The sequence below is a fragment of the Acipenser ruthenus genome, chromosome 2 (genome assembly GCF_902713425.1).
Source record: "Acipenser ruthenus chromosome 2, fAciRut3.2 maternal haplotype, whole genome shotgun sequence".
Taxonomy (NCBI): Eukaryota; Metazoa; Chordata; class Actinopteri; order Acipenseriformes; family Acipenseridae; genus Acipenser; species Acipenser ruthenus.
In genome coordinates this window covers 14347201-14491379 of record NC_081190.1, presented here as the reverse complement: position 1 = coordinate 14491379, position 144179 = coordinate 14347201, and the positions used below count along the sequence as shown (strand labels likewise).

General features: G+C 37.1%; 5 protein-coding genes across 7 annotated transcripts in view; 2 read left to right on the top strand and 3 right to left on the bottom strand.

Annotated features, from left to right (window-relative positions):
- The first annotated feature begins 51037 nt into the window (after positions 1-51037).
- Positions 51038-111590, top strand: LOC117969169 (death-associated protein kinase 1-like). Its single transcript, XM_058989989.1, has 26 exons — positions 51038-51323; positions 51989-52163; positions 80745-80966; positions 84859-84997; positions 86300-86429; positions 87534-87582; positions 87670-87696; positions 88826-88978; positions 90230-90275; positions 91205-91294; positions 92298-92390; positions 94725-94844; positions 95658-95756; positions 95996-96094; positions 96765-96863; positions 98258-98455; positions 99243-99440; positions 99903-100001; positions 100951-101028; positions 102198-102417; positions 102821-103006; positions 103573-103770; positions 105074-105212; positions 105896-106016; positions 106914-107102; positions 109194-111590. The coding sequence occupies exons 2-26, from the start codon at positions 52102-52104 to the stop codon at positions 110430-110432; spliced, it is 4293 nt and encodes a 1430-aa protein (XP_058845972.1). The 5' UTR covers positions 51038-51323; positions 51989-52101; the 3' UTR covers positions 110433-111590.
- Positions 111591-117528: 5938 nt separating this feature from the next.
- Positions 117529-121787, top strand: LOC117404126 (procathepsin L-like). The gene is made up of 8 exons (XM_034006875.3): positions 117529-117661; positions 118917-119053; positions 119143-119265; positions 119726-119884; positions 120150-120374; positions 120666-120834; positions 121124-121241; positions 121349-121787. Exons 2-8 carry the CDS (start codon positions 118928-118930, stop codon positions 121446-121448), a joined length of 1020 nt encoding a protein of 339 aa, XP_033862766.1. The 5' UTR covers positions 117529-117661; positions 118917-118927; the 3' UTR covers positions 121449-121787.
- A 3958-nt stretch (positions 121788-125745) lies between these two features.
- LOC117403563 (late histone H2A.2.2-like) lies at positions 125746-127310 on the bottom strand. 2 transcript variants are annotated; one of them, XM_059007193.1, is made up of 2 exons: positions 127192-127310; positions 125746-126396 (listed from the first exon to the last, which is right to left on the bottom strand). In XM_059007193.1, the coding sequence occupies exon 2, from the start codon at positions 126376-126378 to the stop codon at positions 125965-125967; it is 414 nt and encodes a 137-aa protein (XP_058863176.1). In that variant the 5' UTR covers positions 126379-126396; positions 127192-127310; the 3' UTR covers positions 125746-125964. The 2 variants fall into 2 exon arrangements, with proteins under 2 accessions (XP_058863176.1, XP_058863166.1); XM_059007183.1 differs by having other exon boundaries at positions 125747-126396; positions 127196-127308.
- A 2325-nt stretch (positions 127311-129635) lies between these two features.
- On the bottom strand, positions 129636-139724 carry LOC117403835 (fructose-1,6-bisphosphatase isozyme 2). The gene is made up of 7 exons (XM_034902448.2): positions 139300-139724; positions 137463-137625; positions 135908-136000; positions 134813-134953; positions 134123-134260; positions 130754-130873; positions 129636-129905 (listed from the first exon to the last, which is right to left on the bottom strand). The coding sequence occupies exons 1-7, from the start codon at positions 139467-139469 to the stop codon at positions 129711-129713; spliced, it is 1020 nt and encodes a 339-aa protein (XP_034758339.2). The 5' UTR covers positions 139470-139724; the 3' UTR covers positions 129636-129710.
- A 1798-nt stretch (positions 139725-141522) lies between these two features.
- LOC117404137 (fructose-1,6-bisphosphatase 1-like) overlaps positions 141523-144179 on the bottom strand; it is an 8514-nt gene continuing 5857 nt past the window's right edge. Inside the window, exons 4-7 of one of the 2 annotated variants that reach the window (XM_058989968.1) lie at positions 144093-144179; positions 143670-143807; positions 143203-143322; positions 141523-141857 (exon numbers count right to left, since the gene is read on the bottom strand). The exon at positions 144093-144179 is cut by the window's right edge and continues 54 nt beyond it. In XM_058989968.1, the coding sequence (XP_058845951.1) occupies positions 141666-141857; positions 143203-143322; positions 143670-143807; positions 144093-144179 (537 nt within the window). In that variant the 3' untranslated portion in view covers positions 141523-141665. Of the gene's footprint in view, positions 141858-143188; positions 143323-143669; positions 143808-144092 lie in introns of both variants that reach the window. The other variant, XM_058989976.1, reaches the window with a different exon arrangement.

Genomic DNA, 144179 nt, shown 5'->3' with positions numbered 1-144179 from the left:
TTAAATAAACTGTTATTGATTTGTGAACTTTAATTATAACCTTACAGGGTGGTTGGAATTTTTTTTATGCCTTACAGCTGTCTTATTTCACTGTTAAAAAATGCTAACGTCGACTCTTACCAAGTGACATTAATTTTGATTTATGGATTACGTTTTTTCCTCTGAACAATTTAGTAAATTAGCATTTTCCTGCTTGAGGTAATCGTAACAGTCAGGACGCTTTTAAACCAAAGCCATGTTGCAGCTCTTTTAAAGGGCCTATTCAGTTGTCAGAGTGCATTCAGTCACAGAATTGTTTAAATAAAGAACATTCTAGCTACAAGGCCCAACACATGAGTTTGGGATCCTAAGACTAAGGCTAGGAAATAGGCATGTTAAGGCTAGATGCCTGAATCTTTGCTGCAGGGATATATATGTTTGAAACATATACATATGGAATTAGAATTATTTTGCGGTTAACAGGTTTAAACAGAGAATTTAATTAACTGGATGCACTACATTGCATGTTTGGCCCAGGCAATTTGCATATTAACTTTGTTTTTGTAAACGCACTGGGATGTCTCAGTTTTTCTTTCTGTTTTTAGCTGCCTTTTGCTGCCAGGGCCTCTCTGGAAATTATAAATACATTATCATTTTAATTCCTGTGACAGTAGTACCAGCTTACATCCTGTGAGTGTGTATCTGCGTAAGTGGAATTTCTTTAACATTTAATAATTCTTCTTCTTCTTCTTCTTCTTCTTCTTCTTCTTCTTCTTCTTCTTCTTCTTAATGTTGTTGTTGTTGTTTTTCTACAATAGCCATGTTAAGTCCTTAATAAATAACATGTTAACCCTAAGCCTAACCCTAAATCTAACCCTTAACTTGCCAAATTATGAAAAATACAGCACAAGATAGATAGATAAAGAAAATAAGCTAGTGGTTTGTAAGTGTTTTTGCAATGAGTACAGAAATGCATACAGTATGTTTACCCTATTTTATTTGTTCACATTAGAATCCCAGACCCGACATTAGACGTGATATAAAACAATGATCTGAGGTTGTGTTTTAAGTAGTTTTGCTACCAAACCAGGCTTCATAACGTACTAGCTCAGCATAGCTGTCAGTATATTCTTGTTTTGTAATGCCGTTTGTATGAGCTGGGGCATTAAAAAAATAATAATTAACAGTATTACATTTGTATGGAGTTATTGTGAATACAGATGCTGCAGTAGTTTAAATGTAACATTTTACTGGGTAGTGATAAAAGTAGCATTGTGACAGAAATACAATGATTCCTGGTTGTAAATCTCCCTCCCGACCTGTAAGTAGCGAGAACAGAGTTCCCTGGATGGGCTGGCCTGACAGTTCTTTCCCAGGGTTCAAGGGAAGTCGGCCAGCTCGAAAGGGGGCGGAACAACGTTTCATTAACACATTGACTTTGCTTGGTTTATGCACATTGGTGTGTATTGTTGGGGGATTATTGTTTGATCGCCAGACCTGGAATATACAATAAAGCCCTTCTCCAAACGGATTACAAATCTCTCTGTCTGTTTCATTCACGCTCTGCATCACTTCTGCCCCTGTATCCACTCAGCCACAAGGCTCGGGCGATGAAGATGTTGGCGGACCTGGTCGCGTTTTAGCGGCAGGCCACCACCGTGTCATGGCTGAGGGAGTTTTGGGCGAACCAGTGGGGACCCTGCCTGATTGGGGAGGCTCAGGCAGCCTACCAGGCTATGAGCAACGTCAACGCTGCCAGTTACGACCTGGTCAAGATGACCATCCTCCGTCGCCTCAACATTGCAGCAGAGACTCACCAGGTGCGGTTCAGGGAGTACCGAAGATCCCTGGAGACACGCCCCAGGGTGGTTGTGGAATGGTTGTGTGACCACATGGTACACTGGCTGACCCACGAGAAGAAAACCAACCTGCAAATGGGGGAGGTGGTGGTTGTGGAGTAATTCTGCCATGTGGTCGGCGCCGATACCCAAACTTGGATACGGCGCCACAACCCCGACACCCTGGAGGACACCGTGAAACTGGCTGAGGATTTTGAGGACTCCCTAGTCTCCGCCCGGACAGGGATACTGTCAGTTCCCGCCCTTCGGAGCAGCCGAGCCCCTCCGCTCTCTCTTCCACCACCACCACCATCAGCCCCGGGACCCAGACCTCCGAGACCGCCAACCCCAATGGGCCCCCTTGTCTCCCCTTCATTGAGACCAAGGTTGGCCCCCAGCTGGGGTAGAGGTGCTGCCCCTGCCCCGTTGCCATACCAGCAACGGGACAGATATGTAACCAATGCCCCCTCTGTCCCCCCAACTTGTTTTAGGTGTAACCAACCGAGACATCGGGCCAAGTCATGCCCCACTGCAATGGAGTGTGTCATGGCCGCGTGTAATTGGGCACCTGAGCTAGGTAAGCGTGGGGAAAATGGTCGAGAGGGGCCTTGTATGATTGATGTGGTTTTAGGGAATGTGTAAACCCACACATTAGTGGAAACAGGATGTGAGCAGACCTTGATTAGAACAGCTCTCATGGGCGGTGTGTCGTGGCGGCCACAAGGTCAAGTGGCCATCTCCTGTATCCATGGAGACACGGCGGCATACCCCACACTAAAAGTGTACTTATCGGTAGGACCGATAAAACGTCACCTGGTAATAGGGATGGCGAAAAGGTTGCCAAACCCAGTTATTCTGGGCCGAGACTGGCCAAAATTTAAAGAATTAATGCAAATAATGGCAGCCTCAGCCGCACACATAAACGTGGAAGAAAAAAAGAAAAGGGAACAAATTGGTGATGCGTTTCCTTTTCAAGCTGAAATGTTTTCTCGTATTTTCCATCCTAGAAAAAACGAATAAAGAGAGAAGGACAGCAGAATGGGAGGGAGCATCACTGAGACAAGGCTGGGGTCTGGTGGGGGAGCGCTCGGATGGTAACAAACGCCAGTCAAAGGGAGTTGGAATGCAGACTGACAGAGAGGGCAAGGTTACTGTGCCATCCAGGGCAGATGCTACTCCCGCCACTCTCAATATACCTGACATGTGGTACTCAAGCGCGGACATAGTGTGGGGCCAACATAATGACCCGTCACTAGTGCACGCTTGGGGGAAGGTCCAGGCTATTGAAGGTAAGGATGTTCATGGCACTGGGGTGCTAGTATTTCCACACTTCAGTATCAAGGGGCAATTACTCTATAGGTTAAACCTAGCCGCAGGCACAGGACAGCCTGTAACACAATTATTGGTTCCCCCATCTTGTCGGACCGAGGTTATGAGGCTGGTGCATGATATCCCTTTTGCGGGGCACCACGGAGCTGACAAGACAAGAGAACAGATATTGGCTCAATTCTATTGGGTAGGACTTCATACTGCTGTGTTGAAATATGTTGCCACATGCCTAGACTGCCAGCGAGTAGCGTCGGGTCGAGTGCGCCCTGTCTTTTTGGTTTCACTGCCGATTATTTCCACCCCGTTGAACGCATTGCAATGGACATAGTGGGCCCTTTGCTACCTTCTGACTCCGGGTATATGCATATATTAGTAGTGGTAGATTATGCAACGCGATACCCAGAGGCAGTTCCATTGAGGTCCACTAGTGCCGCTGCAATAGCCACAGAGTTAGTGCAGATTATGGCAAGAGTAGGGATCCCCAAGGAGATTTTGACTGATCATGGAACCAACTTTTTGTCTAAAACGTTACAGCAGGTATATAAAATATTAAAAATACGTCCCATCAGGACATTTGTTTATCATCCACAGACGGACGGTTTGGTGGAACAATTTAATCAGACCTTGAAGCTGATGCTGAGACATTTTTTAACACAAGAGCAAAAACATTGGGCATCGCTTCTTCCCTACCTCCTTTTTGCAGTGAGAGAGGTGCCGCAGAGTTCGACAAGGTTTTCCCTCATCATAATTGCAGATCATTATTTGGGTGTGTTGAGTAATTTACATTGCTCTTAAACTTACCTAGGGCACAGTGCAAAATAATTGCCTGGCCGCAATGCAATTTGAATTTTGCATCCGCAATTATCTGCACTGCGCCTATACTTACATCACCTCCTTAATAGGGTAAAAAGCTGCTTTTCATTCAGTGCTGATAATGACATTCAGGACCCAAAGATTTCTGAAGGAAAGGGATGCAAGGAAAAGTTGTTATTTATACATTTTATCATTGACTAATATTAAACACCAATGTTTATATGTTGACTTAGAAGCTAATATGACAATACTCACTTACAGTACCGTATCTTGTGAATACTGTATAATCAGTTTCACTGGTTTTGCAAGTCTGGTTTTGTAAGTCTGAATGAACTACACATGCTACCATCTCTTTGAGCCTACCTTTTACATGTCTCCCACTGTGCAGAGGAATAAAGACAGGACCCCCTTTTATAGGAGCCTGGATTTGCTATTGTCCAAAGTATATTAAAAATAAACAACACAATATTATTAGATATAAACAGATATTAAAAAGGTACATTCATAATGTAAACAAATGATGATATATTTTATACTAACCAAGATTTTAAAAGTGCTAACCAGCTGGTTTAAAAGCTTTGCTTGGTAAGTACTCCTTTAAGCCCTGATACTGTATTCCAGCACGCCTGCTAAATAAATGCTAATACTGTATCATATATGTATGTGGAGAAAATAACAGTCTAAGAACATTATCTAAAGATGACATTTACCGAAAAAAAAAGTTTAATGCGTTTGTTTATTCTTTTTCCCAAACTCAAGTGGGCTGTACGTGTTTAAATCCTGACTAAGCGAGCTTGTGTTACTGGGTGTTACACTTTGTCTTACAGTACTGCACATAAATAATGCTTGAGATAAAGATACATTACTCTATTGGCAATCATACTATTTTTGTACAATTTAATGCTGATGCAAGATAATATGTTTATTATACAGCATTAACTGCCAAGGAATTCTTGCAGGCACAGTCTTATTTGGATCCCAAATATAGGTATAGTTTAGAGAAGGAAAAAAATGAGTGTCTGCTCTGGATTGTGTTATGGGCTGAACCAGCACGGTGGTCTAAGCTTCTTGCTTAACAGCAGTAAATAAATGTAATAAAATATTCCTCTGAGCAAATGACACGCACTGTTTTAATGTTCCCTTATGAAGGTGTCTAGCAATGCACAAACCACAGGATACTGTTCAGTTTAGTTGCTGCTGTAACGAGAATAAGATTAAATATAAAATGTATGATACATGGAAAACTAAAGAGAAAAAAAATAAGGGATTTTGTTGTATGTCTCAGTGCTGCATAACTTCAGCCCCACTCTGTGTGAAATAATACAAAATCTTGTCAACAACTGGAAATTATTTAGCATAATGGCAATTTACCCTTGGGTCTGGAAATCAAAACTCAGCTTAGACGACACTCCACGGAAATCATATGCAAGATGGTAGCAATTATTCCTATGAATAATATGAAGCATGGAAAACATTGTATACTCCTTTTTCTAAACAATAAACCCCAGATATTGTTGACTAAAAAGTAAACAATTACCTATCTATCTATCTATCTATATTATATTTCCATAAATTGTATCCAAAAGCTCCTACTGCCCTGACACACAATATTGAATTGTAGGTATTTTATAACCAAACAGGATGGAGTTATTATTATTATTTGTTTATTTAGCAGACGCCTTTATCCAAGGCAACTTACAGAGACTAGGGTGTGTGAATTATGCATCAGCTGCAGAGTCACTTACAACTACGTCTCACCCAAAAGACGGAGCACAAGGAGGTTAAGTGACTTGCTCAGGGTCACACAATGAGTCAGTGGCTGAGGAGGGATTTGAACCGGGGACCGCCTGGTTACAAGCCCTTTTCTTTAACCACTGGACCACACAGCCTCACATAGTAATAAAAAGGGGTGTACACCAGTCAAGCATAGAACCATGAGACTTTCCTCTGTGAAACCTTTGCATTCTGGTCAAAGCCACTGTAACTGTCCCACTTATTGGGTAGATGTAAATAAGAGACTTCTTGTCTTTGTTTCTGGTAATCGGTTGGGTTGGGAAGTTCCCACGATGACACTGCACCTTCCTGCCAATCATGAGTGATGAAGTGATATGAATGACCTATTGTCCTTGTGAAATGCTACTGGAGTTGTTTGTCCCATGATAGCAAGGCTGAGACCAGGAGGGGTCTAGCAGGAAATGCTGTGGCATGGGACACCATTGTCAAGTTTACCAGTCTAAAAACAGATTTTCAGCATGTGGAAAAACAGAAGCAGAGAGGTACCTGAAAAGATGGCTTGATTTGATTACACAGGCTATGCTGTGTATTACGGAATGCTAAATACTACCATATTCTGATATTTATCCAGGATAAAAAAAAAAAAAAAACACCAAGCCGTATGTCTGTCTAGCAACTTAAAATGTTCTTCAATATTAAATGAAATAATAACTGTTAAAATATGCACAAATTTGCATTGCTTTCTAACAGTTTGGTAACATTATTTGACCTTTTAGAAAAAAAGTGGTCAGTTTTCACAAGAAAAAAGCCTTGGGATCTTATAGGGATTTATTTGTTTTTTTTTTAAAGGAAAAGGTGTTTTATACTTTGTATATTTTATGTTTTATATTTTATGTTTTTTGCTCTTAATTGTATTAATACTTGTACTTGTACTTGATTCTTGAAATGTATTTTTTGTTTACGACTGTAAGTCGCCCTGGATAAGGGCGTCTGCTAAGAAATAAATATTAATAATAATAATATTGCTATAAATAATATAATATATTCAATGAAGCTTGGTGCTATAAGAATATATACATATATATATATATATATATATATATATATATATATATATATATAGATAGATAGATAGATAGATAGATAGATAGATAGATAGATAGATAGATAGATAGATAGATTGATTAAATACAAAGCTATTCCACATAATTAAAAAAAACAGCACTAATAGTAGAATAATTTGGCCCTTTCTTGTAAAATAATGCCCTTTTCTCTCACCATGGTTGCTACTCGAATTCTGTGGATTCTGAACCAATACCAACAGTATTACAGTGATATTTTTATCTGTTATCAATTATTATAGACTGGGATCCATTGGAGTTTCTGCTTTTATTAGTTTATTATCCTAAATGTAGATAAATATAGATGTGCAGCATGTGAATAAGTACCTCCAGTGTTTGTTCTCAAACATACTTTCCCTTATATATAATATTATTGTACAGTGCTGTAAAATATATTCTTAAACACCTTCACTACAGCATTAGTGCAGTGGTTAGGGAGGCAGCTGGAACTGATCCTGGAGCTCTTGCCAAAATAAACAAGTCTGCCCAAAAGTATTTAGATTGAATATGATCTGCCCAGTGCTGGATTGCCCAGTGCAGTGTCAGTGTTAATCCTGGTCTTAAATATACTGCCTTGGTCCTTTATGGGGTCAACACATCGCTGCAAAACAGCTGGTAGGAAATTAACTATTCAAGTGTAAGAATGCATGTCATGCATTCGAGATAATGAACCCTCCAACTGGACTACACACAATAGGGTTACTTATACTTTTATTTAAAACATAACTTGTCAAATGACATGTCAAATGATTCTCTTGCCTTTCCTAATTCAAATACATTATTGGCCGGTTGTGTTACTATCTCCAGCTGATTGGATGCCGAGCTGCTAAAGCTCTACTAAGGTGTATTATCTAAGCTCTGGTTTGTTGTTTTTAGAAGCCATTATGGTTAATCAATTGAGAGGTTTTGTTTTAAACATTACCATAAAACTGCATCAGATTACCTTAATAATTTCTTACATTGTGCTGCTGTACGCTTTGAGAAGTGTTACACAGAAAACTTTTCTCTGCCAAACAAAAGCAGGTTTGTTTTTTTTCATATGAAATGAGCTGCTGAATGATTTACACTTGGTCTCTCACAATACAATTGAGGGAATATTTTCTCAAACTCTCCACACTTACTAATTGTAAACTAATATTACCCAGGCTATTGTTTCTTATTTTTTGTATGTATGATGTATTGTGTATTGTATTTGTCTGAAACATGCTGCCTCTTTCCCTGGGATCTGACTATAAATGAGACCTCAGTGAGCAATTTCCCAAGTTCACTTTGAGAATAAAAAAATAAAGATAAAATTAATTTGTTACCTGGTGATGTTAATTCCAAGAACAACAGAAACAAAATTTTGGAACATCTCATTTTAAGTCCTGATTTGATAAGACCAGATTTGGCAGCCGAATTCTGTTGTTTCCAGTCTATGAAGAACAACATGTGGGTCCAGCATATGGTTTTCTGTTCTTTTCTTTTATTTCTTATAAGTTTAAAACCAATGACAATTCGAGGTAAGACTGAAATCATGACAGAAAACAGCCTGAAAAAATGAATACAGTAGATGGATTCTAGCAAGCCTGGTTTGATGGATAATATCATGCCTCAAGCCCTTATAATGCAACAAGAATTACACATGTGCCTTCATTTTAAGTGGATGTGGAAGCATTGACCTGTCAATCTGGTACCAGAAGAGGTCAGTATAAAAGAGAACAGCTTGTCTCATTTTAAGCATGACTGAATGACCCAGTTTTATTTCTTTCTTTTCTTTTCAAGCCTTTATTTAGATCAGGGAGTAGAATGCACACTTGTCAAAACTGAGCTGATCAATATTTATCAACATTCTGGTTTAATTCAAGAACAGAGTTATAATGTGAAATTACTTAAATATAAACAAAGCTCAACTCAGCAGCTTAAACTTATTCAAAAAAATAATTGTGTATGTTCTCTTACCCATAACTTGACCTTTTTGGTATGGCCCTGTAATCTGTAACTAATTTATATTCGGTACTTAATTGCTCTGAACTAAAGTGGTGTATGCAATCTTTCCACATTAAACTAAACGCTAAGTCTTTGTAGGCAGATAGATTATGTTTGCCAAACTTTATCTCTAAAAAAATGTGTTTGTTATATACTGTATATCTCGCTGGCTGAGAGCACTGTGGCAACAGATATTTTGAGATACAAGCATTTAAAGTTTGAATACCAAAATATAAACCATCCATCACAAGTTCCTAATTTTTATTTTATTTTGTAGTTTACCAAGTTCTCAAACATATGTTCCCACAGCCAGTGATATGTATACAGATAACAAAGTCTTGGGTATTATAGTTGAAAAAATTCTAATCAAGCTAGTGAGAGATAAACAAATAGTACATTGAGGCTAGATTGTTAGACGATAGTCATAGTAACGGAATCTTTGACACATCAAGTTTGTATCTTACAGTATTTATAGACTGCTCAGGATCTTTTACAGTGGCCCTGAAGTGCAAAACACAAATACAAATCGGAAAACACAAATACAAATCAAAAAGCACAAATACAAAATAAAAAAATCACAAATACAAAACAGAAATCACAAATACAAAAAGCCCACAACACAACGGAAGCAACGGAAATACATCACGATGGAGGCCACTCCCCCAGATATACCCCAGCGCAGTCTCCACCTGTTTCTGGACAAATTGGAGGTGTTTAAAAAGCACATGTTGAGTCTTTTGTAACTTAGTTGGCCATCGTAATTTCTGTCAGTGTTATAATTGGTATCGCAACAGTAAATATCATGTTTACCGTAACTGAGTTTGTGTACAGTAATAGCGGTCAATAACTACTATTTTAGACAACATATTTAACCAGTTAGATGACATAAAAACAACAACTGAGAAGTGCACTTATATTTAAATCATCAATAAGCTGTGACCCAGAAGTAAACTTTGATCTTCGCGTGTTGAAATTGTACTAACCTCAGGGTCATCGTGTAAAACACTTTTTATGATGCTTTTTGAAAACTACAAATTCACAGGCATCGAAGCCAAACTTGAGCTACAAAAAAACAAGTCAAACTTAAAAAAAAAATAAACAACTAAAATAGTAGTTATTAACAGCTATTACTGTACACCAACTCATTTATGGTAAACATGATATTTACCGTTGCGAAACCAGACAGAAACGCGACGGTCAACTGAGTTACAAAAAACTCAACGTGCGCTTTCTAAACATCTCCAACTTCTCCAGAAACAGGTGGAGACTGCGCTGGGGTATCTGGGGGAGTGGCCTCTCCCTTCAACACGTTTCGTCTTCTATACCAAGACACATCACGGAGAAACCCTATTCATGACAACACCGTGCCACTTTCAGTTTTTATTGTGATGCATTCTCCATATCAGCACAGTTGACGTCACCTTCTTTAAAAAAGAACATTCCTGAGGCACCTCTCGGAATTCCATTCAACTGCAAAGTGCATTCAAAACAATTGGCCACATACCTCAGCCACTTCACCGCATTCTCTTTATCAACCATTTCCAATTAAATTGAAAGTGGACTAAATAAAGGCTGGTGATGATTAGAAAACAAATCTAGATGGATTTTTAACTTGAGTATTTCTACAGTAGTATATAATAGGGTTATTGGACATGAACGTCTGTGTATGGTGGAACATCGGCACATGTAGAAGTGAACAGACTGAATCAACATCATCATCATCAGTCGTGTATGTATTGTCCATATTTTGCCTATATTTTCTACTGTCTAACTCAAGCATATGTTCATATGAAAGTCATTTTTAATAGTCTGCTTGCTTTTCAAATTGAAGTCTTTGACCACAGCCTTCTAATTACACACAACTTGAAGAGAAAACATACATATACTTTGTGTGTGTGTGTATATATATATATATATATATATATATATATATATATATATATATATATATATATATATCCAAAGTTGTTTTATTATCCCTTATTTGTTTAAAGTGGTGACCCATTCTTTCATAATATATAAATTGGAATTATAAAAATCAGATGTAAAATAGTAGAGAAATGGCATCTGGCCTCCAACATTTTAAACTGCATAAATAAGAAACCCATTATAGAAAGCTGGCTCACAGATGCACATATCCTTTTTCATATCTACAATTGCCTCCAAAATTTCAAAGGCTCGGCTGAAGTAATATTTATGTATACATAAGTGTTTTTCTAAGTCTAACCTCTGTAAGACTGGATCATGGGTTTTGCATGGGTGTCTCCCAGCAGTAGAGTACACATGTTTTACACAGTACAGTAATAATTGGGCTGTATTCTGAAATAGTCATTTGGAATGTACAGTATGCCGACAGTAAAAGTACTTTATCGGTAACTTCAGAAAACACTCAATCACACTGTAAATTCTGAGTTGAAAATCCCTCAGAAACTTTAGGGGTAGGTTTGATCACTCTATATCCTGCCGTGATAAACCATAACTGGATTTATTCTTTGCATTTGACAGCACAGGAGATTCACCCTGGATTGCATCAACCACCTATCCATGGTTTCCAGGACTACTCCCAAAAATAATTGGTTGATGCAATCCAGGTTGGTACTGTAAAATGCTCTAATCCCTGGTGGTGTGTCGATTGATCAAACATTTCCACCAATCACTGATAAAGGTCATTTTTCACAAGTTTTACAACTGTGTGAAATTAATGAAAAGAATGATCCTAACCAACACGGTTCTTTTTTTACCCTTTACTTCTGTTAGGTTTCAGAATTGAATTGTCAGTGTCCATATAGGATTTATACATTTCTACAGCAAGCAAATTGCTGACAGATTTCTAAAAAGTCTTAAATAGATCTGAAGCTCCCTAGGAAAAAGCAAAGGGCATACATTGGTTGATTAGGGGCATCAGAATGGACAGTGAATCCCTCTAAGTGAAACTCCTCTCTGTCTCCCATTTATTCATGTTTTTCAATAACTGAGCAATATAGTACAGTATGAGAAACGTATCACTCTTCAGAGAAGTGTGAGGCATTCCAGCATCAGTATTGTCATGACATGGAGCACTCCTTTTATTATACACGAATGATTAGGCTGTCCCCTAAAACACATCACTGTTAGTTATCAGTGGCTTCAGATCTGCACTACACCTGGATAAGCAGTTACGCAGGTGCAGAGTAGTGATACAGAACCACACATTAATAGAACTCCTTCTGTAATGGTAGTTTGCTATAAAATGGGTATCACGTGCAGTACTACTTTTCACAATTGCAACTTTATCTTTAACCATAACATTTACAAACATGTACCTGTTGGTAAGGTAATGGACTGCTAATACAGATCTAATCAGAACTGTACGGGAGTAATCAAAGCTGCTTCCCAGCTGAATCATTTCTGCCATTTGAATTAAAATGTAGGATTAAAGTAACGAAAGAGCAGAACAAGAAAAAGCTGAAGGAGATAGGAATGGAGAATGAAACCCCTAGTATTAATTCAATAAATAAATAAATACACAAATACACTTGTCTTTATTCTTATTTTGTAGTATTGTTTCATTCCTTCTCAGGTACAGTGTGTTATAATGTGCTGCATCTATTTAAACATTTAGCTCTTGATGTACATAAAGTATTAAATGGGATACAATCCTAGCGATTACTGCCAGTACTGTACACTATGGGAGCTGGAATTCACACAAAGCCATTTACTCCAAAGTGCTATTACCATAATCTAATTCCTCAAAACTGAGAAATTCATTTCAAGGGCTCGGATTTGAGGTATTTTTCAGTTTTTTATTTCTAATTTTGAAATATTAAAAGAGTGTTTTTGACTTATCAGAAAACTATGATACACATAACAACATCACCATGTTTAAATCATTTAAAGAGTTTAATAATTACTTACTAACATTCAAACATCAATGCTAGCAAACATATTTCATGTGTCATGTGTTTTTTCCATTAACACATTCATGCACTAAGCCACAAAAGTTATATGGCTTTATATACCACTGAATTAACCCTTTCAGCATGATTCAAACTATTTTGTAATAATCCATAATACCTTTGCAATTTCATTTTTGTATGACATATAATAATAATAATAATAATAATAATAATAATAATAATAATAATAATAATAATAATATCTTTATTTTATATAGCACCAACATGCAAGCATAGAGCGCTGTAATTGTTATTATTAATCATGCCAAATACCTGACTTCAGACATATTAAACATGTTTATTAAGTATTAAAATAGTTCTCTGTTACTATTCTTCAATTCAGTGTAAGAATGAAAAGGTATTTTCCCATGAGAGGTAAAACATACATCAAAACAGACCTCGAATTGAATTTCTTAGAACGTCACATTCCTAATTCAAACAGATAATTTAGACAGTTTGCTATGTTAGGTGAAACATGATGCTGATACTGTGGAGTTAAAAAAATATATACAAAAACAAGAAACACTTAGCTGCAAAAACTGTGTAGGACAGATAATGATTTGCTAAAGCAACCCACATCTGGTTTGCTGGCTACAAACCCGAGCTAATAGTCTGTCAGATGCAGGCCACTGCTCTTTGCCAGTCAGGGGCTGTGAGTTGACTCAATGTTAAACAAAAATCTTAACTACAGGAAATGAGCCTGTTATCATAATATAACCATTTACATTGGCTACCAACCAGCGCCACACATAAAAGGAGCTGTTTACTATTTTTAATAAAGCCAGAAGTTTACATATAAATAAATATCAAACTCTTGCAAGTTGCCTGGAGTTGTGAGTTTGTTTTCAGTATCCTTTAGCCAAAACTGTGTCAAATTCACAGTGGAAGTGTAATATGATAAGTTTGTTTTACATGTTATCAGTTGGGTTTTTTTCTGAACAAGGTTCATAATCGCTTGTATTTGCAGAGCTTGTTCACAAGACAATACACTTTCACTCGGTTGTTTGAGTCATCTCCAGCTCATGATTGAGTGATATGAGTATAGCATATACAGAATAAACCTTCCTTGTTTTGGGTCATGACTTAACTTCAATGATTTTAAAACAGCCAGGGTATTCATTCATATCTGCCAAGGTTTGGATCAATTGACTACACCCAATATATCTTTTCCATAACTGGTATACAGTATGTATGTCTAGACGCTCCCCAGGTTAATATCCCTTCTGGTCTGAATATTACAATGAACAGATACTGTGATAAATTTGCTTGATAATCTGTCAGTTTCCCATTCTTATGCTTTGTATTTACTATGCTTTACAATCGCTTTTACATGCTTTATCATATTTATGATTCACCTTGCTTTACATTGAGTTTTCACTGTTTCCTTTCTCTTGGTATACTCTTGGTATACTGTAGTAAAAAAATTATAGGGTAGCCAAGTAGACTCGAAAAAAATACCATTCTTGTTATATACTATTTAGTAAATTGTTGCTGAAAGCATTTCTCCTTTTAAGGTTGGTTATGCTAATCAGATTTTTACAGTTGCAGTGCACTGTGCCCCTGGTGGCAGAATGTTAAAATTGCACTACTGTTTTAAAAATATATATTTAATTGCATTTAAGTATACACTACTTAACCAGGGGTACATTTAAACTAAGATGGATATATGGCATGCTTGTATAGATTATACAGGTTTTCAGTGCAAGAGTTTTTCAAAAGCATCAAATTGTTGTAACTTGAAGCAATTGGTCATTATTTTAATGAATGCATGATATTTGAACCTCATTAACATTCCCATGCATTTTTTAAATGTGTTTACTCATCAATTGTAAGTCAGATCTTAAAACATTCAGACAGTTGCTTCTCTTAGGATACATTTGAGCTTTTTACATGAGTTGTCAGAACCTGGAGTCGTGTTCTGTTGCCAGCATCAAATTGCCCATCTAAGTCATAAAACATCTACACCAACTGGTCACTTTTAAAAATCTTCTCTGCCCCAATTTAGCCCATATAAAAAAAGTGTAAGTTTAGATTTCTAAACAAAAATGCAGTCCCCTGTACCCCCCAGTATGTAAGAGCCTATGTGTCCGTGAACAAAAATAACAACATAAGACATTAACCTCAGGAATGCGGTCATAACAGAGCCTGTAGATTGTTACATTTTTCTCCAGAAAGGTAATCCCTGGTGCCTTTAGGAGTTTAAAGAAAATACCTGGCCTGACACTCAAGCCTTATTCCATAATAAGCCCCTGTTGTAGCTGTCAGACCTCAAGGAGTTGATTAAATAAGTCTCTGTAAGCAAACATCTCAGTCAAGGTATATTGTGGTGAGGGGCTTATGTGTGCCAAGATATTCTGAGGTAACCTTTGCATTAGATCCTCATGTAGGTGTTGGTTTCAACAAAGCTAAATGTATAAAACTTATTGAAATATGTGTGAGCTAAAGTGATGTTATTGAAGTTTAGTTTAATATACTACAACATCGGTCTCTAATGTCTCAAGCCATCCATTCTAGAACCATATTACTGTGTGTCACCCTTGTTAAGAAAGAACCCCACAGAGTTTAAAGGTTAGAAAACTACAAACCAGCTGGTAACACTTACATGCGAGAAAGGAAATTAAAACAAAAAAAAGAAGTAGTTTCTACTTATATTTCCAGTTTGGATTTTAAAAGATTGAGAACATTTTAATACAGCTGTACAGTGGCTACTTTCTTTGCACAATTTTTGTATCACGTATCTAATCGAAAACAAAACTGCTAATCAGAAGATGATTCAAGTGAAAGGTTTTTGCAGGGTCATGTGTGAAATCAGTTAAAGTTCTCCTAATCGTGTTTGCGTGGGTATCAGTCTCAAAACCCAAGCCAGAATTACCATTAATTGGATGACTTTATCTCCTAATGACCTTGCACAGAGCTTTGATCCAAATCGTTGTTAATGGCAGAACCATTTGGAAACATTTTTAAAGCATGATGACATGTAGATAATGGATGGACGTTTAACATTCTGGTGCATAATGTCTCAGCTATAGAAATAGCAGTATCAACTGTTTCTGCACTCATTGAAATTTGGCATGTTTTAAAGAGTCACCAGCATATTTTACTGTCTCTGAGAAAGCCTGAGCAAGGTAGTTTCTTCCCACCTGTAGCAGTGAGATTGTTAAAGATTTGCCATGGAAAATCTCTGACAAACTTATTAATAAAATGTCACGGGATAAAAACAGAAACAAATAATGAACTGATATGCAAATTCAGTGGGAGTCAGCATCTCTTTTAATCGATCTCGTGCAAACTGGAGATCACTGAAATCAAAGCTTTGACAATATTATCGCTCTTACCTCACTATATTTGCATATATTGTAGACGTGAACCATTCATATTTTACTTAACCATATCCCTTTCTTTTGAATTAGACTTGGAGAAAAACACAATAACATTGGATCATATTTACTAAAATTTGCTCAACTGCAAAGTTTGCACAACTTATTTTTCTTACAATAAACAATAACCACTTTTACAGGGAATGAATTCCAGATGTAATTTGTCATAAATTACTGAAATTGAGCTGGAGTGCAGTAAATGTACTTCCTGCATCCTGATCCTTTATTGATCACCCAGGACACAATGCTGGCACAGGACAAAATGGACTATTACGACCTTGTGATTTCAGAGACTTAAGGGCAATGTGAATGCAGTTCTCTGGGGATGGCTGTTCTTTGTGGTATCCTGTTTCTTTCATAGAGAAGGCTTTCTCATTATTCAGCACTGTCTGCTGGGATAGGAAGAACTATGGGAACTGTTTTGTTTTTTAATACACTTGAGACCCAAGTGGCCAAAACTGTTGTGTCTGCATGTGATATATGCGTTATCAGAATAGATTATTCATGCATGTGCTGTTGTTTAATATTGCTAACAGCACTAAAAAATGGTTTCAATTAATCATGGGGTGACAAACACACCCACAGAGTAATTTATGTGTGCACTTTGTGGCACCCACTGTCTGTATTTCTTAATATTTCAATGGAGAAATGTCATACATGATCCTCTTAAATGAGAGTATGGAATTTCTATTAGAAATCGGTAGTTCCAAAAATCTGTAGTAGTATATATTTTTTAAATAGTATTTTATTTTCATTTTTTGAAGTGCGACACGACGCTATTGTATTTAATATATTTATGGCATAAAATTTTTTTATGTTGTCAAATTATTAAAAAAAGCATTAGTTATCTATTAAATTACCAAGCTATACATGTTATACATTCAACTGCAAGGCTATGGCTATGGCAAGGTTATGGCTATGGTTATGGCTAGGTACTGTATCTGTGTACCAGAGTGTGCCCTTGCAGAAAGCACAGGCAGCTAGGTGACAGTCTCACACCTTGGTTAATGATGACCTTGAAACTTATGAGGCTACAGAAATAAACCACATTCAGAAAAAATCCAAAACTTCAAGGCCACATTCAAGAAAAAAAGGAAAATTGATAATAGCTAAGATAATAAGACACAGTTGTCAGTGTAACTCTGGAAAGCCCTCTTAAGAAGGTACGTCTTGGACCAAGAACAATATCCTCGGGCAAAAATAATATTGAAAAATGCCAGTTATTACATGTCCTCTAAATTATGAATTAAAAATAAATAAATAAATAAATAAATAAATAAATAAATAAATAAATACTATACAAGTGACTGCATTGTGGGTTTATAATATCACCAGAAACCCTTGATAAAATTACAGTTTTATTATGTACAGTTGGGGGTACTTTATTACTTATACAACACCAGTGAATTGTCCTAAAAAATAAAAAACAACAAAAAAAAAACTTAGTAGAACCATTTCTGGACTACATAGTCATCATCAATAGAATTTGAATGAACAATTAAAAAATATAAAGTATAATATCTGATTGGGGTATTGGAATAGAGTTTGTTAGATTAACTTGAAAAATGATAAAACAGACATTTAAGGAGAATAAATAAAATGTTGGGTTTTTTTGTGATTTTTTTATATTACATAATGGTAGACAAAGTTATGAGGTTTAAGGTAAAGTTTAATATAGCATCAAAAGAAAACAGTAAATTAAGTATTTGTTATATAATCTGAAGAACCATGTCATTACCACGACATTGCCATTGAAAATCAAGGTTAAATGGTTAGTCCTCCAGTCATCCACAAAGGTGTTTGTGAATTCACACAGACAATGGCAGAGGTCACCATTCATGTTTTCCATCAAGAACTTTGACTGGAAATTGTGATATACAGGCTTTCCTTAATATCTGTAGATTATAATATTTCAATGTGCAATCTGCGGTGGCTTTCGGGTTAGTGTTCATTTGGGTTAGAGTGAAATTGTGAATTATAGTTAGGATTCATTTTTTTGTCCATTTGCTCTTAGAAATGTTCGTGTTTCTGGTGCATTTGGCTTCAGATGAATCGAGAATGTGCCCCAAACTCACAACAGACTACAAAGTGGTGCCAGGTAAAGTTTGCTAACTGTGTCCTGTCTGGAAAACAGTAAATACTAACTCAGAGACCTGTAATCAGTTCCACACACATGGGCATAAACACCAACATCTGTGAGTAAAGTGTGTCAGTTTGGATCACTCAAAAGTAAACCAAGGATACGCCAAACATATCAAATAAAAATAAGCCAAAGAGAAATGTGCCTGGGGCCGTCTGTAATGTTAATCTCATAATGGATCCTGTTTTTGAACAGGTGTTGCTAATCCATGTTAAGATCTTAGCATGAGAAGGGTATTTTTGGTTACAATTTATATATATATATATATATAACAAACATGTACCTGAAAGACAGTGTGCCTTGTTATTATGAAAGCTTAGTTTAAAATGATATCGTATGGAACATGGCACACGCGCACAGTCATTTTGTAGTACACCACGCTTTTTCCCATGATTATACTATGTTTTTATTGCAATGATTTATACACTACACTTATATATGCACTACTTGTCTGCGCTTTACCTTTCTTTTACTAAGTATTACTCTTTGTCATTATTTTACAATGGTAGAATTGTTTTTAAATATAAAGACAGGGGAACGTGCAATACTGCACAGTTGTATGACCTTAAGGGGCAGTGTATGAAGATACATACAATACACACACACATTCACCACCAACTTCTCCAGGGCATCATAGACACTCTGAAAATACAAATGAAAAAAAAGTTGCTAGATCCTAAAGGTAGATCTTTCATTCCTAAAGGCACATAAACACTACAAATACATATGGTCTGGAAATCAGATTGTAGATTTAGGTTTGTTAAAACAGTAAAACATGTAACTGAAAGAGTTATGGCACTTCGATATCTGGGGACCAATTCCCATTGTTCTCCAAGTGCTTGGGTGTGTGAGTTTTGTCCATGACAATAAATACAAAAAAAGATATATATTATACACGTTCTGCTCCCTATTCATTTTTGCTTTGTCTCTACAGCTATGGCCAAATGTTTTGCATCACTTAGAATTTTATGACTGAGACATAATTTAAAAATGTATATCTATCTATCTATATATATATATATATATATATATATATATATATATATATATATATATATATATATATATATATATAGATTTATATGAACATCATGTAATCAAAGAAACTACAAAATGATATTGCTAAATTCTACCAGAAGCCATAATAGTAGTACTGTATTTCATGTTAGATTTTGAAATGTCGCATTTTTCAATTTTTGTCAGTTTTTCGTTAAGTATATGGAAAACTACAAAGCCGTATGTAATTCAATATGTTAACGTTTCAGCAGGTTTCATGAAGCAACATGTGTTAATTCTATAGTGTGATGCTAAACTTTTGGCCATAGCTGTGTGCACATTGCAATCATCCTAACTGTCTTTTAAGTGACTTTAAACCAAGGGGGAGGGGTGATACTCATTTGGACATGAAGTTCATGGCTTTTAAAAAGAGGCCTTGTCTGTATCGTTTGCTTACTTCATTATTTGTAAACCAATATTCAGTGTCCCCTATGCAGAATTCTACCAGATTAAGGATGTGGGTGCGGTGGGAGTGTTGACAGAAGAGACATAACACATGGGCATGGAATGATATTTCATAACATATGCTTAAAACTTCAACTGGAAGACTTTGAGTTGTAATTGGCACTCCTTGTCTCATCCCTTAAATCCATTACCCCTATCAAGTTATCCCTAAAACTGGAATAGCAAAGAGTGAAATGTGGAGATGTTGGTGCCTTTGACAAAAGGTTGAGAGACAAACCAGTATCATACTTGAATCAAACCCATAAAGGATTTCACTTTTTAAACTGTTTTTATTTATTTATTTCAGATCTTTAAATAGTTTATGTATTGTGTAGAAGACCATTGCTTTTTACTGTACAGCTATCCAGACTCACTGGTCTGAATTAGGTTGTGTTTACTAGTTATGAATCATGAACAGACTTCTTTTTTTGTTAGCTTGCAGTTTATGGACTGTAGCATTTGCAATTAAGTGTCTTCACCCACTTAATTAGGATAGCATTTGTTCAACCTTGGGACACTATTTTATAAATTGACAGAGAAAAAAATACATGTATTGCTGTTTTTGGATCAATGGCTGAATCCTTTTAGAAGAGATTTATGATTCTCCTTTAAAAAAAGGATTTTGCTTACTGAATGGACATGTACCATACTGTAGGTGTTGAATGGTTCATATCCAACAAGGAAAACCCTCTACAGGAATTAGCCACAGTATGAATGACACATAATCCCTACACCATTACCACTTGCATGTCACTGCTGTAATAATCGGAAACAGTAACCACTACAAATATAGCTTCAGACAAAATGTTCAGCCCACCACTGTCCAGCATGGCTGATTAATTAGGTTACCTCTGCTGAAATCAGGTGATTTAAATAGAATATTAATATACTTTAAATGCAAAAAATATATGGTATAATGCACAATCTTAAAAATGGCAAATAGCACATAACAGTGCTTTGTTTAAACTGTTGACTTGTTGTTTCTCATGTCTGTTTGTTTCCCTGAAATATATAAACTGTTTCAGAGTACTGTTGTATTCTATAGGCTGCCTTTGTTCGGCTGAATATAATTGCTGGGTGCCTGAATAAACTCTTAGCTGAATTTGTTTTTTGTGTGTGTTATTTTTACACAGCCATCTAGGCCATGCATTTATAGCCTCCCATTAGTCTTCCATCTATGCCAGCACATTTTTGGCCACTCTACACAGAATCTGAGACAGTGTGCTGCTGCGCCAAGTGCAATCACAAGTAATGTACATGCCCCACTTCTGCAAGGGGCTAAACTGACTGAAGAAAATGGCTGCTTGTAAAAGCACTTATAGTTGGAAAAGAGCTAAACAGACTTCCTTTTGAGCTGATTCAAACTAGGTTTCAAGGATACAGGCTAATAAGCCAGTCCTGAATTTCCACAGCTAATATAAGCTTGGCCATTGTGAAATTCATCTTTGCTCACTTAAATCTAGGTACCATAGAGCACATTGTTATTTACTTATTTATTTATTTATTTATTTATTTATTATTTTGCAAGTGTAGATCTTTTATTTAACCAGGAACGTCCCATTGAAATAAAAAAATTAAATAAAATTCAAGGGAGACCTTGTCAAGAAGGCATATAATACAAAAGAAAAAAAAACCACACAAATTCAAATGAGCACAATCAATACAAACAAGTTAATCAGATCACCAGAAACAATTTAGGAGCACCGGCCAAAACAAAAACATGTCTCGACTACAAAGATACACATTTTTGGTTTGAACTGCTTAAAAAAGTACTGAGACAGTAAGCTTCCTGAAGTTTATTCCAAGAGCATGGAGCTAGAACACTGAATGGCTTTATTCCAAGTTCCATTTGAAACTTTAGGAACTGAAAAACTTAGAACTGTCTAAGATCTAGGATTGTAAGTACTGCTAGAGGTAATTAACAATTTATTAAGGTAAATACAAGACAATACATAGCTTATATTTAATGTTGTGTGTGTGTGTGTGTGTGTGTGTGTGTGTGTGTATGTGTGTGTGTGTGTGTGTGTGTGTGTGTGTGTGTGTGTGTGTGTGTGTGTGTGTGTGTGTGTGTGTGTGGAATAATCAAGAAGCAGAGTCTTGTTACATATTTACATGCAACCAGTATTAATAAACACAAGAAAGTGAGCGTTTGCGCTAGCCAAATGTAATCATTCATCGCTTTGGATATTAAAGTTTACGGTTCCTTCTATCTGTGCAGTTTTAGGAAGAACAGATGTTGTGAGCTCAGTGGTGGTTGGAGCAACACAGATACAATTCCCTGCTCAGATTGAAAGAGCCGGCCTTACAGCGGGTATAGAACATTCAGCTTGGGAACAATCTGCCAAGTGGAGATTTATAGTCAAGTATACCATGACATCATGTATTTGTCATGTTGTTATTAAAGGCTATTTATTACAATGATGATGATGATTATTATTATTATTATTATTATTATTATTATTATTATTATTATTATTATTATTATTATTAATATTAATAATAATAATAATAATAATAATAATAATAATAATAATAATAATAATAATAATAATTGCAGTAAACATGCTTTACTTACTTGTTTTGGTTATTTGCAATTGAACTCCCCCAGGCTTTTTAGTCACCTTTGATTCAATCTACTGCTGGAATTATGCTGAAAGAATAGCAATTAAAGAACACAAACTGAAATGGGTAATAATACTTCAGTTTCCTTTTAAATCTAGCATTTCTGTTGCATTTGAATTCAAAGGCCTATCAGTAATTACATTTTATTAAAGTTCTCAAGAGTGGATCTGAGTTTTTGCAGACTGTGGACAGCACTGTTCACCACCCGTGCTACCAGACAGGTATTCTTGATCTCTCTACTCTACCTTACTCAGCTGCAGTCTCTCGTGCTGTAAATTAGATTAGAATCAAGTGTTTCTGCATGCTTTCTACAGCAGAATCAAAGAAACTGCCTGTTTGTTGAAACTGTACTAAATTACACGTCAATGCCAATCACCACACAGCCAGAGCAGTAAAAAAAGGAGATTTTAAATTGATAAAGCTGTGAACAGCACAAACCTCTATGTCAAGATCACAAGATAAATGATCTCAGGATCTCAACATTTCAGACTATTATATTGTGATCACAAGATCATTTGTCTTGTGATCTCGACATAATATTCATTTAAATGTTTTTCCATGTCCTCAGTGAGCCACTGTAATACTTTATACTGCAGGGGTTTGTAGGTGTCTTTACATCATCAATGGCTAAAGATGTGGAACACATGGTAATCTTGACTAATTAAGCCAATAATTGGTTCCATTAAGTAACTGAGAGCTTGGCTGAAACAAAAAACAGAAGACCTGGATTCTGGATTCTGGAGAGGATAATACAAGAAATCATTCTAATTAGTTTTGTTTGTATTAATGCATATTTGCCCAATGAACGTGTAGAAAAAGTCCAGCATCCTGTAGGTTGATTCCTAGTTGTTGAAACATCCCCCAAACCAAAATTATAGCATGTGGAGAAATCCCAAGTGTTTTCAGTAAGAAATCAACAGAAAATGTTATAACAGGATGTGACAGAAATAGAATGATTCTTTGTGGTAAATCTCCCTCCCGACCTGTGAGGGTGCTAAGTAACAGGAGCAGAGTACCTTGGACTGGTTGGCCTGACAATTTATTCCCAGGGTTAAAAGGAAGTCGGTCACCTAGAAAGGGGATGGAGCTTCGGTGCACTAACTCATCGACCCGGAAGGGAAATGATGTGGCAGCCGCGGATTGGAGGAGCAACTGCAATCGTTTACCAAGGGGTCATGTGTGACGGTACAAATAGGGGTCGAAGTGACGCAATCTGTTCCTTTAGTTCTGGTTACTGAACCACCCGGAAGGACCAGTGTTATGAAATATTGTGAGTGTTTTGTTTGTTTTGTCTTGTCTGAAAATACTGTTTGTTATTGTTTAGACGGCTAACACAATCCGGAGCTGTCGCCAAAGGCAGCACTAACCCAGACAACATCACTGCACTTTGTTTCATTCAGGACTGTATATTCACTACGAGCACTCGAGCACTCACTGTGGGCTTGTGTTTGTGTTTGTGTTACATGTGGGTGAATAAGAACGGGACTGTTTATTATTTGGGAACCAACCGTAGATTTAAACAGAGCCATACACGCCGCTGTATTGCCTGTTAACATTGTTTATTATTTACTGCTTTTATGCCATCAGGCAATTGGATTACAAATCATTAAACAACATTGCACCTGGATTATAATCGTCTGTCTGTTTATTGGTCACCTGCACACTGTTAACCACTCTGCCACACAGGATCAACTGTGTTAGCCAGAATTTAAACATCATTGACAAATCTAAAAAGCATTTCCTGGCTTCTTTTAATAATTTTATTAGCAATTTGATTAAGCATGAAACTATGCAGCCCCACTGCCTTTCAAGTCTCTACTTTAAAGTTGAAAACAGCTTCTGCTCCTTAATGTGAACCAATGCTTTTAACCCATGTTCTGGATGCAGATTTAGAACAGCTTTTAGACATGCATTTCACGTAAGTCCAAGTCTGCCACATTAACTCAAATTTATGTTGGGGGGTGTGAGGCAACCTCAGATAAGCACCATCTCATATCCCAAACCCCTGGGCATTCTAAGAAAAAAAGAAGAAAAAAACAGACAACACAAACTGAAACTTTTTCTATCGCTGAAAATATAGCCACAAATGCAGTAACTTTGGTGACTTGTTGGTCAGTTTTGTCTTTATTTTGCCTATATAGTTCATACCACCAGCTTGGTAACAATTCAGCACATTTTTCACTCTCGGATGGTCATCATCCCTCATTAGTAAACTGTTACCTCCCCACCATATATACATGCCAGAGCATGTATAAACCTCTCAGAATCACGCACAGTGCAGAGCCGTACCTCGGTGACTATTTCAGCTGGGTCTGAATCCCTAACATGTTTCACATCCACAAAACAAAACACCATGTAGCTGATGGTCATCTTTTTGTGGCAGAAATGGAAAGGGACAACAAAGAAGGACCCAGAATAAACCTGAAAAGAATGTGTGGTACTTCATGATGAGAATAGCCCTTCCTAGCTCAAAGCAGCAAATGCATTTAAAGTGATGCACTTACCATAAGCTGACCCCTATATCGAGCATGAGAGTGGAAGTAGGCCTTGTGGGGACACACTTGTAAAATGTTACCGGATGCCTGCACCCAGGAGTGCTGAGCAATGCCTGGAATGTAGTACATTTCCTCAAAGCTGCCTTACATCAGATTGCAAATGTTCCAAAACTAAAATGAAGTAAGCACAAAGCAGGACTGTGAATAGTTCCCACCCACTGTCAAAACCCACCATGCTTGGATTCATAGAAAATAACACTAAAGTTTAAATTAGAACTTTTTTTTTGTAAAAATATAATGCAAAGAAACTGGATTTTAGTTTAAATCTTTGTAAAGTAACTGTGATCCATTATTACTGTTAGAACCACACTAGCTGCGTTTTGTGTTGTATTTGAACTACTTGAGCAATTTGAGTGATAACACTAGCTTTGCTTCCCACGTATTTAAGAGTTATTGTATGCATTGGAGGCCATTTGCATAGCCAAAGAAGCATACAGAGCTACTTGTGATATCATATCCTCTTTACGTTATAAACAAACAGCAAGTCAGACATCTTGTAAATTGAACAGTGAGTTGTATATTCCTCATGACAGCAAGCAGAACACTGATCTCACTGATTTGGCCTATACAAGCTGTCCCAATGCTTTCAGTGCACCAGTTCTCTGTACACTACGCTAATATATATGTATATATGTTTTGTGAACTGCAGTCACTCCATGTTCTACACTGAATTAGATACTTCTTGCGTAAACCTCCCGTAATAGTTATTCAAGAGTAACACTGGTTAGAAGAGTGTGGAGTTACATTTCAGTTTCCACAACCACAGTGAAATATAAAGTCCATTAAATTAGCAAAATGAGCAATGAAGTAAAATTTGCAAACAAGAGCCGGCTGTTCATCTCAAGACTGTGCGTCACAGCAGAATGATCCCAGAACTTCTTCTAGTTGATTCTTAAATTATTTCAGTCAGTTTGTAAAGGATTGGATGACTTTGGGGGTTCCTTATTAGTAGACAAAAACTCCAGTGTAAAAATACAGGAACAATGCAAATGCGTTTTTTAAAGTTGCATTTGTAACATGGTTTTTAAAGTTGCATTTGTTTGAATTACCAATGATTTTGAAAACTGGAGGATCACAATGTGTAAAGTGATTAGATAAAGAAAAATATATATATTTTTTAAAAGCCTAGGTTGTTACACCTTTATGGTGATATGCTGCTATAAAAATGTTATTATTATTATTATTATTATTATTATTATTATTATTATTATTATTATTATTATGAACACAGCTTTTTTCTCTCCTTCTTGTTTAAATCATGCTCTATTTTTTTTCAGCTCTACAGTATGTGTTTTGCTTTGCCTTAGTGTTATTACCCTACTTCTACCCTTTCTGACACCAGCTGCTCAAAGCCTATTTAATTCTTATTATGTGTCATCCTTTTACATTCTGATCCTGGCCTCTGGGTTTAGACTGTGTTACCAAAACAGCTGCCAGCTCCTCAACTGTGTCCATCAGCACAGCTCAATTATTTGAAGACAGGGTCTTTGAAGTTGTGTCACTCAGCCAGGAACAGAATACGATCACGGGCCTCAAAAGATTTATTACTTCAGCCACTTTGCTGACTTTACAGCTGCGTTCATAAAGATATACAAGACTGAATCCTGATATGTAGATGGCTGCTCACATAAATCAGTGCGACACCTTTTATTTCTTTGGTTTAATCGCTGATTCCCTGAAGAACAGGGTTTTTCAAAACTGAGGGCATGATTAGAACAGAAAGGAGTAAATAAAATAGCTAAGTGGTTTTCCATCTCTTTCCATCATGTTTTTTGCATCCTCTTTGATATAGAAATATAACTTCATAAAATTCCATAATTACTTCTAATAATAATTTACCTTTTGTGAGCTAAATAGGAAAACTTTATATGCAAAGACAGGGCATGATAGTCACATTTTATTTGTGATACACTAATGCTTTATGAGTAAAGATAGGTCTACTAGTCTACTAACAGAAATAATGCTTTGAGGGCAAATATATAAATCTTACGCAGTATGTAGGGCTTATATGCTTCTAGTATTTTATGTATTTTTATATTAACTTTACTGTATAGAGATATGTAATAATTGATTAGGTTACAAAACTGCAATTCCATACCTATTGTAGAACTGTGACACTACCTGATCCAGTTCTTTAAATACAAATCTTTTCTTTTTTTGTTCTAAGTATTGACAGTGCAAAATAAGGACGTGGGCCCTCTAGTGGCTGGCTCTGTCCTTTCTTACAGTGCTCTAACACGTCACTACATAGGCATAGAGATCAGATAGCAATTTCAGTCACAAAAGGTCTTTCAGCCTGACAACGTGATGTTTTTCTTTCTCATCGCTGTTTTTATGAGGTGTGAACAGAACACCTCTTCCAGTTGTTTTGGTTTGGAAGGAATATAATTAATACACATAGAACAGTAAAGAGTGACCAGGCCAGGAACAAGACAATACTTGTCTCAAGACTGAAAGAAGATGGAAGATATTATCCTGGAAAAAAAAACTGTTAAAGGAGGCTGCAAATCTGCAACACAATGGGTTTCAACCACTTGTATTGGGTTACAACCAGAGGACAAGCAACTACATCTGAACTCTTTCCTCTTTTGAACATCTTCTACAGTAGCACCCACATGGAACAGCAGTACATCATACAAGATATATTGGTGCAGTATTTTGTCATATTACTCCTAGTGCAGGACAGTGGTATTGCACATATACATTAATTGTAAGATATTAATATAAAACTACAATCGAATGAAATTGACTACTTTTCATTTTAAAGTTTAAATAAGGCAAAGCATATTACATTATTATTTTGTTTATTTAGCAGACACCTTTATTCAAGGCGACTTACAGAGACTCGGGTGTGTGAACTATGCATCAGCTGCAGAGTCACTTACAACTACGTCTCACCCGAAAGACGGAGCACAAGGAGGTTAAGTGACTTGCTCAGGGTCACACAATGAGTCAGTGGCTGAGGTGGGATTTGAACCGGGGACCTCCTGGTTACAAGCCCTTTTCTTTAACCACTGGACCACACAGCATCCCTACTACATACTACATACAGTACAGTAAGTGTTTTACGTATCCACAACATGCAGTGTAATGGTATTCCACATGGGCAGAATCCCACTATGGACCATGATACTCCAGAATTTTACAACAGATTGTTGAAGCGGGATTATTCTGCCCATACCTTCCCACCACTATTAACTACACACCCATGCACAAGGGCACTCTCCAAACTCTTGAAGAACGGTGCAAGGGGACTGCAGTTAACTGGAATCACTGGCTTAGGGCTCAAGGATACAGCCTTCATAGGAGTTCCACACCTCGTCATCACTGGATCAGGTGGATCAGATGGAACAGGATTGCTCTGAGACCTTACAGCGGTATCGGGTCTAACTCTTCGGCCACACTGTTGGAATCTGGATCAAACTCGGACACCACGCTGGCCTCCTGCATGGACAGCAGATGGTCTGCATGACGCCTTATCATGTTACCAGCTACATCCACTTTGTATGAAAGGGTTCCATGGGAGCCTAACACTCGTGCCGGCCGATGGACTTTCTGACTGTGCTTCATCCTCTCCTGACCACGGAAGACTCTGCCATGGATATACGGCCTGAGTAGATCACACTTGGTTCTTAGAGATCTACCAAACATCATTTCAGCCGAAGACAGGCCAGTTGTTGTATGAGGCGTAGAACGATAAGAAGCCAAGAATCTGGACAAGCGCATCTTCATAGTGCCTTAGGTTATTTTTTTAAGAGGAGACTTCACGGTCTGCACTGCCCTTTCCACTAACCCATTTGTGGCAGGATGGTAAGGTGCAGAGGTGATGTGGTGAACACCATCAGCTGACAGAAAGCCTTCGAACTCAGTACTTGTGAAAACGGTAGCATTGTCCGAAACGACTGCATGTGGCAAGCCGTGAACGCTAAACAGTTGCCATAAATGCTCTATGGTAGTGGCTGAAGTTGCTAACTATACTGGGAACACATCCAGCCAATTGGAATCTGCGTCTACTATGACAAGGAACATGTCTCCCCTAAAACGGACCTGCATAGTCAATATGAATTCGTGTCCACAGCCGGCTGGGCCATTCCCATGGGCATATGGGAGTCTCTGCCGGAGCCTTCCTTAACTGCTGACACAATTCACATGACTGCACTAGTTTTTCCACAGCAGCGTCCAATCCAGGACACCACATGTAGGCTCGAGCTGTGACTTTCATCCTTGAGATAACATCTCGTGGAGCTCTTCCAAAAGTGCTTGATGGCCCTGTGCATGCACACAATAAGGCCATGAATAAACTCTGTTCAAATCAATAGGATTGTGCAGTTTAAAACTGCGACATGGTTTGCGAGAAACATGAACTTACATTTAGATTTAATTTTTAAAGGAAAATTTCAATGTAAAATGAATGCAAAACTAATGAGAAATATGTGTTATTTTAATACTGTTAATCATACATGAATCCAGATACTGTGTTTCGTGATTCTAAAGACTGCTTCTTGAATCACACACCCACTACAAATTATATACTTTCAGAAAAGCATAACTTGTTACACAAATAAGCAAACAAACAACACAAAATGTCCTAAAATTGCTATGTGTGTGACCATAAAATTATAAGGTAACACAGTGATTTTATACAGTAATAAAAGCTAAATTATATGTTGTGGGCTTATACTTCAGCAGCACACACATTTAGCTCTTCCTAAAGTGCTGAATACCTTTTTGTTAATGCATTTAATTTCCCATCCCTTTTGAACAGCCGTTGTGGGAAGAAAACATTTTTTAAAAATAATATGTTGCTGGTTCTATACAAGGTCCAATGGAACATAAAATATGATATTCAGTGTATTTAATTGGAATTTGGGAAGACATGTGTTTAATCCTTAAGTGTAAGTTTAGCTCAGTGCAAAAATATCTAGAAACCATAATGGATTATACACAAGTATATTTTGACCGTGACTTAAATCAGTAATTATTCTGCATATTCTATTCTAGTATGTCAGCAATTTTTTAACACCATCATTAGTTCCTGTTTGGAAAACTGTATATAAAAAGCATCTAAAAAAGTTTTTTCACAGTTTGTTTTTGATTAAAGCACATTGTTATTGCCTGGACAGAAGCTAGTTACAATTTATAAAGTACATTTTAAAAATAGTTATTTATGTCAATACTCTCTTAAAACCAGGCCTGCTGCAAATACTATTGAATTTAATATCTACCCTGAAGAAGCCATAACTGTGCCATTAGTAGACCCCAGCATTAACAGAAATGGCAGCCAAATTGATTTGGAGCAAATACTGCATAGTGGTCTCGATACAGTATGACATTGGTAGTGCTATAGGACCAGGTACTTCAAAACTAATACCAATGTGTATTTTTTAATAATATTTTTATATCACTATGCAATTCGCTCATCCTTTTTAATTCTGTTATCATGTATTACAACAAATAAAATGCAGTTTATACACAGAAGGCTGTAATTCATCTCAGGGTTCTGTTTTCTAAGTCACCAGAGACCCTCGGTGAAATTAAAAGCTTTTTGCAGTCAAAGTTCAAAGGTACAAACACCACACTTAACAGTATGAACTGACCATTCAAGCAAGCACACCACTTGAACACGTTTCAGAGTTACAGACATTTCATTTGCTGAACACCTGCATTTCTGATGTGTTCATAACATTGGGCAGAGTTCTACTGTATGTGCAGTTGAGTGTGCGTTTGTATTTATTTATGTCTACCCCATCTACAGTCCACCCAGCAGCACATTCAATAAGTACACAGCTCTTTACCAAATGCATTGACCACCGGGATTTCAGCAGTTTAGAGAAAACTTTTTTTCATTCACAAAAACATACTAGTTTATTAACCAGTACCAGTTACCAGTTGGTACCAGTATTTGGGTATCAGGCTACCTGAGACTAGAAAGTCTCATACTGAATGAGGTCCTGTTTTTTGGAGTTAATAAAGCATGCTGTCGGATTGCATTGCCAACACAAGTATTCCTGCAACCTGGACTCGTTGTCATTGATGGCATGGAGTTAATTAGACAGTGGAGTTTTCCTGCAGAGCCTTCAGTGAACTCTAGCTTATTGGTCAAGTCCTTGTATGAAACTATCTCTTTGATCTCAGGTTTGGTCAATACTCATGAGCCACATGACTTTCAAGCTCAAAAAGTAATTGAACTGCATTTATTTAATAACTGGATGAGCTATTCCCATTTCAAACTTGCTTGTGTTGGGGAAGAAGACCCCTACAGAGATACATGCCCTGCTGTTAGGGGAGTTAAAGGGATGTGGATTTTACAAAGGTTTTGAAACAAGATGGTAAATACTACTGTCTGTGATTAAGCATTTCCACTGTGGTATGTTCTTCTGTCCACACATTGAATTAAATATCTTCCCTTTACAGAAAACATAAAAATGCTAATTTCTACATAAGCGATTTCCAAATTGAAAGGATGTATTTTATTAGTTTTCTTGAGCAATAGCTTTAAATATATACCTTCAAATGAAAACATTGTATGATATATGTTATACTGTATTCACAAACCCAAAGAGAATATTTTTAATTATCTTCATTTAATTACTTACAAGCAAAAAACATTTTTATTTTTTTTATAATTGCTTCCGTACAGTGGTGTACATTCCCAGTGTTGATAATTGCTTTCCTACAGTAGTCTACATTCCCAATGTGTCTCCTGTGTTATAATTTAAATTCTGGAGCCCTAAAGGCACATATTGTGAACACATTCATAATAGTTTTATCTCTTGCCATCTTTTTAACAAGAAAATATAAGAAGGACAAATTAATGTGTAAACTAAATATATGAATGAAAAAAAACAAAACAGTTTCACTTCTCCACAAGAACCGGCTTCCCAATTATTTTAATAGGGGCTGACAAGGAGTGAAACGAACAACCAAAGGGCAACATCCCATGATAGGAAACCGCTGGGGCTGGAGAATGAGGATCACTCAGATCACTAATCCCGACACAGCTTAGGCCCCCTGCTGGACCGGTTCCATTATAGCCTTTAGGCTTCATCTTATCCAGTCTGGTGGAAAACAACCCCTGAAACAAACAGGTTTGCCTTGTCTGAGATGCCATTTTGTCTCATTTTATCTCTAGGTTACTGGAATGTGAACACAACAAAATGACAACCTATTAAACATTTCTTGGTTCACTACCAGTCCATTAATTTAAGAGGCAGTTGGAAAATCGCTTGGAGATCAAATGACCTGAAGAAAAAAAAAACGCACAGAAAGGTTATATAAACTAAACCTTTCCAGATTTTCCAGTTGTTTTTAGTGTTAACTCTAAATTGGACACTGTGACATGCTGCTGTTCCACACAGACACGGGGCGTCATGCATTGAAGCCATACATTTCATCTCCTCTAGAGTCGGTGGTGGAAATGCCTTAGAAAGAAGTTGATAGCCTTCTTTAATACAGAAATACTCACTGTAAAATCCATTATCAGTATCAAACGTTCGGGTCTAAGGCTTTTCTCAAAAAAGCAGACGGGGTATTTAAAACGTTTGTCAGACTACTAATATCTTTTCCATTGGTAACTTTTCTGAGAAAGTTACTGTAAAAGAAATTGACAAAGCTACTTCGCAGTCTTTTTCATACAAGTTCAGCTCAATGTCTAGTTGTCAAATGCACTTAGGGATTAAAGGGATGGAAAAGGTTTTAGAAACAGATTATTATCTTACCCACTTGTCATTCTTGTTATTTGATTAGCAGTTCTTGCCTTGTTTTTTATTTTTCATCATGTTATTGAAATTTAAGCTCCCCAAGGTTCATCATCACAAGCCCAGCTGCTGAAGATAATTTCAACTAGCCTTGGTTCACTGTCGCACAAAGGCATCATTAATGTGAGACTAAAGGCGAGAGAGTGGACGGATTCAACACCTGCGCAGGCTTCCCTGCTGACAATTGCATTGCTAGCAAAATGCAGTGAGTTTGGTGGGTTTTTTTTAAACTTATTTAAAATGTATGACCACAAAGGGCACATTAATACGAACCAACCTGTTTTCACAAGCATACTCTGACATCTTGTTAAAAAGGTCTTAAAGGTGTAACTAATAATCAAATTATTAAATAATCCTGTATGTTAGTAAATAAAGCCACAGTTTACCAGTTTCCAATCGCAATAAATCCAGGGCATTAACATAGTAGCTGACCTTGTCTTTCTGGTAGCACACACCTGCATCCCAACACGGTCAACTGCAGTGGTAATGCCCTCTAATCAGGGTTCAGTTGCTTAATCGTTGCATTCTTTTTCATGCTATGTTTTTTGTGATCATTTTGAATATTGAGCTGTTAGAATTTCTCTCTAAACCCTTTAGCTGGCTTTGAGCTTGTCTGGAGAATCCTAAGTGCCAACCTTCCTCATTCCATTCTAATCATTCCATTCCCCTTCTCACAATGATCAGATTCATTTATTGAAAAGCAATCATGAATGTAGGCTGCTTTTCAGGTAGTTGGGGTTTCTGTATGAATCTATAGAATTTCTATAAATATGTGTGCAGAAAAACAACCTCATTGGCTGGCAAAAAGTTAGGTTGGTAAATAGACCTGTGACAAAGTGGTTTGCAGTGCGCAGGTGTAGTGGTAGAAGACAGAAGACAGACAACAAAGTTCACAGTCCAAACAATGCGTTTATTTGTAATCCCGGTCTGCTGACCACAAAGAATAATCCCAGGCACTGTTGCAAACGAAGGGTTTACAGTCCCAAAGAATAAATACATTTTGAAAGAATAAACACAGTCGAACACACACAAAGACACACACACGATCACAAGTCCAGAGTACTGAACACACACAAAGACACACACACGATCACAAGTCCAGAGTAAGTGCTAAAGTGCTTGTGGTGAAATACAATTTATTTGTGTACAGTTGTGAAGTGTTGTCCAGGTTTAGTGCTGGCCTGTAGTGACAGCTCCGGATCGTGTTAGCCGTCTAATAATAACAAACAGTACAATTAAACCTGACAAAACAAACAAGCACTAAACACTCACGGTTATTTTATATTTGGTCCCTCAGCGTTTCTCTTAACCATAACAAAAAGGAACAGATCACCTAGCCACGTCCCCTTTTGTACCGTCAGTCATGCCCCCTTGGTTAGCGAGTGCAACCATTTCTCCTCCAGTCCACGATTGCCACATTGCTTTCCCTCTGGAGTGTTGACTTCCACCTAACCCTTGGAATGAATTGATTGACCATCAGTCCGGGGACACTCTGTTCCCTTTATGCAGCAACCTCACAGGTCAGGAGGGAGATTTATAACCAAGATTCATTCAAGCGTTGAATTGACAACAGAACTGGCAGAAGGCACCGGTGTTGTTGTCCATCAAATCAACAGTACGAAGGTCACTCTTGAAATTAGGACTTAAAGGATGTTTTGCAGTAAGAATATCTCTGTTAAGAAAGGGGAACAAGACTAAAAGGCTAAAATATGTACAAGAACACAAAAATTGGACTATGGAACAATGGTCAAAGGTGCTTTGGACTGTTGATGGATGGACAACGACACCTGTGCCTTCTGCCAATTCTGTTGTCAATTCAACGCTTTTCTTCTTTCTATTCCTTAAGGATATTATCTTCAAGTATTGCTCATCCTTGTTAAACAGATTTTTGGATCTTCCAGTCCTGGGTTTGTCAATTACAGATGATGTTTCTCTATACTTGTTGATTATGCTTCAGATACCACACCTTGAAAATCAAGTGATGTGAGCTATTTCACTCTATGTTTTTCCTTCTTTATGCAAGTCAAGGTTGTTATAATAGTAGAAAACACTAGTGGAGGCTTTGAGTAAATTTTTGATGCTCATAGTGCATCAGAAAACATGTCTAAGACTTTTGCACAGCAGTGTATATGTATGTTTTTGCCTTGTACTAGAGCAGGAGTGCTCCCCTTGAAGGAAAGCAATAGACTCAGTATGTTATCAAGTCCAGCAGGGGTGGGAGTCTGCAACAGAAGCCTCACAGTACAGCTCGATCATCAGGAGTCAGCACTCTCTCCTACCTTGAGTTGCAAAGCATCAACCAAACAAGAGAAAATCTCTTAAACTACGCTCTTCCTGCAGGCTGTTGGCAGCAATGCCATAACGTCAAAAGTACAAGGACGGTAGTGGACGTCTAGGGAAATCCCACAGCAAAGTTTAGAAGAGGAAGCATTCAAACTTTGCAGCAGTATTTCCATGGCTCTCCACAGGCATCTTTGTATGGGTCTGCTTGTGTTATTTACATTGACGTAAGCAGAGATACCCAAGTCACAGATGTTGTCTGTTAAATATGTGACTTGTATTGTGATTGGATGCACTATGCAATTTGGAATTAGAAGGCGGATGAGAACTTTAAAAATCCAAGGCATACTGAATCTTGGATCCATAGAGTGGGAGGGAAGTGAAATGGGAACTATCACATCCGTTCTATGTGGTGTTCTTACTGATGGATTTCTTACATCCTGTGGCGGAGTGTCCCGCCCCTTTGTTTATTATTTATTTATATTATGATTTATATGTTTATATGATGGCGAAAGCCAATATTATTTGTTATTTTGTGTATATATTTTAAAAACCTCGTGAGGATGCGTGACTGATCAGTTACTGAATATTTAACTAGCTGACAGTGACGCATCCTTATTAAACTCGTGCAGACTATGGCTGAGGGGTAATAAGATAATTAATTAACAGCTAGTTAACCCCTCGGCCAGAATATAAAAGCCTGCAGTTGTCTGCGCTCAAAGGAGGGTGTTCGAGAGTGGAGAACGAGTGAGGAGTTAGGAGGTAGAATTTTTAAAATAGAGATAACAATTGCTAGACGTGCTGGCTAAAAACCAGCACGATACTTGTTTGCTTCTGTTTGTTTGGCCAACGTGCCTTTTTGTTTTGCATACATCTTTTGTTTGTTTTGTTATTTAATAAACAGGCTGAGTGCCGTTGTGCTTCAGTTTCACCCGCCATTCATTGTTTTGAGTCTGTGTTTCTGGTCTGACGTCACCACTGGAAGTGGGATACAGCGCCTCCAAGCGTCAGACCAGGGATGCTGCAGGTTTTGTTTTTGCAACAGAAGTGTTTTTCTTTTGGGAAAAAATAAATAAATACATAAAATAAATAATAAACAAAGGGGCGGGACACTCCGCCACACATCCACTAGGGGCAGAGCTATACTGAAGTTTTAAAAAGTCAATAGGGTGTGATTTCTGACACAGAAAATGATGCAAGGTGGATTTAAACAATAGGAAGAACACACTAGTTTCCCTGGTATGTCATACCCATGATACTGTAAGTAGATAATTGATAAGAAGCCACATAAAACATAGTGGCCTATGATGCTCGCTGCAGGGAAACAGGATTTAAGAGGAAGAACGTATGAACAGGTGTTAATGTTAGACCCGAAGGGGCAATTATAGAAACATAGCAACTGACAACTTCAGGGAGACCACACACGGAAAATCTGGCAACACAGAATACCAAGGAATGGTATGTGCAAAGGGAGTCATTGTTATTCAATGTAAAGAGGATACCCAAAGGGCAAGTCCTTAATGAAAAATGAAAGAGGACTGAAACATCATGCAATGCCTTGCCAACTAAAGGGCCAGTCACATTAGGGGAACTTTGGGGGTAAAATGTTTCTATACTAGAACCTGGTAGAAAACTCATCCTTTTGTTTACTTAAAATGTTTCTGTGTGATATTAGCTAATGCACAGTTTTGTATTTAGCATCATACTAATTTAAAAATAAAAAAGTAAATCTAGGGACAAAATAGATTTGGACCTATGTGTATGTGTACTTTAATAAATAGATAACTAAAAACAAATAAAGCCAGCATGTGATGCATTATCAGGGATGAACACACAATGTCGCTATTGCTTCATTATAAAGCTGTGTGTTAGTTATGGGTATGGATTCAATTAGTAGCCCCTCTGCCCCCTTCTTAGGCTCAGCACATGATTGTTTAGTTCAATGTTTTACATTAAAAATAAAAGTAATAAACGAGAGGAGGCCATTTGGCCCATTAATGCTTGTCTGGATCCAAGTAGCTGATTGATCCCAGAACTTGGTCTATTGGCTCATCCCAGTGACTCAGCAGCAACAACGTGGCTTGGTAACCCCTTCCAAACACTCCACACTCTGTGTAGAAAAGCGTCTCCTACACTATGTCCTAAGTCTGCGTCTTCTCATTGCTTATTCATGAAAATTAAGGGTATGAAATTAGATATTTAAAATGAAAGGGTATGAAATTAGATGTTTAAACATTAGATATTACATCTTTAAATGTCTTATTTAAATATATATATCTTATAAAACACAAAACTTATTCTAGATCTATTCCTAAACCGCGTAGGTGGTTGCTTGGCAAGCACGTAACAGGTTTGAACTGACCGGATTTCTTTGAATTTCGGGTGTTTGCATCGAGAGCCGTTGCCTGGATAAATATTGTGTGGTACATGGCCCTTGACTAATTGAGTCATACAGCAGCCTTATAATAGAGATAATGCAGCATTAGTGGGAAGATTTCTATGCAACATGATAATCTTGTGCTGTACTATGGTTTTTAAACAGCGACAAACTGAACTTCGTTTTTTTTTTTTTTTTTTTTTTTTTTTATGTGGCGTGTGAAAGATTTTTTAAAAAAACATGTCTTACTTTCAGGTGGTATGTTACAGTGTCACTTCCAAGGTTATTTCAAATGTCCCTCTCCAACCTAGAGCAGGTGCATCTAAACAAACAGCTACATGCCCCAATGCATTGAAACTGTGGATCCTCAGGTGCAATTGTATTCATTTTACATGGGGGAGGATCACCATTCACTGAAAATCACACCAAATTCCTGCCATCGCAACTAGACTTGGACAATGAATAACACTGACCTGTGAACTGTACAAGGCATATGTAAACATCTGCAACTTGTCTTGCACCCACATGAAGAAAGACATCAAGTGCAATTTACATTACCTGAAAACTGAAAGAAGAATTATGTGAGTTGGTTGATATTGTTCTATAGTAAGAGAACACAACAATACAAAGCAGACATGCATTGTTTTCAGTTTCCTCTGTCCTCACCAAGAAGGTAAAGAAGGTAAAGGTGATGAAGTGATGACTTCCTGTATATTAACTGAGTTATCATCTGTCTCTATTTTAAAATTGTATTTGTTTGGTTGAAATTGTTTGTAGATAAGAAAGGTCTGATTGCTGATGTTACTTAATTCAATTCTATTGGTTGTAAAAACATTTTTGACATAATAGTTTGATATATAAGACAATATACCTTCTATACATGTATTACCATATTCAACTGTATCAGTCCGGGCTTTTAATTAATTAAAGCAGAGCAGTGGGCATGAATGCTTTGTGAATTTTTCAACACATAAAAAAAAACCTTTTTTGATTACAACTCATTGGGAAAACAGAATTTCCATCGTCAATCAGCAATTTGTTGCCCAGCAGTGTACAATTGTTACACACTACCGCCACCATGTGGTTTTGAAAGGATTTGCAATTATTTTGTTTATTGATGTGTTTATTGGTATTGAAGATAATCCAGTATTTTAGCTCATCACAGTTTTACTGCATCAAAGAACATTAAAAAATAAAAATACAAAAGTTAAGTATTTGTCAAACTCTAAATGTAACATTATAAGGTTTTGAGATTTCACTTCTGACCTAAACCAGATTGGAAGGCTGCGTGCACTTGTTGTAGTCAGGTATTATAATATAGTAATGGTATTATAATATGTAATACCTGAGTACACACTATTACCCAAAGGAAGCTGGAATTACACAATCCTTGCTCGTTGAAAACTAGAAGCCAAACAGTTTAACTCCTGCCTCTACCACAGTTTACATATCACAGTTCAGCGATAGTTCAGGAAGCCAAACAAACATTACAAAATCATAACTATGTTGGGTTTTCCTTTTTTTCAAATGGCTATGCATTTGATATGATAATAACATGTTATTTTACATTTAAACGTCATATTTTTTAAAACCATATGGGGCACAACACAAGATTATTTTTAAGATTATAGTTACTATGGGACCTATAGGGTTTAGCTGGGGATACTCGTGGAACAGTGCCTATAAACTTCAATTTCTGTGAAACGATTAGATCAATTTTACTACTTGATCTAATGAAATCCAATAGTGTCAGTATACCACTGTAAGCACCACTGACATTCACAATTTGAAAAGTGCCATTGGAATGAAAATATATCCCTCTTGCATAGCACGACCCCAGACTAACACCACCTATTATCTTCACTCCCATTGGATTTCTAGTAAATTATTATTTTTAGATCATAACTTGGACTTCTGTATAACACTTCTGTAAGCTCAGCGCTTTTTACAAATTCCTCCTAACCTCCCATGGTTGGTGTTCTACACCTCTGATTATACAGCCAATGATTCTGCTGACTTTTCTAGTGTCCTCATGTGCCTGCTGGGTGTCAACGATGATTCTCCTACAACGGCAAGATGTTTCTCATAGAAGGCTTGTTCAAGTTTGGTACCCATTTGGTATTTGAACTGTATAATTTTGTGAGCGGCGTTCTACACTTTACATGAAATTAAAATTAAATTGAATTTGCCTTGTTTCTTCCCCGTTCTAGATTCCCTGGGCCACATCACATGTGCCAGACACTCACCAAGCTTTGTGTTGTCTGCATATTTTACAAGCTTGCTTATTATCCCTGTGTAGGTCACTTATATAGATAAGAAAGAGTGGAGGTACCAGTACCAACCTCTGTGACACCCCACTCATTACATGGCCTCATTGTTTCTTGTGTTTTAACCAGTTATGAATCCATTATTATGACCAGTAACCTGCTGCATGAGTTCATTTTGGTTTAAGGCTGATATTATTGATCATAGCAGTCACCAGCTGTTGACTTCTAAGATGTTTGCCATTTCACAATGGTCCTTGATTTCCCACTGATGATCCGACTCATCAGACACTGGCTATCATGGTTTTCAAGGTGTAATAAAGTTTTCTTTCACAGTTTTCAGTACTGGCTGTTTCTGTTTTTTTAAGCATAGTGAATGAGATTTTTAAAAAATTAATAAATCATGGCATGGGACCTCAGATCAACTAAGGGACTGGAAAACATCCATGCACAATTTGACATGTAATAGAATGACATGCTGCTTTGTCACACTTCCATAATGCCAACCCCAGCACTCAGTCGAATCAGTGCCAGACTGGACAGTGAATGAGCACCCTTCGTTTCTCATGGGCCTGCATTCCCTGGACTTGGATCACATCAGGGCACTTTGGAATTCCTTAGAGACACATTTGAAATCTTTCTGGGTTTGCTGTGTTAGAAAAACAATTTATGGTGAAACATACTGTAAGCCTGTTCAGGGTATTGGTATTTCAATCATCAATATTCAAGATCTGTTAAAAAGCAGGACTTTTTTTTTACCGGTGTGCAGTTTATATGTTACACTGTCCTGAGTAAGAAAGAAATGTAACTTGCTCTGAGATACAAGAAACATCCTGTAGAGGTCACCATCAGTACAGTAGGAGTTTGTGAATTTTGTCCATACTAACAGCCCTTATTAAAGTTTACTGTAGTTAAGACTAAACTGTGATTATGTTTTTTCATGCTGTACTAATTGTAAAAGTAACTAACCTATAATCTACTTTTACTGCTTCTTTTTTTCAAAATGAGGCCGTTCACACTGGAGCAAAAGTCTACTGCATCTGCAAATGATACACTTTATCCACATTTTATTAGTTAAATGAATAACATGAGCGTCTTCATAGGTTCTATTACAAAGCAAAGCACACCGATACAAATGAACAACTTTAGGTAGAAGTTCAACAGTAACATTTAACCCTTCAAGTTGATGAACAGCAGATTTATCAAGATAGAGGGTCCCTCAATGTGACAAACTTGTAACAAATAACTAAAGACACATATGATTAATAGAAAAACAGACAGATTTGATTTATTTAATTAACAATTTGAATGGTATGTTTATAGTTGTATAACATTTACCAGTATTTTCCTTTCTTTAAAAAAAATACGCAAAAATGCTCTTTGGAAAAACAATCTTGACAAATGTGGCCTTCGCTACTAGATAATGCATATAATGCATAACCATGAAAATATGAACTGTAGAGAATTCAGCCAAGACTGGGAAAGTTGCAGGCCAGACCGTCATAATCCTGATTAGCCCTAATAAGCAGTGCACAGCACAGCGGCAGTTTTGAACCATGTGTTTATAAAATATAAAATATACACTGACGTAAGTTTGGTCATTGGCCATTTCAAATTGTTGTATTCAGGAATGCATCAATTATTATTATTTATTTATTTTATTAATACCCTATTCCCCACACAGGCATATCCTTGATTGTTACAAATGAATAGAAGCTGATCTAAATACTATCCTTAACATTGTAAACCAGCTCCAGATGTGCACTGTATTTCTTATTGCATTTAGAGATGTTAGTCTAGTACAAGGCAAATAGATGTGTTAATAGCGGGGGACAGTTTGGGGTGTTTTGGGGGGGGAGCTCATTTATAACCCAATATGCAATTGCTCTTGTTTCATTCCACCAATCAACCCAATGACATTCATAAGTTACATGACACAAGCGTCTATAGAGACAAACAGCCAAACCAGCATGCATCCATGTAGGATATCGATTCATCTGGTGTCAAGTGCTCTGAGATCACCCACACTTTGAAGAGTATTTATTATACAGAGTAATACTATGGCAATTGTTCCTCTGGGGGTGGACTGAATGTCTAGTTAGAGTAAGTAATTCCAAAAGTAATTTCCTTTTTCTTGTTTACGTTCCAATTACAGTAAATCATTGTGAGTTTCTATTGTGTTTAGCTGTACTCAAATACAGGTTTTTTGTGTGTAAATATGGCTGTGTTAGAAGTACTTTTACCTGAGTTTAGGAGCTGCTCTTCAGTTCTAGTTGCTGCCATGAATACAAGGAGCATAATGTCTTTAGAGAAGTAAAACCCAACGCCATCTAATCAAATCAAACAGTATTTGAGTAATTGCAATAAGAAATACTCAAAGGCATTGCAAACATCAAGGTGATAGGACAAACATGTAAGCTATGTATTATTTAATACAGAGTAAAGGGTTACAGTATTTAAATATGCTGCTATTTATGTTAAAAAGACACAGAGGTATTGATTGTGAATAAGAACATTTAGATTGAATGGCTGTACCTTTACATTCTCTAAGTATTTTCTAAAGTGGGTATCCATATGAAACCAAACACATACCAAGAAATGAGTGCCTTCGTGTTTAAATCAACCAACTAAAGACTTGAAATACTCACATTCAAAAAGGCAGTGTAACCCAGTGCTGAGATGTTCACTTATACAGACGTGCTCAAATTTGTTGGTACCCTTACAGCTCATTGAAATAATGCTTCATTCCTCCGGAAAAGTGATGAAATTAAAAGCTATTTTATCATGTATACTTGCATGCCTTTGGTATGTCATAGAATAAAGCAAAGAAGCTGTGAAAAGAGATGAATTATTGCTTATTCTACAAAGATATTCTAAAATGGCCTGGACACATTTGTTGGTACCCCTTAGAAAAGAGAATAAATAATTGGATTATAGTGATATTTCAAACTAATTAGTTTCTTTAATTAGTATCACACATGTCTCCAATCTTGTAATCAGTCATTCAGCCTATTTAAATGGAGAAAAGTAGTCACTGTGCTGTTTGGTATCATTGTGTGCACCACACTGAACATGGACCAGAGAAAGCAAAGGAGAGAGTTGTCTGAGGAGATCAGAAAGAAAATAATAGACAAGCATGGTAAAGGTAAAGGCTACAAGACCATCTCCAAGCAGCTTGATGTTCCTGTGACAACAGTTGCAAATATTATTAAGAAGTTTAAGGTCCATGGAACTGTAGCCAACCTCCCTGGGCGCGGCCGCAAGAGGAAAATCGACCCCAGAGTGAACAGAAGGATAGTGCGAATGCAGAACATAATAATAATAATAATAATAATAATAATAATAATAATAATAATAATAATAATAATCATACTTTAGATATTGTATTTCAGTAATAATCCGGTGGAAATGTTGTGTTTCAGTTATCTACTAGCTATTTGCATCTACAACTTGAAACAGCTTCTTTATGAGGTGATGTAAAAATGTCAGTCGCTTCTTATTGGTTGTTTGTGTTGCGTATAAATGAAGTATACTGTTACCGTACCCCACGATCAGCAGCACCCCAAAGTGTAGCCCATTATAACCAATACAGAACGCATGCGGGCTCGTCATTTGATGCCCCATCTGCCCCCCTTAGACGCCTTGCTCACTAAAATATTTAGTGTTTTACTAAGAGGGGGTTATACCCTATCTAGGGCTACCTCGATATTTAGTGAGCAAGGCGTCTAAGGGGCTACACGGGGCATCCAAAGACGTGCACCCATGCGTTCTCTGTTGGTTATAATGGGCTACATTTTGGGGTGCTGCTGTTCGTGGGGTACGGCTTGCTCACTAAAATCTTTAGTGTTTTTGCAAAGAGTGGATGATAACCTATCTAGGGATACTTCGATATTTAGTGAGCACGGCGTCTAAGGTGTTAAATTGGGCGAAACAAGCGGGTAATATAGGGTACCGCTATGCTGCTGATACAGATTTGTTATTAATATTTTCGTTTTTGTTTTTCTTTTGCAAGTAAGAAATGTATCAGTTTCAAAGACCGAAGATTCAACCAGCCGCTCGCTATTGCGGTTACTAAAATGTAGCCGCAGTAATAAATAAAAACCGGTCAACGTATGAGTGTGTGATTACTATTTATGTTTACCTGAGCATTTTTACTTCTAGAAAATGCAGAAACGTTGTGCTTCACTGATTCAACACGTTGAAAACAGCAAAGACCATGACCAGCACAGAGCGCTCTCTATGGGCAAACTCACTAGACGTCTGCTCACCATATCAGAGTGGAAATCCGCTCATTCAAAATCACGCGTGCGTTGGTGGAAAATGTGGTGGTGGAAAATGTGGGCGTGATAGATTCAGAGTTTGTTTTTTCTCTGCGGTTCACTTTGAGCTGCTAAACAAAGATTAAATAATCGACCTGAAAAAAGAAACAAGGACCAGGGGTCACAAATTGAGATTAGATAAAGGGGCATTCAAAACGGAAAATAGGAGGCACTTTTTTACACAGAGAATTGTGAGGGTCTGGAACCAACTCCCCAGTAATGTTGTTGAAGCTGACACCCTGGGATCCTTGAAGCTGCTTGATCAGATTCTGGGATCAATAAGCTACTAACAACCAAACGAGCAAGATGGGCCGAATGACCCCCTCTCGTTTGTAAATGTTCTTATGTTCTTATATATCGTTAAAAATCAATCCAAGATCATTATTTTCTTTTACTTTCATTTTATTTGTGCATTTCATTTTATTTGTGTGAGTCGTCCTACATACCCTCTGTGACCCTTAGAAGTACCCACAGAGGTACACGTACCCCCGGTTTAATGTATTATTATTATTATTATTATTATTATTATTATTATTATTAATGTCTTTAGGAGGCGCTTAATTGTTCTCAATAATTTGTGTCTGAAAAACATCTAAATAGTGAAACAATTGTAATTGAACATCAAGCAGTATCAAGTAAACATGACGGTCCATGGTCGTGCAAATTATAATTAAGCGATGCAAAAGTTTAGAAATTGATGGTGTAAACAGAGAATATGAAGATAATAGGAAGGGAATACATGTCAAACACGTTCTATACCTTTTAGTAAGCATGCTCAGTTTCTTTGATTTTGATCCAAGCATGAAGCATCTGGTGAACACTCACTGCTAAAAATCTGTTTCATTGCCTTCCACAGCAAAGTCCAAATCATCTCCAGTCATTTAACTGAAGCTGAGCTAGGGACATTGCTTTGACTCTTTTTTTAGTATTCGTAATCGTACACAGATATAGATCTAATAGACAGTCACAGACACCCGCTACTCTTTTCATTTTAGAACAGTCAAAACATCTGGAAACTGTTGAATCTTTTCCAAAATTATACAGAGGATGTTTTGAAGGCAGTTCCACGCCATTTCAAACAGCTTGACAGCAGGAAGAAAGAACATTAGAAATGCATGTGCACAGTACATGTGAATCAATTTCAGTTTTATTAATACTAACCAAGTATGTTTCAACCGGGAAACCAAAACTACTCATGCAAGATGCTATGCATGTATTAGATTATGCAGACCATATGGTGTGAACAACACCTACACTGCTTGCTAAATAAGATGTTGTCTCTAGTAGTCTTGCCAGATAGTTTCACACCACATTGTTGTTCCAGCAGATATGAAGAGGTTAACCCTGGGCAGCAAATATTGCATGATATGGTGTTTGCAGTACTGTATATAGCACTGTTCTAAAGAAATTGATTGCTGTCGTTTTTTAAGCAGGTTTCAATCAAACCTGGTTCTCTATTTGTATATATAAACATAAAAAAAAAAACCCAGCTGCTAGTAGCTTACAATGTAATCAGACACCAGGGTCTGCAATGGCAATCCCATTATCAAAAAGTTGCAGAATGAAAATATAATATCAAATATTATTTTTGTTTGCATGTAAGGTTTAGTATAATGGGCCAGATTTATCAGGGTCTTTATGCCAAAATGCGATTTGCATCAGTTTCAGTGAAAGTAATCATTTATTTTCTTACAATAAGACAAACAAAATATCTTTAAATGTCAGCTGATCAAATATGTTGTAATGCTTACTGTTATACTAAAGATGGCACTGTTGCGTCTATTGCATTTTACCATAATAGTGATCATTAATTAAGTGCATTGAATAGCTCACAAAAACACATTGCCATGTAACACATTTTGATTTACTAAACTTTTTTTTTTTGCATATTGATTCAATGCAATTCAATTACGAATAAGCATATATTTTAAATACATTTTAACTGATTGAATTATGAGTGTGATAGCTGTTTGTCATTGAAATTTGGTTCATCTTTTCAATCGTGTTAATGTTGAAAAGCGAATAAAGCTGTGATATCTATGGGATCCAGTGTGTAGTAGTAATATGTGTTTTTTAGCAGTTGATCCGACTTGATTCACCCACAAAAAGTGTGATTTTGAAGAAATGAACAACCTGCGCTTCCTTGCATTACCTACTTGAGCATCCCTGCAGGACGGGCTCATACGGTATTTAGGGTCCATAGGTTGACCATTGGTTGCACACCCCTGATGTGGAATAATGTATAAGGTCAGGCAAGAAGCACAATATCACAAACACAGAATGCAGGTAGTAAGCGAGCTGTAGATTAAAACACAGTGTGCAGGGAGTGTCACTGAATCCTATGGGTTTGCTATACAAGATTCACTGACCCAGGGAAAACCATATTTGACCAAAAAAAAAAAAATGTTATCCTTTTGCTTTATGAACAGATATATAAAGCACACAAGCTGAGGGTCCCACAGGTCTAACAGACTCATCATTCATTCATGAAAGAAAATAAAGTGTTTGAGATGGTGGGCTCTCAGCCAAGTACAGGCAGTTACACAGCTGTGTGTATCCCACTTTATGATTTGTCATTATTTTTATTGTTTGGTGAGCTGTACAGAAGGAATGAGGAATATAATGACGTGTCCCGTCATATAAATCAGCATACAGTATTGTGAACAGGACGTGAAGTGGTGTAGCGATTCCAATGTCCAAACAATGTTACAGTCTGGGCCAGCCTTAGTGCATGGCGAGCAAGGCGGCTGCCTAGGGCCCCACACCTGAGGGGCCCCGCGCGCGTCACAAATTGGCTATGACGTCTTCAGAGTCGAAACAGTCTCGCGATTATAATGTCGGCTCCTCGCAAGTAAGAGTCGGTCCATTGTAAAAGGAAAATACAAAATATAAAGAAATTCACTTAAAGCGTCAACAAGGAGCGCTGCTGTCGTATCTAGACAAACCACCAAATAAAAATCTGCTGGAAGTACATTAATCTGATTCAGACTATTCAACAATCATCTCCAAAATATTGATTTCTGCTTACCAATGTAACGTTACCACATCTGCACTTTCTGACTGACAAAGTGGACGCGATCATAAGTAATTTAATTTTAAAAATGCAACATCTAAGGGTTAGTGTCTGATAGGCTAATTAATAGCCTGCCCCTCTTTACATTCCACCGAAGAAAACTAAGACACGGCGCAGGACAGTGCAGCATCGTCTTTTAAAATTTTACTGGAGTCTTTTCTTAGGTGAGTAGGCTACTATTAATCGATAATGAAATCGAGATTGTGTTTTAAAGTAAGACGGACCACCACACCAACGGTCTAAATAGGTATCTGCGATAAATTCAATGTTTGGTAGTACACTCGTTAATGCAGTGTGGTATTAAAATAAAGCTGCTTCTTGACCAGAATATTCAGATAAAAACGTCATGATGTTTTGTTGGGCATGTTGCTTCAGTGTAATTTGAACGGTAAAAATTAAAGAGCACTCAAAACTGCAGCTGAATGTGCAGACAGTATCCAAATGTGAAATGTTACACATGGATTTGATAAATAGATCGGTCAAAGATAATTTTAGATTTACATAAAAGAACGTTTGCAAACAGTTTTTAAATGACAGCACACATGCAGTATGGCTTGCCTACTTGATTACTGAAGGTGAGCACTAGCCTGCCGTTTTATTGATATAATGTGGGTTTTTTTTTGGTTTTTTTTAATTGGGATTTTTTTTGGAGGGTGGGGGGGCACCGCCTAGGGCCCCAGTCTAGGGCCACCGCCTTGGGCCCCACACAGACTAAGGCCGGCCCTCTTTGTACTACCCAACTCCTCCCTGCAATCAACTCGGCGCCATGATTTCTCCAATCGCTGCCTGCCCCATATTTGATCGCAAGGGATTCGTTTCGCGGACGTGTAGCTACGTGCTTTCTTCAAGATGGCCGACTTCCGGTTTCTGCCTACCATCGAGTCATCTCATCTATGGGAAAGCATATCGCCAACCTTACACAGCGCCTTTTCTGGTTGGGAGAGAGATTTGCAGCTTGGATTCTTTCTCTCTCTGTCACAAGTATACACATGATGAGAACATGATTAACGACAAAATCATTTAGCACTAAATGAACATTTCCTGGTGCCGTTGTCCTCCCCTATCAGTCACCAGATGAGATTGATCTGTATTTATCTTTTAGGCTGTTTGCCATTTTCCTTAAAGATGTGTGACACAGCAGTTGTTGGTTTTCTGGTTGCAGTTGCAGTCTAGGATACAGATGGTCCAGTTGGTCAGGGGTCCACTATCATGCCCATTTTAATCTCTTATAAATCTCTGATTCTATTCAATTCTCCACCAATCGTCTACTATATTGTTCTAGGCATACACTACACAGTCAATAACATGACACCTATAAAATTGCCTATATGCCTACTTTATTTTCTAACGGTCAATTCCCTGTCAATTGTAACACCGAAGAGATATCTGCGTCCGGATTGGGTGATAGGCACCTATTTTTCCTAGCATAGTAATATATTTAGGAAAAAAAATAAACCTATATTCATTTTTAAATATAAATGTGTCTATATTTTTATTTCTAAAAACTAGTAACCCATTTTATAAGCGGAATAAGACACTCCAGGGTGTTGGTTGTGCTGGAATAACCGCACGCCAAGGGGTGTAGTAAGGCACGAGATTGTAGGAAGTGCAACCAAACACCCTGGAGTGTCTTATTGCTTACATATATAAAAAATAAACCCTTTATAAGCAGACTGAAGTTGGTAAATCATGTGCTGCTGGAGGAAGAGGTTACATATAACAGTCAGTTAGACCAATGAGTATTTGGATCTTTTAGGTTTAACCTGTTGCCTGTAGGTGTGAAATGCAGTTCAAAGTCATGTACAATAGTTAGTTTAGGAACAAGAAAACAAAACAGGGAGTATACGTGTCAGTTCATCCTACTGATCTGCAAAGGATTAGAGGGTTATTGTGAAAAAAATGTTGAAAACATCTGTCTAGTGCATGGCTGAAATGAAAAGGGCAAAACAAAGTTCTGTGGTAGCAGAAGGACAGAAAACAAATCAAGAGATGGTTTTATAAGGCAATGGACTAGACTTTACCCAGAATACTGTGTGAAGCACATATAGTACAAGCGTCACCATATACTGCAGACATTAAAATATATTAATTCCACTAATAGAATGTTGCGTAAGGAAAGCAAGATGTTACAGGGGATTACGTAACATGGTTATGAGGAAATGTTAAGGGAGTGTGGTTTACTCTTGCTTAAAAAAAACAACACGGGAGGTAACCTATTTGGTGTTTTCATTATTATTATTATTATTATTATTATTATTATTATTATTATGGAGCAAAACTCTGATGTAACCCAGACATTATTCTAAAAATAATTTAAATTAGGAACAGGTATTTCAGGCAGAACTATTTGACAAAAATAGTGAACGCTGTATACAAACAGAATAAGCCACTGAAGCAACAGTCAAGTATACATGGTGTGAAAGGATATGAAGACAAAGCAAAAATGTGCTGGCTTGTTGGGCTGATAGCAATGGCCTGCTTCTGTTTCTAAAATGAATTACTATACCGGCATAAACAATGCCTGTCAATGAGACTTCTTTCAAGCTACTTTTTCAGAAGATTTCAGTAATTTTAAACACAGTGTCAGCAAGTTAGATCACTGTCAGGTAAATTGTGCAGCAGAACTGTAGTCTCCCTGAATTGTGCTTCATTAGAATGGTGTGTTACGGCTGTAACCACTCTGCTCTCCACTAGTCACAGAGCTGTTGTTCTGAAAAGACAGACATCCTTTACAAAAGGACCCTTGTGTTCCAGCCTCCGTTTCCCGATTGCCAGGGGGTTGCAGTGGTGAACTGGGAGACAAATATTAATTGGGCATTCTAAACTGGGGAGGAAACCGGGGCAAAAAAGTGTTAAATAAAGGTTAAAGGAGGGACGTAGACAGATTTGTATGATTGCTACGTACAACAAGGACATAAACAAGTCTCACAAGACCATATATAGCTCACAAGGCCATGTAAAGGCGAAGCCCACCTGTTCAGATGGCCAAACTTATTTTTTTAACTGTGATTAAAAACGTTTAAATAGGTTATAATAATATAACACAGCTTGAAAATGTAATGGTATAGCATGTTTCAAGGGAGAGGGAACGTCTGTCCCTATGGCAATTAGATTTCTAATCAAGCAGAGTTCACATTAGGTTAAACTATAAGATTTTTTTTTTGTTAAAACAAATTAACATTGTTTTGGGACACTCTAACTTTAGAGGGGGGGGGGGGGGGGATGCATTAAATCATGTATGCATAACATCATTATTATTGGCAGAAACTATTTCTTGTAATCCAAACAACTTTGTCTCTAAGGCAGATACTTGCAGGTTTGTAATATTTTCCACTCTGTGTTAAAGTAGAAGGGACTGACATAAACAGTCTAACCTAAAGCCACCAACACATGGCAACAATTGTGAGTTCAGACATTCAGACACGAAATACTGTGCTTGTGTGGCTTTTACACCAGTCTAGCAACATCTCCCCTCTTTGGATTTGCATCACAATTTAAAAACAAGTGCTAACTACCTCAATATGCGTCCAAGTTTGTCCTTCTTCAGGGATGGCAAACAGGATTTGTGTGGATGGAATTTTTCATGCTGGAGGAAAGGGTAAACAGACCCCTGTGCAGGGATGGAAATGAGGCTCACATTGCTGCATATAGGAAATCTTATACTTGTCAGGTTTTATTATGAATTTAATTAGACACCCTTGAGATGTTCATCTATTTTTGTATTTAAACCCAGAATAATTTACTTTTTCTGTTTGGTAGTTGGGATGGACCAAAATATTATTGGCAAGGGAGTCTGGTTTCCTGTGAATGTGAAAATGCATTTAGAGTTTTGTGCAAATATACATGTTTATGTAAAAACAAGTAGCAAAGGGAAATACGGAAACAATTCTCCATTATTAAAACCGCTGCCAACCTAACTTCCCATTTCCTCAGTGAACCCCCGTGCCACACTGGACATTGTATCGCTAACTCACCTGAAATCCCAGAGTGGGAGGTTTCCAGAGAACTCGCTCTGGCTTGCCTCTCCTGACGTTTAAGCGAGAGCTCTCTTATTGGCTGGCTGACTGTGCATTTCTCCTGGGTAACCGCACTGTGCTGCCGCCTTGTGCCCAAAACACACTATCCAGCAGGACTGTGTGTAAGATTACATTGAACACAAGCAGTTAGAACGCCACAACACTTACACAGACATTGTTACAACCCTCCCATTTCCTGCAATATTGGGTTTTTTTTTTTTTTAATTTTTTTTAAAATGTCTTCTTAAAATAATACACATTGAAACCCTGGCTTCTAGGCAACTCCGCCTTACCTGGAAAATCACCGCGTTTGGGAACAAACAAAGGTACTCTTTTTTTGGTCTGATCTACCGATGTTCGGTTGTTCTGAACATAAAATAAAAGGTAGTGATAATGCCGGCGCAGAGTTATTGTAATATCTGTATGCTGTTTATTTGTCATGTTGCTTTTGCAAATATTAATTTTGCTGGTATCAGTCTGCCGACTCGGAGGAATTTCAGTTGATGCTTTTTGAATTTATTTCGAAAGGGGTGAATATTCAGCTCAGTCTTTTTTTTTTATTAGAGCTATAGAGAATACTCTTTCTCTCACGTCTTTGCTCTCCAGGCAACTGCAAGCTTTATTGTGGAATGCTTGCTTCCTGGTCTGGGTTAATGATGTTTACAAATAGATGGCAAACAGACATTCTGTACCGGATAGCGAGCGACATGATTGAAAATATTACAAGAAGTGAGCTTTGTTATAGACCGAACCGCCTAGTATTGGTTTACACTGGAGGAGAGATAGATGGGGGCTGGGTGCTGCCCAGTTGTGTTAGAGACTGAGAAAGCACGATTATCTTATTTTTAGGCGTAGCGGTGTGTCTTCTGACAAATCCATAGTAAATCGTTTCAAATGACCTTCATTAAATGTTTTTTTTTTATTTATTCTGTAAAGCACCTGCATAATGTGTTTGTATTAAACACACTGTGCACACCTCTTCCCTTCACAGATTAAATATGCGTGGGATTCAGTTAAAACACATCGAGAGGGAGGTAGAGGTGGGCTGTTGAAACTGGGAGCTGTTGATCTGGGAAACCAAGAACTGGCAAAGCGGCTCCCAACATGACTGTATTTAATCAAGAGAATGTTGAAGACTATTATGAAATTGGCGAGGAGCTCGGCAGGTACGTGGTTTGGGGAGTTTATTAATTTGTATGCAGGGTTTATGTTAATAACAAGTTGTCAGGACGTGTGTGCTTTGAATACGATTATAAGAAGAATGAATACTGTGGTATATTCACTGTGAAGGTACAGAGTAAAGTGGATTTTCTTCAGGCTTAATAGAAAGCTGGTCCCTCAAACTGAAAGTGACTGATAGAGCGAGCTGAACATAAGAAGGGACATTATACTGATGACAAACTTAGATTGCCACAATTTCATGAAATGCACTGCCTTTGGATAACTTACCTCATGTGTCACATATAGTTGACAACAGTGAAAATAGAAATGATGTCCCATTAAGGTAATTGGTGTGACAAGAAAATAAAAGTATTTGTCAATAGTTAAAAAAAGTGCAGTGTATTCATAGGTGAAAAAGGGAACAAGGTAGTGCATTACATTATAATCTAGGTGTGTGACCCGTTCAGTTAGATAAAAAAAAGAAACTTTGAAATAGTCACTGTTTCTCTGAAATCACAGTACCCAAGCATTATACAGTACATGAATACAGTGAATGTATGAATGTACAGCAGTGTAACCTGTTCTAAAGCAGCACCGCTAGAGTGGGTCCTGCATGTCCGATGTCTCAATGGGAGGTACTGTAACAATGTGTTATAAACATCTTGATGCTGTTTGCATGCCTTTTTTATGATATCCTGGGTGATTGCTCTTAATAACGAACAAGGTATTCTGCTTTCGTGTTTCACTGATAGCTGTGGAGTTCTTGTTATCTAGCGATGTAGGTGGTGTCTCTCCCTGCAGTTCCACAGTCAGAGTTCTGAGGACACCCACCAGTCTGGGTGATCGCTCTTAAGTATTCTGTCTTCACTGATAGCCGTGGAGTTCTCATTATCATCTAGCGATGTAGGTGGTGTCTCTCCCTGCATTTCCACAGTCAGAGGACAGACGATTTGTGGGCCAGTCACATATTCGAAGCATGGGAGCAAGACAAGTGCCAAAATGTCAAATGGGGGATGGTTTCTTATTGAGTGACAATGATGGCGTAAGCTCTGTATGAGTAAGTTGTTGTGTGCACAGACTTGCCCATCATTTCAAATGACTATCAGTATATTGGAGCTTTTCTCCTTAACTCATATAGTTTATTGTTGGACTGCACTTTTCTCTCCAAGTTACTTAACATAAAAACAGATTATTCAGTGTGGCCACTTTTAACAGGTGTTTTAGGCACCCAGCCACAGTGCTGGTGCTAGAGTTTACTGGGTCCTGATGCAAGACTGTGAAGTAGAGCCCCCCCCCCATTATTATTATTATTATTTTTGCCAAATCAGATTGTCCAGTTCTGTTTGGGTTCTCGAAATTACGCCTTTAGTATCGCATCTCCCAATGGAGCAATCACATTAGCACTGCCCGCTCTGCGTCCCACCTCAAGGTAGACAATCTGTCAGCTGTGATTTGTCAGCTGTGATTTCCACCAATACTACATTGATACATTTTTATGTGTAATGTATTTTTAAACTACATGTGAATGTTTTATTCCATGTATGTGGATTACCTGTGAAATAGGATTTTTAATCAAATATAAACAAGTAGCTAAGGTGACGTCGCCAGGAAATTATGCAAATTAGTACCATTGAAGGTTCGAACCTTTCGTCGGTAATGAAGGTCAAAATGAACCCTTCGTTGCAGCCCTACTGTAAAGTCTAGAATCAGACAATTACAGTTGTTACCTAAATGCCTGTAAACAGATTCTGGTCTAGTTTCTCCTAATACTTTCAGAGGTATATTTACCATGACAAATGAAATGAAGTTATTTTAATGTGACTTTGGCTTTTTTCTTTTTTTACTCTTTTTTTACTTATCTATGCAGAATGATTTTTATGACTTGTTTGAGTAATGGTATCACACTACAATAGGTCTTTCACAATTTTGTTCTCATGATTTAATAATGAACAAGGTATGACCTTTTAAAAGATAGTTTGTTTACATGACTTCAGTAGGTGCTTTGAAGCAAAATTTCCCATTATTGATACTGATAGTTCCTCATGAATCAAGCTTTCTGATGTAGTAAATGGTAACAATCCCCTTATACGTTTACCTTTTACACAGCCTTCCTTATTATTTTTCCATTACTGTTAACTTTGGAACATCTGTGAACCAACACTTCCATGTTGGCCTGCATATATTTTGGTTGCCCATCTGAATGCCTTATTTGTAGGACATAGTGTCGACAGTCCAATGGTATAAGGGTTGAGACAGCAATGAGAATGGTACTGATTTTACTATACTCAATAATCATTCTTAGCACACCACATGCACTTATTCAGAGACATTAGGCCCTGTCAAAACAGTTCTGACCAATAAGGACATGGCATTCTGGAAGGACCAGGTTGGGAAAGTATGAGCTGGTATTAATCTTTCAGATGTGTAGATTTAATATGATGGTATATAGACAGATGTTATAAATAGCGGTGATTTATATATTTACAGTAAAGTTTTGTGCTTTTATAACCTGAAGGCACTGTGCTTCCGCTTTACCAGAACATTTAGGCCTGCTGCTGCCGATTTCACAGAGATATTGGTCAGTTTTATATATAGTCGCTTTTAACTAACAATGATTGCTTTTTTTTGGTTTTGGTTTACATACTCTCAAATAACCATATTTAGAAGGCATGCCTTTTTTTTTTTTTTTTTTTTGTTTTATGACATTATTACAATTAGTGATTTGACACTGAAAGAATCTCTAAATCTCCCAGGCCTCCATCTGAAATCTGTGTGTAGGTTGCTTTCAGATTCACAAACAGCTATATTGTAGTGCTTGTTGAAGTACTTTTTATACATCACGTAGGATGAAAGCTGTAATTTGTACCAAGTTCATATTATCCCTCTCTTTACACTGTCAATCATTAAGCAATCTTTTTAGTACAATTAATTATACTTACCCAAGTCTAATGGGAATGTAGGCATGCAAGACAAATCCCATCTTCCATTCTCTACAGAAGATTGTTCATTTGTTTTATATTAATCACAGATCTAGTGAAGCAGATCTAGTGAAGTTTCTTATTGCACATCCAGTTTTAATTAATATTGCCTGGTTACAGTTGGCTACAATAGTTTAATCACTAATCCTGTTATTTTGTTTCTTGTTGGATTTACACTGTACCGTTACTATTGTATAATTCCTCTCAGATAATTGGCTTTCAAAATGTGGCTCAAAATCATAAAATCTTGGTTTAAGATAACCAAGATAAACCAGTGTATTTTTTAGCGTGAACCTTGGTACCCTGGCTCTTGTGCTTTAAATAGGAGGTTTAATCCACATCCCTTGGAATTCCATTGCTTATGTACGCAAAGCATGCTTTTTTACATTCATTTTGAATCAATTCTGTAAAAATCTCAGCCACTGTCTATCGCACTGCAGCCCAGCGTTAAACTCCTAGACCTTTTCAATCACACTGCTATGCTCACAGCCTCTGGAAAAAGCATACTTGATAACTGTTATTCATTACTGGAAAAGCCTCTTGCCAAGGCTGTCTATAGTCTAAATGAAGTAGGTCTCTTGAATACGTCTCTCAGTGTTTGCTTTCACAGAATTGTGTAAAGTTCTGTTTTCAGTTAAAAGTATCTCAAATGCCTGAATAGCAGTGTAAATATGCATTTATTAAAGTCATTGTTTTAAGTTTTGTATTTGTTGGATACAAATATAACAAGGTGGTAGTAGAACTATACCTTTCACATCTTGTGATGAGCAAAAGTAATTTGTCTAATAAATACAGTATAACGTGATAACTCTAAACATATAACTTAAACATGACCGGGGAGCATTATTATTCAAATTCATAACAACACAATCATACATCATAAATGTTGATCTAAAAACATAAGAAAAAATAATAATAATAATGTTTTGTCTTATGCTTCCATCAGTGTTATGGCAACATTATTTGTTGCCAGAAGTAGTTAAGGCTCTCCATTGGCTGTCTGAATAGATCATACTTTTTATAGAAATATACGTGGAGAGGGGTTGTTCTTTTTAGGGTCATAATTTGTTCTTTTGAAATTATATACGTAATTTATTTTATACCGTTAGGCAGATCATTTGCCCGTCTCTGCTGCATCTGTTGATAGTTGCATAAGCAAAAGGTGACAAAAAGCCAACCGTAGGCGGTTCTTTAAAAATAAATGAATAAATTTTAAAAAATGTAAATACGCAATTAAAGCAATTATACAAAATATCTCTGGGAGAAGTGGGACTATTTATTTATAATATGAAATGGCAGATTCACATTGGATTAGGGTTTTGTAGGCTCAGCAATTCAAGTTTAAAGTTGCAGAACGTACCAGTACGCTCGTACTCCCTGGGACACAGAGAGCAGTTTGTACTACTCAAAGGGTTAAGGCTCTTCCAAATTGATACAAAGCATTGTATACATTGAGGGTTGGATTGTCAGGGTAATGTATGAGAATTCATTATCATTTTCTGGGTGGCACAATAAATCAGGTGCACTTATTCACATCAGTTGTGTTTCCAAAAACATGGTGGAGTGTGAGGGAAACTGACTTTATGAATATGGAAACAGGATACATCTTGACCATTTTTTAAGCAGAATTGCTGTATGAAGCATTCTTTTCTTTTTTACTATGCAAAATAAAAGCACTTTTACTAGGTTGTTAAGAAAAAAACTCAAACTCATTCACTACACTGCAAAGAATGAGGAAACACTAGTCGTATTGTCCCTCAATGCTGGTTTTAAGTTCAGCTAAGGATACATATTTGTTCTGTAGTATGTATCTGTATGCTAGGCTGCAAAAAAGGTTTTCTAAGGCAACCAGGATTTGACTAGAATGCATTATTACATCTCTGCTTGCATGTTAAAGAGCTTGGACAAGCATATATAAAAATGTAGTTTTTTTTACAGCAATGAAATAGTGCAAACAGTAAGTACTGTGGTTTTTTTTTTTTCTCTCCCATTGCCCTGACCAAGAACATGGCAAATAAAATTTAATTGATAAGTAGATTATGAAAATATTTGATTGAAAATATATAGTACATATATATGTATATTTCAGGGTTAGATCCCAAGTATGACAACTTTTATTTGACCGTCATTAGTTTTAAAATCTTTGTGTTGATCATTTAGAATTATACAACACCACAAAGGTCAGTGTCATTTAGGCGTTTGAAGGTCAGTTATTGAATAATGTTGGTTTGGTACCACAAGTTTCCAGATTTAATTTTCCACAAAGTAACTTTGTTTTAAATGAATTGTAACCTACATTTTAATAAACAAACCTGCATTTTAGAAGTAAAATAGAGCAGTTGAAATCTTGGTAACAAATGCTAACAGTGTTGCTTGGTGACAGTACCATCAAATGCATGCAATGCAATGAATGTCATTCTTGAATTCAGCTATTTGCTGTGTGTGATTCTTACAGCAGATCAACTCATTCGGCAGAACAATTATTAAAATACTTTCCATTCCTTTTGGTAATGACCACTTAACCCTTCTGACTATTTTATCTAGAATGATTTTAAAATGTTTTTGTTTTATTATTATTTCTTCAGGTTTCTAAAGTGTTTAGTCATTTAGCTGTTTATATATTTTGGCTAGTGCCTTCATCATTGTTTGCATAGCTGCTGAAATTTACATTGCAGTTTTTCCATTTCCTGACATTTCCAGGGTCATGTTTCTGGAAGCATAGATAAACAGTATCTCTGCTCACACTGTCTCTCTGCACTTCCAGAGGTCTTAAAACACAATACTGTATTAATCATAAGTAACATTGGTAATTAATATGTTATAAATGATTGATCAAGGATGTCATGGAAGAAGTTGATTACCAATTTAGAATTGCCCTAACCAAGGTTTTAAAATCCATTTTATTAAGCATGCTATTTTAGCTTCATGGCCCCGACTCTAGAACTCTCTCCCAGCTTTAGTGCATGTAGCTCCCACAGTCGCTCGCTTCAAATCAATTCTCAAGACCCACTTGTACTCTTTTGCTTTCAATGCTCTTCAAGCCTGATATCTGTTTTTAGCTGTTGTCTAAATTGCTATTTCAGGTCTTTCACTCCATCTTATTCATATGATTCTGCACAGCGTCATAACCAGAGCTGACATTCTACCGAGGTCAAACTTAGGTTTCAAGCTATAGCTGGCAGAATTTATATCACTGCTTGGTATTTACTATTCAACCTCCAAATCTGTGTTACACGGCAAACCAGCAGAGAAAATTAAGGAGTCTTTTGTACTTTACCAGAATTTTTACATGAGCATCAGCATTGATGATGCAAAAAAGCAACAGAGGTCACAACCTCGGTGTCCTCATAGCTAGTTACAGCCATGATTCTACATGACTTACACATCCACAATGCTTAGAATTCACATCCTAGCCTTGTATTTAATGCATTTAAAAAAAAAAAAAAAAAATGTGACTGCTTGTATTTAATGTATTATGCATTGTTCCTCATTATCTTGTAAAGCACTTTGTGATAGTGGCCCACCATGAAAGGCGCTATATAAAATAAATATTGATTGATTGATTGATTATCACTGGTTCACCTTTTGTTCTTCAAGCTCAGAACACCTAACTGTCACCACGGTCAATTATCTAGCAGGTAATGACCACTGTGAAGGACAATAATGCTTAAGTGTTTAACAGCCGAGTCATAAAATTTTGTACTAAATACATGTAGAAATGGTGTAGCAAATGTGGAACTACAAGTGTAAAGGGATGGATATATACATATATATATAAAACAATAAAAAAGGGTTTACCATTATGCCAAACCTCAGATATACAACAATGGAAACTTCAAAACCACCAACTACTACCAATGCAGAATGACATTTTCTCTTCATTATACCCTCAAAAATAGGTTTCTGGCTAACGACTGCCAGGGACAACACTACATTTATTATTGTATTACTCTTGGCAGTCACCACCAATGGTTTTTTTGGGTAAAATAGAGAACAAATGCTCCACCAGTCATTCAGCATTGGTAGTAAATGTATCTGTGACAGGACAGTCCGAATGGTGATGTCTCTAGACCAGGAAGTTGACACGGACACACCGTTGAAGCAGGGGTTGTAGCGCTGGTGCTCGTAGTTATTTTTTAGTAATTAAAAAAATAAACAAAAGGGATATACAGAAACCACTGCTCACAGAGCAAGAATAAAAAGGGTTCACAAAACAAAGCAAGCAATTGTATTCTTTTTACTTTCTGTTTCGTTCTCCCGGCGTTCTCCACACTGAACACCCAACACGACCAGCAAAACCTGCCGGATTTTAATACACGTGGCCATCTCCAGATTAGCAATAAATTAATCAGTCTGGAGATGGTCACATTCTGCATGAGTCTTTTAATCTGCGTGGGTGACAGCCAATTTGTCCATAACATTAGCTGTCGACCACGCATTCTCACGATAAGGTCTGGCAGAGACGAGCGCCAAACATTGCCACTGCTAAACCATAATTAAACTATACAATACATTAATAACATAATCCAATACAACAAATCATTTTAAACACACCCCAAAATAATACATTTCTATCAGGGCTTTGCCTTGCCCCCTGTGTACCCGCAGGGCTCTTCTGCCCTGCTACAGTGTCATATTTAGGGTACCACTGACCTTGTGAGATGACTTGATCATTAAAATCCTTATCACATTTTTAAAGAGGAGACCGTTATCTATTCATTGATACCAAGATATTTAGTTAGCAAATAGTCTCATTGAAGTTATCCGGCAACAAACTCCCCATCCCCTTTTCTAGATGAAGGAGAACATTTCTGGGTACCATTCTACTTGTGAGATGTGTTGCTCATTAAATGATTTGCATTTGGAAAGGATTATCTATTCAAGGATACCAATATATAAGTAAGGAGTCAAAGTGAAGAAAAATGGGACATAAAATCACCACCTTTAGCTGCAAATCATTTGTGTCGATACTGTCTCAGCTGTAGATTTCATAGTCATTTCCTAAAATTTATGTGTGAGGTGTGTATTTTTCTGTAAATGGGTTTTAAATGTAAGCTTTGTGATTGATTTATGATTCAAACATTACAGTTAAGTAATTAAGCTTGTGCTAAAATGTTTGCATCTGCTATACAAACACAAAGTGAGACCGATGGAGCACTATGAATGTGTCGCAGTACAATAGTAAGGCTTTTAATCGTCCTGGAAGTTTAAAGACCTTTAAAGGGCAGCACAAACTTCATTTTACTTGTTGGTTTAAGAATTGTGGGGTTTGGTGGACCTGGAACCTTTATCTCAGTTTTATGTTACCAGAACAACAACAAAAAATGAATTATTGGGCAAAAATGAAAATAATGAAACTGAATATCTTGTGGTTGAATGCCAAGGGGCCCAAGCATGTAATATCAGGTCATGTGACAAGTCTGTAAATCCCATGGAAATGTTAATATGAACTTGACAGTATACTACATGTAGTGTATATGTTAACATTTGCGCTCCCTTCATATTATATGAATAAGACCTCTTTCAGACTACTAGTTAGCCAGAACTGGTCTGTTCACAGAAACATCACAATATCAGTGTTACAAACATAGCATTTTCATGGCTTGGCCCGAGAGCTTTTTAGGTGAGCCTACCGGTACTTGTTTAATGTTTGTTTCTGTATGGATGGGTGAACAGCAAAGCTGTTCTTGTGACTGGCTGGCACCTGCTCTTGTTGTTTTGTTTCTATGTAAAATGTGTCATGTAAATATACTGTATACTTATCTATGATCTCCCTTCATGCATTTGTTCCATCTCAAAAGTCATAAATATAAATATGGAAAAAGACTCGGTTGAGTCATCTATAATCCTCTCCTAGATTATTGTTTTGAAACTAGTTTATGATCCCAGTTTAAATGTTAAAGAGCAGCTTCATTATTGATTGCTTTGGGATTATTAGCTGTGGCGAGCAGAAGCATTAATTATCTTTGCAGTGTGGTATGACTGTTATGCAGGAAACAATTGTTCACCCTGTGTATCTGTGCTTTATAGCACTGCTGTCTATGCACATTCAGTACAGTCATGCAAAGTGCATTTTATGGCTCGACCATCATAGATCATTTAGCTGGTGTCCATATATAAAAAAGAGAAATCCCATATTTCATCTGCTACCAATTGTTCTTAACATACAGCCCCTTGCAGATAGGGGGTAAGGGGCCTTGTGGTGCAAGGCTGTATGACAAGAACCAGTAGAACTATTATTACAGAAAAAAATACTCAACCTTCAAATATGTACTTTCTTACCTGTTTAATGTCCCATGTGTGCTCTAGTTTATTTCTGTATTATTGTTTCTGCTTAAGATCATTATTTGCAGTACTTTCTAAGGCTCCCAGCTTCAACCACTGGGCCTGCTTCTGAAAAGACTCCTTGGTCTTGGCGATCTACTGTTAAATGATATTATCCTACTTTGGTATACAGTCATGGTTAAGGATGTACTTACATACTTGCAGAATTTATAAGTATCCCTGTAAGGAAATGTTAATAAAGAGGCAAAACAATATGAAAGCAAAACCTTTCTGAAACGCAACCCCCCACCATTGCATTGATTTAAATGGCCAGGTTGTTGCCTTTACTGTAGGAGCAAAGAGGAGGTGATCCCACCTTCAAACAGAAGCAGCAGCTCCACACCCATGCGCTTGGTAGGAAGTACAGCACAGTCCATTTAAATACTGTTGTGCTTTTGACAGACATTTTTATTGTTATTGTAAACTTGTATTAATGTTACTAAATTATGAATATATTTACAATATTTATGCAACCAGACAGCATTGGTTTATTATTACTGAAGAGCACAATATATCATTAGTAGTAGGCAGCAATAAACTGGAATTGGCAATTTGGGGGACTTTGCAATTCATTTCATACAGTTTGATGTCTGTATTTCTCTGACTTTTTTCTATGTTCAATGGGTAGTCTACATACATACAGATAGTATATCCTACGAGGTAGCTTTTACATTTTAAGTGCAGTTCACACGTTTGTATCCCCATGCATGTATGTCACTGTACATAATGACTTCATGAAGAAATGAGCTGGTCAATTTGAAGTATTTTCTGTTAAGCTTGTGAAATTTGTATGTTTGCAGCACATCATTATTTACCCAAATGTGTTGTTTGGAAGATGTTTGTGTTTGCAGATGATACCGTTACCTTGGTTACACTGATTGTGAAATGAGGGAGATATATTTTTTTTTTCTGTTTGGGTGGCACATACCACTGGGTTTGGATTGCCCTGGAGCGAGCATTCTGTGGGAGAAAGTTGCACTGAATCACAGTAAAGAAACAATGACTCGCATAGAATAATTGATCTGGTTTATTCAAACAAAGGAGGTTTCACACAGAGGAGTTATGACGCTTCAGAACCGCCACTGAAGCGGCTTGCAGGTCTGTGTGAATTGCTTATACCGCCACAGAACCGTCATATTTTATGACGTCTCAACCACCTCGCGAGGTGGTTCAGAGACGACACTGAACCGTCATAACTGCCTGTGTGAAAGGCTATACTGCCACTGAAGCGCTATAGTGGGCGTGGTTTCAAAGTCAACATGCTAACATCACTATAGCGTAGGTAGGTAAGGGGCGTGCATGCAGTGCTTAATTTGTGCCGGGGCACAGCTCCTGAACCTCTGGGCTAAAGAGATAGTCCGCTGCCACGTTTAGCCTACTTTAATGACACTGGCTGCAACTCTGTTGTTTTTTTTATACACGAATAAGCTTACTTGATTTGAAAAACGTCATGAACGATACAAGCAACTTCTTACATTACTTGGTTTGATTAAATGAGTAGTACACAACAAAATATGAAAGCTGAACATTAATTTCAACAAAGAACGACAACAACTTTTTAATGAAAAAAAAATATTGTAGCCTATTTCAATAGGAACATTAGCCTGCTATATTATATTAAACCAAAACAATAAAAAATAACGATATGGTTCTCTTGCCTTTTTCAATAAATATAATTTAATTAATAGATATTAAGAGAATAAAAAACATACTAAGTTAACAACTACCTAGCCTAAATTTAATTAATCGTTTTTGTAATCTGCCAGCGGCTTCTGTTGCATACACATCGCTGATAATAGTGCAGACCGGGGGTCAAACCAATGTTCGTATTGGGGTGCATTTTTTCATCAATGTCCTCCTTCAAGAGTCCTCTGAATGTCTTTTAATTTGTTTGTTTTTTAAACCACTTAAATGCAAAACCATAACAAAACATGTATACAGCCTTTTTTATTTAATTATTTGTCCTGGTTGCCTTGAATTAATTTCTCTGCACGCACTACTACTTTGTATATGATGTAGAATACATGATTGTAAACATCTAACACAAGTACGTACAATACTCCTTCAAATAAACATGTTATGATTTTGAATATGTGCTTCTTAGGGTCGGTATTATTGTCATTACTTGTGCCCCGGCACCTCTTTCTTTACAAATTAAGCGCTACGTGCATGTGTTAGGTCTTGTCAGTGTTTCAGATTGCACGAGAACAGTCTGTTGATTGACAGGTCTGAAAGTTGTACTCGCGCGATCTCTTTGGCTGTGTGAAAGGGTTATGACGGTATTACACCGGCATAGATTGTGCAATTTCATGCTGTGCAAAAGGGTATTTTACACACTCGTTACAGACAGTAGCTGCATTTCTGTGTGAAAATGGTATAAGTCATGGGGTGTGTGTGTGTGTGTGTGTGTATATGTAGATAGATATATAGATTTAGCTCTTGTAGTTTTTTTTTTCTTTTTTTTTTTTTTTTTAAATTTAGTCATTGCCAATTAGTTTTTTTTTTATTATTTTCTCCCCAATTTGAAATGCCCAATTATTTTTTAGGCTCAGCTCACCGCTACCACCCCTTCGCTGACTCGGGAGGGGCGAAGATGAACACACGCTGTCCTCCGAAGCGTGTGCCCTCAGCCGCCCGCTTCTTTACACACTGCGAACTCACCATGCAGCCGCCTCAGAGCTACAGAGTCTGAGGGCAACGCAGCTCTGGGCAGCTTACAGGCAAGCCCGCAGGCGCCCGGCCAGACTACAGGGGTCGCTGCTGCGCAGTGAGCCCAGGACACCCTGGCCAACCTAACCCTCCCTCCTCCCGGGTGACGCTCGGCCAATTGAGCGCCGCCCCCTGGGAGCTCCCGTCCACGGTCGGCTGTGGAATAGCCTGGACTCGAACCGGCGACGTCCAGGCTATAGAGCGCATCCTGCACTCTAGCGAGTGCTTTTACTGGATGCGCCACTCGGGAGCCCCACTCTTGTAGTTTTAAGGGTAGAATGGGCTGCTCATATAAATAATACAGGTGTCAAATGTATCGATGTATGAAATGAGCTTCATTTACAGGAATGAGGATTTCTGTACATTCTGAAATCTGTGTCCATACGAAGTTTAACCACATTTGGCCAAGTGGTTCTGCAGATAGTCTTCATAAACTAATCAGGGGCCTGAAATCCAGAAAAGGTCCCGTGAACTGGATTTGGATATTAAGGAAGGCCCAACACCTCAAGATATAAATAAAATGTACAGTAAGTGTGACGTAAGCAAGGATGCCTACAACAAAACAAGTGCACACTCTACCAAGGCTATCAGAGCACCACATTCAAATATTTATTACTTATTTATACTTCCTAGATCCTTGGCCAGTCTTTCATCTCTTTTTGCAGCAACACCAGTTTGATGCTGCAGTGAGCTAAAAAGCCATATATAAATGTATTGAATAACATGAATAAATAATAAGAGCCTGCTGTGGCTGCATTGCCAGGCTATCATAAAAGACAAACAACCTGAAGCTAGTTTTTAACCTTTTAAAAAAACAGATTCTATATTATTGCATTCCTTATATTGATAGTAAAGGTACAGTAGTGTTGATTTGAGGTATTCTTGATTTGTAGGTCTACTGTGTTTCCGATCTCCACAGCAGCCATCAGTCACATCAGATTAAATGATATACCGTATAGGGATGTGCTTTTGGTACATTTTTTTTTATGAACGTTTAACCCTTTCGCTGCTAGGGCTTTTGGAACGCTCCGTGCTAGAGGTTTTTCTAAATGAGTCATTTCAAAGTCAAATTTCTCACAAGTCTTTAAAGGAAACACAGGAAAACTATATATTCATATAATATATATATTTTTAATTAATTTATTTTTTTGCCTTTTCTGTTTTTTTCTGACTCTGCACATAATGTATCAAAGGAAGCTGGAAAATTATATATTCTGAAACTCTAGGTTGTGAGGATTACAGTGGTACTAGACTCATAAACATGACATGAACTTTAACCCCTCTTGCAATGCATAGAATATAACATGCCCAATTATCATTTTCAAAATTAAGGATTACCACCTCACGTATTCTAAATTGAAAACTTCAGATTGGCAAGATAACTGTCAAATTTTGTGCTTGTTTCAAAAAGTGCTTTACAAAAACTAGAACATTTTATACTTGCTCAAAGCTTTTCTTGCTCTAAAGGGCCAAATACTTATGGTAACCATACAAACATAAATAGGCAAAAATCACAAAACTTCATATTTACTACCAGTGTTGTGCAGTTTAAAAAAAAAAAAAAAAGTCTTATCTGTGTAATTTGTCAACAGAAGGGGATATATTGCATTTAACATCACTAATCGTTTTGTTTTTTTAATTTTTTAACGTTATTGAATATTGTTAAATAATCATTTATATAACAGTTCATTTTGAAACTCCAAAGAGCAAGCTATATACAGTCAGTTTTCTTCATTGGGCACAATGTGTTTACAGGCTGTTTGCCAGGAATACAAGCCTTACTACAAATTAATACATTGAAATTCGTCACGTGAATGATTTATACCTCTAGCATATTCTTCGTTTAACCATTTCTTTGGCGTTTTAGAAGTTTAAAATTCCCATCCCTAATACCGTAGTGATCTATTGTGTACATTTATTACATTTGTCCCAATTGGTGGTATAAATTTGTGGTGAGGTGTGGTTAAGGCTGTTTAGGTAGTTCATGAGTCGTCACCACAGTAATAGCTCCCGCCCCCCTACCCCCCCCCCCCCCCCCAACCCCCTACCCAAAGATCAGCAAAGCACTATTTAGTGTGTCTGTACAGAACATATGCTGATTTATTCCTGCTGTCTAGCTCAGCACAGCACAAGCAAGAGCATTAATATTTCACTGCATGGATGAGCACTGAAAACTTGAATTTGTAATTGAGACTTGACTGCATCAAGGTTAGCCTGTTTACGATAGCTGATGATTGTAAAACTTCTGTCGCCACAGCATCCTGCCAGAAAGAAGTTGTACACAAGGGATGTGTACTGCAGCTTACAAAAAGAGTAGTTTTTAATTTTTAATGAATGTTTCCAGAATTACATCTTTTGAAGGGAGGGTATATTTGTTCACTTTACTGCAGACAACACATATCCCATTTGGATTACCCTGGATTCACCACATGTTTCAAACCGAGTGTAATGCATTCAGTGCAGGTGCACAGCATTGCAAAGGAAATTCATTTTCTATTCAGGCAGTCACGGTAGTGGCAGATGTTTTCATGGTTTAGTTACGCTAATGTAAAATCAAATACAGTTAGGTGATGATTTCTCAGAATAGAATTTATATGGCCTGGTAATACAGGATACAGCTCTGAGTATTTTGATTGTTTAAGTCAATAACGATTTTGTTGTTGACACTTGTTAAGGATTCACCTAAACCATGTAGTCCTCAATACAGTACTGGCAGGGTCTAGGGGGATTGCAACACCTGCCATCCTGCCCAGCTCTCTGCATCTTGTCTCTCTATCTTTACACTGAGCAGACAGACACTCAGCTGGTGTTAGTGTAGTGAGTAAACATTAAATATAACTGAAACCAAACAGACACTCGGGATGTAAAGTAGGTAACCAACTAATTAATAGTAAGATGTAGTAAAATAATCTTTCAAGATTTTCGACACCTTTTAAGTCATATTCTTGTAGCACATCTTCACAATCTTTTGAAGTTGTGGCTGTAACTCTTTGCCATTTGCACAGCAACCTAGTCAACAATACGTATGCACCAGTATGTTTTTATCCATCATTGAATTTCACAGTTTATACATAAACAACCTACAAAGAGGTTTAACACTACATATTGGAGTATGTTTTAACTAACTTTCAAAAAGTGTTGTGTTAACCTTACATTTCACTTTTTTTTCTGTAACACTTGGAAATAGGTTGATCATTCCCCATTTGTTTGCTCGGGCAAAACATTGTTCAAGGGTATCCAATAGCGAATACTGTTTGTTATGAACTTTTGGTTAGTGATCTTTAACTCTTTCTAAAATGCAGACCACTAGAATAAAATATACTGTGTACTCTAGCCTTGCTTGTTTTGTATACAAGTGTGAAAAACTGCCACCCATTGGATTTCTTCATCATTTAATAAAGGTCATTTCTACATTATTAGTGATGAATGAGCATTTTTATTAACTGATTTGCAAAAAACAATGCACAGCCTATACTTAAACTATCCAGGAAATGCCAATTCACGAGATTTACAAAAAGAAAAGGAGAAATGAACAAAATACAAAAACTACCATGCAACACCTAATTTTACGCTTGCAGGTTTCCAAATCTCTCAAGTGTGGAACTAGATTTAAGGGTATTGCTAATGTTTTATTGGTGCTGTACTGTTTTAACTCACAATGGAGCAAGCCCAGAAATAAATAAATGAAATACAGATTGATATGGATGGATGCCTGTTCTCAAGGTCTTCTCCTTTGCATAACTTTAGGTTGAGCAAACATAACCCTTCGAGTAACGTTTGTGTAATCGACCCTATGGTTTTATTTCAGGAGTTTTTGCAACGTGCAGTATCTAACCTTGGCACTTGACCTCAGGAGATGTTGTTTGTTCATATTTAAGTATTTAAGTCGCGTCTGTTTGGAGGATATCTGCTTGTCTGTCCATCTGTCTGTGTATGTCAAAACAAAAAAAAAATGTCATGTGCATATGTTGGATCTGGATCTTGGTGATCTATTTGTTCGTGTTGCTGATCGTTGTCATTTGTATGTATAGCTGTGGCAGGGAGGTGTATAATTTGTCGCACATACTTGTTTATACCTGGTGGTAATACCCATAATAATTATCATTACCATTGTATTGTTTAATAGTAATTTCACTATTCATATTCACTTTGTGTGCTGTACTATATACTTACTCATTGTTGTAGTTAAGGAGGAGTTAGGTCAGACTTTGAGCACTGTATTCTGTATTTGCTTTGTGATTTAGTGTGGCCCAGTCCATTGTATTACTAATTGGTGTCATTCTTAGGCATCTTATTAATAGCCACGTTTATTATATAGTTAGTGCAGCTGACTTCATTGTCAAGTATTATGTTTGTTTTTGTTTTTGTTTTGTTTTTTCAAAAATTAGGCCAAGTTACAACATCTTTGAAAAAATGATGTGAACTGGATCCAGGGAAAATCATTTCCTTTTATTGATTTGCCACTACAAATGGTAATACGTTTTTCTGAAATAATGATGAAGTGTATATTCGGGGATGTATATTTCAGTGATATTTAAGTAAGTTGTACAGGTACCACTGGTGTTGCTTAATAACTTTATCTACAAATTGCATCTAATAAAAGAATGAGAATCGCATCATCAAACACTGACTAGCTCACCATGAGAATTATTTTAAACATTATTAATTTTAAACACTAAAAGAAAAAATGCAATGAATCTAAACTTTGATTAGTTTGACCCTCGCTACTTCCCAACTACCGCCTACCTATGAGATGAACCTTAGTGGTTGCTAGGTTACAGTTAATCATTACAGCTTTCTACATAATAGACCAATTACAGTTATGCACCTAAAATACTTGTGGTATAGATATAGTTGATTACAGGTTATTAGGTACAGTATTTCTCTATTTGTTTTGCCATTGCTGGAATACCACTACTCCATACCACTCCTCCTGTAGGATATTTACATTGATGTCACTTATTAGATAAATATCATAGCTAATAGCCTGGAATCAGCTATCCTATACATTTCATATCCTTTTGAATTCTTGTAATTTATAATTCAAAAACCATTTAGTATTAAGACCGCAAATTACTTGTCTGTCGTAATCATTCAGGAGGCAGTGTGGTCCTGTGGTTAAAGTCCAGGGCTTGTAACCAGAATGTCACCGGTTCAAATCCCACCTCTGCCACTGACTGACTCACTGTGTGACCCTGAGCAAGTCACTTAACATCCTTGTGCTCCATCCTGCGGATGAGATGTTAAATCGATGTCCTATTGTAAGTGACTCTGCATATAATGCACAGTTCACAGCCTGCCTCTGTAAAGCGCTTTGTGATGGTGGTCCACTATGAAAGGTGCTATATAAAAATTATTATTATTATTATTATTATTATTATTATTATTATTATTATTATTATTATTTATAACCACATAATTTGTAATGTATGGCGAAAACCTTCACTTTGAAGTTTCTGCATATTATAACAATGCTATTTTGCCACTAGGAGGTTTTGATTTTGTTTTTTAAAAATAAGATCATGAGAATTTTTAAAAATACATAATTTATTATGGAAGAGGCCAGTTGTGGTGTATGTGTGGGAATTCATTCTGTGTTGATCTTCCTAGTCCCAAAAAATTGATTCTCTCTTGGATTAAGGTCAAAGCTTAGAAGGACAGTCGTTTTCTTTCACAACAGATGTTTTTTCTTCTTTGGATTTCCTTTAAATCTTCTCCAAGGACACAGTATTATTATTATTATTATTATTATTATTTATTTCTTAGCAGACGCCCTTATCCAGGGCGACTTACAATTGTTACAAGATATCACATTATACATTGTTTCACATTATACAGATATCACATTATTTTTACATACAATTACCCATTTATACAGCTGGGTTTTTACTGGAGCAATCTAGGTAAAGTACCTTGCTCAAGGGTACAACAGCAGTGTCCCCCACTGGGGATTGAACCCACAACCCTCCGGTCAAGAGTCCAGAGCCCTAACCACTACTCCACACTGCTGCCCCCTTAAATGTGTCATTGAACCATCAATAAGCCAGGAATCATGTACCCTTCTTGCTGACGGAAATATCGGTGTTCTGATATACTGGAAAGCCATCCTTCATATTGTGTCCGTCAGCAGTTGATTTCATGTTGAAAGGCAAGGCATTGTGTAAAGAGCTGGTTTTACATGTTTTCTTTCTCCTGAGGGCTTTTGAAGTTGCTGTTTTCTTTTCTTTAGTTTGCTTTGCCACTTTGTTTTCAGTACATGTTTTTTCTGGTTTTGGGACTTAACACTAGAACTGCCAGAGTTTCGAACTACCTAGAACCGTCACGTGGGTCATTTTGACCCATACATTTTTAAACTGCTTCGTTATGAAAATGAAAGACATACTATTATTTCTTAGCAGACGCCCTTATCCAGGGCGACTTACAATTGTTACAAGATATCACATAATTTTTGTATACAATTACATTATTTTTTTACATACAATTCCCAATTTATACAGTTGTTTTTTTACTGGAGCAATCTAGGTAAAGTACCTTGCTCAAGGGTAAAGCAGCAGTGTCCCCCACCTGGGATTGAACCCATGACTCTCCGGTCAAGAGTCCAGAGCCCTAACTCAGTTTGTTTGCAAGTGCTGTACTTCCAGCTCCCAGAACTGCATCCTGTTGGCTGTGAAAGGTTAGACTCAATGTTTTCAGACAGTAACACGAGTTTCTTAAATGTCTACATACCCTTGAAAGTGGAACATGCCATAATTTACAAATCAGAGGAGTTACAAGTAGACAGCAGTGATACTATATGCAAGTTTTAGATGCTGATGGCAAAATTAAATCTTAATTCACACAAAATGACCATCTTGAAGCAGAAACACAAGTGACACAAATGACAGGCTTGCTGTTGATTTAAACACTTCTGCCTCTGTGGGTCTAATATTATGCCATGGTTTCATTTTGTAATCTGGTTATTTATTTTACACTTGATGTGTGGTTGGAATAAAAGTGCATTTTTATATTAGCTAAAAATATAATTTATTTATTCCTGAAAACCGTTGCTTCCCCCAAACCCCCTCACCCATGGATCTTGCCCCCCACACCCCACACACACACTTTAGAAAGACTCCGGACCCGTTGACTGCAGGCAGAATGATTGCATGTCCCTGCTTCATGTAGCGTTCCTATGTAGTATGTACAGTGATTCCATATGAGAACTACTGGGGGGGAGGGGGCGGGGGGAGTCGCAACCTTTTTTTTTTTTCACCGCCTGTTCAGCTATCTTAGGCACTGCGACCCACTACCTGCACTTCTTAGGAAAAATGACAAATTCAAAACATCTCTAAACCTGTAACACTGTAAGTGAACGTCTAAATAATTTTTTTCATTTGAATCTTTTCATTTTTTTCATCATATAAAATACACCCCATGGCCCCCTTGGGACTGTTGCCCACAGTTTGGGAACCCCTGCTTAAGAGGTCATCCAAAAATCCTCAATTATAACAAGCATGCGTAGCGTGCTCTTTTTCAGCCCCCCCTGGTTCAAATGCTTGGTTCTCCACAGTCTTCTCTAATGTGAATGATACACTAGATCAGTTCTGTCCCTACAGCAAATCAATAAAATATATTCCAGTTAGTATTGGTTTATGAAAATCAGTTACTCTGTGTGTTGTTTTTTTTAATACATGATTTTACATTTCTAATCCCAGTTGAATTCAGATATACTCTCACACAGTCAGTTTAGTGTGTCCTCCCTTACACACCAGTCTGCTGTTTAGTCTTATATTTAAGAAAGGAAACAAGGACAGGCCACACAAAGTTAAAAGCTGAGGATTTGTATTTCCAGTCTTACAGTACCTGACAGAATTTCAGACTGTGCTGTAGTGTTTTGATGTGTGGTTGGTTGCTGCTTGTTACGCTTGAATGTCATCTTATTAAGGGGAAGATATCAGTTACAGTAGCAAGGTGCTTGCTGCTGACTGGTGCTTCAATGTGGAAACTCTCAATTACCCTTTCCTGTTACTACCCATAGGGCTTACTGTTGAAGACGAGCCCATATTAAAAATACTTATAATGATGAAAATCCTGGAAGTTACTGGGAATAAGACCACTACTTAATACTGTGCAAAAAACAATGAAAGTAATGTTTGTATGTTTTTGTTTGTATTTCTACTTTCAAATAATTTTGTATAAATAAACCTAACAAGGCCCATCCTGAAATATAGCCCATGTCAGCCTAGTGTGTGTCTGCCCTGCAATTACTCCTAGTCTCTGCCTTCTGAGAGATAATAGGCAAATGTCATAACTCGGTGGTGTACGTCACAGTCAGTCCTGTTGCGTGCTGTGGACTGCAGTACTGTGAGGTACTGTCTAATTACTTATTTCCATATAACTCAATACAATAGTCAGCAGTACTAACAAGTAGTGATCTTTGATTAATCAAAAGATCCGTAGTACTTGCATTACGTGTATGTTTGTGTGGAATTCAGCTGTTATAAACATTTCTTTTTGGACAAAACCTTACCCTTCATTTCTCAGTGATGCAAATGTGTACCTTTTTTTTGTTGTTTGTTAGTTAAGAACCACTTAAGTAGCTATGTTATAACCACAAAGAAAACCGAGACCGAAAGGAATGAGTTTGTTCTCTATAATTATTCATCTTGGGGGAGGGGAGGAGAAGGGGGGTTTAAATATAATCAGGAAATGGAACAGTTTAGGAAAAGAGCTTGTCAAGTATGTAGCCTAACCTCCCCTCACACAAATGGCTGTACATAACCTCATGTCCACCATACACTGCTTATACTAATTATTAGACATGAAATCCACCACTATATTTATAGGGGTTTTAATTGATGAATCACCTGTGGGCTTGATGATAATAATAATAATAATAATAATAATAATAATAATAATAATAATAATAATAATAATAATAATAATAATAATAATTGATTAAATAATCAATTGAGTGCAGTATCAAAAAACAGTGCACGAAAAATAAATCTTGAAAGATGGCGGACAGTGCTTCTAAAGACCTTGGCAAAAGGGCAGAACAGAAGCTATACTCAGTATTTCACAATGAAGAAATAAAGTTTGCAACATTTGCTCATCGGTGCGTTCCTTTCATGGCAGTAGTACAAATTTATCGTATCATCTTAGTCACAAGTAAGGACATTTCTTTTTATTCAACTGATTTCTTTCAAGCGGTATCAGAAAATTAACAGCTATATCACTTTCTTCCACTTACTGAAATAAAATGGCACTCGGTAAGTTACCTTTGTTAGTGTGAAACTTGAAAGCTTACTGGTAACCAAAAACAAATCTGTTAAATACTGTATTCTAGGTTGTAGTGCAACTGGTAATTTACAGTAATATATATGCTCTTGATGTATTCTTGCTCTCTTTCTTTTAGACATTTGACTGAAGGAAATGAAAACAGACAATACAGCTCAAAAGAACATGTCAGATTACTGTTGCTCAATATACAGGGTGATTAGAAAGTAAGCTTACCACATCAATGATATGGTGCATTGATGTGGTAAACTTACTTTCTAATCACCCTGTATATGGAGATAAGAATGTATAACGCAGATCAAATTTAACTGGTCTTTAATTACATAATGCCAAAAGCTGGCTCTCCGTTTTTTTTTCTTTATTCAAATCAGATTTATATATATATATTTTTTTAAATATTTGAATAGATATTTTAATAGGTTCCCTGTTTTCTGCTAAACATACTTTCTTCAGTTGGTTTGGGCATGAATTGGTATTCCCACTGAATTAGAGGCAGATTTTCTTTTTGATATTATTACAGTGTGTCCGGATCCTAATGGGATGGAAAGCTATCACACTAATTAGGAGGATGATACGAATATCCTAACAGCAGGGTGGTTTTTGCCAACACCATGTTCATTTGGAAAAGATTATCATTATTTAATTAGAGATATATGCAAAGAAGATCCTTCGCTTAAAGAAATTATTCACAAAAAAAAGGGAAACCTTTTTTTCATTCCAATACGTATATAGCTGCTTCAGGGTGTTTTACCTTCATCACTAACTAAATAACTGACTTCCTCACCAACAGCGATATCTAAGCCTAAACTTTTCAATGCACAGCTCTTTCTCAGTGCAGAAACACCAGCGACATTTCATATCATTACCCATGTAGGTTGCTGCTTCATTTACTGCCATGGAATGTCCGTTTGATTTTCCGTACTTCATAAATCACTACCCCTCCTATGATTACAGGCACCAAAATGGAAAAAGAAAAACTAAACTGTCTAAAAACATGACAATAAGTGTTTTTTTGTTTTTCTAATTAAAGTGTATTGCATAGCTGGGATGTCATTTTAATTGTTTTTGGCACTTAATAAACAGTTTGAGACCCCAGATTACTGTTGATGCAGGCTGTACTGTGATGCTCTTGTGTGTGCCGCTGTTGGATTTGATTCAGTAAAGTGTCTGCAAAGTCTGTTGCTCAATAGATTTCGCAAGGAGAGTACGTTGGTTTAAATTAAAGCTGGTTCTTCCAATCCGTTAAAGATGGAAGCAGCTTTTTTAATGCAAATTGGCTGTGGATGATTTGCCTTAGTTATGTGAAGAGATCCAGACATGTTTGTAAAACATAAATCTACATTTTGAGTCTCTCTAAATCTAAGCTTTCCTAGTAGTGTGTGTTTTGTTGTTGTTGCTTCAGTTATATTTATTGAATTTACAAGAAAAATAAGCTTAAATACTTTATTCCTGTTTTTATTAGAATTCGTGTCTGAATTTTGTAATCCCACTTTTCCACAGAGAAAGTAATGTGTGTGTATAAAATATGAATGCAGAGAAATTAATAAGGAGAGCATTATGAATCATACAGTTAATTGAAAAAATTAAATGTTCACATACATTTTGATGTATTCAATTAACCACAAATAGTGCTTTCATATTTTGTGTAGGTTTATTTGAGTTATGAGTTTTATTTTAAATTACAAAAATGTATTTATTTCAGTCTGCTCTGTCCTCAACTCTCTGGATTGATTGATTGATTGGGGGTATTTTCAACTCGTTAGGCCTTCCCTCTGTAAGAAGAGGAGTGATGCTTGCTGGCAGAACTACATCTGCAATGACATGCCAGTCCAGTCCTCGGATCCCAATTCACGGAGGGCCTGTGGGATAAATAGTCTCTGATGGTTACATTTCAACATTGCGTAGACTCCATGACCAAGCATTGTCTATAAACTGTTGTGGATCAGTAAGTGTCCAACCTTGCTTTTAAGGATGAACATGATGTGAACTCATTTTTTGGCAGTACAACAAACAGGAAAATGTCACCTTTGCCTCTTTACCCATTTGTAATGGGAGAGTGGAGTGGAGTGGGGAGTAGGGGGGGGTATTCTGCAAAACAACTAAGCTTGGCTTGTGGAGGGACTAAATGTTGGGCAACAATATGCTAGGACTTCCACTACAAGTCACAGTTTAGCTTATACCAAAAGCATTATTGCATTACCTATAGATGAACTCCATTTGACTTGATGGAAGGGTTCCGGCATTACATTTATAATAAATACAGATGCTCTCACCACAGGATATGAATGTTAACCAGCTCCACTTTTTTGTCCCGGTTCATGTTCTTTCCAGCTCCCACTCTCCTAACTCATGGCATGAGACTTAAGCTGCAAAGCCAGCATGTCGTTATAGAAGCTTTTCTATCCTGTACAGCTCTTAACATGCCATGCCCAATTCAGAAGTCCTGCCCTAAAGAGAAGAATTAATTCTGCAAAGTAATGACTATCTGATTTAATCACTGTAGCATTCTTGGTGCCAGAGCTACAGCATCCTGCCATTTGGACATTTTGATCCTCATGCCAGTGCTGTGCATTAAAATGCAAATTGCTTTTATAAGGAGCACTCAGCTTTATTTAACATTAAAAATGAGAAATCTACATGTCGATAGACAAGTCTTTCTCTTTGTCAGCCTGTTGTAGCTGTGTTATTGAACTGTTGACAATTGCACATTGGTTTGTAGATCTCTGTGGAGGATAGTTTAAAAGGAAAAATAATCCACTTATAGTGCCATGGAAACTGTCACAACAGAAGACTTTACCAACCTTTATTAGATTGGTGTCACTAGCAGATTCATGCTTCAGAAACGGAGAGTGAATCTACACGAATAAAAGGAGCTGACAAACTGGCCCACTCTATGTACACTGATCTTGTCTCCGAAGTTTTAAATTCACATAAGATATTCATGTCTATTTTACTAATCCCTGGTGCGTCTGTGCTTAATAGTTACCCATTGTTTCATTGAGAAATGTTTAAAAGGAATAACTTTTTTCAGAAATAAATGTTCATCTTTTTCTAATATATTACTGTATACTTTTATATTGCTCTGTTTACCAAGTAGCTGATGCCAAATGCATTTCCTATTTTTTAACTTTTTTGTGGATTTTTATGCATGATTTCCATAATTGTTACCCCAAATTTGACACTTTGAATGAACATTTACACAGTTTTTTTTCAAACACTGAATTTAGGCTGAACTGTTGTAGGTTACATTTTGGGGATCTGTTTCTGATTTTCTGCAGAGGGCGTCCCACACTAGTGCGACTGTATTGAAAAGTACATCCCACATATATTTTCTTAATCCCAATTCTAATAATTATGAGGGGGTAGCAAACAATTCCAAGGTATACCTGCAACATTTAAAACAAACATGGAAGTCTTGTCTTCATAAATTATTAAGGCTTTACAAGACTCTTGTAAAGAGATATATGCTTTTTTTCTAACATTTAAAAGATATTGACAGCAGTAATTCAATATCAGAATAAAAGTGTCTGTATACCTCATTGTACAGTGTTGGTACTGTTTTTTTCTATTTCAACTTTGTTAAACTGCAAAAGAAAAAGTTGCATTGTAAAGTACAATAACAGGAAGAAGCCATGACAGATGTTGAAGATACAAATCCGGTTTGTTAGAAATCTGTAAAACTGTGTGTGATGATGAGGCTGGTTGGTTCTATTTAGGATATTGCAGTGACAATGCAGACTGCGCAGTCTGATGTGAGGAGTCGTTACTTTGTGTAGGCGTTTTATCAAAAAGGGGAACAATAAAACACTATGTGAATAATTAATCAAACTGTACTGTATATATGGGAGTGCCCATTTAGCATATGTCGCTACTTTTACAAAGCTAATATCTGGTATAATGTTTGGTTTAGTCAGTAATCCTTCTTTTTTCACTAATGCACTAATCCTTGTTGATGGAGAGGTGTTTTTGTGTTTTATCTGAGCGGGAGGGCTTCCCAGTGCTTTCTGTGACTCATGGTGATGAACCAGAGTTTAATGTTTATCTCGTCAGCTATAATAACATTCTTCTGTCACACAGTAAGTGTTACTGTTCCTGCTATTAAGCAAGAGTGTATGTAAAAGGGCATGTAATGCCTTTAACAGGGACATTGCTTAGACTACATGTGTCCTTTTATTGCAGTGTCTAACCCTAAAATTGACTTGACATCACATTAGACACTGGGAACATTTAAGTAACTGAGGTGTGCCCTGTTTTTATATACATGTCCCGCATAATTCAGCACAGTTGTCAGTCTCTGCTAGAGAGAGGCCCAAGACTAAATGGCAAGAGGTGTGTGACACTGTTAAGATCCGGAGATTGAAGGTCTGTTTGACCCAAATTTGCTATGGAAAAATGAAGTGGACTCAAAGCAACCCACTAACGGATAGAAGGTCCGTCTCGGACTGTTTGCTGGAGACAGTACTGTGTGTTTACTTGTTTTATGTTTTACTAGACAACAGTCTGGTTTCAAATGGATTAAAAGTGGAACGTGATTCCGAGTGGCTGGCTGCTGTTTATTCTTTATTAGATGCAATTGTTCAAGTGACCAACTCCAGATCCATTACTGTGTGATAATGGACTGCAAAATACATAGAAGTGCAGCTGTCCAGTGAACTGCATAGTTTGAGGTCCATTATCAGACAGGCTGAATCACCTGAATGTTCTGCCCAATGTCCATTTTGAATTGTCTGCACACAGCAACCACCTTGCTCCATAAGCAAAGTCTGAAAACTCAGATTGTATCCCTACCTACAGCTGTGAAGTGTTTCTTAATTCATATTGATATATAATTGAAAAAAAGTAATCTTCCCTGCCTGTTACTCTGGGAACATGAAGTGCCTCACAACCATTGGTAGTTGATTTTCTTCATTTTTAATAAGAACATAAGAAAGTTTACAAATGAGAGGAGGCCATTCGGCCCATCTTGCTTGTTTGGTTGTTAGTAGCTTGTTGATCCCAGAATCTCATCAAGCAGCTTCTTGAAGGATCCCAGGGTGTCGGCTTCAACAACAAATGGACAAATAACAAACAACTAAAGAACAATCAACTGATCGGATTAAGATACAGTTATCTATACTGAAAAAGCAGAGATAAGATTAGAGGGGGGAGCTAGAACTGGTAGCATCCATCTCTAACAAGTTTACACCTCCCTGTTATGTTGGTGAAACGTCACAATAATAAAGATTTCTAAGGTTAAATCATATTAGAAGACATACATTTGCTCCAATTTTCCTACAAAAGCTGAGGTGCTGAAGTATAGTATACAATTTCACGTTCTAGTCAGACACCACTTATCAAAGAAGTATCTAAATGCTCAGAGGATTACGTTAGTTTGTTCCGTCTTGGCGGTTCAAAGCATGTCTGATTTACTTGTTGTGTGATTTGTGAGGGTATGGGTGTCAGTAGAAAAAGAGCGAGAGATGCAATAAAACACAAGAGGGGCCAGAGTGCAAATACACTCATTTTAATGGTACAAAACTGGCAAGTGAATTACAGAATAGCGTTAAAGTATAGCTATTCATTTCAAATCATATTTGCCTTTGCTTCAAAACAAGGCACACAGTGTCTTATTTGGCACCAACTCAGTAATTGATTTTCGGATGCCCTCTAAGATTATAATTTTGTAACCAATCTAATATTGTCAAAATATCCAGATACCTGGCTTTTTCTGTTACATTACTTTTTCTTTTGGTGCTAAAATGTAGCCTGGATATATTATATTTTAGAAAAGTGTAATAAAAAGCTACCAGTGCATTTTTATTTGAACATTGGTATAATAAAGGAGTTTATCTCTGTACAAATGTACCGGTACCATTTGTTCTATGATACGTAAAGAGATCTGGCCACAATTTAGAAAATTTAGACTTTTAACTTAACTTGATTCCAGTTGTGGGTGTCACACTATTACAACTCCAGTGACATATATTGCATAATTGTGATTTTTATTTTTACACAAATGAGGACCAGCTCTACAACTAATAAATTAGCTTTTGGGTTGTGCTTTATTATTCAGATTTATGTCTGAGATCTGCCGAAAACTTAAACTTAACAGGTTCACCTTAAGCTACTACTGAGCATATCTCTAAACAGCACTCTAAATGTTTTCCTTGCATAGCCTGAAGTTCTCTTGGGGTCGTTTCTATGGTACCTTTACCACAAGTGCTTTACCAGAGCATGTTTGCTCTGATGCTACAGTAAGTGGTGACTTGGTCTAGCAATTCACTGTGCAGGTCTTGAAAATTAACCAGTTTTAAACCTGTTTTTTGAGTAATATTTCCAAACTTCGAGTCATGTGTCAGATGAAACAGGTGTATCCGGTCTGCAGTGTGCTGGAACAACAAAAATGTATTCATCAGTTTAAAGCTGGAATTGTGCCTGCGTGAGTTTGCTTATTGATGTACAGTGTGAAACGAAAGTGAACTCAAGATTGCAAAAGGACGGCAGTGTAGCTAGAGTTCACGTTTACAGACAAATTAGCTCACTCTTGGAAAATGTTATCTTGGAACTCGGTGTAAGATTACAAAACTGATACAATCGAATGTAAAAAACAAACATGTTCGCTTAGTGCGTAGTTAAGGTATTTCAGTAATATCAAGTATTTAAAGAATTTGTGAAAAAAATATGTTTGAAAGTTTTGGACAAGGGCCCAAATAAGCTGTTTAGCAATGTGTGACAACAGTGGTCATTACATTACAGTGCACAGGCCTACTACAAACCAGGCATTTATTTAGGCCCAGGCCTACTGTATCCTAGCATAAACCAGGCTGTATTTGATAATAATATTTGCAATTGTATGAACTGAATGTAATAACTTTTCATATCGGTGAGGGTGTTTTAAACCCTCACATGAACTCAAGATAACTTAATAAGTAGGTTATGTATTGAAAAGTTTGCTTTGACCAAACTGTACTACAGTATGTGTGTGTTCCACAAGTGTGCTCTTGATTTAAAAAGGTGTTTTTATCTACATGGAGAGTAGCCATTGTTAAGTAATGAGGAAATGCTTTGACTTTTAAATACAAGGGTCCAAAATAAAAGTGGTATTCTAACAATGTCATTTAATACTTTGATACAGCTTCTCTGTGGCAGTTTCCCTTTTTACACTACAGTCTGTTTGCTCTTTAGTAGTAAACTATAAATAATCCATGATTAAAATATTTGCAGTGCAATAATCGGGTAAAGTTCTCAGAGCCTCCACCACGCCCTAGTATCTTCGGTGTTGTTACAATACAGCTTTTGTTTTTGTTTTTTCTCTAGTGGGCAGTTTGCTGTAGTAAAAAAATGTCGGAAAAAAAATCAAGACCTGGAATATGCTGCAAAATTCATAAAGAAGCGCCGGACAAAGTCCAGCCGGCGAGGGGTCACCAAAGAAGACATTGAACGGGAAGTCAGCATATTAAAAGAGATCCAGCATCCGAACGTCATCACACTGCATGACGTGTATGAGAATAAAACAGACGTCATTTTAATTCTCGAGCTGTGAGTACCATTTTAGAATCTTTCTCAAGGATTCTACAGGGAATTTGTGTGAATTGGTTTGACTTTGTATTATTCTAATTCGGAATTTCATTGTTTATGAAACCTGCATATCACTTGTGTGATCATATCGCAGCCTGACAAATTGATGAATTCTATATATGTACAATTCCCACATGCAGCAGTATGCAGCTGTAATATTCATGTATAATCTTTATAATTGCTGACACAAATGTTAATATATAAATTCTTATTGGAATGTTCTTCATTTTTAATTTATTTTGTATCAATGGACTCATTTTAACTAATTACAGCCACATTTCAACCATTTCCTTCATGGAATATGTATCAACAACAGAATGCAGTAGTTTGAGTTAAATATTATCAGAGGATTACAGTTCTAATTTGCACAATTATTAATGCACACAAATGAAGTGTTTGCTAGTCTGATAAAGTGAATGCTCTAAAAAGAACAGGCTGAAAGTAATTATTTTTACCTGAGTGACTTTGCACACTGATGGTCTGTTTTGTTTAATTTGTGGCCCACTTCTATACCCCATGGTAAGTATGTATTATAAATGCTATGATTTATTTTTTGCGTGATTTAAAACAAAAAGCTGGATATCATTGTTCTCTGAAGTTTTATGTCTGTGTCTGCCAGTACATTTAACAGTAAAGTTATATTTTTTGTTCCAGGAACCTTTGTAAAATATATTTGTAAATCTTCTTTTTTTTTTTTTTTGTATTTTGTAATGTATTATATACATGTTTTGCATTTTACTGTGCAATTCCATGCAAAACATGTATTACTTTTGTTGCATGGAGCTTTTGAAAGGTTTTCCTGTGGCAACTGGACTAAGGGCCAGACCAAATCAAACCCCGATCTCTCTTGCGAAAGAGTGTTTATGTGATAATATCTCTAGTTTCCATATCGCATTTTCTTTATTACAAAACCAAAGCTAGCCATTTCCAATCCGCAAAAGGGGTGGAGAGAAGTTTCAACATGAGTCGAAAGCAACATGAAAATAGCTGTTGACCAATCCCCAGCCGGTATTTGTGACCTTTTGAAGGGGCGGAAACAAGGCGGTAACATGCAAAAAGGGAGCCAGGGCAGAAAAAAAAAATTAAAAAAAAATCGGTGCTGTACTCATGTTTCGTTTGAATATCAGTGAATGAATGCTGTTTGAAAGAACACACACACACACACACACACACACACACACACACACACACTTGGCAAATACCTCGTTTCCACGACGTCTGCAGCATCGTGCTGCATTGTTCTGTCACTGTTATGAAAGTATGCCACATTGTTTTCATGATTTTTGTAAAAATCCATACCGTGCCCTGACTTGTGTCAGCACCATGCAATGCCAGCATCCTCATACCCGACTGGCACGGTGCTGCCCAGGGCCCTATTGTGCACAAGGCTGCATAGTATAGAACATCCAAAACCCAACGTAACCCTGTCGCCAGGATCAATACCAGCACATATTATACAATAAGAAGTCGAATGAAATGCTATCCAGTGCCGTGACAAAATAAAAAGTTGATTTGCAGATTTTTAATTTTTTTTTTAAAACGGACAGTCGGGTAGTTGTATATTATTATTATTATTATTATTATTATTATTATTATTATTATTATTATTATTATTATTTCTTCTGTCGAAAACCCAAAGCAAATTTAAAAACTTCATCTTGATGCTTCTGAGATGACCTTTATAGGTATTACGTAATTTTGTTATCTACACCTATTGATATGTTTCGAGGGGACCGCTTGGCATGCTGACACGGTGTAGCCACTGCTTCAAGCAAACCTGTCCGTGAGTAGAAAATAGTTTATTGATTGTACATATTAAAGAAATAATGCGTATTGCTTTATTAAACATTTAACTCGAACTGTGGCAAAAAAAAGTCTTGTACGTGTTTTGTTTAAGGGTGTGACAAACACAACATATATTATGATAATAGGAATAATACATATACTAATAATTGATACTGTAAATTATTCATTTTAAATTACAAAGTGTTGTGTGCAAGTGTTCGATATATTGAGGTCAGTGGAGTGTCTTGAGGCATGTACTGTTTTGTTTTTTTCAAATATCAGGATGTTTAGTGTTATTTTTTTTTACTATTTGATTAATACGTGATATCTTGCGACAAGTTCGAAGTTGACTATAAATCCAGTCCTGTGAAAGTCTTGCGATGTGATTTATAGCTGGAATTGAGTAGATTTGGTCGGGCGATAGCAAACCACTCCCCCTTCTCAACCACCTAGGTCAACAAGCGATAGGTGCTTTTTGAAAGGCGAAAAGGGCTTGTTTTGGTTCCGTGAGATTTCGCTTGGAATTTTTCTTGTGTTTTGTTACCGCGAATGCTTTCGCATCGTCGTTCGTTAAGTGCTAACTTTGATTTGGTCCGGACCTAAGTTAGCAACTGACTTTCTAAAAGCTGTACAATAAATTTTATAATAAAAAAGCATGAAAATCCACACACAGCAAGCTAGAACACGGGTATGCATGGAGATGCTGTTAAATAATGTATTTGTTTTTCTTAAAAAAAATATGGGAAACAGCATCGTATAACACAGTTATCACAGTATGAAAATGCATGACGTTTTACATGACCTCAGTAGTGAAGTCCTTGTAGTATGTTTTATTTTTTGCATGGATGTTACAAGAATAAAGAGACTGACGAGGAAAATAGCTTTTACAATTGACCATTCTTTAACCCAAATTATAGTGTATCACACTGTAATCTCTTAAGGCTATGGGGGGGGGGGGGAAAGACAAGCCTTTTGTTTAGGAGCATAAAATGGAATCTGGTAAGCGTCTTTCAGGAGTGATTTTCGCTGGCAGTCCACTTTCATTTCAAGTGCTAATTACAGGACCTTACAGTCATGCTGGTGTTCATTCTCACATAGATGGAGTGCCCGGTGTGTTATTAAACGCCCCCTCTCTTTACCAGATTGTAGCTTTTTTTAATGTTGTACAGCATCCAAAAAGTAATCCCTTCTGCAAATTCACATACATTTCGTTCATACATTTTGGTACTATTGAGCCATCTGGTTGAACTGGAGGCTGTGTGGTCCAGTGGTTAAAGAGAAGGGCTTGTAACCAGGAGGTCCCCGGTTCAAATCCCACCTCAGCCACTGACTCACTGTGTGACCCTGAGCAAGTCACTTAACCTCCTTGTGCTCCGTCTTTCGGGTGAGACGTAGTTGTAAGTGACTCTGCAGCTGATGCATAGTTCACACACCCTAGTCTCTGTAAGTCGCCTTGGATAAAGGCGTCTGCTAAATAAACAAATAATAATAACTGTACAGTGTTGGGAAGCGATACTCAATTGGAATTCTCACTGGGCCGCTTGATAAAGACATTATTGATTGAAGTAATAGGCTTAACAACCCCCTAACTACATTAAAACAATTAAGTATTCAGTGTGTGTTTGCATGCAAGCTCTTTTTGGATGTTTACTTAATTCTGTTTGTACCTTAAAATGTATTTTAATAACTGTGCATTAGCTCTTGGGCATCTCATGATCTTTGCAGGACATATTTTGGCCAATGTCCATAGATTGAATACCAACATGGTATTATGCCAGTGTTTTAATTGGCAAAAAATAGTACCAATTTATAAAGGGGGGGGGGGGGGGGTGGTATTTCATAAGGGGAAGGTGGTGTGCCATGATAACCTTTCAGTGCACAAAAAAAGGTTTGTTATATATCAGTTATGAACAGATTTAATATCAGAACTAACATAAGAATGTGGTAAAAGCTAGGTGTTCTTACAAGATATTATATTTGTAAGTTGTCACCCAGCTCCCCTTGATGCTTACTTTCCGTATGTTAATCGTTTTAAGTGTTGGTTAACCACCTTCTTTGTTTAAAACAGCGTGGCAGGTGGGGAACTTTTTGATTTTCTTGCTGAAAAGGAATCCTTGACTGAGGAGGAAGCTACTGCATTTCTCAAGCAAATCCTTGATGGAGTTCAGTACCTGCATTTAAAGCACATCGCTCACTTTGATCTGAAGGTATGCGCTTTTCTTAACGCTTTTCTTAACATTGGAAGAAATGGCAAAGCTGTGATAATACAGGTCTACAACAATGTCTGGGATTGTGACTTTGATGGTTTTGTTCGTTTTATAAATGATTATTTCTGCAACTAGCTTGTGATTTAAAGATATGCAATCAAAATGTATCGATGTACAGGATGATAATCCCTTCAAAACTAAGCTCATCTGAACCTCATGTCTGCTCATGCTTTCCTTTTAGAGTTCTCCTGTTTTGTCATTTCATTGTCATGGTGGTTTTTACAAATTTATTTATTTTTTTATTTTTTTTAAAGACAACTGCATTTATTCAGAGAACCACTTATCTGTTTGTGATGTAAATTATTATAGTCATTCCTTAGAACCAAATGATATTGGTGGATCAGACTCTTCAGATTTATCACACTTATATATCACTAGGGATGCACCGAATCCAGGATTTGGTTTCAGATTTGGTCCGAATACCTACTTTTTGAGCAGGGTTCGGATTCAGCCAAATGCTTAGGATTCGGTGAACCGAATCCGAATCCTATATTCGCCCAGACACACATCCATTTTAATACATCCCTCCAATGTGTGCAGTTCTTTAAATAAGACACGAATCCGGTATTGAACGTAACTGTTGTATTTAATAACAAGAACACGTTTGAACTCTGTCGCAACTCTCAACTACCTAAATTACTGGTGGCACACACACTAAACACGTCACTCAGATAATAACAATACTATTAACTAAAAGGCTCAAAACTATAGATTGTGCGCATCCCTTGTAAGTAGCTGCCAGTATGTTTTTCATTCAACAGTTTCCTTCAATTTTCTTGACAGTTTTTGTAGATTTGGTATTCGGCTGAATCTTTTGAGATGGATTCGGTATTTGGCCGAATCCCAAAAACTTGGATTCGGTGCATCCCTATATATCACACTTACATTTTTACTTGAACATGATAGATGGATGGATGGATGGATGGATGGATAGATAGTTCGTTGGGATCTACTTTTCAGCATTTCTTGACATACTTGTTTGACAAAGCACAAGCAATACAGTATTTTATTAAAGTTGCAAGGATGGATTCATAAAACAAGTCAACAGCAAATATTTATCTGTGTAATTAATTTTTAATGCATTCAAATAACTTAAAACTAAACATGCATACTAATGTATTTTAATGATTTGCATTGTGCCTAATCCCCATGCACGTGGAACATGTTTGTGTTCGTAGAAAGGGCATCCTACATTTTGCATTTGATTTCCATATTTGATCCCTCTTTCCTGCTTTCCCACAGCCTGAAAACATCATGCTGCTAAACAGAAATGTGCCCCATCCTCGCATTAAACTCATTGACTTTGGATTGGCTCACAAAATTGATTTTGGCAATGATTTTAAAAACATCTTTGGAACGCCAGAATTTGTAGGTCAGTGTCAATATTTCATTTATTTTCCATCTTTATACAAGGACAAACTTATGTGCAATGGAAGAGGTTCAGATGATCACAGCATAATGCACTGTATAATATTTATTGGAAGTTTATTGTGGTTGCTTGTGTGCACTACAGGGTAGTCTTTGACAATTACAGTGTTGCTCTTCTGATATAGGAGTAGTGGTTAGGGCTCTGGACTCTTGACCGGAGGGTTCTGGGTTCAATCCCAGGGGGACACACTGCTGCTGTACCCTTGAGCAAGGTACTTTACCTAGATTGCTCCAGTAAAAACCCAACTGTATAAATTGGTAATTGTATGTAAAAATAATGTGTAAAAAATAATGTGATATCTTGTAACAATTGTAAGTCGCCCCGGATAAGGGTATCTGCTAAGAAATAAATAATAATAATAATATTTAGTACTATTTATTAACATTTATCTGAAATTTGGAATTCAACTCCAAGCAATCTTTTTTGTGCCAAGCAGAATAAATAATATTTCAATTCTCAATTTTCAATTGCTAAAGAATATGAAGAACATTTTTGCTTTGGAACATTTATTAAATCAATGTTATGATTGACCGAGATCTATGGCATATTTTTTATTACATCATAATTTTATTTAATAGAGAAAAAAAGTAAAAATGAGCTAAGCCTCCTAGTAAACGGCACAGTTCGTGTTTAGGGGTTGCCTGTGGTATGCAGCACACACATTTGAGTAAATAGACTGTCCACCACATGACCGAGTGAATCTGTTGGGAGGGAAACGATAGCAGATGCTCGGTTGGTAGGTGCTTCCATATCCAAGACTGCACAGAAGAGCTGAGACTGTGGGCTGTTTTAGAGAACAGAGTCTGCAGCAGATTTCCACCATCAACTTCCCTGAAGGAACTAGAGAAAGTACTCCTTGATTACTCAGTTCTCTCTCAAGAAAACCACCCTGTAGACTCATCACCTGGCTACAAGGGATGGCCATGCACCCTGTTGTTATTGCAGGGTGTTCTGTTTGATTTAAACTCATTTCAACAGATGCATTTTGTAAGGTGCAGGTTTATTATAAATAATATATTATATTTTCTTTCTTTTTTTTTTTTATAGCTCCAGAAATAGTGAATTATGAGCCTCTTGGCCTAGAAGCAGATATGTGGTAAGAAAGCAGTTTGGTGGATCATTTAGAAATGATGCATTTCTTTTCATGAACTATTGACCATCTTTTTTTCTTCTTTTTATTCAGGAGTGTTGGTGTGATAACATATATTCTGTAAGTACCAAGGATTTTTAAAGAAATGTATTACCACCGTTTAGCTTTGATTACACTTGTTGCCAGTACTTTATACTGTGATAGTACATAGATTTAACACTGCCACTAGAAGCAGTTGGGTTGCATATATGTTTCTTCCCTAAAATAAGATGCTTCTTGCTACTAACTAAACCCATTTCCATTTTTCATGACTTTACAACTTCTTATTCACTTTTTTAATAAATGTGTATCCCTTAGTTAGTTTTACAATAGTGTCTTTAGTTATTTTCTTAATTTACCGTTTGTGGCCCCGGTGTCCTATTTCCTCTCCCTCCACCTGCTGCACAGTCATTATGTGTACTGGGTTTTTATAACATGTCTGCTCCTACTCCACCTACAACACAGTTATTGTGTCGTACAGCACAGTTGAGATCGATTTCCAGAAATAAAACAAATAAAATGCTAATTTTCAACCAACAGTACCCCATCAAAGTTTATGATGCACTTCAGTTATTGTGCTTTTAAGATAAACAATACAAACATTGCTGCAATATATAACAGGTACAATCTGGTGAATAGAATTATTGGGCTAGTATTACTATTTGACTGACAGAGGTATATTAGAAATGCAAGTATGCACAGAATTTGTTTTTTTGTGCTGGTTTTCATGTGACGCATTGCTGGTGTTCTGCTGACCCCTGTGTGAGACAGGGTGATAGGGTATGAGCTTGAAAAGACCATTCACCCATAGGGATTGATCTTTAACTAGCCCTCCGCTAGTGACAACAGTGTGTATTGGATTTTTAACTACAAAATGACTTCTGACAAATGTACTGCACTTGAGTGCAATATGTTCACATATTACAAAAGGGAAAAATGACTTCAGGCTGGGGAGTTCCAGAAAAATACAATTATGAAGAACAGAATGACCGAACACCGTGATTACGTTTGAATGACTGGGGAATGTTTCAAAGTTGTCCTCGACTTCCTGTGAAGTTCAATCAAAGTTTATTTGTTATTAAAAAGGTTTGCATCTAATGTAAAATGTATTTGCATTCTAAGAAAAGTGTTTTTGTTTTTTTTATAACGGTCCTTTTTTTAAAATGTGTTGTTTTGTTTGTTTTTGTGTGTGTGTGTGTGTGTTTAACAGTTTGAGTGGAGCATCGCCTTTCCTGGGTGACAGCAAGCAAGAAACGCTAGCAAATGTATCTGCTGTTAATTACGAATTTGAAGAAGAGTTCTTTAGGAAAACTAGTGGGCTGGCTAAAGATTTTATAAGAAGGCTTCTGGTAAAAGATCCAAAGTATGTTTATCATTTCTTTAAAATAAATTATATAATTGCTGTTTTAACTATTTTGTTGCAAGATGCTGTAGTTTACAACTAGTCGTACTTTGATTTTCATTATTTTACGTAAATCAAAACCAGTTTACTTCCATATGAAAGCAAATAGAATATATAAATATGTGGGTGTGTACAAAATAAATGTCTTCAGAGGAATAGGGTTAAGAGGGTGGCTCAGACCCCAAAACCAACAATGCATTTTCCACTTCCCAGTTTTGATTAACACATGTCTAAGACTTATTTTACTGACTGGCCAAGTTAAACCCCTGATCTCCTGTGGTCTGTTACTGACATCCTTCTTTGTTAAACAGAATATGTGTGCTTTAATTTCATTTCCTGATGATGTTTTTAAAGAGAACTAAAATACGGAAGTTATTGTTGTTTCTGGGCAGTTACAGTAGGCTCAGCACAGTATTGTCATGTGTGGGTTATTGTTCTTATAAACAGTATGTGGGATAAAATGGTCACTTTAATTGAAAATATACATTGTTATGAAAGTGAGACGTGTCAAGTATAACTTGGTGTTTCGGGGTGGGTTTTTTTAAAGGTAAGTGGGTTAATGTTAATGTCAGGCTCAACGCATTTCTCTATTCATAGGCAAATGTCAGCAAGACTAAAGATGAATTTCACTACAGGCTTTTAAATCGTCCAATGATCCAATAAGGAAAACATCATATAGTTATCACAAGATAACTGCTACCTAGAAGTGATATATCATTTTGACAAAAGTACTACATTCAGATAGAAAGTAATTACTGGAATATAAATCTGATATGTGAATTTGTCACTCAAATTTGAAAATTGATGTGTAAAGGAAAGTCATGCATCACAGTGGTACTTGTATACAGTAACATACAATACTTTGTCAGTTTTTTTTTTAAATAAGTACCAATGTCTTTTCTATCACCTGCAGATGCAATGTTCATTTTAAACATCTTATTACATTATTTATAAAAAAAAAGATTATGCCCTCTGGATGTGCAACGATAGCTTGAAACGTTGGCAAGTACATATTTAAGATTATAACATAACACTACCACTCACAAAATTTCATCAAAACCTGAAACAAGGTTTGGTTGTAAATTCCTTTCCACTAAGATCACTTTGACTCAGTGTGGCATTTAAAGGTCATGTGAAACCATAACAACGCCTTTTAATTTTAAAGTGTTCAAGTATTTATGACTGCAATATTATATGTCTGTTTACTTCTAGAAAGAGAATGACAATTCAAGATAGTTTGGAGCATCCATGGATCAAGGTTAGTTGTAACAGTTTGAAATAAATACCATTCTAAACCTGGCAGGTTTGTGTATTTCTGTATGTCATGCTTATAAACATAATACCTCATTTTAAGGTGCATATTTAATATATCCCTATCTATTACTACCAAGATGATCTATATAATCCAGGGCTGGCAATGTGATTGGTCAAGCAAGGTTCCAGCTGTCCGTATATTGGACAGTTGGAACCTTGTCACATATTCAAAATCACTGCCTGCCTCACAGAATTAGTAAGAAGTATTGGACGGTAGCCATCTTGCTTTTAAAGTTCCAGATGTACAGCTGTAATTATGAAACCGAATGACCAATTACCTGCAAAAAATCCCAGAGGAGTCAGCTGACATACCGATTTGGCTGAAGAACAATTAAATGAACTGGAAGATAGCAACAAAAAAAAAAAAAAAATAGGAAATAAAATTGCTGTCTCTATACTGAGTCACCCCGACTTTGTCACTTAAAATGTATTTTTAGCGGTTTGTAAATGCTACAGAAAAACACAAAAAGACACTTATGCACATTATCCACCCCTCACAGACAGGGGAAAAAAATAACTCTGTGCCGTCTCATAGAGTTATGTTCCAATAAAATTAATTTACTCATCTTAACTTCGTGTTTTGTTAAAAGTTTTGAATGGGACTGCTTTATTGGTGCAAGGGTATTTAATACATTGAATATACGGACTTCTCGAGGGTTGGAGCCCCGATGCGTCCGTATATTCAACGTATACGGATGCCCTGTCGGGCCTTATTGCGCGCATATATATATATATATATATATATATATATATATATATATATATATATATATATATGAATACCATGATGTAAACCCTACAGTCTAAATTATTTTATTGTTATGGAAAACTTCACATTGGCAGGTGTTAAAATGTTTAATATTTCCTCTTTAGCCCAAAGATACACAGCAAGCACTCAGCAGAAAGGAATCTGCAGTAAATATGGAAAAATTCAAGAAATTTGCAGCCCGAAGAAAATGGAAGGTAACTTTAAGATGTATTGTTTATTTGTACATGTTACTCATTTTTAGACAGTGTTTTTTAAGTACAGTGCTCCCTCGCTGTAAAGCTCTCGGTTATAACGCGCCTCGGATATAACGCTCCTACAGCATGTCCCCCGATTCCCTATACTAGTGACTCATGCAATATTTCTACAGTAAATACAGTACCAGTGTTCAAACTGTAAACAACGTCTCAGTCTAACTCCCGTTTCTGTCTCTCCCTTTTGATACAGTATCTGAACTGAAGAAAAGCTTATTCAGCATTGGGTTTATAACTAAATAAATATTAGGTCTATTACGTGGTTATCTTTCCTAATGCATTTACTTTTTTGCTGCGAGAGGAGCTGCGGCTTTTTCCGGGAGACGAGAAACTTCAGCTCCGGTAGCAGAACCTGGGGCGAGCCCATTCCCTCTTCCCCCTCTACCGACCCTCTCTCCTTCTCGCACTTGGTTTGGTTGTCTTTCACTTCGAACTGAACAACCGCCGTTTAGCCAGGTTATTTATAGTTTAAAAACTGCTAATTAAAATGATCCACGAGTGGGAATGTTACCACCTTCTTTTTTTATTTATCTATTTATTTTTTAAACATAGCATTGATTACATGGTGCTTTATGCATGGTTAATTCACAGAAAGTTACATTTTTGCTTCACTATATGTGCATTATAGAGAGGGAGTTATTTTATTTTGTATTTTAGTCAGATGTGTGTTATGTGTCCCGCGGCGCCCCCAACCCCATTTCTAACGATCTTGGGTTATAACGCTCATATTGTGTGTCCCCCAAGACCCGCATTCTAGCGAGGGAGCACTGTATATACATTTAATATAACATTACAAGTACAGATGTTATGTTTTCCAGAATAAATAACGATTGAGGGTAAATAGTAAAGGATCACAGCAAACCTGCAATACAATGCGAGTACTGGCAAATGTATTGTGTCCTTCGTGCATCATGACACCAGTGTTTTTATTGTTCTTCATATGTAGCAATCGGTGCGCTTAATCTCACTGTGCAATCGGCTGTCAAGATCATTCCTGTCCAGAAGTAATATGAGTGTTGCAAGGAGTGAAGACACCCTGGTAAGTAGTCTACTGTCACAAATCTTGGAATGGATGCCTCTGTCTCAACGGGAATTAGCTGGGTGGGTAAATAAATAAATACTGAGTTTATCTCAACTGGTTTCACAGACACCAATTAGCACTAGTGTTACCTTAAGTAAGGTAGTCCAAGACCAGTACTAAGCAGGGTCTGTTTAACTAGCCCCTTGACTAATTTGTTATATACGTGTATTTCATTTGTGAGCATTTCATAATTTTAATCACAGTGGCAGATTTGAACCAGGTCCTGAGAATGAAAGATCAGGTCACTCATTTAGGACCATTATCCTATGCAAAGAAACTTGCAACAGGAACCCATGAAAGAGCAGTGGTCGTCATTGGGTTCATTTGAACTGGAGTAATTTACTAAAGAAGCACAAGGCTTTGTTGGAAGTCTGAGAGTACTGTAGTTAATTGGCAGGTCCACAAAGTCTACCTGGTTTGTAGAATGTGAAGAGGCAGGGGAGTGGTCTAAATATTCCCCTATTAGTAATGAGTTACAAATATGCAACTCCATAGCAGCCAAGTGGTTTGAGTTAAATTGCTCCCAGGTAAATGGTTAATGATTTGTGAAATATTAACTGTCCATGAGTGGTGAATACATTTAAACACACTGCATATCATAAGAGTACAAGGTCACATAGCTTGCAAAGGTCTATCCGTATTTAAAAAAAAATACATAGCTCACACAAACTCATAAATTCTATTAGAAATGTTTCATCTTCCTAGATTTAAGCAAATACATCAAAGCTTGTATTTTCTGGTATCCCCAAACCCAGTCCATTTAACCTTTGCAAACTTCAAGGTTACACATGACTGCCCTCTAGTTGCTATTTTAGGGTTAATGTAGTTATATTTTCCAACTTGAAACTGTCAGTTACAGGGTTTGTTGCGAGTCTTGCAATGTTTTTTAACAACGGTTTCCATCATTCATAATATACTTTGTTTTGTTACACAGTTAAATGGATTAATGTGGATCTGCATGATATAACTAATGCCGTACCATAACAAAACTAAATACGACTTAATACCCATTTGTATTTAGATTAAATTATTAATTTGACCTATCTTTTCTTTACAGCCTCATGATTTTAAGTTGTATTATTTTTCCTGGTAAAACAGCTATGTCTGTAGCTTTGAGAGTGAATTTAGGACCTGCTGGTAGTCTGCATTAAGGCTTGACAGGGTCTAGCCTTTTCCCTTTAGCTGTTACATTCTAGCTGTGCAGCTAAGCGTTCATAGATGCCTGTCATTTCTAGAACTCTGTTAAAGGTTATGGATTTAAGTGCTATTTTCTACCAATCATTTAAATACCATAAATAAATCAAACTCCTTGCACAAAGTTACACAGCAAGCTACATAACGCATTAAAATACCTCAGTAAAACATACACAGAAATAAAGTATCTGTTAAGTGTGTAATTATTTCAAGACTAAATACTGTAGATCTGATTTTCAATAACATTTTATTCTTAGGACAAAGGACAAAGTATTGTGATATTCATACATGAATAGGTTGTTCATTTAATCAAGTTAAAATTGCTTGCACTTTATGATGACAGTTTCATGAAAGACGTGATACAAAATAATTGACTTTTGGTTTTTTTTGGTTTAAATGTATTCATTTTTCAAAATCTCTTATTTTAAGGGGACCATAAGCATGGCTAATATATCTTAATATATTTTCCGTGCAGTGGAATCTCAAAACCAGCTTAAGAACTAATCAGTCAAGCACAGCACTTGAAGCCAGCAATGCAGCCTGCCCCTGGGACTCCAGCAATTTGACTTTAAACAAAGCTCACCCTGCTTATTGCTCTTCTCTGAAACAAAATACTTTGCTTAAAGCCGCAAGCTGTGTGTACAGTAAACACCGTCTTTGATTAAAAGGGTACAAATCTGAAAGTACAAAGCTGTGTTTTATATTTTATATTGTATAATCCATCCATAAATTGTTAACACTGCAGTAACATTTAGTCATTTGTTTAATTTTAGTTATTATGACTGTTTCTTTCTTTTGTATTATTCCTCAGGCTAAAGGTTTATTAATGCATCCTATGTACATCCATGAAATAACTGAAGTTTCAGATTAATCGTCACTCTTTAATCTTTGAGGTTTCATTGTAATATAAATAACAATATCTTTAGTGCAGAGACTCGGCTAATTCATTTGATGGCCACATAGGAAAAACCTTAGTCCTTGACTGACACAAAGAAAAATCTTTAAAGGAACTAAAACTAGAAATGTGATAACTACAAACAGATGCAAACAAATCCCAAGCTTGGGAAGAATGACTGTTGTCTCTGCTTTCTTTAAAAGGATGAGGAAGATTCCTTTGTAATGAAAGCAATCATTCATGCCATCAATGATGATAATGTCCCCGGATTACAGCATTTACTTGGGTCACTGCCAAGTTATGACATTAACCAACCTAACAAGGTAACAGTAACAAGTCACAAATATTATGTACATGTTCTACCTATTAGTTTTTAAAAAAGGTCAGTGTTTAAAAGGACTACTTTACAACTTTGAATGATGTTCCAAGCAATGTGATGGTCTCAACTGTAGTATACAAGGTGATAATAATTTAGAATACCAAGAAACTTTCTCTTTGAGAAATGATTGCTGTTCCACATTAATTTCAAGGTTGGGTGACAGGAAATCTGAGAGACTTGATGGCACCCTAGTTTTTCTTTGACATGGCCTACCACAACATGTAAAACAAGGATCTTCTGTGAAATTAGAAATACAAAAATAAAAATAAAAACATTTGAAGATATTGAAAACGACATGTGGTCGAAACATTTGTCATTGAATTTATTACATTTCTTTTAGTATTTCTAAATATAGCACCATTGAGTGTTTCATAGTTATGGATGATCTGTAAAGTTTCTCAAGAACACAATTGCAATTGATTTTGTACTCTTAATTTTAAAAAAAAATTAAGAGACGAGGATAGAAAGTAATGAAAATCTTTCTTTTTTGAACAGTAATAAAACAGCCAAAATTTTGATTTAATTGCCTTGAGGTATCCAGCTGTGTGTCTGCATGAGAGGTTTTATATCAACTCATGCTTTATTAAGGTTAAATTGTTTCTGCAAATGGAGACCATTTTGAATTTGTGCTTGTAAGCAAGTGTTATATGTAACTGGCTTATGAGTCTTATCATTCTACTTCCATAAAAACAGAAGAGAAACGACTGGAGTCTTCTCCTTTGCACATTTGAATGTTTCAATGCTTCATTTCTTGCAGCACGGAACACCTCCATTGCTTACAGCAGCTGGCTGTGGGAATATTCAGATGCTTGATTTGCTCATGAGAACAGGAGCACAAATCCACGCAAAAGACAAGGTTAGGGCTTCCGGGATGGTTATGGCTGTGTTTGTGTATCTTGTTTGACCACGAGTCTGAAGTTTCATTGGCACAACTTCAAGAACCAGTAAACATAACATAAACTATACATGCGTATATTCTGGCATACCTGACTGTTGAAATGCGAGTTATATGAATGCTCAGTCTTTTAGTGTAGAGTAAACATTTTAAAATCAGTACCGCTTGCTTCATTTGAACTGTTTTCTCTTTTTTTACAGTCTGGCTCAAATGCTGTTTATTATGCATCCAGGCATGGTCATGTGGAAACCTTAAAATTCCTGAATGAAATGAAGTGTCCTCTGGATGTTCAAGATAAGGTAATATAAACACTTGTACACACACATGCACAGAAATACACTGTCACTACTCTTCCAGAGTGACTGAAACCAGTGCTGTATCTTAAAATGGTTTACTAGTTTAAGGCTTCTGACTTTAGGCCGTGCATTTCATAATGTAATCTGACTCACAAATCTAATTTCTGTATGATGTGGAATTATGTTTTTGTAAGACCATTTCCATGGTTACTTACAGAAGTCACAAAGCATAATAACAAATATGGTATTGCAGAGATCTGACATACCAATTTGTAATCATCTTGGATCTTGGTATACTTCTATTAAATATTGCAGTTAAATGCTGTTAAAACCCAAGCTATGCTTCTTAGAGAATGGATGTACCTTCCAAACTTTCATCTATTTAATGAGACAAGTTCCCAAGTGGTGGAATATGTGTGTAATTTAGGTAGTCATCTTATTATATATGTGTGGCTATTACACCTTCCAGTACTATAATTCAATGGGCTGTAAAATTATTTCCCCAACAAATTTGATGAGTACAGGCAGTTTATATTGAAGGTTCGAGAATGATGGCTCTGCGCTGTTGTTGTGGCAATACTGTGTATTATCAGAAATACATTCATTAAATCACTAGCTACAAAACAATGATGATACATGAATGGCTGACATGTTGTTTGTTCTGTGAGCACAGTCTGGAGAAACTGCTCTTCATGTAGCTGCCCGATATGGAAACCTGGACGTGGTTCAGTATCTCTGCAGTATTCAAGCCAATCCTAACCTTCGAGACCGGGTAAGTGCAGTGAAACAGGGAGCCACAGCTTGAAGGACGCTAGCTGACAAAGGAACCTTTTCTCTAAAACAGGGTAGTCGTGATTGCTTGGAGAAGATCATGCAAGCTGTTGTTTTGTGGTTACGTTTGGTTTTAAAAACAGACAGCTTACTGTCCAATGTTTCTCAAATGAATTCCTATCATAGCAAGGGGCAGACAATAGATTGGAAAGCACTTGCGGTTTGTGTAAATAATCAATGAACTGCCCTACGTAGCGTGTGTCATTGAGGAGGCACAGCTGGTTCACAGTGTTATAGTACATGGTTCTTTTAATTACATTCTTTTTCAGCCCCTTTATGTGAACCATCCAGATGTATAATGTGCAGTTTTTATATGTCCTTAAAAAGCACCTCTAAAAGTCTCTAAGTGCCTCTAGCAGTATTCTTGGACATTTGTTTCATTTGCCCCACAGGGGATATTCCCTCATTTACGAAAGCAAACAGCAACGCTTCCTGCAGCACCCAGTCTTCCTTGGAGGTCTCTCTTCCAGAAACTGACAAGGCCAAAACCTGTTTCTAAAATCTGATGAGACTGAAATCCAAGCTGGTATGGCTGCACGTCAGTGTACATTGGAATACAATGCAAGTTGGCAACAGCATTTTGAAATTGGATTCAAAGAAAACTTGGAGCACAAAGCGTTTCTGACATGAAGTTTGGGAGAACCCAGTTACTTTTCTGTGTATTAAATATTCTTTAAACCTTACCAAGAGTAGGATTGACATTTTAAAAGCGTGTTCTGTTTCTGGTAGAGATGCATAGACCTATTTGATTGTTTTGGATTGAGTTCCCCACCCAGATGAAGGTCAATGGTGTTGATTGGGCTAGTTTGCCTTTACCAGTGAAACAACTGAAGAAGCTGCTGCTTTAGTTTTGTGCCGAGTGCTGCTCTCCACAGAGGCTTAGAAAAGCTGACCGCTTTGTGGAGAACAGCAATTTACAAAAATCAATGCAGCTGTTTTTTTTGTTTCAACTGGAATGGTGAATTAGCTCTATTGATACTCACCTGCAGCTCGTTTTTACTACAATAATGATACCTTCCAGTTGTTCATTCATATATATCTAAGCAGTTGCAATCCTATTGTTCCCACACCATAAAAGGACCATGTTAGAAAAATATTATAATAATTTGCTATTTAATGCAAAAGAAGGTAACAAGAATGAATTTTAAAGTAGTGTGTGATTCAGTAACCTGTTGGGAGAAAAGAGATGCAGCCATGCAGAAAAAGTGCTGTGGCACTCGCTTCAGGAAACCGCTGTCAGAACTCTAGAATTGTTAGGATTAATGATTTGGTTGTTCTAATATTTTTTTAAGTAATGTTAACTATGAACTACTTTTCTTGCTACTTTTCTGGCAGGAGCAAGAAACCCCTTTGCACTGTGCTGCTTGGCACGGGTATTACTCTGTTGCCAAAGCTCTCTGTGAAGCTGGGTGTGAAGTGAACTTTAAAAATAAAGAAGGGGAGACCGCACTCCTTACAGCATCGGCCAGAGGATACCGGGATATTGTGGAATGCCTGGTGGAACACGGTGCTGACCTTGATTCAACAGACAAGGTTGTTCATTTAGTAATGGTCATTCTGAAAGAGTGTTGGTCATTTTAAACGATAATATGTTATAACGTGTTTTGGTTAGAAATGTATTGACGGTGTGTAAATCTGTAATAACCCAGTATTCTGCCACATGTGTACAATTCTCTTCTAGGCTGCTGTAGTGTAACGTTTATGCAATGTTTTTGTCGTCGCAGTCAAACTGCCTGGTTACTGCCAGGTTGTACGTTTTGAAAAATACATTCTTAAAGCTGTCTTCCAGAAATACCACAGCGAAATAAACAAAATACATAATACAAAAATTTATTTTAAGAAAACTGAATCTTGTGGTAGCAATAGGGTACTGCCTGGGGTCTTGTGTTCTGTTTGTTTTATGTCTTGGGAAGTTTATTTATTTATTCATCATTATTTGTGGCATAAAACTGATTCCAGACAGTAACCTCTTCATGGGCAATTATACTTTTCATTGGAGGAGTAGAATTATCCTATCCATGCTACAATAACCCAAGTTCTAAACCAGCTTTGGCTGCCAGCATGTGGTTTACTGGTACTGTGGAATGTACTCTATATAAAACATGCATTTACATTTAATGTGTGTGTGTGTGTGTGTGTGTGTGTTTATTTTTTTTTTATAATAGTTACCTAGGGGGGGGTGGTATACAGTGTTTTAGGACTTGATTTAGAGGTTTTATTAGTTCAATTTAATTATTAAGGATATCTGGACAGCTATCGAAAGTAATGTAACATACTTTTTAAGTGACTGTAGATATTGTTGATGTTTTTTTTTTTTTAGGATGGGCATATTGCCCTCCACCTTGCTGTCAGAAGATGCCAGATAGAAGTGGTGAAGTGCCTGATCAGTCACGGCTGTTATGTGGATGTACAGGATCGACATGGCAACACACCCCTGCATATTGCCTGCAAAGATGGCAATGTTCCCATTGTCTTGTGTCTCTGTGATGCAAAATGTAATCTGGATATCCCAAATAAAGTGAGTGAAATGCACGGAATTGGTGTTTTTAAACCCGTATTATGATTTTTTTTTTTTTTATAAAAGCTTAGAAAGCCATTTTACATGTAGTATTGTTCTCCTTCATTAATTATATCAAGTGCCCACAAGTGTAGAGTGTTTGTTTTCTTGCATGACACTGACAGCAGCATTTATACATTTTGGAATATATCTGAAGTGTAGAGCTTGCTGTATTATCATTAGGTCGATATCTGACTGATAACACTGGCACCAGGGCAGTGGTAGAAAAAGCTGCCCTTTTTGTGGTTGAAAAACAAGATCACAGTTCCGCTGTCGTTTTTTAAACCGTGTTCCTTATTAAATACTCAGATGTAATTATCAGAGACTTTCTTTAACAAAGAATACCATAATAAGAATAAGAAAGTAAAGGCATATCACAAATAGGACATTTCAGAAATCTGTATTCGTGGTTCAATCTTGCAGTATGGAAGAACCCCACTACACTTGGCAGCTAACAACGGAGGCCTTGAAGTTGTCCGCTATCTTTGTCTTGCTGGTGCCAACGTAGATGCCGTAACTGCAGTAAGTACCACATATGTCAGCTGCTGCTTTCTCAATAGATTCATTAATAGGTAACATTTAAACATGCTTGCTGTGCTCCTTTCTTAAATTAGGGTGGGCAGAGTATAAAATGACGTCGTGGATCTTGTTCATAGGACAGTATATTTCTATATTATAATAACCTGGGAAAAGCTGTTTCAGCATCCTTCTGCAAGCTCTTTAGACAGCCCAAGTTCTATTATAGTACATCTTACCATTAAAAAGATATTGCACTGGTGTCGGCAATGGGCCTCTTTACTACAGTATTTCTACATTAATGTGCATCCTTAGAGCAATAAACCAACAGCCTTTCATTGATTTGCCCAAGTCCACTGTCTGCTACAGATGAGTGCAATAAACAAAAAAAACACTGTATACATGTTTCACATTGTAAGGTCGCTTTTGGACATCAATCAAAATGTAGCTGAAATGATGCATAAACTGCCACATGTTCCTTTCTTTACACTTTATAGCATTTGGGACTTGTTCCCAGTATGTGGTGTTTCTTAATCAAATAGGAATCATTCGGTTCTCACAGTGCTGTACCAATCCAGTGTACCCATTATGAGTCACTCTGTATCAGACACAAAATTCATACTCCTACAGTGTACAGAAAGTCCCGATTACATGTCGAACAGAGTCTGATGTAGGGTGCTGTTTTTCCCCCACCTATTTTTAATTCATTTTACAAACCTCGTGGACAGATTTTTACTGTAGATACAATAAAAAAAGAAACTGTAATATTTAATAACCTGCATTTTTGCATGCCCTGCACTTTCAGCAGGTGTTTCCTCAGGCGATAACAGCAGATATAAAAAGCTTTCTATTTTTTACCATCAGAAGTTATGCTAATATAGTAGCTAAGCCTTCTCGTACAGTAGCGCACCAGCATCAGAGAACACATTGTGGGATTTTTTTTCTTATCAAACAGGATGGAAAGACTGCAGAAGACCTTGCAAGAAGTGAACATCATGAGCATATATCCAGCTTGCTTGGGAAGCTTAAAAAGGTAATTTTATTTATCTGTATGTAAATTGACAAAATGGATGAACTAGTAGCACATGAAAATCTACTGCTCCAACAACTGAATTGCAGCATACATTCTTTGATGCAGGAACTGCATATGGAGGATTTTTTATTTATTTTTTTGTTAACGCATGTCCCTGTCGACATTTGAAGATTTGTTGACTCGAGCGAGTCCTTTGGTGATTTCCCAAAAATATTTGCTAATTCCTTAGTCTTCTTTTTTTATTGCAGTCGTTTGTATTCGGCGCATCTAGCATCACATAAACATTTTCTGTCATGAAAAAATCTATCAATTGCAAAATTTCCTCATGCGTCCATTTGTCTGTAGCTGTAATTCCAATTTGGCAAAATTGAGAGTGAAATCAGGTGATTAGAAAATGCAATATCATTGGATGGACACCCACAGGCAGATAGAAAAATTGTCAACTGAATTGCTGGAAATAGAGCAGTGGTCTAGTCTAGCAACTCGATTGCCAGTCGAGTTCACAGATAGTGACACACAGTCAATTTTTATTGTCAATTTGAGTTGCAGAGAAAAATTTGCTTTAGAAATTGCTTCTGTATCTCTGGCCTAAGTGGCATGAAAGAGAAACTGGCTTCAAAATCTGTTTTCTGCTCTGCTTCAACTGTTAGTCTTTGTTTTTATTTCTTTTGACTTTTTATTGCTTCCTTCTAACACAATAGGACAAAGGGATTTCTCTCAGAATCCACTTTTACACACACTCTCGCTTCCTTTTGACATAAATGTCATACCAGAGGAGGCCACGGACAATTCAACTGTTGTAGCAAAATAAATAAACCATGTCAATTATCTTGGAAGCCGCAATCAGGAAGATAATAGGCCAATATGTTCTAAACATAATCATTACTTTAGAACTGCAGATAAAAACAGCTGCAAGTCTTCCACCAATTAGTTTGAATACAGCATTGTATGTAGGTATACTGGTAGCATGAATTGTTTTATGTTTGACATCGATAGACCTCAAATGACATTCTGAAAATTTTGCATGCTTTGTTATTCTTCTAAAGTGAAACTCTCTTTGTTGGGCCAGCAACGATGATCTATACGGAATAGTAGTGAAAAAATAAAAAGGATATTGTCAGTTATGACCTGACCATAGCAACACGGTTTTATTATCTTTGTCTTCTTAGGATGCACACAAAGGAATTTACATTCAGCAGCTCCGCCATACTCAGAACCCACAACCAAGGATAAAGCTGAAACTATTTGGGAACTCTGGTTCAGGAAAAACGACACTACTCGAGTCCCTTAAGTGTGGTCTTCTAAGGAGTTTCTTCAGGAGACGACGGCCCAGGCTGTCCTCTACCAATTCCTCCAGATTTCCACCGTCTCCGTCGTCAAAACCCTCAGGTATCTCATGTAGTTAAGAGGCTCTTGCCAATACTTCAGCGAAACCTTTCTCTGTAAATACTTAGCAAGAACATTAACATAATAAGATTAACAAAGCACTGCCTGATAAGATCTAAAACTGCACAAAATGTCACTAAGTCGATTACTATACAGTATCTTAAACACGCTTTAGGAGAGTACTGTGAATATAGATTTTAAATAAACAGCACCCCCTGGTGTTTAAATTGAGACCTGGTCTTAAATGATCCTTCTGTAGTTCCTAGTTTAAAAGCATTATAGTGCCACCTGGTGTTACCATTGGAAATGTCTTCCATGTCAAACTAGCAAAAGGGCACAATGCTTACAATAAAGCTTTAGTGTGAAAACACTTTAGTTCGCTATTCATGCTATCTTTTTGTTTTAGTTTCAGTGAGTATTATGAACCTCTATCCGGGTTGTGAAAATGTCAGCGTCAGGAGTCGCAGTATGATGTTTGAACCCAGCTTAACGAAAGGAGTCCTGGAGGTTTTCTCACCTTCGAATAATTCCCACTCCACTTCTGACGACCAGTCGACCAAAGCCATTGATGTACAAAATGGCAACATAAATGGTATGAAGTTCCTTTATTTTTTTTACATCTCTGAGTTAAAATTCTAATGTGTCCTTTTATTATGTAACACCAGGTTACAGTGGTATTGTAGTCCACGCGGGTAGGGTACAGAAACTGTCCTACACAAGACCCCCAGTTTTTTGACCATACAAACTTCTGATGACTTCTTGATTTAATGAGACATGTCCTTTATAAGAAGCAGCATATTGGTGCCATGGCTATTTGTTTAATACCAGATGTAGCCAGCTATTTTCATTTTTCACTCCATACTGATTTTCATTCTAGAGATCGCTGGGTTGCAGTAGGAGATGCACTGTATATTTTGTGCAAGTTAATTAATTACATAGATGATAAATAATAAAATGCATAAATAATGTTACTTTTGTAAATTCGTTTTGCATAAACATGATATGAAATAGTATCAGCTTCTACGCTTTTTATTTTTTATATGTATTTTTGGTGCAGTCGATCCATGACAAATCAAGAGGATTGCTAATCTTCATGTCTCTGTAAAATAATAATAATACTAATTGTGTGCATTTCTAAGGCGTGTTTTTGTGTTTCAGGAGTAGGTGATTTTAGTGTGTGGGAGTTTGCTGGCAATCCTGTCTATTACTGCTCTTATGACTACTTTGCTGCAAATGATCCCACTGCAGTCCACGTTGTAGTTTTCAGCTTGGAGGAACCCTATGAAACTCAGCTCAATCAAGTGACTTTCTGGCTTAACTTCCTTAAGTCCTTGATCCCACCAGAGGAACTTACAGGTCTGTCTGAATTTAAGATTACTGCAACTTTGTTTTGTTGTTTTGTGTTCATATCGACCCCATTTTCTTTAACCTTAAAGCCTAAACTTTGCCAAAATGTACTTTAAAAGAAGCTTTGAATGCTCTTTAAAATGAAACGTGAACACCTACAACTACTGAAAGGCTGCTGTCTTACAAGATGAATACATTAGGCATGGAAAATAGAACAAGTAGAAAACACTGAGCAGACCGAAGCCTCTTAGACCAGAAGCCCCCTGTGGGTCAACTGACCTGATCTAAAATGATGGAAAAGCAGTTCTGCAAAATGTAGTGTAAAAGTTTCTCCTGGCCGGAGTCTGGAAAGGAATATGTTTCAATATAGGAAGAGTTTGCACAGGTACATACAGGGGTATATCTTGGTTCATGTCAAAGGGCCTCTTTCAGGCCTGTCCATGTCATGTGATGTATGAGTTGCACCCCTTGTGGTTTCTTCTAGTAGTTGTTTCTCATAATGTCTTTGTTCCACACAATAAATGTTACTGCCCTGCCATAAATCCATCAGGTCAACTCAGGTGTCCTTCCTGGTTTTTGCTCTAACCATACCCTAAATTAGTTAATTGGACCAATTAAGCTTCTAATAAGGTCCAATAAAGTACTTTAGGGTGCAGCTGGAATAAAAACCTGCAGGGACACCAGCCCTCCAGGGCACCCCTCATTTAGATGCTGGTTCACTGTTTGTGTAAGTACTGTAGAAAGCGTTCATACTGTTGTGAGCTGTTAGATTCAAATCTTTATCAATTGATAGCTTGTGACATGTGTTTATGAATATTGTATTTTCTACTATGAAACCATTTATACCATTAACTGGCTTTATAACACTCCCATCTTCTAGCTGTTACTGCAGCCTGTGTACTGTATATAGTTGCTTTGTGTGTGTGTGTGTGCATTGTGGAAGTTATTGAAGCATGCTTACTGTTCTCATTGTTTTAGCAAATGAGGTGACAAGAGGGATTTTTATTTACACACAAGCTTACTCAATATGACATTGAGAACTAAAATAAAAATGTTTACGAAACCTTGTGGTGGGAAGTGGAATGACTTTGCTAGTGCTCCCCCGGGATCAATAATGACCAAGAACATGCGTCTCTAGAAATACATCAAAACAGATTACACTGGAGACAGTATCACAGTGAATACAGTAGTGTGGACGTTATTAAATCCACAGGGGTTTCAGTAATGTTAAATCAACATCAATTATGCAGCAATTTATTTGAACTAAATATATAAAGATTTTCCTACTCATTTTGAACATTCTGTTTTTTAGCATTTGGTGGGAAGATCAAAAATCCATTGAGAGTTGTGCTTGTGGCCACACATGCTGATATTGTGAATTTGCCTCGTGCGTTTGGAGGGGAGTTTGGGTATGATAAGGACATTTCATTACTGAAGGAGGTCAGAAGCAGGTAAGTTGCTGTTTCTGCTTTATTCCTGGGAATATCCTCAATAGGAAAGTGTATCATTCAAAACTCATTGGTAAATATGCTTCACACTGATAGTTGTCCTATTAGGATGCTAATATTCCACTTTATCTTATTTTGCCATATGTTTATATTTATTCTCAGGCACAAAAAACAATGAACTGACAAATACTGTTAACGGGCATGTGACAAGGTAGCGTCACGGCCTAAGCTGTTACCGGCAGGAAAGAGACCTGTGGTTGCTGGCAGGGACGGATTTAACCCCATCCCTGCCAACCTTGCATTCCCACACACACACACTGTTTACAACAGCAGGGCTTCTGCACTTCCACAGGGCAACAATAAAATTCTTAGTTCAAAACTCAAAAATTTAAATTATTTAGAAAGGGTTTAGTATGTACAGTTGATTATTATGGTATTGAAGTATATCACTGGGGTTAGTAAGTCACGTTCATTCTTTGATCTCATAGAAGATATGTGTCCAAGAGGATTAGGTGACGAGGTCTTGGTAGGTAGGGGGTGAAACAGCTTTTTTTTTCCCAAAAAAGAAAATATTTCTAAATTTTAATGTAAATTATGTAAGGCTTATTTATTATGATGTAGGAGTTCAGTTATGATTTTTTGACACTTGGTTTATATTAACTGCATGTTCTGGATTTGTTTTTCAGGTTCGGGAATGATCTGCTGATATCTGACAGACTATTTGTTCTGGATGCAGGAGCCTCGGGGTCTAAAGACATTAAGCTACTCAGAAACCACCTACAGGAACTTAGAAATCTTCTTATTTCAGTAAGTGCTCCAAATGCAATTCAAGGCCTTTATACCCGACATGCAGTAGTGCTTAAGTTAATAAAAATGTCATCTTGTCTTAGTGTAACCTTTTAAACTTGAGAAGTCAACAACATGTCCCTATATATCTTTTACATTGTCTATCAGCGCATTCCTTAGAGATGAACTTTCAAGTCATGCCCACTGGGAGTATTTTAAGAATCTTGTGGTTGTACTTGGTAAACAATACTGTCTTGTTAAAATGGAAAGTCAAAGCACATTTAAAAGTTGAAAAAATAAATACAGTGAAAAGTGAATGAACTGTTCACAAAAGGGACTGATCCTTTGTATCTGTTTAAGATTACTCGAAGTGTCATCTCTCATTCACTTGAAAAAAGATTATCTGTTCAGGCTGGTAAGAGCAGGTGACCATTTTGTTCAACTTGGTTTTGATAAAAACATGCTGAGGACATTCTTGAACATGTTATTCTTGGTGTCATAATGTGGGATACACAGAGGCTGTCTATTTGATAGTATTACAATGTGGGGCGATATGGAGGAACCTGTCAATCTGGCTATATTTCGAACTTGCATTATTTCATGTGCTTAGATGCGTGTCTCCTGCTGCATTGTTTGAGTGGAAACAAGTGTGTCTTGTCTGGTGTTGAAGGGTTCTGAGATTGTGTCACTTTATCACGCTTGCTGCTTGTCACAATTCGTCATGACCTGGTTAAGCCCAGGGAAGTTCTTTCCCATGGGGGGGAGGGTTTCACCTGGGAGCTGGGAGACTGTTTTGATGGACACCGCACTCAATGCTACCACTGCATTGAGGGACTAGCTGCTTACACGATACCAATGATTAAAGTAATGCATTAATATTTACATTCGCGTTTAACAATTTTTGTTTTTGTTTTTCAGGCTTGTCCCCCAATGACACTACTTTGTGAGAAAATCATTTCAACGCTCCCTTCCTGGAGGAAAGTGAATGGTCCAAACCAGCTGATGTCCTGGCAGCAGTTTGTTTTTGATGTTCAAGAACAAATTAATCCTTTAATCAGTGAAGATGACCTACGGGAGATAGCCTTCCAGTTGCACAGCATGGGAGAGGTAATGCATGTTTTCCCATTCAACGTTATGTGTAAAGCACAATGTTTGATTGTTCATTTAAGGGTATGTTACGTATGCTCGTCATGAATAAGGCTGCCACCTATAATCATGTAAAAGTCTTAGTTTACTAGTCCAGAAATCCGTCATGTATCCACCCGTCAGATATCCGCCCTAACCATCGATCCACCATGATCAATCTCTTCAGCACAGTGTGTGTGTGTGAGTGAGAGCGAGAGAACCAGAACCAGGGTTGGATACCGAAGCGTGAGTAAGCAAGTCGAAACCGACGACAGTCAGGCGAGTAGCCAGAGTTCATTTATGATTGAAAAGAGAAGATTAGTTCAGAGATTTTAGATCCCACCAAAGTTTTGGTAAACTGTGTTGTATGTACTCCTTGCGCTACCATTGCTGGTAGTGTCACAGGAGCTGTTCAGTGTGTTGCTATGTAAATAAATCCTGTTCGCCTGCGGGGGGGCATATCAACTTCAACCTCCGTCTCAATCTCCTGCCTGTCACTCAGCAGCGAATGCACACACCCACACGGCAGATGGCTACTCTGTCACAAGCATTAATACCCTGTATCTTTCTAGACAAGGGATTTAGGGGAGCTGCCTAATTTAAAGTTGAATCTCAAAACAATAATTGTGTGAAATATAGCAATTTATACAGCTTGTGTATAATGTTATTTAAAACAGGATTCATTTATCCGACTTTTTACATATCCGCCCTTACTCTGGTCCCACCACAGTCAGATACATGATGGACTACTGTAATAAACATTTAGAGAATCCATAAACTAACATTAAGCAGAAGACCAGTCTGAATCATTTTAACCCCAATGTATTTTTGTATTTTGTTGCAATCGCATACTGACTGAATGGCATTTCGCTTCATTACCAAACAACCAGGCTTTTTTTTCCCCAAAGACTGGCTGTAGGTGTTTCATTGTTTGTTTACATATTTGTGTGCCTGCTCTAGCATACAAATGCTTGTTAAGAAACTACAGAGTCCACCGTGAACCTGACCAGACTAAACTTCCTGCCAAATGAATCCTCTGAGGCTGGCTTGCTTGTTTATCATGATGCAATGTCATCATTTTAAAATACATTGTCCTCTCTATGTGGAGCAGGAGATGGTATAGGAAAAAGGCAGGTGAAATTCAATTGAGTTGTTTCAAATGACGATATAACCTCTGATACGATCACTAATAATTCATAAGAAATAAAAAAGCCAGCCTTTTTTGTATATCTAAAGCAGTTTTATTGCCTGCGTATCTTTTATTCTTAGTTTACTTGTGTACGTTAGCTGTAGGTTTGCTCAATATTTGACAGAAATGAAACTTAACCGACAGCTGGTGTGTGACCAGTGCTGTTCAGTTTACAGCAGGCTGTTTGCATGTCTACAGAAAAAATGTAAAGGTGGCTGCCTTAGTCATGGATAATCTTTGTCATGTTTTGGAGGAATGCGTCTAGGATATTATATGCTGTGATAAGGAGCTCACTTTATCAGACACTGCTATTGTTTGAGTGTTTGCAAGCTATTCAAATGTACTTCACAGCTGTTCACGTCTTTAGCTTTGCTGTTTGTCCACCAGGTGTCAGTATTACTTCATTTAAGTGGGTCAGAATTAAAAAATATATGAAATTGCATCAGAACAAAAAAAAAAAAAAAACAGAGTAATTAGCTCATAATTTCATTTTCTGAGTGACATTGATCCTAAATGGGATAACAAAAACAATTAAAATAAATAACTATGGTACAATGTCAAGACTGTTATCACCCTGTTAAAGCAGTCTGGTTAGTTTCTGGGTAGCTGACTCAAAAAACAAGGCACAGCAAATATCATAACTTTCTGTTTTTATAAGCACAACACTGCCAGTTATTAACTTTTGTAGCCTGCTATGACCAACTTGATGTGTAGCATGTTTTATTTTTTTTTTTTTTTACATAAATAAATAAATAAAATGCATGTTATACTGGGACCAGGTAGAGATTCACAATACAAAGGTTCATGCATATCCCTTTTTTCATGGCATTAGTGTATTACTGTTAATGTGATGGCTGACCTTGACATTATTTCTTTTTAAACAGATTAATATAATGCAAAGTGAGACCATCCAAGACGTGGTTCTCCTGGATCCTCGGTGGCTTTGCACCAGTGTGCTCGGGAAAATCCTCGCTATTGAGAACCCAAAGGCCATACACCATTACAGAGGACGCTACAGAATAGAGGAGATCCAGAGCCTGGTGTCGGACAGCGATGTGGATGAACTGATCCAGATTTTGGATGCTATGGATATCTGTGCCAGGGATTTAAGTAACCCAACAATGATTGATATTCCTGCTCTGATCAAAACAAACGGCCTGAACAGATCCTGGACGGGGGATGATGAGGAAGATGAAGTTTTGGTCTATGGAGGAGTTCGTATTGTTCCTGTGGAGCATCTTACCCCTTTTCCATGTGGCATCTTTCATAAACTGCAAGTGAATCTGTGCCGGTGGAGCCACCAGAAGCCAGAGGGAGATGATATTCGATTATGGACAAATGGAATCAAACTATCGCATGGAGGGGCAGATGTCATGATCTTGCTGGTCAACCATGGACAAGGTATTGAGGTCCAGGTGAGAGGACTGGACACAGAAAAGATGAAGTGTTACCTGCTTTTGGATTTAATATGCAGCATTATTGATAACCTGATAGCAACAACTTTGCCAGGACTTCTTACTGTGAAATATTACCTCAGCCCCCAGCAGCTAAGGGAACATCATGAGCCAATAATGATCTATCAACCTAGAGACTTTTTCAGGGCTCAGACACAAAAAGAAGCATCCCTTGCAAACACAATGGGGGGTTACAAAGAGAGCTTTAACAGCATTCTGACTTTTGGGTGCACGGATGTTTACTATCAAGGAAATCTCGGCATGGATATACACATATCAGAGATGTGTCTTTTGACTAGGAGAAAACTTAGTCGCCTTTTGGACCCACCAGATTCAATGGGCAAAGATTGGTGCCTCTTGGCCATGAACTTGGGTCTTACTGATCTTGTTGCTAAATACAGCACGAACAATGGAACACTGAAAGAGGTTGGATTCCATCCCAGCCCAACGTCTGCTCTTATACAGGAGTGGAGTGGCAGTCCTGAAAGCACTATCGGGATTCTCATTACAAAGCTGAGAGAACTGGGCCGCAGAGATGCAGCGGACTTCCTCATGAAATCATCCTCTGTTTTCAAAGTTATCCTGGAAGCTAATGGCCAAGAAGCTTATGCGTCAAGCTGCAATGGAGGAACGTCCTATAATTCCATTAGCTCAGTCGTATCTCGATAAAATGAAAGCAGTATGGTGAAATGAATGTGCAATCTCAATAGACTTCTAACGTTAACCTGTTTTTGGTTGTTGCTGATAGGGTTGGAACTCTAGAATTTGCTTTCCTAAATAAGGGAGCTAACCTGAATTAGTATGCTTTTATGTACTTTCACACCCCTTCCCCCCTTTTTTTAAAGTTTATACTTGTGTTTTGTTTTCTTATTTTTCTGGCTGTCTTAAACGGTGGAGGAACACTTTTATTAGCACTGTTTGTATTCTTGAACGCAAATATATAACACTGCCATTTTGATACTGTCTTTCCATTTGATAGGCGTTCCTTAATTATTGTGTTTGGCATATGGTTAAACTTCCCTTAACAAAGATAGTATTACAAGCTTGCTTTTTACACTTTGTATAATTGTATTTGCTAAATACTGTGTGTTATAAAGTTACAATAATAAAATGTGTATGCCTGGCAGAACGTATTACTACAGTATATTGTGTTTAAAAAACATCTGCAAGTGCCTTCTTATGTGATGGTTTATGTGAAACAGCAGTTACTTATTTTGTTGAGTACCACCCTATATAGAAATATTTAAATAAATACATGGAAGAAACACTCGTTTTTACACCAAAAGGGTGTGCTACAAATGGAGGTATTTCTAATTGCTTGTCCAGCCCCATCATTGAAGGGGTGCTTACTGAATTGCTTCTGTGTTATTAGACCGGTCTTTTTTTAATACTGTTTTTTTGTTGTTTTTTGTTAACAATATTGCAGGAATATTTAAAAGATTTCAGATGAATTGTAAATGTATAAAGTTAATTATACATGTATAAAGATAATTAAAATGAAGCATTTGACTATAAAGATAAATCCCAATTTTAAAGTGTCCCTATCCAGAATAATGTGATGGGTTCCTTTTATTGTGTTTGTTTGTTTTGTTTTGTTTTTACACAGATTGACTTCACTCGTTTGTTTTTGTGTCTCGGTTCACTATGTAAGGTATCAGAAAGAAAAGGGAAAGAAGTCTATTTAAAACAACATGTACAGTCATTACTTTGCACAATTGTTCTATTTATATATTATGTTCTTTTAAGCATGTCTTGGAATGCAATGTTCTTAATACTTTCTTAAACTTTATATACTAGTAATATTTTATAATAAATTGTTTAATTGAGGTTTTGTGTGTGTGTTTTCTACATATATCTTTCACAACACAAAAATACAAATAGTCTCAGCATTCAGAAGATTGTTTTGTGTGCTTTGGGCTCCATTACATTGCTGCGTGAGACAATGTTAATTAATAGCCTTTTATTTTTGTAAGCTATTTCCCACTTATTGTGTAGGTGAACTTAATGTCTAATACATGTACTTTAAAATAAATTAATAAAACAATAGAGCTCATCCCTGTTGGTCCATAGTTCTCTTTACTAGAGAGAGACGTAGACTGTGGGACGGGATTGACACAGAGTCAATCATAAATTCTGAAGTTAGACTATAGGAAAGTGATGTTCTAGTTTTACCTTGGACTCTTGACTTCTTATGGTCAACATAGCACTCATCCCATATTTCAAACAGTTTACATATTACTTTGAAAGTTGTATTGTTTCAGCCTCTTATCCAATAATGTTTTTGCAGTAGCTGAAATGCTCGACGTATTGCTGAATGGTGCCCATTGCCTCTTCTGTCATTCAGGAATGTGCCTTCATTTGTATTGAAACAATGTACTGTTAAACCTCTTGAATGACCGTTGTTTTAGGAGGGAATTGCATCGCACAATTTTGATTAATAGGCAGAAATTCAGCTGTCCATCAAGGCTTCAAATAACTGTATTCCTTGAGCTAACTGAATTGTTGCTTAGAATATATTGGCAAAAGAAAATCAGGATTATGTTTTTTTTTTTTGTGTTTTTTTTTAATATGTTTTGTTGTCTGTTGTCTTTGAAATACCTACCTATTTCAAATCTATGTAAAATACATAAATAAATAAATAAGCAGGGGTGGGGTGGGGGGTGCAGTGATAATACTGCCACTGCTTATAAGTGGTAGGAAATCGATATTAAACTGTGGTTAGCACTTTAGTGAATGTAATGCACCTTGTAGGATCACATTCCTGTCTAATGTAATGCATGCTGTTTTTTTCTGGTGTTAGCTAATGGAATTATTCATGCACTTCCATTTACTATGTAAGTCTTACACATGCAGTTTTGAAAGAAACCCACGTTCCATTAAATAAGACAGAAGACATTGCTGTAGGTTATCAAGCTGTTTAATGTTTTACTTCCAGACAGTTGTGCACTTCTGTGGAAAGGATGATGTCACTGGCAAGGCTGTTTCTACCAGGAAGTAGACTCGGGAGACTAGAAAGCTGCAGGTTTAAACACTATTGCGCACGTTTATTTACAAATAACAATACAACAACAACAGCATTATCCTTCCTGTATACGGTGGGTGATGTGTAGCAGGTCGGTTAAACAAAACAAAATAAACACAGACAGAAAACATGGGAACAAACAAAATGGCTCGATGGCCAAACAAACATTTAAACACGACTCTACGAACAGGCACAATCTTCCACAGTGCGGTTTCATACACGGCACACTCCCCTAAACACCCATAGCACTATTAACATTCCCCGTAATTCAACATACAACTCCCCTCACACATCCCCGCTATCAGCAACATTCATTTCTCCCTCCCCTGAGAGGTTGCTGCCTCTTTTATACAACTGTGCCTGAGCTCAATTGCGTATCAATCATTCAATCTAGCTCAGGCACATTTTACACGCGTATTTCTTTGCCAACCCAAAACAACAGCACAAATAAAATACATTTAAATAACAACAATAATAATACAAATAAACATAGGGGCAGGGAGTACCCTGTCACAACCTCCTGGGTATCTGGAGAGTGAAGCTGTCCCTACGTTGTATTCTTTCCAATCATTGACCAGCAGCTGCTTCCCTTAATTTCTGACGTGCTTTGCAGCAAGTGATGAACTTTGACTCCAAAGAGACTGCTTAAGTTAAAAAACGATTTCAACAACATGCAAACTGAGCGCTTTCTGAAAGAACATCATGGGACCAGATGCAAAACAATACGTTTTCACTGGAACACATGGTACTTTTATGGAACTATCCATATTTGTGACAACTTACTTCTCAAAGATAGGCCAATTCAAGACCGTTCACCAGCTTTATGTAGCTGCCCTAGACATCTATCTACTTGTGGTAAAAAAAAAAAAAAAGTCTTCCAACCTGTTGCCCTATCTGTCCGTGTAGAAGGAAAATGAAAAGTTCTGTTTCTCTGAACTTTATAGAATTTGGGTTCACGTTATATTTGCTCGGGTGTTTTCTTCCACTGGATGTAACTGATTTACGTTCAGAGCAGTGTAGAGATGAGCCGCTATATACTTTCTTGTTCTCCTGGATGCCATCCAAATCATGTGATCAATGATCCTAATTTTAACTTTCTAAACAGAACCTCCACCCTCTACAACACAGAAGAATAGTAATCCACCTACAGTGTGTGCAATGCCCACTTTGCCAAAGGAGCAGTCGCAGGTTATTGTATTCTAGATTTACAGATATCATTTGTTTCTAGAGGTTAAGTTAACTACCGCAAGATGTGTTCCTGTTTCCATTCATTATATTATCTCTATGGTGTGATCATATTATTCATGCCATTGATTTTATATTATTAAGGGATATCTGACCACAGTATTTTACAGATTCAAGTCCATATTTAACAGTCAACCCATACTTTACAGTGAGTCACAGTCACACGTTGTCTTTCTCAAAAATGCTCTGTGGTTTTTTTGGCCACATTTGACTTGTTAATGTAATTCACAGCAGGTTTTTTTGCATTTGGCAGTATTATAAATCAGCTGAGGTGTAATAGTGCTGCTTAAAATCCTGTGAAGTACTGCACTAGACAGATGCGATCAAAAGCATAATGCTTTTTTGTTACCACATTTGAAGGTTATTATAAGGGCCAATATGTTTATCATTTGTCTTGTTTTCCTGATGCTGCTGCTATCCTTAATGAGAGGTTAACTGGAAAAACCTGACCCACAATTTGAGATTCACCCAATTTTGCTGAGTATCTCCATCAAAAACTTTTTTCTGGAAAAGTAAAAGAAAGATGTGGTGACAAAACAGACACGCTACCTATGAAGATGATGTGTGACCCACTCCTTGATACAATAGTGTGTGGTTCACCTTGAGAGAAAAATATGTAATGCTTCTGACAGATTACTCACAATCACATTACTAGAGACGCGAGACTGTACATGAAGCACACTGCCAGTAAAAGGGAAATAAATTAAAAAGCTATTATCTTTGTCAGCATTTACGGATACAGACTGTTCCTCAAGGTTTTCACATGCAACTTTGTGAAATTTGAAATCGGCACAGGAAACTGGGAACAAGTGAAATGATGTCCTGTAAGTAATGATACTGTAACTACTGTACGTTTGTATATAAAAAGGGCTTATAACCAGGAGGTCCCCGGTTCAAATCCCACCTCAGCCACTGACTCATTGTGTGACCCTGAGCAAGTCACTTAACCTCCTTGTGCTCTGTCTTTCGGGTGAGACGTATTTGTAAGTGACTCTGCAGCTGATGCATAGTTCACACACCCTAGTCTCTGTAAGTCGCCTTGGATAAAGACGTCTGCTAAATAAACAAATAATAATAATAATAATAATAATAATAATAATAATAATAATAAACAGACTGCCTAGCACCTGTGAAATACTGATTCCTGTTTCTTCTGAGTACTTGTTCATTATATATATATATATATATATATATATATATCAGCAACTCATTTGAAGAATAGCATTCTACTACATTCTGCCAAAAGATATCCCATAGTTCCAGTACCTACTAAAGTAAATGCTGTAGGATTTCAGTATAACATTGTCCATGTGGGATAGCAATTAGAAATAACAACAGGAGAACTCTATATTTGTTGGGTTAATTGAACACTAAATAATTATAACCAAACTGTTCTGGTAATGCCTGCGCTGATTTGTGGGATACCATTGTGTATCCCTGAATAAACCTCAGTCCACAACATTACTAGCAATGACAAAACAATGAATTTGGAACAGATATAGTCCAGTGTTCCTGGTGGCACACTGGTACTGAGGCGGTACTTTGATACTGTGTTGATGTTATCTTTGGTATATTAGAATATGAAAATGTGATGTTATTTTACCTACGGCTGTCGTTATGTTATAATTGCTGCCGCAGAGTACATAAATGATTCATTATCTTTGAAGACAACGTGGTAAGGGCTGTGGTTTTCATAGATTAAAATCAGTTTCTATAGATTACCACAGAGATTATGCCGGAAGTCTTTACCCCAGTGTTATGCTTTGTGGTGGTGGCAAGCTACTCAGTACCACAAAGTACCACTGGAATGTGAAGAGAAAGCAGGCAGGAAAAACTATTATATTGTATGTATATTATATTGTGTATATATATATATATATATATATATATATATATATATATATATGGAATGTACGTTTGGTAAAATGAAGTTAAAGCACTGTACAGACACATCAAACACACAGCGCCCAGTTCTCTTTTAAAAACGTGTTCATAACTTGGAGGATGTGGCATTCTGTTGCTTCTCAGTCTAACCTTTGTGTTATGCATCCTATTCCAGTGGTTAAAGTGAATATTAATGCGTTCAAATTGAAGTAGTATAAAACAGATATAGACACCAACAACAATTTGAATCAATACACAGATAAAAACAGTCTTTAGTTAGTTGAAACCGAATAAGATTAACCACAGTGCTTAATCTTTAGCTCTCTCACCATTAGCACGGATTTGGCCATTAGATCACAGAAGGAATGAACCCCTTTTACAAAGAACCTGCATGTAAGTCAAGATGCAGCGCAGAAAACAGCTGCCAAATATTTTGCCATGTCCAAGTTTCCAATCCACTGCTATTTGATTTATAAACAAACACGGTATTAATAAAAAATAAAAATAAAAATCCATAAAACAAAGGAATACACAAGAGCATGTTTGCAAACCTTATTGCTGCATTAGCTCCCAAATATTTGGACTTTTGGTACAGTTTAAATCTATATAAGACCGCATGTAAGATCCTGAGCTACAGTTGTTTACGAAAGTGTGTTAGTAAGAAATATGATAGTCAGTGCCCAGCTGGTTTGTGTCTGTGACTGCAACTGGCCCAGCAAGGACAACTGCACCCTATTTCTTCAAGGAGTAAACAAGATCTTCAACATGCGTACACTGAGATCAGAAACATGATCTTCAACAGGAGTATATTGAGATCAGAAACATTGTTTGTAATGGTGACAATAAGTTAAGAAACTGATTGCAGACCAAAAAAGTACATGGTCTGTATATTTTGTCTGGTCAGTTTTTCCAACGCATTCAGAATTCCATGTTTGTACACGAGAAAGCGTTTTGTGCTGTGCTTCCCTGCCGGTCTTTACTATCCAATAAAGGTTAATATTTCACTACCCCGAGCTAGGAGAAGAACAAACCGTACGACATTTTGCAAAAACAGAATCACAAGATAGGGTAAATGGCTGAGTACGAGTCCAGTACCACGTGAGAATTGCATAATATGTCTATCGCTAGCCCTAACCGGAACTGATTAGGTTTCTCAAAATAACAGTTGGCGATCGTAACGCCCATTTTACTTGTTTTTGTAGGTATATTGGCATTCCAAGTGTATAATTCCTTTAAAAAAAAAAAAAACATAATACAAATTACCAACCAGTAAATTAATCAAACACGTATCCTAAAACTCATTTTCACAAAATAAATACGTGTATTTGTGTAGAAGAACTAATTAGTTTAATGTTTTAATAAACTGTGGTAAGAAAACACCAGAGTAATACAAAACTTTAAGAAACCACTAGTGCATTAATACCTGTTCAAGTAGGTATTTCGCTTCATCAAATAAAAAAATAAAAAATGCACACAAATTAGGAAATAATTCTTCTAATTGTAACATTGCTCATGTTTTCATTTCCTAATCTTAAAGTTAATGTTATTTTATCATCACTGTGTCACGTGAAGTCAAGTCTCGTGCAAGAGTGGGTACGTGGGCGGGTTCTCGGAGATCACGTGCAGTGGAACCCCAGCCAGTAAGGAATTCGCGTGGCGTGTGCTGTACGTGCATGCTCTGTGTATAAAGACAGCGGGCGGCTTGCTGCAGTCAAAGTCGTTGTTTTGTAATACAGCTGAGAATTGGGTGAGTTTATATACACTGAGGCAGTGGTGAATAGGCTTTAATGAAATAAATATTTAAATAAGTAATTTACAATTAATGGGAAGGTAGTGTTGATGGCTGTTAATCTTAAAAAAAAAAAAAAAAAAATGTCCTTTTGTTTGTCGACAGTAGTTTGTTTTTGTATTTTTTTTTATACGTTGATGTAGCAAATAGTTGTTTAGCTATCTTAGAATGTAGTTGGTAACATAGTAATGCAATACAGTGAGATAATCATGACATTTTAAAGACTTCTGTGCCAGCAGTTACAATTGATTAACATCATAACCCATACTGTGTAATTAAGGCAGCAAACGATATGTCCTTTAGTCTTTATTTAAGGGGTAGTTTATTCTATTTAAAATGTAGTGGGTTGTTTGTTTTGAACCGTAGTCGGTGCCGTACAGGTCTCGATGCTGCTGTTTTTATACTTTGTTCTCAGTACAGCGAGTTCAAGATGGGTTTTGTTTGGTTTATATCATGACTCGTTTTTTGTGAGCTATTCGCCTGTATGACTATGCATCTGTTCTGAAAACGTCGATTTGTTTAGATCATGGTTATCGCACGTGCTGTGTTTTTTTTTTTGTAAAAAGCGTTTTTAGTATCGGTTTTATTTTCAATTTCCCGTGTGGTTGAATTCCTAGTTGTTGTTCCTTGTAATGATTCAGCTGTTTGGAAACGCCCGGACCTCGTGATCCCTGGCTGTAGAACAGTGAAACTGGCTTTACTTTATCTCATCAGGGGCACTGGCTGGTGTAGTTTAAACAATGGTGAACGTGCATTATGGAGCGCTAGATGTTTTTTGTTGTGATATTTAACTAGTTTCATGTCCAACTATGGCTTGATATTCAAGGAAAAATCAACTGTGGTCACGTGGTGTTTTCATGTGTCCCTGTTGAATTTCTTCGATCTTGGTGTCCGATTACGCAAACGTATCCTGTTCGCCTACAGTATGTGTTGTAAAACAATGTCTTGTTCTGTGCTATGTTGCTAACCTTAATTAACACACAATTGCAACCACTCTGTATAGTACAAATAACTATATATAGTTGTGACTGTGGCCCCTGTCCTAATTTTACAATTGGACCAATATTGATATTTTACTTGAACATGCGTGTTTACTATGCAATGCCACTTAGATGTTCTAAAGGGCTTTTCCTTTTATTGCATTGGTCCCAATTGTAGCATTTTCAAAGTGTGCTTCTGGATAAACTAAACTATGAACTACCTTTCTTTGCAGGTTCCACAGCCATGAATCTGTACTTGAGTTTGTTCTCCCTTTGCTTGGCTGTTGCTTCAGCTGCCCCAAGTTTAGATCCACTTCTGGATGACCATTGGCATCTGTGGAAGAGTTGGCATAGTAAGAAATATCATGAGGCAAGTGTTAAGATCTCAAACTAGTTGAATAATTCCACCTGTAATGTAACATGTGTTAAATACTAACTAGATTAACTTTCTCTTTTTAGAAGGAAGAAGGTTGGAGGAGGATGGTTTGGGAGAAAAACTTGAGGAAGATTGAACTGCACAACCTGGAACACTCTGTGGGAAAACACTCCTACCAACTGGGAATGAACCACTTTGGTGACATGGTAGGTGAATTCATTTAAAACTAAGTGAGCTGGCCTAAGTTGGAATGAGGAAGACTTGTTTCTTAACTGTGACCCCATGGTTAATATCAATACTAGTCTCTGTAAGTCGCCTTGGATAAAGGCGTCTGCTAAATAAACAAATAATACCATTACAGTTATTGATGTTCTGATAGGATTCTGGGTAATTCAAATTGCGGTTCTTATGCTATTGCCACATTAACGCTACTTAAATGCTTGAGGTTTTGAAAATGTGATTGTGAATGACAATCTTGTGTGTTCAGTGCATATAGATTGCTATATATTGAATATAATGGGTGAGCTAAACATTCTACTTGCTTCAAAGATGACTTGTAGGCCATGGAGACGAGTCTTAAAGTGCAATTTATTATTTAACTGCTATTGGGAAGAGTAATGTGTTGCATACTAATGCTTTCTTTTCTTTTTTTTTTTTTTAATTCAGACAAATGAGGAGTTCAGACAGCTCATGAATGGATACAAGTACAACAAGTCTGTGGAAAGGAAGTTCCATGGCTCTCTGTTTCTTGAACCCAACTTCCTGGAGGCACCACAACAGGTTGACTGGCGGGAGAAAGGATATGTCACTCCAGTGAAGGATCAGGTATTCAGTTGTTTCTGGAAATTTTGCGCAATGACCAATTTACAGCAAGGTTTTGCATACTACCCTACTTTAATGGTACATGAGGGACACTACTGAGTGGGCTAGTTCTGTCCCGTACCGTCAAATACTCGCATTCACTAGAGTCCTATTTGAGGGCAATGTTAGTAGCTGTACTAATCCTGCCATGTTATTCCTTCTAATACTTTGAAATCTGCATTTTTACCTATTTTTATTTATTTTATAAATGTATTGCTATTCATTTCAGGGTCAGTGTGGTTCCTGCTGGGCTTTCAGTACCACTGGTGCTTTGGAGGGTCAGCACTTCAGGAAGTCTGGCAAGCTGGTTTCATTGAGTGAGCAAAATCTTGTGGAATGCTCCCGTCCCGAGGGTAACGAGGGGTGCAATGGTGGCTTAATGGATCAGGCTTTCCAGTATATCAAGGACAACGGTGGCTTGGATTCTGAAGAGTCCTACCCATATTTGGGAACTGTAAGTTGTCAAACTATATACAACTTTCAATGGACACTTCACATTTAGCTTGATCACAAGCTTTTGAAAACTTCATTCAATGTATTTGGTTTCAATGAAGTGTTGCCTGTGAATTTAGTGGGTGAAGGTGCTTTTTTTGGTGTGTGTTTATAAATCTGATCATACATGTGTAATACAATGTTAATTTAGCTTTCTAGTGCAAGTTCTAAACCCACTGTGGTCTAGAATCCATTGCATGTGTATTTTGCCTGGTGATTTTTATTTATTTTATAAATGTAATTTTCTTCCCAGGATGACCAGCCCTGCCATTATGACCCCAACTACAACTCTGCTAATGACACTGGATTTGTAGATGTTCCAAGTGGTAAAGAACATGCTCTGATGAAAGCGGTTGCATCTGTTGGACCAGTTTCTGTGGCTATTGATGCTGGCCATCAATCATTCCAGTTCTACCAGTCTGGTAAGACTATTTAACACTAGTTTATTGATATGTGAAACACTGTAGACTTGTAAGCTGGTATTGGGTATGACCGTTGGTAGAAAATAACCTGGTACCCATTTGGCTGTTTTCAAGCTCACGTCTGGTAGCCCAGTGTTGTAATTTACAAAGATGCTTCTCCTCTGACTTATGATTTTATAGCAGCTTAGGTATTCGAAGCTACAAGATGTGCCAAACTGTAGATGAAAATGGACATGCGTTTTAATTTGAATGACTTTGGATTGTAAACCAATTATAACCTTTTCTTTAGGTATCTACTATGAACCAGAGTGCAGTAGTGAGGAGCTAGACCATGGTGTGCTAGTTGTAGGCTATGGATTCCAGGGAGAAGATGTAGATGGGAAGAAATACTGGATTGTCAAGAACAGGTAATTCCTTGGCTGTAGCATTTTGGAAGGGTGCAAAAACAAATTGGATGTACTAAATCAATCTAAACACTAACTTTTTTTTTTTTTTTTTTGTTTTTCTCTTACAGCTGGAGTGAGAAATGGGGTGACAAAGGCTTCATCTACATGGCTAAAGATAGGAAGAACCACTGTGGAATTGCTACATCAGCAAGCTACCCTCTGGTGTAATCTGTTTACTGAATCTAGTCTCAAACGATCTTTGCAAGATTAACGGACCATGACCTATATTAAGGCCCAAACAATGCTTGAACATGTGCAAAACCTAGGTTTTAAGTCATGGTATTTTGTGTCGGTATGTGAAAATACTGTTACAGTGCTCCACTTTTACTGATTTTAATTTTGTTTTCAAGATACTAATGTAAATATTTTTTCCCTGTATAAATATTAGGGTGTTTTACATTGCACAGTGTCTTCAGTTTTAGGGAATTGTTAAGCCTTTTTGATTTTAAGTGTGATTACTGTGCAGTGTGCAATCTTGTCTTTTGTTCAAATAAAGATTTGAAACCAGCTGGCTGAACTGCTCTTTATTGGGGATTCATTTTGAACAGGAGGTTGTGTGGTTCAGTGGTTAAAGAAAAAACAAATCCTGGCTCAGCCACTGACTCCTTGTGTTACCCTGAGCAAGTCACTTAATCTCCTTGTGCTCCTGCCTTTTGGATGAGACATAAGTGACTCTGTAGCTGATGCATAGTGCACACACCCTAGTTCTTGTAAATCGCTTTGGATAAAGGTATCTGCTAAATAAGCTATATATGTAGATATATATCCTATCTTCAATATAGGGAACTCTGCATGAGAAAGATTACACCATTTCAAACCCTGCAATGCATCTTGTAAGGTGAAATAAAGTCTTATAAATTAAACTGGAAAATGAAAACCCTTTGCTTCCCCCTTGTTCCTCTGTCAAAGATTAGTCCCCTGGCTATCTTTCCAATTACATTTGCAGCTTGGTGGTTTCTGGTAATATATTTAGAAAATCAAATGGCTTTCTGGTTTTGAATGCAATAATGTGTTTTCAGTATCTACTCCTATCTTCAACTTTTTTTTTAGTTTTCTTTATCAAGAAATGTAACATGGGTCCAAAAACCTTTTAAGTGGAAGTTAGATCAGTGCACAAATAGATCATGAACAATAAAACCGTAGCAGTAATCCAAAATTGTATCTCAAGGGAACTCGGTTCCATGTAAAATGTTTTGAATGAGTATTACCCTTCACCCGTGTGACGTAGCTTCATGGCATTTCCTGTTGCAACAGTCCTTGCTAGGAGCGTGATTTGTTTTCATTTCCAGACATGCCTGGGAAACATGCTGTGCTGACTCATTTTCTTTTAAGAAGAAATTGACCAGCCCTTTTTTTTTTTTGCAGTGTCAAACAAATGCATAAGAGCAGTTTCCATTTTATCAGACGCAGCAATATATATAAATATATGCATATAGGAATAATTAGTTAGTATAAAACCTGATAGCATCTTTAAGGAAATTAAAATCCATGCACACTCATCTAATTTACACAACACACTAATCAATGTGTGTGAGGCATTGATTAATTAAATTTTTTTTCTTATGGTACTACAGCATCAAAAGATAAATAAGCATCCAACCTTTATATTTTTCTTCAGCCTTGTATGTTTTGCATGCAGTTAGTGTCCAGTTTAAACCAAACCATTATTTCCATTTGATGAGAACGGAGTGTGCCTCTGATGATACATTGTCATTGCCCTGCTAGCTGCCTGCTGTATGTTGGTTCTACATTCTATTGACATTGTTACAGCAAATGCTTCTATTTTTTTTTTCAACTGCTCTATATTGACAGCTAAAATAATTAACCATATAACTTAAGTAACACAAACAAAGCAGCATATCCACATGTGGTAGTTTTCTTTCAGAATTCTGTTAAACAGGTAAAAATAAACATATTACAGAATATAGAGTATAGTATAATCATTTCTGGAAAATCACATAAATAAATAGCCTTTATGCATTTATTGTTTCTAATGTGAATCAAGCTTCTTGTTAAAGTCATTACTTGCTTGAATCAAACATTGCGCAAGACCATTGCTTCTGGTTTTCATCTGTAAGCAACTCAAGTGATGCATTGTAACATGTTTGGTTTTAATTATTATTGAAATTAAAAATGATATCTGGATCCACTGAAAAACCACCAGTTGCCTACTAGTCCTGAGTAAGTATGTGCCTAAAACAATACAACTACTGTGTACTGGTTAAGCCTCTAGCTCCACTGTTCAAGTGACCCTAGTATTAAAACTTAAATCAATTTCATACAGGGTTTATTTTAATAGAATGTGGGCACACTAAGCTAATATGGTGTTATTTATTGTTTATAAGTCATGGTATATATTGAGTATATAAGACCGGGAGCCATTAGTTGTTAGTTCATTGTACAATGGCTATAATTAAAGATTCATCAAGCAAGCAAGGGGCATGATTACCAGGAAGCCGTGTCAACCACAGCAATGCACAGGGAGTTATGTAGGATGGACTTTCATCCCTAATAAAGACATCATATCACATATATGAGAATGCTTGAAAGCAGATGTCTTTATTACCCTTCAAGCTGCAGAGGAATACAAAAATATTGCTGGAAGCATTCATCACATCCACATAGAAGCAGCGTGTACTATTACAGCTTTTCAACTGTTTTTTAAATACAAATGTCCCACTTAAAGTTGTTTTTATTTTCTTTTGGTACAACTTACAACTATTGAATGGATGCCATACCAAACAGAATGCTTGTTGTTGATCAACAGGACTTTGTTGATTTTTTTCTGGTAAATCTCACCAGGCAGAAATGAATAGTGTTAATATCCTTTTTTAACATGATACAACCTGGTTATGAACAACTATTTCCTGGGCCAGGAATTCATCCCTTAGCTGCATTAGGACAAGAATACAGCTAATGAAAGCAATTGAGAATGGGTAAGCAGACAGTGTAATAAAGATGTTTGTATGTATAATGTAGAGGTTTGGAACCAGGCTTATGCCTCAGTGTGCAACTCCCAGCGATACATTAAGTTTAAAAATTTTAGATGCTTCCAGTCAGCTGAATAATTTATTAAAGCGAATCCTACATTTGTATTTAGGCATAATGAAATGATTAAGCGGTTTAGGGCCTGTTAAGGGGTTTAATTGATTCGACTGATTAAGGTAATGGTTGGAACAAATTCCTGACCTACAAGTGCAGAATTTGTCGACCCCGGCACTAAACTTCCGTTACTAAAAGTTACTAAAGTTCACCCAAAACTGAAACAGGAAGACAGGAAATAAAAGAAGGCCTGACTGTTTTGGAAGTCTGTGTGTTGATAACAGTCTGGGCAGAATGTAGGATACAGCCGGGGAGGGGGGTCTGTTTGCCTGGAGTTTGGTATCTTCAGCAACAGCTTTACACTGATGCAGCACTTTTGATTCACTACAGGGAATATTTACTAATTATCAAACAGCTGGGGACAAAAGCAAATTACACCCATGTTTAATGATTCAAAAACAAATTACACCCTGATTTAATGATTCAAAAATAACAGAAGCCTACGATCAGTAGTTAAGGACATCAGAACAAAAAAAGTCTGTCACTTTCTGCTACTGTACAACATTGTCTCATATTCAATCTCGTTACCTGGAAGGAACACACATACAGGATGTCATACTTTACAGTTTTACATCTGTATAACCGCTTACCTAATTAAGAAGAAACTCTCCAAGAATGTATTTGAAGTGCCTCAATCTGGGGATATATGGAGACCATTCTGTTTATTTTCACTTACATCTATACAGCGATCAAGAGAACCAACCTAGCATAGTTTATTAATTGTATTGGAATATGTAAGTAAATAGAGCAAGCCTGTCCAAATTACTTTACACAACACTTACATTTAATGTATCTAGAATCCGTTGTCCAGAACCAAGGAAATTCAATTAAGGTTATTTAGCATATTATAACCTGGGGGTGTCTGTCTGACCACTTATATTTTCACACTTAGAGAAGTGATTATCTAGTCACGAGGATCACAACCTGGGGTATACAGTATGGAGACGTCCGGTCTGCAGCTGTCACACAGGTTTCTCTAGAGAAACTTGGTCAGGACATGCTTTAGTACATGTTCAAGTATTAGAATGAACCTGCTTCTGAGGCCTTCAGTCTCTTGTGCTTTACACACACAAAACAAATAAAATAAAAAAATAAATAAATATAGCACTACATTAGCCAACACGGTTAAAAGGAAATGAGTGAATATGGCTCCACGTAGGGCTGGACAAAATACTCCAATCTCAATTTAAAACCATTATATATGCAGGCTTGACAAATGAAACTGAAGGCAAAGAACTATTGCAGTATATATATATATATATATATATATATATATATATATATATATATATATATATATTTTAGGATCATAAAACCAGTCATAGACCAACAAAAGAAATTTGGGGGGGGGGGGGGGGGGGAAGGAAAGAGAGAGACCCTGCTTCTGTAGATTAAAATTACACCTTTCCTCAGCAACACAAATCACAATTCAAGTCTGCCACAAGCCAAACCCAGTTCAAACAGATAAAAGTGCATATGTTGTGGATATAAAAAAAATCTCTTTATTTATAGATATTAAAAGTACAACAAACAAAACACCCACAATAAAATCCCCCCCCCCTCCCCCATTTGAGTCCAATTTCTAAAACTCCTGAGACTGAGCGTCTTTGCCATCGTCAGGAGAGGGCTTCTTAGTCTTCTTTGGGAGAAGTTGAGCCTGAATGTTGGGCAGGACTCCCCCTTCAGCGATGGTCACCCCTCCCAGCAGTTTGTTGAGCTCTTCATCATTCCTTATTGCCAGTTGGATGTGTCTGGGCATAACCCTATGCTTCCCATTCTGTCGGACAGCATTGCCTGCCAGCTCCAGCACCTCCGCAGTCAGATACTCCAGCACTGCTGCCAAGTAGACCGGCGCACCGGAGCCGATCCTCTGTGCATAGTTCCCCTTCCGCAGCAGCCTGTGAATACGACCCACGGGGAACTGGAGGCCCGCTTTAGAGGAGCGGCTTTTGGTTTCTGCTTTCGGCTTTGCAAGCTTCTTCCCTCGTCCAGACATTTCACAAGCTGGTCAAATCTAAAAGAATTTAGATTAGATTTGGCAGAGACACCCGATTTAAATTCGCCCATTCTACTACATGCATGGCTCATCTTGCATTATTTCGGGTGTTCATAGTATTTGCGGCATTAAAACCAGGCATAAAGAAACATTCAAGGTTGAAAGCCACAGGCAAACAAAATGTGGTTTAAAAAAAAGTGTATGGTAAAGTTCTTACAATATTTGCATTGTATTCAACATGAACCATTAGCCACACGTTACTACCTACCCAAGACTTTAATAGCCAATATGGGGCCTGCAGAAATCCTACCGTATCCCAGACTTAACCAGTAGTTCACACTTATAGCAGATTTCACAGATCATTAACGCCAATCTGGCACAACCTTGTGTTACCGTAACGTTGTCAAAGATCAGTGTTAATCAAGGTCTGTGAAACCACCCCCATAATAGTCTATGGGAAACACGATGTCTTTGTTATAATGGAGGTATCTGGTTCAATGTACAACTTTAAACTGCTGTGTAGCTGCTTAAATAATGCAGATATTTAAACGCTGTGCAATATTAACGGAATAGTAGTAATCACTTCCAATCAGAATCGCGGCGTTTGACTAAAACGTCCATTAAATCGCCATTGAGTTAAAACACACACACACACACACATATTATATATATATATATATATATATATATATATATATATATATATATATATATATATATACACATACACACACACACACACACTGCTAACTGTTATGAATGTGTTGGGGACGAACATAAAGAAAAACATAAAAAATCGGCATGACAACTCACTCACAAAAAGAACTCCGCGGTATTGTTTTTTTCCCCACACACAATTTCAGCAGGCTCTGAATTGCACGTGAACGTCGCAGGCTTTTTAAACTGGTTTAAATTAATCTCCTACTTTTCTTTTTAGCAACATTTACTATTAACTCGTTGATAAGTAATTACGACATACATAGATTGTGTCCAATGTATAGCAGCGCGCCAAATTTGACTTGGTAAAATCCTTGATTGATACATTTCTTACTGGTTAAAAAATTCCAAATGGTTTGTGATGGACACGTCACGTGCCGAAACAGCAGCGTAACATTTTCACGTATCTTCTGTGTTAAACTTGAGGTGCATTTTAAAGTGTTTATCCACTTACAATATTGTTACAGGTGTTGTGAAATATCCTGCATCCCGTTGAATATTTGCCATTCAGCGTCCGTATTTACACATATTATAGCTAAGCCTTGCTAGACCGCGAGGTCATGATGACCAGTGATAGAATGGCACCACAGGTAAGATGTTCATATTTCACTTTTTCAATACTTAAAAAAAAAAAAAACACTTGTTACAGAAGGTCTGTAATTATAAACAGCTTATGTTTCTTACAGTCTGCAGTTATGAGGGGAGTTATCTTTCCTGTACTACAGTCTGCAGTTATGAGAGGAGTTACCTTTCCTGTACTACAGTCTGCAGTTATGAGAGGAGTTACCTTTCCTGTACTACAGTCTGCAGTTATGAGAGGAGTTACCTTTCCTGTACTACAGTCTGCAGTTATGAGAGGAGTTACCTTTCCTGTACTACAGTCTGCAGTTATGAGAGGAGTTACCTTTCCTGTACTACAGTCTGCAGTTATGAGAGGAGTTACCTTTCCTGTACTACAGTCTGCAGTTATGAGAGGAGTTACCTTTCCTGTACTACAGTCTGCAGTTATGAGAGGAGTTACCTTTCCTGTACTACAGTCTGCAGTTATGAGAGGAGTTACCTTTCCTGTACTACAGTCTGCAGTTATGAGGGGAGTTACCTTTCCTGTACTACAGTCTGCAGTTATGAGAGGAGTTACCTTTCCTGTACTACAGTTTGCAGTTATGAGGGGAGTTACCTTTCCTGTACTACAGTCTGCAGTTATGAGAGGAGTTACCTTTCCTGTACTACAGTCTGCAGTTATGAGAGGAGTTACCTTTCCTGTACTACAGTCTGCAGTTATGAGAGGAGTTACCTTTCCTGTACTACAGTCTGCAGTTATGAGGGGAGTTACCTTTCCTGTACTACAGTCTGCAGTTATGAGAGGAGTTACCTTTCCTGTACTACAGTCTGCAGTTATGAGAGGAGTTACCTTTCCTGTACTACAGTCTGCAGTTATGAGGGGAGTTACCTTTCCTGTACTACAGTCTGCAGTTATGAGGGGAGTTACCTTTCCTGTACTACAGTCTGCAGTTATGAGAGGAGTTACCTTTCATGTACTACAGTCTGCAGTTATGAGAGGAGTTACCTTTCCTGTACTACAGTCTGCAGTTATGAGAGGAGTTACCTTTCCTGTACTACAGTCTGCAGTTATGAGGGGAGTTATCTTTCCTGTTCTACAGTCTGCAGTTATGAGAGGAGTTACCTTTCCTGTACTACAGTCTGCAGTTATGAGAGGAGTTACCTTTCCTGTACTACAGTCTGCAGTTATGAGAGGAGTTACCTTTCATGTACTACAGTCTGCAGTTATGAGAGGAGTTACCTTTCCTGTACTACAGTCTGCAGTTATGAGAGGAGTTACCTTTCCTGTACTACAGTCTGCAGTTATGAGAGGAGTTACCTTTCCTGTACTACAGTCTGCAGTTATGAGGGGAGTTACCTTTCCTGTACTACAGTCTGCAGTTATGAGGGGAGTTACCTTTCCTGTACTACAGTCTGCAGTTATGAGAGGAGTTACCTTTCCTGTACTACAGTCTGCAGTTATGAGGGGAGTTACCTTTCCTGTACTACAGTCTGCAGTTATGAGGGGAGTTACCTTTCCTGTACTACAGTCTGCAGTTATGAGAGGAGTTTCTATTTAATGTCTCAGATTAAAATGTTTCTGTTGTATGCATTAACAATAGTCTGTTTTTTTAATTGTTAAAGAGTGACTTGTTATGGGTATGAAATGGGTTAGGCTACATGTAAATGATATACAGGTACAACAAGAATACAATATTAGTTAAGATAACTCAATCAAGTTGCGCTTCAGGAGAAAATGATATGGCACTTATATTTGTGCTGTAAGTGTAATGTGTATTATTAGTATGCTTTACCAAAAACAGCAATACAACAAATGTTATGGAAAATCACTATTAGTTCATGTATTGTTAGTTTTACCGTTTATCATTATTATTATTATTTTTTGTATTTCTCTTACAAAACTTGACCGCTTCAAAATAGAGCCATTGTTGTTTTTAAATTGTAAAATAATTGTAATGATGATACCCAACAAGCACTGGTTTATTAAGTGGTTATTTTTATTTTATTTTTTACTGTGTTTGAGATTACAGAGGAGAGTGGCCCTGACAGTGAGATTAGCTGCTTTTCTGATGTTTCTGTACACAGGCTAGGAATTCCTGCACATCGTCAGGGGACCCCAGGATCATGGGCACCCTCTGGTGGATGCACTCTGGCTGTACATCTAGCACTGGCTGAGTCCCAGTGGTGGCCATCCCTCCAGCCTGTTCAATGATGAATGCGATAGGGTTGCACTCATACAGGAGCCTGAGCTGCGGGTAACAACACAAGAACAACATACTTTGTCATTGCAGTGCAGTGACTTTAATCGAATCCCTTTTCACTTGTCACAGCAGAAATGCTGGAACTCCCTTCACATTGAGATTTTGGAAGGGTGAGTGAGAACAGTAATATTACAGATGTTTTTAGTCCCTGGTTTTTAATTTTACTAATTTATGGAATTTTTGCATAACACAGAATGTTGTAACTGTAGCAATTAAACCATGATGCGCTTTTTACATTCAGGTAAATAATTAGAAAATTAAAATCATTCATTTTGATTATGTACAAATTGGCCATACCTTGATAATTACTTTTTCATTTGTTAATTTAGCAAAAACATGCTCAGAACTTTAAGACACTGCCCATGATTATCAAAGCGTTTTACTCCAGGGTGAGCAGTTATATTTGCCAAATGAAAACAGTCCAGTCATTTTACAAAACTAGTAGAAAACAACTTAAGTGGACTTTAATTCAATTAGAATGTTTCACCTGGTTAAAAAAGCTACTATGAAAATTCAACCTCTGCAATGCAATTATGAAAGTAGCTTTTTTGAATATACACTATTATATCCCAAAGGGGCTACATATCTCAGCAGAGGGGTGGGGAGGATGCGGCTGTACACACGTGCATATGTATGTATGTCACACTTTGTAGTTTTACATCTAGAGAACTGCTTTTCTCATTTTTATTAAGCTTGGTAAGTTATTGAGAGTATGTATGGCACATTTTACATATATCTAGAGAACAACTTACACATTTTGATCAATCCCATGCACATTGACATTGTGGTGGGCAGCAAGGCTGCTGTGTGTGTGGTCATAAGTATTACCAGCTTACCTTTCCTTTAGGGCTTTTCTTGTTAGCAGGATACAGAAAGATCCCCCCATATGTTAGAGTTCGGTGAACATCAGCCACCATTGAACCTACGTATCGGGAGCTGTAGGGAGAACTGCCATCCTGCAATCAAACAAACATTGCACTGTATGAACCATGCATTCCAGACATTGCTTCATCAGTAAGGAGCAATCATGACAAAAAAGACTGTCCTTTACCACACATCTGTAGATTATTATTGTAAGAGGTGCAAGTTTCGGTTACCTTAGCAAATAAAGAGGTAACACAGAATATTTAACATGTGATATCCTCAGAATGCAACAGCAGGTGCCACATTCACACCAGGTGCTTCACTCTGTCACCTGCCCACCAAAGGGATATTTGTTAATGCAACGTGGTTAATCCAGGATTTCAGTTTGTTTTTGTGTGTGTTTGACATTAAAATATCAATGGTAATGATACAGGTCTAACATGAAAAGAAACATTTCTTTCCCTTTATGGTTCACTGTCACTTTGAGCAACTCACAGCACATATTGCATCAAGCAGAAGCAGGTGGTCTTGAATGCTTATTATAGTGTTTTGAAGATGTTCTTTTAAAAGGCTACAGAACATGAGACTTGCACTGGGCTTGTAACAGTTATTTACATTTTATATACTTTATCAACCATTTGAAACAGTTGCTACTCAAGGTATCATATACAGTAGGCAGTGCCTGTTATGCAGTTTCATTTTTTCAGTGCATGAATGCACTATTATAAATGGATGCAAAGTCATTGGTACTTACAGGTTTATGCATTCTTGAGTTCTACAGTAAGTACTTGCCTGTATTCTAGTTCCTAATACAAATGTAGTGGTTTAGAAGCCGATTCCAGTCTGAAGCTGAAATATGACCACAATCCAGAAGGAAGCTTTGAAATACATACCTTCTTTTTCTTCTTTTAATAAATGCACTGCATTCAAATATCATTGTCTGTACTGGTTGCTAAAAAAAACTGTACAGAAAAAATAGATTGCCTGTGTGGTTACTTCCTGGTCTGTGATGTCATCTCTCGACCACCCTGTCACATAGCCAAATTAGGTTTATGTATGTCTTTGCAGGACCCAGTTCAACAAACTTAAATGCATGAAATAACTGTTTTTCATCTTGATGCCAAATTCATGACGGCTTAATTGAATCAAATTTGAAACAATCTCTGCGTATATTTTCTAAAATGCTTTTCCCCTCCTAAATATACATTGAACTGGTCCTTAGTGTAGGTTCGTATAGGGTTGATTTTTTCAGAAAAAAATGAGTTTAAGCCCATTTTTTGCTCCATTTAAACTGCTAAATTAAATTCCCATACTAATCTTCAGATGAACCATTTCAGAAGGAAAAGCTCAATCTTGACTCCATTCCTTTTCAATATATATGCTAATAGAATGATGTAAATCCTAAATGTTTTTTTTTCTGTGTCTTGGAAAGTCTCTGTGTTCTGCTTTTAACCATTTAAACCTTTACTAAATATAGTAATCCTGTAGGTACATTGTAATGAATGATAGGGTTGTGACGATGAGCAAAATTTACAAGGACAGTTTGGCTTTTTTTTTAAATTTACGATTTGTTATTAAAGAAGAAAAAAAAAACACTAATTGGCGTTTTTGCCATGTAAACAACTCAAATTGTAAGGCATTGCTAATTATTAACAATAACTGGTCGTTTTCTGCTCCATGAGTTCAAGGTTTTTTGTTGTAAAATCTGTTTTGATTGTAATGGGGCTTTTCTAGACTAGATCATTGATTAAAAAAACGCACAAAATTCACATGAATATCAAACTAATTTTAATTAATTAAACCAGTGCACACACCTTACCTTAAACCTTTTTAAATACCAGTACTTGAGACTCTCTGTAAAGACAGCTTGTAAAACCCTGTTTATGAAATGCATCTGCTTGAGGTCTTTTCTATTGCATTGGGGATGGACGCATTGTATTGGATTGGTCTTTGGTCCCATCAATAGTTTGAATACAGGGCTGCAGGGCAGGTGAAGGTCATCCTCGCTCTTTTTTAAACAAATAACCTAATAAAGAATTACTGATTGACCATGGTCTGTGGTGGAAAGCAGTGAACAACAAGGAGCTGGTAAACATGCAGAGAAGAAGGTGTCTTGTGAATGACTGAAGTAGATTTCTACACTAAAAGATGCACACTGAGGTTTTATTTTTAACAATAAAATTAGCAAAGGTTTTGATTTATAAAAAGACATACTTGTCAACGTGAGACTTTTATCCCACTGAGTCAGAAACGCAGTCAACAGTATATTTCCAAGTATTTCACAAATCTAAGAGTACAAATACTAAATACTATGAACTGGTATAGACAAACAATGTTTATAAACCTTTTTACTTTGAAAGGATTGTTGGAATACTTAAAAAGCCCTTAAAAATAAACAAATACATAATATAAAAAAAATACACAGTAACTCATAGTTTAACAAAATACTTTTAAAAAAGCAGTTCTGATGAATTCAACGTAGTTTGACACAATCTTTATCGACAACTTCTTAAAAAGGGTTTCATTGTAAGCTTGGCGTTGTGTGTAGTCAAGCTTTTTTTGGATTCAAGCAGGCTCATGCAGAGAAGCTGTTACACAGCAGCTACACTGAGGGCTTTATGGGTCAACTGAAACGGCGCAGCTGTTTATTTACATTGAAGTAGGACAAGGCATGTCTGCATATAATGGCAGGGATACTGAAATGTAGTCGGTTGTTGATCAACAAGATCATGTGCTTGGCTTGGTCGATTTATTCCGCCATTAAGTCATTTATTAAATACATTTTCATTGCAGCACATTAGTCACTCCTCTTTAACTTTTTTTGTACTTATGTTCATAGGAATCTAAAGCAATTTTCAATCTATATATAAACACTGCCCTGACCTTGAAACAGTACAACTGGGAGTTGGGCTGTTGTTGCTCATTAATCCCACTTAGACCGCTTGTTTAATCTTCAAAAGTATGCAAAGGATTTTAGTAAGCAAGACGTCTCGTAAGTACAGTGTTGAAGAGGGCAACAAGATTCTAGCACTACTTCCATGTGATGTGCTGTAGTTATTCAAAACAGCAAACAGTAGTTTTGAAAAGCCCCTCTGTCTAACAGATAACATCTGATAGCAGAAACATTCTGGATTTTTCTGGTTGTTTTTGCTACAGCTGCAGTTAGGCTTCAGAGGTCAAGCCACCCAGTGTGTTTGACTTGAACGTACATGGAACTCAAGAAAGAACACAGAGTTTGTTACATATCGGAACTCAAGAAAGAACACAGAGTTTGTTACATATCAGTTAAACGTTAGTTATGATTCAATGTTCATTTCTAATAACAGGTTTTATAAGCCTACCTGTGGGAATTTCTTCTTCTGTATATACTCAGTTATTGCAGGATCAAAGTACATGGCATACCCTTCATTAAGACTGTAAATGTTCCCCTTTTTCTTTATCCTCACATCTTTCTCCACAAGAATGAATTCCCCTACAGCCTAAGCATAAATAAAATGGGATCACATTTTAGGTCACAGTTTACATCCTTTTTGAATTGTTGGACGGTATATTATTATCTTTTTCAAACATGTTTCCCCAGAAACTAGATGACTTGGAAAGATCGACAAGCTGGTAGAAGTAGAGACCTTTATGTTCAAGTTGCCATTCAGGGTTTCAAATAACTAGGAGGTCTGGTACAGTAGGTTCATTCAGATAATTTTCCCATTAATTTGGCAGTCTCAATCTAATACTTAGCAGAGTGTAACAATTAAATAAAATAATCCATAACCACACAGTATGGCACAATTGATGGAAAAGGCCCAAGAATACTTTTGCATTTGAAGTGTAAAAATGTTTTATATACATGTATGAGTAGAGATGTATCTTACTTTTTTAACATAAGCAGCTCTGACTGGCTTAAAACGAATTCTGGTCAATTCTAACAGTGTGGATAGAATACACTGGACTATTATTCACAATATTATGGTTCCAGTATCTATCTGGTATGATACAGCAGGTTAACCGGCCTTGTGTTTGTAAAGAGTACTGACCGGATCCAGCATAAAGCAGTTGACTCCTTGTCCGGTGGTGAGGGCGACCAGTGTGGCACTTCCATATAGGGCATAGCCAGCAGCGACGATGTTCCGGCCAGGCTGGAGGGCATCTTTCTCTGTGGGCTCACCTTCCCAGGTCTGGGAGGAATGGGAAGGAGGAGGGGAGTGTGGCACAACACTTCAAATCAATTGTTTTTAGAAACAGAACTTTATCTATCTACCTGTCTGTCTGATGCCTGTCTTCTATAGTACTGTAGCTGTACATGGTACTGAAATTGATAAACCTATTAAATAAAATGCCACATTCTGTAATAGTTACTACGACACTGTCCTCACCAGAGAGTATTTCATGCATAGCAATTGTCGATTTTGTACATACACTTTATATGCACTGTTCAGTATATGCTACTTATATTCATTTGGATTTGGATTAATCAGATTTATACCACAAGATCAGAGATCCATTCACAAACGATTAATGCATAATAAATATTGTTACCGGCTCTAACCCCTCAGGGCATCTGTGTTTTGTAGTTGGATATCTGTTTGTGTTGTCTGTTCTCTTATTTCCTCAAATTGTGTTCCAGTAGGCATGTTTGAACAGGGACTTTGAATCCATGATACATCATCACAAGCTGTAATAAATACCTGGCTCTATTTGAGATGCAAGTAAAATATCTAAATAACATTGAATCCCAAACCAAGCTATAGTGTTCAGCTTGAGCCAGGTAGATGTGAAATGACTCATTGTATTTAAAAGTTATAATTACTGTAAAGAATGTGCTGTAAAAAGTAGAAATTCAAGTCAGGCATGGAACTCATGAATGGTGACTCATGTCCTTTAGCAGCTTGAGACAGTGTCTCGTGAGCACGATGCATAACCCCTTTTTCACAGTTACTGAAAGGCAAGCATTATCTGATCTCAGGTCTTAACTCACTCAACCCCTTCTTACCAGGCACCAAATACATATTTTGTTTTCACTACCCGGATAATTTGATGAGCAAAGAAAAGGTGAAACACTGTAACTAGCTCTTGAGTTTTGAACTCCGTGACCTACTTCGATTTTCACTCTGTCAGACGGACACACTTACCTTTCTATGGATAGAAAAGATTGTCCCAATAGATGCCAGGCAATCTATATTGGAGGAGCCATCCAGTGGATCAAAGCAAACAATGTATTTACCCTAAGTTAAAGACACAGAGGTTATACATTGCTTATAGCTGTATAGTCTGTCTACTTCATATACTGTACTGTTTATGTGACAAACTGTGCATGCTATCCGCATGCATGAAGTGCCACTTGCAGTGTGAATCTTTTCCATAGCGAATTCCATTACTTTAGAAAAAAATAAGATTACTTAATGATTGCAAGAAGCTTCTCATATATTTATTGCTGACAAAATTAAGGATGTTATAACATAATGCAAACCCCCTTAAAGCTAAATACAGCAACTATGAATCTCCATTGTGGCCCTACACCTTACTGGGAGGTAGTGTGGTCCCGTGGTTAAAGTTCAGGGCTTGTAACTAGCAGGTCATGGGTTCAAATCCCACCTCTCTACCACTGACTGACTCACTGTGTGACCCTGAGCAAGTAACTTAACCTCCTTGTGCTCCATCCTGCGGATGAGATGTTAAATCAATGTCCTATTGTAAGTGACTCAGCATATAATGCACAGTTCACAGCCTACCTCTGTAAAGCGCTTTGTGATGGTGGTCCACTATGAAAGGCGCTATATAAAAATAAATAAATTATTATTGTATTATTAATGAGAGTGATATGGCAGGTGTTTCCATATCAAAAAATGACAACAGTTCCATCTAAAAACAGTATAGACATAATATTATGTTTATGCATATACTAGAGTATATTATAGAAAACTAAAGTGTTTTGGACAGTGCTACATGTATATGTGTTATCTGTCCCCTGCAAACCAGCATTGTATTAAAATGCTACCCTGGTTGAACTTTAACAAAAAAATAAATAGAATGCAGGTCTTCTGACAACTGTTGTTTTTCTAATACTGCTTGATCTTTCCAAGTGGACACCTGACTGGGCATTTGACTGGATCCAAAGAGCAAAGTAAAGCAATCAGATGAGACAACAGGTTGACCACTTGTACCACAACGTACAGTCATTTGTTTGTATAGTATCTCAGTCATGCTGATTATGTAGCTTCACAGCAGCACAAGCTGTTGTGTGTCTGCGAGGTTGGTTTGTAGACATACAATACATAGTCGCTGCTAATGAATAGCATTACAACATTCATCAGCAGAACAACATTTTTACAAACACCTTATTGTTTTTGCTGCTAGTGAGGCCCGGATATCCATTTATCCAAAATACTAACCCACCTGACCTAACTATTACACAGTTTTCTATGTGCAGGAAAAAAGTAATTTTGGTATATGATAAGTGTGCTGTCTATCCCTCTTGAATGTCCAGTAACTGAACACAATCATTCATTACTAAGTTTTTTAAAGAAAAACATTCAATAAGATACCAGTAAAAAGGAAAACATTATATAAAATAAAAACAGTGAATCTTAATCCTCCAGAAAAAATGTGAACATAGACAAACAGAATTACGCCATCTAAATCAGTATTAGGACGCCCTCTGGTGGTTCTGTGGCAGAATGAACCTACCCTTTTGTCTGGTGGAGTAATAATGGCATGTTCGTTTTCTTCCGAGACCATGACACAGGTGCCGTAAGAAGACTCGAGCATATTAATGACTAGATCGTTGGAGAGGACATCCAGTTTTTTCACCTGGTCCCCAGTGACATTCACAGAGCCAGCAATCCCGTACCTTAACCATGGGAAGACAGAAAAATGAATTATAGTCATTCAAATTTCAATTTTGTGCATGTTACCTTCTGTATAATGTATTTTTCCGCCAAAAAAAAGGGAAGCCCAACACGTTTGGCTGGTATGTTTTGTATTACAACAATATTCAGATTCTTCTTGAGGAAGACACTTGCCTTACAAAAAAAATCTTACTAAGAGTACTTATAAGAGGGGAAACCTGTAGCTGGGGCTGTGTACTCAATGGGGTGCCACAAACCTCCGTGCTTGGACCCCTGTTGTTTCTTATCTACATGAACAACTTAGATCAGTGGATAATTAGTAAACTTATTACATTTGTAGAGGACTCAAAGCACAGGGAGTGGCCGACAAGAAATCCAAAAAGATTTAGACAGCATACAGAACTGGGAAGAAAAATGGCAAATAAAATTTAATGTCAACAAATAGAAAGTGTTACATGCTGGTCACAAACATGTAGGATCCAAATACCAAATGAGTGGTTATAGAACTGGAACAGGCTCACCAAGAGAAAGACCAGGGTGTTGTAATAGACTCACCGCTGTCAGCAAACAGGCCAGTGCAGAGAAGCAATAAAAAAGGCACGCGAAATGCTTGCGTAGATAGCCACAAGTGGCTATAAGAAGCTATGATGAGGTTGTATAATGCACTGTTGATACCACACCTAAAGTACTTTGTCCAGTTCTGGTCACCACAGTACCAAAGGGACATTGTGGTCCTGGACAGAGTCCAACGAAGAGAAACCAGCATTATGGGGGACATTATTGAAGTCTTTACATTTTTAATACAATATATATACCATTGCACTGGTAGCCCATATCAGTACCACTGTGCAATATTTGATTCCAATCCATTCAAACTTTTCTATAAGAGTACTGCTAGAAGTTTCCAGCCATGTCTGCTACAGCTCTATCCATACTCCACGCTGTGTCCGCCTCTCCTTAACTCTTTAACAAGAATAATATTAGATTGTGTCATTCGGCACCAAATGGGCCACATTTTTGGATCTACCCCACCTCATCATCAGATTGTTTTGATATTGCATATGGATGGACCTAGAAGGGTTTGAGGAAGAATTTCCAAATATTAGCGCTCAACTCTCATTATTTTTAAATTGATGAGCCTATAATGGGGTGGTACCTGTGAGTGATGAAAATGAGCACTGAACGGGGGTCATTATTGAGAGATCAGATCTTAAAACATATTTATATTGAACAATTCTTTGCACTTTCTGACTCCATCACATTGACACCTCTTAAACTAGAAGAGCAGTTCTGTGTGTGTAGCGAGTCTCAGATATCTTGAATACTTTGAAAGATCTGACCTTTCAAACATGACCCCCTTTCAGTGCTTATTTTCATCAGTCACGGACACCACCCCATTATAGGCCCATAGCTTTAAAAATAAAGTAAGCTAATATTTTGGGATTCTTCCTAAAACCATGTCAAATTTTATATGATATGCCAAAATGTTTCCATTTTGTATTAATCTCATTGACAACAGTGCACCCACATCCTGCCATATTTAGCACAACTGATCCATTTGTTATTCAAATGACATCTCAGATATGTATTCTGTTATAACAAAAGTTACATCCCCCCTAAAAAAACAGGCAACACATTCTCTGCATCTACTATAGGATCAGAATCGGAGGACTCACATGTGTGCCAGGCCAGCCTTCCTGACAGCTGAAGAGATGGCCTTTATAGCAGTCAGCATGGAGTTAAGGAGCTGGGTCAGCTCCCCGGTCCCTTTAGCCTTCCTGCCCTGCTCCATGACAAACCGTGTCAGAGTGATAACATCTGTGTCGAAGGGCGTTTGATCCGACATTTTCCACGGCAACTTTTAGCTTTTCCCGCAGCACGGAGAAGTGTGTGACACAAGGAGGTTGCGAGTGGTAACTGTAACTAAGCTTTCAGCTTTCAGAGCTGGTTCAGACGGGGCACAAAGCCAAGGCTATATTTATAAAACGAATGGACCATGTGTCTGAAATGCCTCTATATACAGAATTACAAACTCAGTTTTAATGTTATTGTTTTCTTTGATTATACATCCCAAAAGCTATAGTAGATCCTTGAATTATTTATGACACACATTTATACTGCTTTACTAATTATAGTAAATACATGCACATGTAATACAGTTGGCACTACCGACTTGCACTGAACTTGACCAAGTCTGAAATGTCAGTAGTGCAAAGGCTGAGGTTGACTTTTACTGAAAGGTCGCCTAGTCTATATACAGGCAGCTTACAACTCCCTGACACACGCAAACAAGTTCATGTAATAAAAAAAACACACTACTTGATTTGTGTCTGAAATATAAGGCCACATTTACAGAGCTTGTGCTTATTTAAATATTAGGACATATATATATATATATATATATATATATTAGGGCTGTCAAGTGATTAAAAAAATTAATCTGTTAAACGTTTTAATCACATATTTAATTAATACAATTACTGCATCCATCTAATTTGTTTGTTTTATTACTGATGCTCTTAATAATAATAATAATAATAATAATAATAATAATAATAATAATAATTTCTTATTACCTATAAGGCCTTACATGGGTCTTCAAGATCAGCTGACCCCATATTTCCCTGGTCGTTCCGAGATCGGAAAAAGCTAATCTTCTGACAGTCATAATTAGTTTGAACTCTGTTGGAGCCAGTCTCTGTCGTGTGTGTGTGTGTGTGAAATTTTTTATTTGATTATTATCATTATTATTATCATCATCATCCAAAAAACAGCCCAGCATAAAAAAATAAAAATAAAAATGTTGTCCTATTTCTGGATTAATATTGTTGCTCCTTCTTTATAGTTTTATAATTATTTACACAGAATTATACAAATTCCAGCATTTGCTGTTAAATTGTTTGAACCAACTGCTAAATCACAATGGAGTCAGTTTATTACTCACCTTAATGCATTTCAAATTATACTGTATTTTCTTATCAGTTTGCTTATATATATATACTAAAATTCAGTAGTCATTAGATCATACGCATTGCTGTTTCATTTTGTTGTGCTGGCTTGCTGGCATATTATAGAACACTTTCTTTGACAAATCCATAAATGTTTTATATCAATCTGTAGGTATGAGCATTCAGTGTTTTAATGTAATTTAAACCACGTTAAAAACTGTCTATATAAACACACACGTGTAAATTATTATACATGACTACCATATATTACTTATTTTGGCAACACAGTATTGTCAGGCTGAGATTAATTGATAAGTTTTCAGGTCCCGGTAATGTATAGTCAGCATTAGTATACCAAAAAGGTTTTATTCACTGATCTGTAAATATATACGTATACACACGTTCAAAAAATGAATCTACAAAGAAATTAACGCGTCAAATCACAGAAGTAAACTGCGATTAATTGACAGCCCTAATGTAAAATATGAAAGCATCTTAAAAGCATTTTGGCTTGACAAGTGCAATAAATCTAGTCCATATAGGGGTTATTTGATTCTTAGGATTGGTAACTTATGTTGAATATATCTTAACCAATACAATTATTTAATTAAGAAAGAAATTCACATGGATTCTGTTGAAAAAAGGAGGAAACTAGCTCCAACAACAAACTGATTTAGGAACATCTGAAAGATCCACCATAACTAGACATTTAGTGTTAAATAATGCAAATGACACACATTTTAAAGGACAACACTTTTTATTATTGTTAATGTGCAAAATAAAAAAATGAATTATTAAACAGACACTCTAAGAAAACCATTTCCAAGCAGCATCATGACCTTTATTATTACAGTGATATTCCTTCAGTTAGACAGTCCAAATATACAGATGTGTGTATTGAACAATCCCACGTAGCATTTTAAACATGCATGGAATCGTTTGTTGGTGTTTTGACTGTCCTAGTCACATTCTTTTCAGTTTGTGTGGTGGGTTTACAGTTACTGGAATAGCTGTGTTGCATAGATTCCCTCTTTGGTCCAGCTGCATAGCTTGTCTTCGAGTAGTTCCCAGTCACAGCTGAATTGCTTCCAGCTTTACTTGCCAGCGTGTTTCTTGAAGATGTCGATGTATTCCTGCACATCGTCGGGGGAGCCCAGCACCACAGGCACACGCTGGTGAATGGAATCAGGTTTGATGTCCAACACATTCTGACTTCCAGTTGTGGCCATTCCTCCAGCCTGCTCTATGATGTAGGCCATGGGGTTGCATTCATACAGGAGTCTCAGCTTCAAAGCAAAGGAAAATACAAGTATTAGTGTAATGGTGGAGCCATACGGGAGCCAGTACAGGTCTTAATTCTGGAAGTCATCCCCTTTCCCAAGAAACCTTAGAAAACAACACATGATCAAAACATTTGACCTTTGAACATCCAGGTAGTTTCTTCTTTGCTTTGGCTTCAAAACAGTGCCCTAATAGAGCAAGTGTTTTTAATAGAGCAGTAAAATAACCATATACAATGACATAACCTACTCAGAACAATTACTTAACTTCTCTTTCCTGCAATCAAATTGTTCACTTTTTTATTTTTTATTTTTTATTTAGTCGTTTCTAATTATTTTTTTTATTATTTTCTCCCCAATTTGGAATGGCCAATTACTTTTAGGCTCAGCTCACCGCTACCACCCCTGCGCTGACTCAGGAGGGAGAAGACGAACACACACTGTCCTCCGAAGCGTGTGCCGTCAGCCGACTGCTTTTTTTCACACTGCGGACTCACCATGCAGCCACCCAAGAGCTACAGCGTCGGAGGAAAACGCAGCTCTCAGGCAGCTTACAGGCAAGCCTGCAGGCGCCCGGCCAGACTACAGGGGTCGCTGGTGCGCGGTGAGCCGAGGACACCTTGGCCGACCTAACCCTCCCTCCCCCTCGGTCGGCAAAGGAATAGCATGGAATCGAATTCATGACGTCCAGACTATAGGGCACATCCTGCACTCCACACGTAGCGCCTTTACTGGATGCGCCACTCGGAAGCAAATTGTTCACTTCTAATTGTATTCAATTAAAATGGTTTTGTTCCTCTTAGCCTTTGCAGAGTCTTAAAATAGGGCCTTGTGTTCAATACTCAAGTTGGCAGTAATCTCAGCGCATTGACTGTCAAACATTACAAGAACAAGGAGCAGTAATCTCAGCACACTGACTGTCAAACATTACAAGAACAAGGAGCTGTGGTATCTTGTATCTCCAAGCAACGGTACTGATAAAACAGATGCTGGACACTTAACTGTATGGATTGCACTGAATTAAATGCCCTTTTAACTCAATGGAGTGTCACAGCAGACAATACAGGCTACTAATGAGTTTGTCTGGGGTTCTAGAGATGTTTGTGTTATTTTTATCTGGAAATTATATTAGTTCAAAGCACTGTGCATCTCCTAAAGCACAGAACAAGTAACTGCTAAAATCTAGCTTCTTTTAAAGATAGACAGTCTCTGGTAAAGTAGTTTAAATTGGCTGAATTCTTCATAAAGCTCCTAGGCAGTCAGAGCTGCCACATATTCTTGTTTTGTTTAGGTGAGATCTAGTAATACTTTTAAAACACTTTAATAAATAAATATACCTCATTGTCCTTACCTTTCCTTTGGGGCTCTTGGTGTTGGCTGGGTACAAAAAGATGCCTCCATACACTAAAGTACGATGCACATCAGCAACCATGGAGCCTACATATCTCCCACCATAAGGGGCACTGCCATCCTGCCAAATTTAGAGGATCATTTAGTAAAGCGAGTAAATTAAGTTGAGTTCTAACTAGTTAAGGTCTATCTGTCCATTGAAAAGACTCAAACATAGGGGAAGAAGCTGTACTTAATTGATAAAAACAAGTTTGATTATCATGAAACTTGTTGGTTTATTTAACGATAAACTAGAACAAAACTTTATTTAACTTTAAAAACCATTAACTCTTTATGAATAGATCTCAACTTTTCAATATGAAGAAAATGTATTAGAAATGAAAGACTGAATGAAAACACTGCAATGCTTAAAGGCTTGTGTATGTTCATGATGTGTAAATTAGACTCGCTGCATATTAAAACTTTTACCGCAGGAAATTTCTTCTTCTGTATGTACTCTGTAACTGCAGCGTCAAAGTATTTGGCATATCCTTCATTAAGACTGTAGATCTTTCCTTTCTTCTTAATCCTCACATTTTGGTCCACCAGAATGAACTCTCCAATAGCCTAAAATACAGGAATTATAAGGAATCAATGAGCAGTATTACTTGTGTCTCATCATAATTTTGAACATAATGTTGGTTTTACTATTTTGTGGGTTCTTTATCATTTCTATAATATATATATATATATAATTTTAATGTTTTTAACAAGAATATATGTAGCTAAATAAGGTTTGATTTTGAAGTTGGTTCTTTTCATTCATTTTCAAACAGTCAAGCTAACCTGAATATCTGCTTCCCTTGCATGCATTTCAAATGTCAGAATGATCTTTTAGGAGCTGTCACTTACTGGATCAAGCATGAAGCAGTTGACACCATTTCCAGCAGACATCACCATCATTGTGGCGCTGCCATACAAGGCATAACCCGCTGCCAC

Bases quoted from the DNA above. Each gene is read 5' to 3' on its own strand.
- LOC117403563 (XM_059007193.1), bottom strand. From the start codon at position 126,378: ATGTCTGGACGAGGGAAGAAGCTTGCAAAGCCGAAAGCAGAAACCAAA.
- LOC117403835 (XM_034902448.2), bottom strand. From the start codon at position 139,469: ATGTCGGATCAAACGCCCTTCGACACAGATGTTATCACTCTGACACGG. The intron at 134,261-134,812 runs GTCAGTACTCTT...ATTTATGCTTAG, and splicing joins ACTGCTTTATGCTGGATCCG to GCTGTAGGGGAATTCATTCT. The intron at 129,906-130,753 runs GTAAGCTGGTAA...TGTTACCCGCAG, and splicing joins AGAAAAGCCCTAAAGGAAAG to CTCAGGCTCCTGTATGAGTG.
- LOC117404126 (XM_034006875.3), top strand. From the start codon at position 118,928: ATGAATCTGTACTTGAGTTTGTTCTCCCTTTGCTTGGCTGTTGCTTCA. The intron at 120,375-120,665 runs GTAAGTTGTCAA...TTTTCTTCCCAG, and splicing joins CCTACCCATATTTGGGAACT to GATGACCAGCCCTGCCATTA. The intron at 120,835-121,123 runs GTAAGACTATTT...CCTTTTCTTTAG, and splicing joins ATTCCAGTTCTACCAGTCTG to GTATCTACTATGAACCAGAG.
- LOC117969169 (XM_058989989.1), top strand. From the start codon at position 52,102: ATGACTGTATTTAATCAAGAGAATGTTGAAGACTATTATGAAATTGGC. The intron at 80,967-84,858 runs GTGAGTACCATT...TGTTTAAAACAG, and splicing joins GTCATTTTAATTCTCGAGCT to CGTGGCAGGTGGGGAACTTT. The intron at 99,441-99,902 runs GTGAGTGAAATG...TCAATCTTGCAG, and splicing joins ATCTGGATATCCCAAATAAA to TATGGAAGAACCCCACTACA.